Source organism: Equus przewalskii, chromosome 7 (assembly GCF_037783145.1).
Source record: "Equus przewalskii isolate Varuska chromosome 7, EquPr2, whole genome shotgun sequence".
Classification (NCBI taxonomy): domain Eukaryota; kingdom Metazoa; phylum Chordata; class Mammalia; order Perissodactyla; family Equidae; genus Equus; species Equus przewalskii.
The window spans coordinates 84,709,150-84,853,328 of NC_091837.1; the positions used below are offsets into that span (position 1 = coordinate 84,709,150).

At 36.0% G+C, this 144,179-nt stretch overlaps 1 long non-coding RNA gene across 1 annotated transcript; it reads left to right on the plus strand.

Annotated features, from left to right (window-relative positions):
- Positions 1 to 25,265: 25,265 nt before the first annotated feature.
- Positions 25,266 to 93,635, plus strand: LOC139084942 (uncharacterized). Its single transcript, XR_011542880.1, has 5 exons — positions 25,266 to 25,483; positions 35,976 to 36,132; positions 39,572 to 39,704; positions 44,734 to 44,818; positions 93,225 to 93,635. It is a non-coding gene; the product is annotated as an uncharacterized lncRNA (long non-coding RNA).
- The last annotated feature ends 50,544 nt before the right edge of the window (positions 93,636 to 144,179 follow it).

Below are 144,179 nucleotides of genomic sequence, written 5' to 3' on the forward strand. Positions count from 1 at the left end.
AAATGTTAAAAAATGAGAACTGTTTCAATGTGGGTTTGAGAATCATTTCATATGTTTGTGAAGATTTCTTGAGAGAGGGTTACTGTAGGGAGGATGAAGAGATTGTTTAGGCTGGGGGAGAGTGGACCCCTTCCATTCTGCCTGGAGGATCGGGCAAGTCAGGAAGGGAGCCTTTCTCTTCCTTCCTTGATATGTCTCACCAAACGTTTTTCAATTGATCAGTCTTCTTAAGAATGCACTTTTTTTTTGAGGAAGATTAGCCCTGAGTTAACTAATGCTAATCCTCCTCTCTTTGCTGAGGAAGACTGGCCCTATGGAGCTAGCATCCATGCCCCATCTTCCTCTACTTTATATGTGGGATGCCTACCACAGCATGGCATGCCAAGCGGTGCTGTGTCCGCATCTTGGCTCCGAACCAGCAAACCCCGGCCACCAAAGCGGAACATGTGAACCCAACCTCTGCGTCACCGGGCCGGCCCCAAGAATGCACTTTTGATTCCCATATCTTGTTCGTGGACTTGTTTGTGATTTCATTGGTTTCTACGTTTCTCTTAGATGCTTCCTACCTAGTAATATTTTGGGGTCATTCTTGTCTTCTTCCTAGGTTCTTAAATCAAACACTTACCTTCTTTAATTTTGCTGTTGTTTTTGCTTTATAATAAATTAATACAAAGTTGTATATTCAGACTAAAAGACAATTTAGTTTCTTCCCACAAGTTTAATTGCCTAATGTTTTCAATACCATTCTGTTAAAAAAACGTTTTTTTGATCTACATTCTATTTGATTCTTAAACCTATTTTATACTTAGAGGTACAATTTTTAATATTCACAGATATGTTGCTGTATTAAGAATTTTTAATTGTTAATTTCTAATGTGATTGATTATGTTTGTATATTGTGTTATATTTCTTATAAATTTTTTAAAAATTTTGCGGATTCTGTGACATGAAAGCAGACATAATTTGTAAATTTTCTTTACATTCTAAAATGATATTTTGGGTTTGGGGTTCTATATGTTATGTATTGTAGTGTGTATGTACATATGTACATGCATGTATATTTTACATACTTATTAGATCAAGTTATTAATTATTTTCCAACATTCTATTTCTTAAAATATTTTTGTGTGCTTCAGGTCATTGTTTCTGACATTCGTGTGTTAAAATCTTCACTAAAATTGGGGGATATGATAATCTCCTTTACAAATTCTTCAGTTTTTGTTAACCATACATTTTGAATCAATGTGGAAAACAAAATTGGTTTTGCACAGTCACTGTGTGTATGGATATGCACAGTGACTTTCAGGCTCATAAAATTGGGTTCTTTTTAATATGTGTATAATATATAAATATGTTAGGAATGCTATTGCATCTATGCCCCAGTATACTAGAATATTCATAGCAGTATTATTCACAAGAGTAGGAAAAAAATGGGTAACTATCCAAATGTTCATCAATAAAATAAAATATTAACACATTGTGAAATATCACAAAATAGGATGTTACTAGCATTAACAATAAAGTATACTATATACTACATTACAGTTGGATTTCAGAAAAATAAAAACTGAGTGAAAAAATTTTCTCAACATGACATATGTATGATGAATAAGGCTTTAAAACAAGAAATCAACACCGTATATAACTTATGGATACATACATTTTCAAAAACTTTATACAGGGAGGGTATGATAAAAATAAAGTCAAGCCAGAGTTTACCAATATTTGGGAGGCAGGAGTTGGAAGTGGAAAGGAAAGAACAGATTCAAGAATTGTAGAAATGCTACCCATGTGCCAACTTTGACTTCTGGTTTATATGTGTGCACTTTATTGTTTTTATGTTTAAACTTACCAAGATGTTATAATTATTCTTTAGTTTTCATAAATCTTACATAATTAAAGTTTTGGAAATGTTAATCATAATAATCCTTAATAATTTAAACTGATCTCTTACAATAGCTATCTAATTAGATTTTTAAGTGCAGCACAAATTTAACTAATGACTTTGAAAAAGGTAGACACTAGGCATGATGATTTCATATTATTTAAAATGAAGCAATTTTTAAAAACTAATCAGGCAAATCTTAACAAAAAAAACAAAATGGATTTTTATGCATAGATATATGCACATTTCTACCTGTATATGTGCGTGTATTTAAAGAGAAACACTACTGCTTTGTAATCAAAGAATAATCCACCAAAACCCTTAACACTTGTGAAATTATGGTAAAATGACGTCTTAATTCAAAGCAGATTTGAGAATCATTTTTATATTTTTGTGAGCAGTTCAAGTTTCTTCTTTTATGAATCACCTCTTCATATATGAAAATCCGCTGTTCCCTACTTGGTCAACTTGTGTACCAAAACCACATTATAGATGTATCATAAGCCTTGATATATATTGGGAAATATCCTGTAGTTTGTTTATATTCTTGAGAAATATTTTGGCTATTCTCAGCTATTTACATAATTTTAAAATATGTTTGTTGATAAATCCATAATCATTTTTATTCAAATTCCATTACATATACAGATACAACTGGAAAAGTTTATGATATTTGTGATACAATATTTCTACTTCTGTTTGCATATGCTTTCTCAAATATGTAGACCTTATTTATGTATTATAACTTTCATATTATTTCCATAAAGTTCTGACAAATCTATCACTGCAATATTATCAGATATGTTGTATTTGTATTATCACTTTTTTCCTTGCTGTTACTGTTATATATTCTATCTTTAAATTGTCTTTTCTAAAAGTTGTTTGTAGACGTGTAGAAAGGTATATTGAACTTATATCCAGCAATTTTGTTAAACTACCTTTAAGTTTTCAAAAAATTTCTATATTTTTGTGACTATACGCAGTTTGGTTTTATTGTTCTAACAGATAAATTTCTTAAGTCATTTTCTTTTATTATTGCACTGACTAGAAACTTCAGTAAAGAATGGAATAGAATTAATGGTAGTAAACATCTCTGCTTGTTTCTGTTTTTAAGATAATTGCTTCCAGCATTTCTCTATGAAGAATGAAAATTGCTGTAAAGCTTTGGTAAATCCACTCCATTTTTATTTTACTAAGAGTTTTGACAAGAATCAGAGCTTTACTGGAGCTATTGAGTTGTTTATATACTTCGGTTAACTTAATACATCAATGTGGTGAATGATACTTACAGTTCTTCAAATGTGAAACTACTTTTGCATTCTCAAGGTAAACGCAGCTTAGTTATAATATACTTTCATATTTATACAGTGACAAACAATTTGCTAATATTATACTTAGAGTTTTTACACTTTTGTTTGTAGATAAGCATGCCTGTCATTTAAAAATATTTTTCAAATTTTTGTGTCAAGGGATCAATTGCCTAATACAACGGATTGGGAAATGTTTCCTCATTCTCCGTTACCAGAAAAATTATGGTCGTATTCACTTGTATAAACATCTGGGCCCATGGTTTCCATGATGAATTATACCAAACATTCAAAGATTTAATATCTGTCTTCCTCAAACTATTCCAAAAATTTGAAGAAAACAGAACCCTTTGTCACTTATCCTATTAGGCTGACATTACCCTGATACCAAAACCAGAAAGTACAACACAAAAAAAGAAAATTACAGGACAATATCACTGATGACCATAGAGGCAAAAACCTTCAACAAAATATTAGCAAGTCGAATACAACAATACATCAAAAGGAGCATACACCATGATCAAGTGGGATTTATTCCAGGGATGCAAGGATGGTTGAACATCCTCACATCCATCAACATGATACACCACATTAACAAAATGAAGAACAAAAATCAAATGATCCTCTCAATAAATGCAGAGAAAGCATTCAACAAGATACAGCATCCACTATGATAAAAACTCTGAATAAAATGGGTATAAAAGGAAAGTACCTCAACATAACTAAGACCATGTATAACAAACAACTGAATTCATACTCCACGGTGAAAAATTGAAAGCTACTGATCTAATAACAGGAACAAGGATAGGATGCTCACTTTCACCATTCTTATTTAACACAGTATTGGAAATCCTAGCCAGAGCAATCAAGCAAAAAAATGAAATAAAATGGATCCAAATGGAAAGGAAGAACTAAAGCTGTCATTATTTGCAGGTGACATAATTTTATGTATAGAAAACCCTGAAGAATCCACCAAAAAACTAATAGAAATAATAAATGAATATAGTAAAGTTGCAGGGTTCAAAATCAGCATACAAAAGTCATTTGCATTTGGATACACTAACAATGAACTAGCAGAAAGAGAAATCAAGAATACAATTCCATTTACAATGGCTGCAAAAAGATTAAATACTTAGGAATAAATTTAACCACAGAGGTGAAAGATTGTACGCTGAAAACCGTAAAGTATTGTTGAAAGGATCAAAGAAGACACAAACAAGTGAAAAGATATTCTGTATTTATGGATTAGAAGAATTAATATAGTTAAAATGTCCCAACTTCCTAAAGCAATCTACAGATTCAACGCAATCCCTATTAAAGTCCCAATCACATTTTTCATGCTCTGAACAAAGAATCCTAAAATTTATATGGATCAATGAAAGATCTCAAATAGCCAAAGAAATCCTGAGGAAAAAGAACAAAGCTGGAAGTAACGCATTCTTTGATTTCAAAGCATTCTAAAAAGCTATGGTAAGCAAAACAGCATGTTACTGGCACAAAAACAGACACATAGATCAGTAGAACAGAATCGAGAGCTCAGAAATAAATCCATGTATCTATGGAAAGCTAATTTCTGACAAAGGAACCAGGAACATACAACGGAGAATGGAAAATCTCTTCAATAAATGGTGTTGGGAAAACTGGACAGCCACATGCAAAAGAATGAAAATAGACCAATATCTTTCACCATACAGAAAAATTAACTCAAAATGGATTAAAGACTTGAATGTAAGACCTCAAACCATAAAACTCCTAGAAGAAAGCATATGCAGTATGCTCTTTGACATAGGTCTTAGCAGTATTTTTTGAATATCATGTCTCCTCAGGCAAACAAAACAAAAGAAAAAATTAAAAAATGGGACTACATCAGCCTAAAACGTTTCTGCACAGAAAAGGAAAGCATCAACAAAATGAAAACACAACATAACAACTGGGAGAAGATATTTGCAAATCATATATTATAAGGGTTTATATCCAAAATATATAAAGAACTCATACAGCTCAACAACAAAAACAAACAACCCAATTAAAAACTGGGCAGAGGATTTCAACAGACATTTTTCCAAAGGTGATATACAGATGGCGAACAGGCACATGAAAAGACATTCATCACCAATTATTAGAGAAATGAAAATCAAAACTGCAATGAGATATTACCTCACATGTCAGAATGGCTATTATTAGAAAGACAAGAAACAAGAAGTGTTGGAGAGGATGTGGAGAAAAGGGAACCCTCATACACTGCTAGTGGGAATGGAAACTAGAGCAGCCGCTATGGAAAACAGTATGGAGATTCCTCAAAAACTTAATAGAACTACCATATGGTCCAGCTATTCCACTGCTGGGTATTTATGTAAAGAACATGAAAACACTAATTTTAAAAGATATACATGCTCTTTGTGTTCATTGCAGCATTATTCACAGTAGCCAAGACTTGGAAACAACCTAAGTGCCCATCAACAAATGAATAGATAAAGAAGATGTGGTATACACACACACACACACACACACACACAAATGGAACACTACTTAGCCATAAAAAAGATGAAATCTCGCCAATTGGATGACCTTGAGGGCATCATGCTAAGCAAAATAAGTCATACAGAGAAAGTCAAATACAATATAATTTCACTCATATGTAGAAGACAAAAACAACAACAACAAATAATCACATAGACACAGAAAATAGATTGGTGGTTACCAGAGAGGAAAGGAAGGAGGGGAGAGGGTGAAAGGGGTGATAGGGCACTTGTGTACAGTGGCAAATGGCAACTAAACTTTCAGCAGTACACACGATGTAGTCTTCACAGAAATCAAAAGATAATGATGTACACTTGAAATTTATATAATGTTACAAATTTATAAGTAAAAAGAAGCTGGAGAAAAGATTGATGATGGTAAGCAGAAACTTTTAAAGGAGAAACTACAATATCTGAGATGAGAAAAAATATTGTTTGAGTGTTAAACATTATGGATATTTAATAGTTATCTCAAAATAAATGTGACTCAGAAAACAAACAAGCGAAAAAACATCTGGCCCTGTGTTTTGTAGGAAGATTTTTTAAATCTAATGATTCACATTTAATTAACTTGTGCTAGACTTATTCAAGCTCGTCTCTCCTTTGATCAGTTGTTATGAGTTAATTTTTTTTTAGAAAGTTATGTGTTTGGCACAACTTCCTAATGTTTTGATATGTAGTTATTCACAATATTTATTTGATCATTTTAAAAGCTGATTTATGTGGTGATACTCCTTCATCATTTTTAATATCTTAGTTTAAAACATCTTTTAACGACTGTTACAGAATACCATGTTTCAGCACTGTTACTCCTCTTTATTGTATTTTTGTTTGTTCTTGTATTAAAATTACTTAAGGTGCCCATTTTTTCCTGTACAAATTTGTAATCAATATAACATATTTCTGACCCATTGTTGGTTACTCTTAATTTTCTACATGCATAGTTATCTTACCAATTTGTAAAAATCATACCCACTTTTGGCTCTCCCCAGAACAAGATAAGGACTTAAGAAGCTTAGTTCACGGTACTCCTTTCTGATGTACCCAGTGTTCTCGTCTTCATTCGGTCATACTTTTTTTTGAGAAAGATTAGCCCTGAGCTAACATCGGCCCCCAATCGTCCTCTTTTTGCTGAGGAAGAGTGACCCTGAGCTAACATCCATGCCCATCTTCCTCTACTTTATATGTGGGACGCCCACCACAGCAGGGCTTGACAAGCAGTGCCATGTCCACACCTGGATCCGAACCATTGAACCCTGGGCCACCAAAGCGGGATGTGTGAACTTAATCACTTCGCCACCGGGCCAGCCCCCTGGGTCATACTTTTTTTATTTTCTCGAAATCAGACACTCTTGGTGGTATTGTGGTTATAAGTGCTTTTTCTAAAGGTTTATCTGCTTGAGTACTGGTGTTTTTGTTTATGTTCCTTCTGTCAGTTCAGATGTTCCTTCTAAGATTACTGTCCTTCTTTCTTAGAGCTTCTGAGATGCTTAGTGTGGAGCAAGTCTTCCATTTTCAGCTCAATGTTCTGTCTTCTGGTGAAATTAGAGATACCCCAGATAGTCCCAGAGCCAGTTCATGGACGGGTGAGTTCAGGCCCATCTTACAGGCTGTGTGTCTGTCTTCCATCCAGCACCAGGAGGCTAGAGGCAGAGAGTGAGCAGCAGCTTTCTATATTTCTATGAGCAAAAGACCTTCATTACTTCTTTCACATTTTGAGGATATTCATGTTTTTTAATCTTTTCTTTTTATATTTCCTTTTTTACGTGTTTGGACTGATGCATATAGAATGTCTCCTCAAACAGAAAACCACCTCACCTTTATTGATACTCCAGTACAACCTCATTAGTGAACTTTGAGCATTTTCAGATATTATAATCAATCAGTGCTTATTATTTTTAAACACGGAAGCAGTAATGTCTTGGTAAGCAGCCAAGTGAGGAGCACATAAGAGAACTACAGATCCAGAACAATCCACAAAGAAGTGTAGTCTAGAGGAGTATTTTCACCTCATTCACATAAGAAACGATTATCTCCATAGATGGCATCTTAATACCTACATTCTGTTGCCCAAGCCAGTTTCACATGGTGTGAGGAAAATTGAGAAGTTGGCATACCCTACAGAATCATATTATAATGAGGCTTACTCATGTTTAGTGGTTACTTTAGCAAAATAATTCTTTCCTGGCTGTTGAAAGTTTTGGCTATTGGAGAATTCTTCTGGCTATTGGTGAAATTTGAAAATGTGAAGGATGTTGAAAGAAAAATAAAATTAGGCTTCTTAAATCAATTTTAAAATTCATTTTTACAGAGACAGTGGAGAATTAGGCCTTCAGATTTTGAATACCATATTGGACAGATTTTTCTCTTTCAGGCCTGGTCACTCTTTAGTACAAGAAATATTTTCAGTTCAAAACATAAGTGACTACACCCCTTTTATAAGTTTAGGGAAACATGGGGTTCATCTTGTGTAGTAGAACAAAGACCATAAAATAAAATAAATAAAATGATAACTAACCTTCTGGGCAATCACATGGCCATAAAATAATACACATTACATAAGAGATTTAAATTATGGTAATATCCCCAAACAAAAGTCTGTTACTCTTCCCAGTAGACATTTGTTCTTTAAAATGAGACAGTCAGCCACTGCTTACAGTTATAGAGCCATTCCATGTTTTTTCTTATTTTTACAACGAGCAAGCAGCCACCAGCTGCCAGCTCTGACTCCTGGCAGATTTAGAAAAATCCAATAGGGTTGATTATCCATATATCTTAACTCTACTCCCAGTCCATTTGGAGTGGCGTGAGGGAGACTCCCAGTGCTCCGCACTCTAAGAAATATCCTATAAATGCGATCCCGTGTTTTAAATAATACGAACACTTCTAACACCAAGTCCTCTTGTCTGCTACTGGAGCTATTTTACGGCAGAAGTTGGGTTATTTCCAAGTAGAGGACTGTCCTAATTGAGTCTATCCTTTTGCTGGTCTAGACAGAACTCGCAGTTTATCAGAGTCCCTGTCACCTGAGAGGAGCTGTGAACGTGAAGGTGGTTGCAGAGATTTCTCCTGTGCCAGGCTGTCAGCCATGTCTGATTTTCCTGACTAATTCTTTCTAGATCTGTTCCACATAATTGGGCCTGTTTCTTCTCTCCCATGCCTTGTCTCCTGCCAGAGTGTGTGAAAGTGTGTGGCCCTGTGCGTGTGTTCTCCTATTAACCCGTAAATTGACACCACCTTCATTGTTCCAGGTAGACCCTGTTTGATGTTCTACCAAAGCCCTTGAATAGCCGTACCTGCCTGAAATCAGGCTGCTCTCTTCTATATCTGGGCTTTAGTTGTACCTCCGCGGTCACATATGGCATCCTTGATTGCAACGGCATGCAGCCACACTCCCATGGACTCCTTCCTCTGGAGCGCTTAACCTTCCATCATTGCTCTCGAAGACCAATATTCATGGTGACAGAGACCTTAGACATTTCCTCTCATAGGCATATTTGTTTGGAGAAAATAAAATCCACATGAATGCATTCCTATTATCAAATTTTTTAATTTCTTTCTTAAAAAAAATTTAATTTTGTTTGTATTTGCTTTTGTGCACTGTCCATATTATTCTCCATTTATTCATCCAACAGGAATGCTGAGATTCTTTCTAAAAAGTGTAGTGTGGAGACATCTAGTGGTCTCTCTGAAAGATTCAATTTCACCATGTAAATTGTTCATATTGGTTTATCAGATTCATAAATGCTATACTATTGTATATCGATATTAAGATAGGAAAAACAAGTCTGTAATCAGTTGCTAGTTCATGTTTCAAGAAATGCATCAACAATGGGAGTCATTACTGCTCATATTGTGGTTTGCTGACCAGTATTGCTCTGCCGATTACTGTTACAGGCCTGCAGTGGACTAAGTACCAAAATGGTGAGTAGGCTTGTATCTGTCAAATGTAATAATATCAAAACTAGGCTTGCATTTACAGCATTTTTTTACTTCACTTTTCTAGCGACTTATTTTCATTTTCTAGATTTTAATTTCACAAATTTCTAGTAATTTCTTTTCTTTTTAATTAACTTTTATTTTCAAATATTGATCTTCAACAGATTGTAAATTTAAAAAACAAACCAACCAACACACTGAAAACATAACCTGATTCTATACCACAGATAGTTCGAGAGTCTCTTCTCTATAAGGTTTTCTCCTTGCAGGTCCCTGCCCATTCATCCTTCAGGCTCATGAGCATTAAGCACTTAGTGTATTATCATATAACAGGGAACTGAAAACTTTGCCTAAATGGAAATAAGACAATATTTCCATCTTGCCAAATTAGCTCAGCATTTAAATAAATTTTATATAAGCCAATTCATTTTATTTTTAGGTACATGTAAGAGTTCCTAAAATAAGAATTTTAATTTCTCCAACCATTTAGAAAAGGAGGAGAATTTATTTTTATGGTGTATAATAGATCATTATCATAAATAACAAATTGTGTCATATATAAATGATAAGAATGAGCAAGCTGGATAATGATTTCATTAACTCACTTTAATTATGACTTGGAGAGATGAACATGCAGACAACTTGATGTATGTGTTGAAACATGTTGTGTTAAAATATAATGGGTTGTGAATTATATTTCTGAGAATTACTTTTGGATTCCTTTGAGATGGTGAACTGCTTTCTTATACCAGAAAAGTATGACACCAGACCAATGCAGTTAATCTGCAGACCAGTAAATGATTAGGCTCAGAGTGCAGCAATTTAAAGTAGTTTATATAGAGTTACCATAAATATGAATGCTTTGGTAAGATGAAACATTACGTCTTCATAAGTTTGGGTTATATTTAAGTGATAATCATTTGAACAATCCATTAGAAGTTTTCTGAGATTTCATTTGCTATATTCAGCTGTAACACTAACTTTATTTAAAAAGGGAAGGCTGTAGATTGTCATTAAAATAAATATTCTTTCCGTAGGCTTATCATTTGTTTGTAAACTTATGTTGTGAGTATACAACATGTGAGAAGTAGATGAGGACTATAAACTTGGATGAATTTGGTAATTGCCTCTCATCAACTATGTGAATTTCCATTTTCTAAGTTAATTTTAAGGACTATTAGTCTTTAACTCTAGAATCAGGTGTTAGTCTTATATAGTTGGGTGTGAAATATTCCATTAACAAATAGCAAATAAAAAATAAATCACGTTGTTTGGAGATGAGATTTTGGTAGGACTAGGAGAGATATTCTGAATACTAGACCATATGTTTGATAAGCATATCATCCAAGTGAGAAAAAGGCTGGAAATCAGAGGCTTGGCCTTGGAAAACAGCACTTTATAATTTTTTATGGCCCAGGCTCTAGAGTCAGAATATTAGGGCTCAAATTCTAAATCAAACGTCTAGTGGCTCTTTTACCTTGAGCAGGTTATTTCACCTCTCTATGCTCTGTTCCCTTATCTGTAACATAGCACTACTGTCAGTGCCTACCTCTTAGTTCTGTTGCAAGAATTAACTGAGGACTTGGCAAGGGCCCGTGTATAGTAAACGCTCAGTAAATTTAACTACTATTATCATCAACATTATTATGAAAACTATACTATATGCAAGATCCATTTCTAAATGCTTGATGAAAGAGAGAGATGAATTTCATGATCCCTGGCCAAAAGAACAACCTCATGATTAAAATTATAATAATATGATCAGATCTGTATCAGCATCAGCATTTGTCTCTTCTTCAGATAAAAATGTCATGAAATAATGGAAATGGAATTTGAAACCAATCAATCAATAAGAATGCAGTGAAACTAGGACAGATTCTAAGAGTATATTTCACAATTTTAAGAATTGCTGAAATAGATTAAATGCCAACTGTAGGGCCTGGGCCTTGCTTGCTCAGCAAGAGTCCCCAAGCTCATGGCAACCATTTTTCCTTCTGGTTCCCTTCTGGCCAGGATGCCCGCTGCTGGGATGTGAAACAATCCAGGGCCTCGTCAGCCCAGATTCTACCTTTTCTCACTTAAAGAACATTGCATCTTAAAGGGACACAGAGCCCCTCCATGTGAGCCACCATGCCTGGGAATGCTGCTTGTAACAAGGACAGTCTCTTGGCAAGCAAATAGCCTTTGTGTCTCTTGCCTATATAAGAAACTCCCTCCCGCACGGGGTTGTGGGTGTCCAGCTGGCTGCCACTGGACCTCCCTGTAAGTAATTCCCAACAAACCTATATGTCTTGTTTGTCATCTCTGTTCTCTTCTGTGGTCTCTCCACAACCTATCCCGCACTACTCACCCAGGTGAGCATGTAGCTGAACACGTGGTAAGTTAGCCAGGAGGCAAACAAAACCACAGGAGCCCTGAGACTATGAGAGATGGGAGAGGGAAATCTGCAGGGGAACTCCTGGGTTGGCTGATGCCCTCCTTGTGGGGGCCAGTTGCCATCATCCTTGATGGATGGGGCCTACTGCGTGAATATGGGATGCCCCCAAAATGCCAGAGTGCCTAGGGGAAGTCCATAGGGCTTGAAAAATGTAGAAAAGAAAAACTTGGAGGCCCAGGCTGTTGCTACAGCTGTGGGGTGGCCCCTCCTCACTGCAGGACGGCTTGCAATGAAGGCAGGGGAAGTCCTGGGCAAGACAGATGTAGGGAAGAAGAAGTCAGAAGACCAGGTGGTAGCTGTGGTGGAGGGTTGGCTTCTCCTCATTGTAATATGGCTCACTACAGAGGCTAAGATGGAAGCAAGAGCCGAGGTGAGTCAGTAATAAAAGGAATTGAAGTTAGAAAGAGAGGCTCGACTGGCTCAAGCTGAGACAACGGAAGCACTGTCAACATGCCTAATCCTAGCCTACCATTTTGCTAAGATCAACGGACGACTGATGGAACTGGGAAACAAATTCAGGCAAAAGGGTAGGGAAAGCATCCTGGGGCGGCTTTTGTGTCTCTGGGATACCAGAGCAGAAGACATTTTGTTGTCGGGGATAGAAATGAGCAAAATGGCTTCCATCACTGTCATCCCACCCTGTGGCAAGGCCTCTATAGCACTGTCTGGTGGACAAAACCCCCTGGTGTTGTCTTGTTCTGTCATATCGATGATGTCATCTTATCCTCTGAGTCTTTTTCAGACCTCCAGGAAACCTCTCACTGTGTGTTTCCTCATTCAAAAGTGTTATTGCGTGTTTTATGTTATCAGAGCTGTTGCCACATGCTGGGCTAGGGCCGACACTTGCCATTCTACATCAACAGCTGCAGCTGGTGGGGAAAAGGCAGCAAGGGGGTAAAACCACCCTGCAGTGCGTCACGCACAGTGGCATGCACAGACTGCCTCCCAGTTAGAAGGAAGCTGTTGAAGGGAGGACAGGATGTGTGCAGGAATGTATGGGCACCCCCACATGCATCTGCCAGTCAAATTATAAGGCAGATAGGGCCAGCTGTGAGCTCCACAAGCCCACCCCCGAGGAGAGGCTTGGGCTTCTCTGATGGTTGTGTCTTCCCAGCCACATATCAGCAGTAATGATAACTGTTTGGTTACACATTGCTTTAGGTGTCCACATTTTTTGAAATACTTTCATTTGGTGGTGTAGAGTTATTGTGACATTCAAGGCACCAGGGAAGGGAAACTCTTAAGTGAATTTGTACAGCAGTTAACCATCTTACGCCATCAAACAGAGTACCCCGCCTTTGGGGTTGTGTTAACCTGCTCACATACAAGCTGCAAGATATACTTTCAAGAGGCAGCATAAGAGGGCAAGGACGGGTTACTTAGGAGGAGGGGAGTAGAAGTGGGAAAGTGGGTGGTGTTCCTCCACTCTCGCAGGGCTTTCCAGTCAGAGATGTAGCAGTCTGGAGACGCCATAGTAATCCGTGGTAGAGGAGAGACGCAGCTCACTGCATACCCAGCAGTTGGACAGGGGAAACCACTCCTAGAAATTATTTGTTCCTTGTTTTTAATATGGTCATGCACAGCATAATGACGTTTTGGTCAAAGACGGACTGCATATGCTAGAGTGGTCCCATAAGATTAGTATCATATAGCCTAGGTGTGTAGTAGGTTATACCATCTGGGATTGTGTAAATATACTCTATGATGTTCACACAACAGTGAAATAGCCTAAGAACACATGTCTTAGGACATATCCGCATTGTTAAACAAAGTGTGACTGTAGTTTTCCATGCCATGTGTCTTTGAAGTGGGTTTGGCCAAGGGCTACCCCAGAAAGACCAGTAGGGAAAAAGGAAAGTGTGGTCAGTATATTTATTCCTTTGTCCCTCTCACTAGCCTGATGCTGTGGTGTTCATTGTGAAGGCTACTACTCCTCCCAGGAGGCACACTCAACAGCATTACTGCTCAAATTGTGGTTTGCTGACCAGTATTGCTTTGCCAATTATTGTTACAGGCCTGCAATGGACTAAGTACAAAAATGGTGAGTAGGCTTTAGAAAATGTTATAGCAATTTCACAGGGTAAATTTGTATCTGTCAAATTAATAATACCCAAACTAGACTTGCATTTACAGCATCTTTTTTACTTCACTTTTCTAGTGATTTATTTGCATTTTCTAAATTTCAATTTCACAAATTTCTAGTAATTTATTTTCTTTTTAGTTAGCTTTTATTTTCAAATATTGATCTTCAACAGATTGGAAATTTAAAAACAAAAAACAACAAACTTAAAACTAAAGCTTATTCTATACCACAGATAGTTTGAGAAGCTCTTCTCTAGAAGATTTTCTCCTTGCAGGTCCCTACCCATTTATCCTTCAGGATCATGAGCATCAACAGCTAGCTGCTTCTAATCCCGAGTTAGGCACTGTCCTTCCCTCATCTTTATAAATAACGCCTTTCAAAAGGAGAATCAAATGGGCCATCAAGTTTTTGCTGGGACCTAAACTAGTAATGATGTTTTCATTTGAATATGAAATTTGTTCATGCTTTTAGTTGAACGAACACCCAGTTCTTGGTAGAAATGGAGATAAACTCACATAGACTTCCCTTTCAAGTGAAACAAGTCAATATCTATCCTGGCTCTCAGTGCTTGTTAGACAAGAAGAAGCCAGCTCACGTGTAAGAAGTTGAACACTGCAGCAAAATGTTCATTGTTTTTGCTGAAATCCAAAACTCGTCTGGGTGCAGATCAGTATTTCTCATCTGGAGTCCATAACCAGACTTTGCCTCACAAAGTTCTTCCTCTTCTCACAAAATCAGTTTCTGAGTTTGAGCGAAAGTTTCCTTGAGCAGGTCTGTCATCTGGTCCCACACTTGTGTTGAAAGGGAGGAAACCTGTTTTCCAGTTTTGGTTGTGTGCTTCATCCAGGTGGTTTTCCATAAGACTTGAGACTTGCTGATAGCTTCCTCACTCCAAATCCCACGTGAGAATGGAAATATTTCAGAATTTTCTTTTGCAACATCTTCTTTCCAAAGATTGGGTTTTCTTTTAAATCTGCTTGAAGACAAAACATTTTCTCTTGGGCCATAAAGAGACTTGTCCAACTGGTTCATACGATGAAGTTTTCCTTCTAAGTAGCTTCATTCATCAGCTGTTCTTCTTCAAAGCAGACAGAATATATTGCCTACTATTTTCTTAGAAGTGTTCCTACCATTCACCTTTCACTTCAAATATCCTGGTGAGAAATCTTCCTCTACTAAGCCAGTAGATTACTCAATGTTGCGGGAGAATTATGTATTTTGTTATTCTTGTTTCCACATATTTTAAAAAATATTCACTTGAATTGGATTTATAGCATTAACTGTTGTAATGTCTCCCAGAACTATTTTTCATTTCATATCTGAGAGTTTTTAACAATAACTTCCCTCTGTGAAGAAGGCAGTGTGTTACAAAATATCAGAATGTTAGTTTGACTTTTGCAACCAGAGAGGTGAAACACCACCAAACCAAACATTGATAGGCACCATCACTACAGACACCAACCAAGTTCCTCCAAGATACACTTTTTGTTTCCAGATGAAAATAACACATGAAATACATTTATGCCTCTGTTTATTTGGGGCAGCTCATTACAAGAGAAAAGATGTTGAATTTCATCATTATTTGCAAATCTTATGAATGTGACATGTGACATTTAGTGATACAATCACTCTGGATACAGAAATTGTTTTTCAATTTATTACACTAAACCTCCTCATCATCACGTTGTGTCTTCAATATTCACACTGGTGGACTGTTGGAGAATGGGATCTTTCCAAGTTCTCACGCTGCATTTCGTCCTAGTGTTTTACTCACTCTAACTTAAATGTGAATGTTATTTGATCCTGGCCAACTGTGGGATTTCCTATGCATTTTCATGGAATATGACGTTTTTGTTTAACAAAATCCATACTCTGAGGTCCTGATAGCCAAGGAAAATAATCAGAACCTTTAGTTGTTCAATAGCTCTGATTTGTAGTTAAGGTTTTGCAGAAGGCATTGTTGTCTTTATATACTTTTTTAAGATGATTCACAATGGAAAAGGACATTATGTGCCACTAACTCACGTAAATCCCATTGGTAAGTCTCCAGCTGTGCATTTGGCCTTCTCTTGTGCCCCTGTCATACTCAGGAAATGAAATGTCTCAGGTGATCATAACTCTGCATCAATATAACCTCACTGGAATTGTCTATTGGCCCAGGACTATAATCATCCTCTTGCATGTCACATCATGTCTCAAAAAGCATTACACTGGGAAGCCACACTTTTGAAAAACACAACTCCTAAGAAAACAGAAACAGAAGGAGATAATAAATAACTAAATGAGAAAACCAACCCCTCAAAATGTTAAACATTTACAATACAATTTGACCCGTACAATCCACATTTGCAAGTCATCCAATAGCAACAAAATGACAAAGAGGCAGCAGCTGAATGGCAACATATAAAAATGCCTTTTTTAGGTTGTAAGTTCCCCTTCTATTTTATTTCACACTTGAAGACCTTTTGTGTCTTGGAAAAAATTAGCCAAAGGTGTGTAAGGAGAGTTTTGGAGACTTAATGCAGGAAGAGACCAACATTGCCAGCCCACTAATCTCTCCTCTGTACAGTGCAGCACTCACCGTCTGTCAACGGGTGTCTCTGTCTCTGAAGTCTGAAATTGGACTTCAGCAAGCAAACGCGGTTCTCAGGTGCACTGCTATGCGGTGCTGAAAGACCTCTAACAAAATGGCTAACACTCTATCACCGCGTGGGCACTAGGTATGCAAAATAAAAAAGAAAAAACTGTTATTTTTTTAATCATAATTTCTTGCACAATCCCTTAAAAAAAGTTTGTAGAATCCTAAGGGTCCTACAGAGCCCCCACTGAAACAATCTAATCTACAGGACAAAATAGAACTCACCCTATTTATTTACTTTTATGGTTATGTGTATATGAGAGACTGGTAGGGGTGGGGATTGGAGTTGTGAATATGACCTTTAGATGAATTATTCAGTAGTTAAAAAGGGAGGGCGCAGCCAAAGAAATACAAGATATGCATGACACGTTTATTTGCAAATAAATTAAAGTTCTTTGAATTATTTCAAAAATAGTGTCTAAATAGATTTGATGAGATAATAGACCTCAAGGAAAATCACATCTTGAGCAAAAATTAATCTAAATCATCCTTACTATAGCACTTCATATTATTCATTATCTGAAAACAAATTAAAATCCATGAAGACTGCAGGGTGTATGTGTGTGTAAGTGTATATGGGTGTGTGTATGTGTGTAGACGGTAATTTGGGCTAGTCAGTCATGAGGTACAAATATATACGTAGAAAGCAAATGCTTAACCCCAAAAGGCATTGATGTACTGGTTTGCTAGTCAGAGAATGTGCCACAGTCCTCAGTTTGTCCACCAGATGGCAAGCTTTCACTATTAATCAGTCAACTATGGTGCAGCATCTACATCTATGCCCAGTTAAAATTGTCCCATCAACACAGTCTTCCTTGGAAAAGCACAGTATAGCATTAATCATATACTGAAACAAGTAAAATTATGCCCAAATATCATTGATATCCTAAATATCTTTGGTGATTTACAAAACTAACTTTATTTTTGTCTAATTTGTATTCAGTTTCTCTTGACTTTAGCCAATAATCAATTAATCAACAATAATTAAAAAGTAAATGACTCCAAAATATTACCTTAATTATAACACAATTCTCAATACTTCAGACCACCAATAGACATCACTGGATTTTACACAAACCTGGCCAAATTGTTTCTTTGCTTCCAAGAATACTTTAGTTTTAAATAGGGCTTTCAAAATTTCAAAACACTTCCCACCATATCTTTCCCTTATGATGCTCCTTAGAAGCAAAGATGGTTGTTTTAATAAGAAAAAGGAACCACAAGGAGGTTGCATGTCTTGCTTGTAGTAATATATTTACTCTCAGAATTAGAATCTGTAGAATTCAATCTTACAAGAAATTTTCTTTTTTAGTTATTTTAGATTAAAAAATAAAATATTTAAAAGTACAGAAAGTAAAATGTAGAGGATAAAGCAATAATTGCCAATACCCAGCTTTATAAAATCTTAACAGTTGCCATATTTGCTTCAGTTTTTTTTAAGTGAATATTATACAAACAACTGAAGCCCAATTATCCCTTCTCAAACCGGCTCCCTTTCCTCCCATTCCAGAGCTAATTAATATCCCGAAAGCAATCACCATCCTGCATTGAGTCTTCATTTCTCTTGTGCGAGTTTTATAATTTCATGCTTGTATTACTAAATTGTATGGATTTTGTTATAATATCGTGTTATTTGTATGGTTCTGCAATTTTCATCTACATAACATAGTCTGTGAATTTTATTCAAGTTCATACATATACCTCTGTTTTCTCGTTTTAGGTAATCATAAAATTTCCTTTTACACTTATACCATTATTATCTACATTATTGTAGATGTTCTTGTTAATGGTTACTTGGCATGATTTCTGTTTTATAGAAATACTGCAACTCATATTGCTGTGAATATTTACTTGCAAACACATGTAAGAGTTTGTTCCTGCGGTTGCTTTGAGTAAATATTTAGAATTGGTATTTCTGGTTCAAAGGGTAAGTGGATTTTCTCTTTAATATATATTCCAAAATTTTTCTAAAACACATGCACTTGTATTAAACTTGCTATCATTTGATATTAGGAAGCTTAAAATCTTGTCAATGAGGTTGTTTTGTTTTAGTCATGGATTTCTTTCTTTAACTAAATACAGTTGGAAATCCAACATAAAAACTAGATGTTTTGGGGTGAGTTGTGTCCCCCCCAAAAAGATATGTTGAAGTTTTAACCCCTAGTAACTCATAATGTGGCCTTATTTGGAAATAGGGTCGTTATAGAGGTAATTACATTAAAATGAGGTCATTGGGGTGGGATCTAATATGACTGGTGTCCTTATACAAAGCAGAAATTTCGACTTGGAGACAGACGTGCCCAGAAGGAAGAAGAGAAGATGTAAAGAGACACAGAGATAATGGTATGTGGAGACGGACAATTGAAGAGATACATCTACAAGTCAATGAATGCCAATGATTGACAGCAAACTGTCAAAAAGGAGGAGGCAAGAAAAGATTCCCCTAGAGGTTGCAGAGGGATAATGGCCCTACCAAAACCTTGATTTTGGACTTCTGGCCTCCAGAACTGCAAGACAATAAACTTCTGTTGTTCAAAACCGATAGGTTTATGGTATTTTGTTGCTACAGCCCTAGGAAACTAATAGAGTACCTGAAGTTTCCAGCTCCTTGTATACACACAGCTCCCAATTAGGCTATGGAACACTAATCCAGGGACTGCTGTAAAGGGACTTGGCAGATGTAGTTAATGCCCCAAATCAATTGACCTTAAAACAGGGAGATTATCTGGACCTAATTTATCACATGAACCCACTGTGTGAATGCACAGGATTGGAGGGGTGTGTCTACAATCCGTGGAATGCCAGAGATAGCAGACAAATCATCGGAAACTTGGAGAGAGAGGGAACGGATTCTCTCCCGCAGCCCGCCTAAGGAATCCTCTCTGCCAACATCTTCATTTCAGACTTCTAGCCTCCAGAATGGTGACCGAATAAATTTATTCATTGAAGTAATAAGTTAATAAATAAATAAAATAAATTTATTCAAAACAGTTTGTGCTACTTTGTCATAGCAGCCCTAGGAAATTAATACACTACATAGATGTGGATCTGTTTTTGCAAAAGTTTGTTCTGGGCTCAGCAGCCTAAGCACTCCTGTTCCTTCCTGTCCTCACTTCCAACCTCTGTGCTCTCAGTTTCTCAGAACTTGCATTTGAGAAACACTGTACTAAACCATGTATCTTGACAGACTTGAAATTTGGGGGGGACAAAAAGTGTTATCTTAGATGAAATATCTTTAATGAGATCCTTCATTTGTAAAGTTTCTGCTCTGGCGCAGAGCTTTCTATAATCTATCGTACAGCTTTACAGTGTTATCCAAACTAGATGAGCCAAAATGCTATGCAAAAAATTGTGTGTACATTAACAGAAAATATGTGTACACTTGCAAATGGTACTATGAGCCATGGTGCTGGGAAAGGGGAAAAATCAGATTATTATTTCTCAGTCTTTTTAAACATTATCTATCACTGGCAAATTACTCTCTTAGAATCATTAGTCACAGCTTCCTACACTTCCTTGCCCCAAAATTGATCAGTTGTTTGATCCAGAATGTCTTCTGTCCTGTTTGCCATTGAATTCAACATTAAAACTGGTAAAAAGGCAATATGTTTCAGTATGAAGAGCTTGGACTCAAAAATCGTACTCTGTGCAATCTTGGACAAATTACCTTAAAGTCATAAATTCCTTATTTGAAAAACGAAGGTAATATGTCTACCTCTTGGACTAAATGGCTTCACATATGTCTATACCCTAAGAAAAATCTGCAACACGTTGTTTGGTGAATATTGGTTATTTTTATTTGTGCCATGTAAACATAAAATTTATATGTTTAGTACTTTTAAACTTATATGTGGGGTCATACTACATATATATTTAACAATATATATTATTCTACAAATTTATTTCAAGTATCACTATTAGAAACTAAAATACAGCATGGTTCCCTATTTCCACAAAATTCATTTAATAATTAAAATCCTGTAAAATTTTTTCTTACTGTAAGTTTGTTACTGAAATGAAAATTGGATGAAATATATCATTAGGTATTAAAGATTATATTATAATCCTTTAAAACATGCACACACACTGGCAAATCTGTAAGAAGCTTACAGAGATAAGACATAAACTGCAACAAATATATATTTCCAAATGGCAGAAACAGTTCTTAAAAAGGAAAGTAAAACTGAGATGAGAAATCATCTAAAAACTTGTTGTTTGAATTTTCTTATCCATAAAAAAAAAAGTAGAACCAGAGATTTTTATGCTCCTTTCCAGTTCTGAAACTCTATTTCTTTATTTCAGTGCCTAACTGAAGTTCAAAATAATTATATTCCCAACATTTATAAGTCTTTCTCTTAGTAAAGGCATATTTTATATATAATGTGTACTCTCTAATATTTGTCTTGGCTTACTAGACAAAAATATAGAAATATTTGAGTCAATATTTGTGCTAGGTTGCTCTATGATAAACACGAATAAAGCTTTATATAAAAGTTGTTGTTCTATTTCAGCCCTGAATTTAAATTTTGATATTTTTGCTATGTTTAGGGACAATAGTTTATTAACCAAACTTCTTATAGAAAGACGAAGTTTGCTCAGTTCCTCATATCTTTATCTGTCAAGAACTAGATAAGTCTCTTAAATCAGAAAGTTTATGGTCTACATCACAACACAGCTTTGGGAAATATCCAATGACAGCAAGAGGAAAGGGCCTTTTCGGGCAGAAAGGGAGATTTTCAGAGGACAAATGAGTTGAAATCCTTCTGAGAGAACCCATTGCCAAGCTCACCCGGCCCACAGTCTCGGGGGGGAGAAAAGGAGCAGTGTAGCTGGATAGGCGGAAGGTCTGTGGAAACTAGCAAAGCTTGAGAAATAGGCAGAGAACACGCTCAGAACATCTGTCTACGTTCTGTCTCTCAGCTACATACAATTCCACACAAGCACAGACGAGGCGGGGGAGGGTTTCTAGGTGGATGATCGACCACGGAATAGTGGAATAGAAAAAGAGAAGGAAAGTTCCCCATGCCTAGAAGGAGGGGGTAGGGAAGATTTGAACTTGTTGAAAGGACTTGTAGGTTAGGAGAGGCCAGTGTTTGAAGGAAGCATCAGAGTGTAGAAAACGAGAGATTTGAGTGGACTAAGAAGTCTCTCTTTTTTTTTTTTAGGAAGATTAGCCCTGAGTTAACTGCTGCCAATCCTCCTCTTTTTGCTGAGGAAGCCTGGCCCTGAGCTAACATCAGTGCCCATCTTCCTCTACTTTATATGTGGGATGCCTACCACAGCATGGCGTGCCAAGCGGTGCCATGTCTGCACCCGGGATCTGAACCGGCGAACCCCAGGCTGCCAAAGCGGAACGTGTGTGCTTAACCTCTGAGCCACCGGGCTGGCCCATGAGTGGACTAAAAAGTTTCAAGTCTCCACAGGAAAGTAAGATAGCAACTCCCCCTCCTCAAGCAAACAGACATTGAGGAACCAGATCACTTCAGCCTCACTTCCTCGGCATTCACAGAGGACCAAAGGATTTGTTATGTATTTGGTCTTAACACATTCATGGACATACTGCAGCTAATATCATAATATAAGTGGGGAAAATAAAATTATGCAAACCTAAGATTTGGCTGAATCAGTGTACAGTTGTTAGAACAGAATTAACTTTTGCTTCTGGATAGGAGGGCGTAGTTTCTTCAGGCCGTTGGTCCCAGAGAGAAGAAATAGAATAGGTAAATAAAATGCAAACATCATATTTTCCAATATATCATATTGCTCAGGAAGTAACAAGGGCTGAAGCGGCTAGGATTTTCAATAGACAGGACTTTTTTATGTTTGAGCTAGGAAAGCTCACCTCTTTTTTCCCCTGTGAGCAGTTTATTGATTCTTGGCGTGGCCCGAAGGCTGCAAATGGAGGCTTGAATGAGAAAAGGGCCACTGCTGGAGGGTAAAGTACCCAGAAAGCCTTCAGCCAGTTTCATGGCGCTTCGGTGACATTTTGGAAACTTCAGATGCCACAAACACATGGTCAGTTTCCACCCAAATCCTTTGCTGAAATCTGCATTTGTAGGAGGTCAGACACTAAAGAGTCAGGCTGAAAACCTCTGAAAAGTGTAGTTGATTTTCCTTCATTCCCAGTTACTGCTGTGGAAACAAGTATCTGCTGGAGAGAGGGGCCCCAGAGAGACACCACATGAGAGTTGAAAATCCTGGTAGAAAAGGTGACCCAGCTAGGAGCCTCCATAGCCATCATTCCCTGGACATGTACTGAGAGCAGAGTCCAGGGCTTGTCCCCAGGGGGTCTGAAAGCAGCAGGGCTTCTGCTTGTGGCAGACCACGAGGGCCTGCAAAAATGACCAGTTTTCCCCTCCAGATGTTTGATGAGTTCAGAAACTACACAGAAAAGCATGAGAATTTAAAGAATAAACCTCTGAAAATCAGAGTGAAATTTCCTCCAACCTATCAATACGGAGATCTAAATAATTTGCCAGGTCCTGAACTGAAAGCCATGGAGAGTCCTACCTCAGGAACAGGGACAAACCAGAAGTGCGCTAGGGAACCAGCACGGACCCAGCTCTCACTCCTGCCTGCTGTGGTGGAAGATGCCGTTGTTCTGGGGCACTCCCTGCAGTGTAATCGCAGACCATGCAAATGTACTATGAATGCTGAAAGATAGCCTCTTACAGACAAAAACCAAGACAAAACCTTAGGATAGAAGCAAGACAAGAGGTGATATACATAGTGATGTTAGTAGACAAGGGTGTTAATTAGTTAACTTAAATGTGATTAACATATTAAAAAGTATAGAGAAAGATAAAGAATATAGAGAAAAATGCAAACTACATGAAAGAATGGGGAAATTTAGCTAGATAATTGAAATTCTTAGAAATATAATGACTATTAAAAATCTGGAAGTTGCAAAATACAATATCTAAAATTGAGAAATCAGTGGATGGGCCTAACTACTGATAGTGTACTATAGAATTCAAGATCAATAAAATGGAAAGGTTATCCAGAGAAAATATCCAAACTAAGTATTGATGGAAAATATACATATATTAAATACAGATAGAAATACAGATAGAGAAAAGTACATAAAATAGACAAAAATCGTAACAGTCATGTGAGTTCCTCTGAAAAGTAATAATATAAATAAAATTGAAACCCCAGAAGAAGAAAGAATAGACCAGAAAAATAGTTGAAAAATGAATTGGTAAGAATTATCCACAACAAATGAATGACATCAACTCACCAAGTCAAAGCAAACAAACGAAAAATGTCTGAGAATTCCAGGGAGAAATATTCAAATGGTATTTCTAAAAACATAGAAAGGAAAGCAGAAAGGGAGGAAGGAGGAAGGAAGAAAGGGAAAAAGATAAAATTCTAAAAAGTAAGTAGATATTTTAAAAAAAAATAGAACTACCATATGATCCAGAAATTCTGCTTCTGGGTACAAATCCAAAGGAATTGAAATCAATCTGGAAGAGACAGCTGCATTTGCATGTTTATAGCAGCTTTATTCACAATAGCCAAGATATGGAAACAGTCTAAACATCCACTGATAAATGAATGGGTAAAGAAAATGTTATATATACATAGAGTGGAATATTTTTCAGTCTTAAAAATGATAGAGGCTGGACCAGTGGCGCAGCGGTTAATTGTGTACGTTCCGCTTTGGTGTCTTGGGTTCACCAGTTCAGACGTGGCACTGATTGGCAAGTCATGCTGTGGTAGGCATCCCACATATAGGGTGGAGGAAGATGGGCACCGATGTTAGCTCAGGGCCAGTCTTCCTCAGCAAAAGGGAGGAGGATTGGCAGTAGATATTGGCTCAGGGCTAATCTTCCTCAAAAAAAAAAAAAAAGAATCCAGCCATTTGGAGAAACATGGATGGATCTGGAGGACGTTATACTAAGTGAAGTAAGCCAGACAGAGAAAGACAACTACTGTGTGATCTCACCCACATATAGAATCTAAAATAGTCAAGTTCACAGAAGCAGAGAGTAGAATGATGGTTGCCAGGGGCTGGGGGAGGGGGAAATGGGGGCGTCATGGTCCAAGGGTAGAAAGTTTCGGATATACAAGATAAACTCTGAAGGCCTGCTATACAGCATAGTGCCTCTAGCTAACAATACTTTATTATATACTTCAAATTTGCTAAGATGGTAGACCTTATTTAAGCGTTCTCACCACTAACACTAATAATAATAATTAAAGGGGCAGAAGAAAACTTTGAGAAGTGATGGATATGTTTATGGCTTTGATGGTGGTTTTGGTGTCACAAGTGTGTGATTACCCCAAAATCATCAAATCATCAAGAATATACAACTTCTTATATGACAATCATACCTCAATAAAGTGGTTTAAAAAATAATCAATACCTGTGAATTTTATGATTCAACAATGTCAGACTGCTTACATCACAAAAGAAATGATAGAAGACAGAACACAGAAATATGGTAACTTTACAGTGCTGAAAGAAAACAGCTGCCAACCTAGAATTCTATGTATAACGGCTTCTTTAAAAATTAAGAGAAATATGGATATACTCTAACAAACAAAACGGAGACTATTCGTTATGAGCAGTATAGATGAAGAAATGTACAAAAGGGAATCCTGGAGGCAAAAGAAAAATGAATCCTGATGGGAGCATAAAAATTCAGGGAGGAGTAAATAGGACTAAACAGGTAACAATGTGGCAAAATATACATATATATATGAGTTATTAATTGTGAAGTTTAAAATATGTTATTCACAAAAATTATATGTAAAATTAAATGCATGACAAAATAAATAGGAATAAGGTAAAACAAGTTAAAATGCCCAGGGTATCTATCATTATCAGGGGAAAGGTAAGATAGTAAGTCAAGGATGAATATTATAATTTATAGAGTGATCGCAAAATAATAGTGAAGGTATGTACACATAACAAGAAAGTAGAGGGAAATAGAGTAACTTTTAAAAGATTTGGTTAATCAAAAATTAAGCAAGAAAGAAGTAACAAAGCAATATAAAAGAATCCTAGAATCAAAGATAAACAGTAAAATAGTTAATAAAAATTCAAATAAATCAGTGATTGCATTACAGTTAAATGGGCTAAATTAGAGGAACAGATTTTGAGATTATATAAAAATATACTGTATGCTACTGAAAAGAGACACTTCTTTAATACAAATGCAGAAAGGGGTTGAAAGTAACAAGATGAAATAACAGATATGCAACATTAACCCAAAACAAGCTGATGTAGTTTATTAATAGCATAAAATGAAGACTTTAAGGAAGAAATTGTTATTTGAGGTAAAAATGAGTATGTCGGTGATAAAGGGATAATTAACTAGGAAATTTTCACAAGACTAAAATTACACCTTCAAAATATATAAGCAAAATATAAAGAAGACAATTAAAAGGAGAAAAATGAGATCTTCATATCTGTTAGGAAAACAAAGCAGATAGCAAATCATTGATCTAAAAACACATTTCAAAAATTTGACCTAACTACCAATAATTTCACAGTATACAATCTTTAAAATGCACGTGGACTATCTAGCTTTATCTGACATTTGTTGGTGCATAGTACAAGTATCAGTATATTTGAAAAGGCTGGAATTATTCAAAATATATTATGCTACCACTGAGTAATTAAGCTTGATAGCATAATAAAAATATCAATAGAAAATACCTGACTGTCCAGACATTAAGTAATATAGTTGTAAATAATCCTTTAATCAAAGAAAAAATGAGAAAGGAATTATAAAGTATTTTCAACTGATTGGAAATGATGATACAATTGATTAAAACTTCTGAAAAATGCAGACCAAACAGCGTTTAAAGGTTATTCGACAGCGTCATTTGCACGTGTGAAAAGAGTTCTCAATTGCCATAAAGAAGAATAGACTCTAATCTGTGTTTTTAATTAGAGATGCTCTACTTGGTTAGTAAACACAATGTTTTTACATAGAAACAAGCACTGATCCAAATTCTTCACCACTCTGCAACCACATCCTTTGCCCTGTAACGTTGACGTTCCTCCCATTAGAGGCAGAGAATTCCTGCCCCTTGACTATAAGCTTGCTCACATGACTTGCTTTAAATAATGGAATTTTAACAGTTGTGACAGGAGCAGAAGCACCAAGTGTGCTTATATGATTGAGATTGCTGTCTTGAGCGTTAGCCACTGTCAGTAGAAGGGCTTTCCTCTGACAATCACTGCTCCTTCACTCTGAGGTCCGAGTAAACACACACGAGCAGACCTGAACCCAAACCACAGCAAGAAACCAAGCTCTGGACCAGCAGCTTGAAGCATGAAGCTGCTCTGAGCCCCAGCTGACCTACAGACACATGACGAGACTAAATGAGTGTTTCTCTTCCTTACAGCCACTGAGTTTTGGGATAATTTGTTATAAGGCAAATTTGACTGATACACTCTGTAAAAAATATCTTGTAACAATAAACATATGTGAATAATATTAGTTGATTACAAATATGTGGAAGGAGCACCAGGCAATGACCTATCTACTTTTTTGGTTCATCAATATAGTTACCAATGTATAATTTCCTTCAGTTCTAGAGCAAGTGTGAATATTTAGATTGAGGTTACATGAATAATTTATGTGTATACATTTATTGCAATCTTATTTTAAAATATTAAATAACATCTAAATTTATCTTTTTCCTTTTAGAACTAAGGGGTTTTTTTAGTGAGATATTAATAAAACATTGCACTTCCATACTTAAAATAGTCTTGAAAAATAAGGTTTGGGGCCAGCCTGGTGGTGTAGTGATTAAGTTCACACACTCTGTTTCAGTGGCCCAGTTTTTGCAGGTTCAGACCCTGGGCACAGACCTAGCACCACTCGTCAAGCAATGCTGTGGCAGCATCCCGCATAAAATAGAGGAAGCCTACTATAGATGTTAGCTCAGGGACAATATTCCTCACAAAAAAAAAAAAGATTCATGTGCTAACATTTTCTATGGCAAAGAATTTACACTTAAGTGAAATAATAGCTTGAATGTTTACTAAGTCCAGTAATTCATTTTAGATGCAATGGTAGCAATCTTATCATGCTGACACGAGGTCACCATTTTCTGTTATGGTCTTCAACTGAAAAGTAATTTATTTGTTTATATTTCTGGTAGTAAGTTCTGTCATTTGTCCTGCAGCACAACCTACGCCAGACAGGTTTTCAGTTTGTTTTACTAATAAGACACATTGCTGGCACGTTCTCAGATTTTGTCTGACAAATGAGCTTCGTGAGAACAGGAGCAGAACGCAGAGCCAATACTATTTTTCTTTCTTATTAGCTTCCAAACATCTCAGGATACAAACTCGAAGTCAACTGCAAACTGTTGGACATACCCCTAATTGCTTTTGTGATGCTAGTCAAGTAACGCCAGTAGGAGCCACAGCACCTGGCTTTCTTTGGCCCCTGACTGCAATTGTGTAAGGCTGGAAACCACAGAATCAATAACTGCTAGACTTGTTTTTCTTTTAAATGAAGCACAAGAGGGAGATAGAGTGCCTCTCTTCAAAAAGTGCCTTTTTTTTTTCTTTTTGCTATTGTTACAATTTTTCGTTGGAAATCAACCTCTTGGACCAGCATAAGTTCAAGACGTGACCATGATCAAAATTAAGAACTTTTCATTCAGCCTTCTAAAATAAAAATAAAAGGGACACTTCATTTCTATTTAAGGCTTAAATATGAAAATTCATAAGGGTGTACGTAGTCTATGTAATCATGTCCTCCACAGAGAACAGGTTGGAAACAGATGGTCTGAATAATATTTGAGTTTTATTCTTTTGAATTATCTGAAATAGCAATTGAGTGCAAGTATTCAAAGTGAGTTTATAAAAATTGAAAAAAAAACCAGATTTAACAATAAAACAATCTAAATTTGGTCTAACTTACCATTTTGCAAAAGGAGTCTTTTAATTTCAGTGAAAAGTAGATATTACTATTCAGGGCTTTTTAAAAAAATATTTCCATTAAGCTGTTAGTTGTGTTGCGTGGAACACAATGCTTGAATTTGTTTCATATTTGAAGAACATTTTTTTTTTTTTAAGATTTTATTTTTTCCTTTTTCTCCTCAAAGCCCCCTGGTACATAGTTGTATATTCTTCATTGTGGGTCCTTCTAGTTGTGGCATGTGGGACGCTGCCTCAGCATGGTTTGATGAGCAGTGCCATGTCTGTGCCCAGGATTCCAACCCACGAAACACTAGGCCGCCTGCAGCAGAACGCGTGAACTTAACCACTCAGCCACAGGGCCAGCCCCATATTTGAAGAACATTTAACCTTTAAATTATTTGTCTTTTTACTTGAAAGAAAATCATAAGACCTAAAATTACTTTTATAGACGCAAATGCCACCTTAAAACTAAAAAAGTTTGGCACTCCTAAGAAAACAAAATTGTGATATATTAGTCTTATTATGGCTTTCCATCAAAATATCTGCATTATTTAAAAAATTTACTTAATACTCAAATTCTTTACAAATCTGTCACGTGTATTTTATTAAACTTTGACAATACTATGTTGTGCATTTAAAATCATTTAAGTAAGGAATTATTTTATCGTTTTATAATGTTTCAGATTTAGTATGTCTTTATGTTTTTTACATTAAATGAACCTACATTTTAAGGTATTGTATCATCATATTACATGTTCTATACTTACAGATTTCTTTTATTTTTTAACTCTTGACCATATTAGCACCACAGCCAATTGCCTGAATACAGTCCAGAGACGGTTGGGGGACGTTAGTTAACTCTATGTGCCCACATATTTAGAGAGCATAGATAACAAGTGCTTCTGCTGACTCACAACTCTTTCCTTTCCGAAACAACACTGGACAGCCTGGATCATTTTGACTTTTTAAAAGCACTGTGTAAGTGATTGCTTTAGGAGTTTTGTTGTTCTTACCACTGATTATAAATCTTCAAAGCATAGCTTCAGCCAATTTGTTTAATCTTGGAAAGAATAGATAAAAAACAAATCATTAGGTTGTCTAACAGTTAAACAATTTGCCATTCAAAAAGCCTTTTTTTAATTCTTAACAAATTCAGGATTTACTTTATCAAAATACTTAGTTTGACTCCCCTTGCTCAATTGAGAGGCCTAGTTTTCCAATATTACTCCTTCTACACGATAAGGAAGTAAGATTCCTACTTAAATGGAATTATGTGTTTCAAAGTCCAAGTAACCAATATAAATGATAAAAAATAGTCATTTCGAAGTATTATGAATCAGCTCTAGTCAAGTATTCCCCATTTAACACCCTCATCACCTGCTTTAAGGGCAGCATAGGAGTTTAAATCCCTTTTATTTGTTTAGGATCTGGAAAACTTTCTTTACTTAATGGTTATCATATTTTGGGGGTATGACCTTATGGGGGATCAGACTTTGCCACCCCAAAATGTGTCTCTTTGTCTTGATTATTTTTAAGAACAAAAGACTCTGAAATAAACTTTGACCTTCCACCTAACTGCCTAAAAGAATTTCAGATAGAAGGCTGATTCCAGAAAGAAGCTAATACCAGAAGGTAACTATAATGGAACATAAACTAGGTGTGATAGACAGGGAGGAACCTATCAAGGGCCTTTTAATCAAAGTCCTCTTCCTCTCCCATTGTCTTTACAAGACGTCGGTCAACATTTGTTTATCAAACATTTGCTTTTCCATTTCCATGTAATTTGCCTTCCTCCCCTTTGAAGTTTCAAACCAGTACCCCCAACATCCTCCTTTGTCTTTAGCTGAAGATGATATTTGAGGTTGTGGCTTCCACCATTTTGGGGAGTTACTCAGAGCTCCTGGGTTTCTCCATGTATAAATGTTATTAAACTGTGTTTGATTTCCTACTGTTATTCTGTGTCATGTCAATTTAATTCTTAGATCAGCCAGAAGGACCGAGAGGGTAGAGGAATAGTTCTTCCTTCTCTACAACGTTTTGCAAGTTCTTGGTAGATTACGGGGAGAAACACTTTTCCCTTTGCTTTCCTTCTTCTTGTCACTGCTAGCCAAGGAGATGTGTGCATGCACACAGGAAATCTTCCTTTTCCAAGGAGAATTAAGTAGGACTGGAAGTGCCCCTAACAAGAGAGTTTCTCCAGGTATTTTTCTACTCTTTTCCCTTTTTTTGTCTTCTTTCCCTTTTTCTGAGCTTCTCTTTTCTATTGTAAATGAAGATTGAGTTGGAAACTTTGATGCCGCCTCTTCTTGAGCAAACATCTGACTTTGTGACCTGGGATGATGGCTCCACTCTATGCAGTTGGGCAAATCTCTCTTCTTTCTGTCTTGTTTCTGTCTCTTGACATTGGTGTGTGTGACTATTGTCCTTTCCTGCAAAAAGATTCAACACTTTTTTTTATATTACATTGAACATAAAAATTATAGACCTTTAGCTTGTCTTAATTTAATGTTACTTGAATGTATGTGACAGACAGTACAAAGAGCCCACTATTTGATGTGGTCCAGGCTGTTTCATTGTAGTTCTGCGCATAGAGTAGAAAGCCACTTACAGCTTTCCCTTTGAGCTCTAAACCAATTGAGAAAAAAATGAGAGTCATACAGAGTTTAAAATACCATCTTGGTTGCTGTAAAAAATGGATCAGATAACTCTACTTGTACCCAGGGTCAAAATAGACTTTTCACTCTTTGCCATCTCAATTGATCTTATTCAATGAAAGATCCAGCTAGAAGCAAAATGTTTCTCAGCTTTTTCTCTTGTGTTTAAATTTTCCCCAGGGAGTTGATTGAGAAGAGCATTTTGTCAAGGGAGTTTTGATCCATTAAAAGGACCATTATCTAAATATCATCTTCTATTACTATTATCTCATTATTAACACAAATCATTAATAACCATTTTCTTTCCTTCTAGACAACATTAGCATATTTGTCATACTATATACACAGTATATACAGAAAAGTATATACAGTATATAAGTAATTGATTTCGTGGAAATTTCTAGGTGAGCATATCTGTCCCTCTATGCCCTTTGACCCTTGGAAATGTCCTAAATAATAAAGAAGCATACTTACTAAAGATAGAGATTTAGATACTGTATTAACAAAGCATATAGTACATCACATATATCCAAAACTATGTGAGAGATTGTACACAGGCACTAAAATTTCCCAGATATTCTCAGTCTTTAAGAAACTTTCATTTTGCTATTTCATTTTACTGATATTTTTGGGTCTTAATTCAGAGTGGGTGGTGACAGCAGTATTTTTTAAAGTCAATATATAAAGCAAAAATCCCTTCTAGACAAAATTACGTTTGAAAACCTATTAAATCACCCAGAATTCATATCACAAAATCCATCAGCTAGCAATAATTCCAAGTACTGTACAGTCAAATTTGTCTCCAGAACAGGTCATTATTTCTTTAATTAGGCCTGAATGATACACTTTACTGGGGTTTAAAGGACATATTGTACACATGGAGTTGTATTTTGTGCAATATTTTTAGACAGAGAGCAACCTTCACATTATAGGAGACAGAAAAGAAATTAAGTCCTCAGAGGTATAGTGTATTAAATTATCCATTTCTCTCTCACTTTGGGTCACGACGAACTTGAATAACCCAAAGTAATGGATTAGTCTCTCTCTCACACATGCATACACACACATACAGTGTTTTACTGGTATGTAGAGTGTGTGTGTGTATATGTGTGTGTGTAATGTGCCTGCACTGTCGGTCCTCTCCAGATTTCTGCTTTTGCTTATGTTTCAAGTACACATCCTCTTAGCTTTCCCGGAACTCAATCACATGTATTTTTCTTCATCAAGTCTATGTTGGATGTATTTTTATTGAACTATGTGCATTACTCCATTGCTACTGCTAATTAAAGGTGGAGTCTACAGAGAAACTTATAAATGTGTATGAAATTTGTTTCAGGTATATTCCAACTCAACTGCTAATTTCCCCTTACCTTTTCTGAGGACTACAGATAGAATTCATTCATGACAAATGTTCTGGGGAATCCACAGATTACAGGAATCTTGCTATACATATGTCCAGTTTTCCTTTGACTTGACATTCTCTTGTTACTGGAAGTTTTGATTAATTTCCCATGGAGAAGATAATTTGATTTCTGATGACAACCATCCCTTTTCTCTGTTCAAAAGTCATCGCTGTGACATCTATGATTTTCTTCCCATCTTTTCACATCATTCATCCAAGAAACTCTCTTAAATAAATTCTTCTCTGATATTGCCTTTCTATATGGTACATTACTAAAGTACATTCTTGAGAACAGACATGTTTTATGAGATGGTGTTCATGAAAACTTCTCATGGTGCATGAAAGCATGTGTGCATGTCTCTGTGTTGAAGAGAAGTCTAGTTTTTGACAAGCAGAACTAAATGTCAGAATAAATATCTCTTTTGAAACTGATGTGGCATAAATGATTGACATTTTGTTCTTAGAAAAGAAGAAGACTCTATCTTTTGTCACAGAATAGAAGGTTTCTCATAAATTATCATTTTTGATATGTTTGCATAGGACTTATGTATGAGAAGCTTACTGCAAATACTTGCTTTTTACCATTAATATAAGTATTAATAGAATTCTAAATCATTCCATTGATCTTTTTTCTTCTTAATTCAAATGAATTAATTCCTGAAATGCTGATCTATCTCAAACTTCCTCATCCTCCTGGGTCTCTGCAACTATATTCACTTCTATCATCAAGCAATTTAAATGACTATTAAAGAGAAAAATAACTTGGGCTTCCCATATACCAAATAATTCATAGCACAACTTGCTGTCATTTCTGTTTTATGAATTTATCTTTCAAGTTTCATAGTACATTTTAGGTGCAGACTTAATGTGGAAATACTGTAAGCTCAGCCCAGTGCATTTATTAAAATTAAATTATTATTAGAAAAGCAGTGTATAATAGAATGATTATTATTAATAAAGTAAATTAAATTCTCCAATATTATGATTAACTTTAGAATGTCTACTATCTATTAAAACCTTTGTGCCAAAAGCTGTACAAATTATCTTAATTTTCTAAATTAGCCTCTTAGGAATCCTTCAAAAATGCATTATTTACTGTGTCTTAAAGATTAGAAAACTAAGGTTCAGAGGTCACACTACTAGTAACACTTGTTAAGTGATTTAATGATGCAACATCTGCATATGTATTATTTCAATATATGACATAAGTATATATAAGTGACCTGGAGATTCTACAGATTAAACATCATTTAAAAGGATCACATTCATGTAACAATAACGACTACTGTTATTACTAACTTATAAATTTGTTGACAACAGTGAGTCTGAATCCATACTACATTCCCCAAAATAGGTATTGCATAAAGGTGTTTGGTATTTAACAATAATGGTCATTGAATAATTTGTGGGGTGGCTGGCCTGAAGATTGCAAGTCCTACACGTTACTAGCCTGGAGTGTTTCAAGAAGTAGTCACTCAACAACTTTTCTGAATTCTATTCAAAAATAAATTCTATTTATCTTTATTGTTGACAATTGTTCTATATTAAAGAAAGGGAAATCATAAACCCTACCAATGCTATAAGGCTCAATTTTCTTTCTAGAAAAATGCAAGGAAAAAATATTTACATATTATCTTCCTTCTAAAAGAAAATTAACCCTCTAAAGGCTCTTTAATGATGACCAAAAAAACTAGGAAAGCCAAGAACTCCTTTACCAGATTATGCATCACAAATGGTAAGAGCTTTACTTGAAATTATAAGCTGAGTCTCAAAAGGTGAGAAGGATTTGGCATTTGGAACTGGACCCACCAACATCTATATCTTGTCTTCTATCAACCACCTACTAATCCACAGGAATCTCAAGTAGGGTATCCATATTCAGGACGTAGTTAGGCAAAGTTGCTGGTTGTCTCTTTGGCCCTAAATTCTCATAAAACTTTATTTCTGGTAAGCAGAGCTAGATTACCTGGAGAGAGGAGAACCTCTTTGGTCTTCATTAGATTAGTTGGCTAAACCTTTATCCCAACCTTAATTCATGGACTTATAATAAATTGGAGATGTGCACCACTTAACAACCAAGCAAATCTCCCAAACAGCATCTTCGATTTTCATGGAGGCAGGGTCAGACGATGGACGATGGCTTTCTAAATGAAAGTCACAGGTAGAAACTGTGTGAAGATTCCATTCCCAACACAAGTGACCTTATTACTGTCTTGCTATAATCAAGCTGAACCAAAATTCCTCCTACGTGAGAGTGAGCATGGGAAGCATTGGAGGAGGGTAATTTAATCTTATCATTGATGACAGTTCACCACTTTTCTTTTCTTTTAATTCAGTGAGTTTAATAGCCAAACATTAAGAGAGCAGAGACATTGATGTCTCTGAGGAGAAATGTAAGAGATGCTTTGTTACCTTTATAGAATCAATTACATAATTATCTTTACTACTCTCATGTAATTTTTCTGAGAAGAGTAAAATGGGAAGTCCTGCACCTTATTATCTTTATAAATGTCATACCGATGCTGGCCAAAGAAAGTCTGATTTCCACCTGGATGATCCTTAAATTTCTTTAAAATTATCTTGCATATAATACACCAGAAGAATAACAAATCCCATTATTTTTGTTCTTTAATCAAATTGACCTTAATTATTTTAACAGTTTTATTGGATATTTCAATGTGTAACTCATGATAGCATAGCTTACATTATTTGGTCCCTGTTAAATGTCCATATTCTGCTACTGCACTGTAACCCTTAGTAAATAAACATCCATGCATCTTTAACTAGACCCGAACTATAGAGAAATTAAAGTTCTCCATGTTATTTCCCCCCCTTCCCCTTTCATACAGGGAAATTAAAGTCCCAGTAAATATTCTTCTCTAAAGATTATATAAATGTCAGGTGAAGATTTGCTCTCAAGCTCCAAATCAGTACACATAAAAGGCCAGTAAAACCACATAGGGATGGTTAAGCTTAAGCTGTAGTGACCTGGGACTTAGACACAAAACAGTGAATTAACTCCCTTAATTCTTTCTCTAGAAGCTCACTACTGAATTCTAGATGTAACCACTTACAGGGAACATGATAGATTAAAGGTAGAAGCTAGTGATAAGAACAGAGAATAATCTCCACTACACGTTGACTTGATAGCTCTCATTATGTCTATACTACTAGAAAATTATGCTTACTATCTTAGCAATCTATTTTCCTTTTTGAAGGTTGATAAACTGAAAAGGAACTGTGACCTGTTCTATAGAATTCTCATGTACAAAAATAAATCTAGCATTGGAGTCTATCTTTGTATATACACCTAAGTATATCTACATCACAGGATGAGAGGATAAAGGACAGGACAATGATGGAAAGCAGGCTGCGGTGAGTCAACCATCAAATGTCTTGGAACGCAAGTGCAGTTGTTTGGTTATTTGAAGTCAACATTTCTTAATTGTTTAAGCATTTGTAACAAAGAGATTGATTGGCTGGACTTGATAGTTTTGTGAATTATCCTTGCAGGTTTAACATGCAATAAACATACTTTTCAGTTACAAATAATGTCTCCAAGATATCAAAACTAAAATTAGATTCAAACAAGACATCGTGCTACATCTATAAGCTAAAGTAAGTCATTTACAATAAAGGACACTTGCTTCTTCTAAAGAAAAAAATCTTGAAAATTGTCCCTGAGAGTAAAATTCTTGAAGAAGTTTCCAGAATAGATTTGAGATTAAAACTCACAAATTTCTTGTGCAATCTAAACGTAACTAAGCACTATGATTCACCCAAGCAGTGAGGCATATTACCTTTGAACGTCATACATTGCTTTGTGTTTCACATTGTATTTAACCAAATTATAGTGACAGAAATTGGCATAAAAATAACTTAAATGACGTCAACCATTGGCAAAAATTACATAAGGAAATTATTAGAAGAAAGCATATCATATTTTCTAATATTCCAAGCATGGATTCATACGATTAGGCAATGTTAGTTTCCAAAACAAGTTGATTTTTAAGACCCTTGTGAAACTCAACAGGACTGATGATAGCTGCTTTTGACCTAAAGAGCTTCTTCTAATGAGACCCCTTCTCTCTCTCCTTGTCTCTTTTCTTTCTCTCTCTCTCTGTCTCTCTCTCCTACTCTATGCACAGTGTACGAGGGGGAATATTTCTCTACCTTCCCATAAGGTTTGCTCCCAGAGGAAGACCCAGTCCTGCAAGGTGATGCCTGCAGTTCTGCAGGTAGTTTCAACTTGGCAGCAGTATATAGTGAAGCCCAAAATGACTGTACATCTAATCATATCCTGCAATCCATATTTTTATATTAATAAATTAAAAACTAATACCCATAAGCTGATTGCCTTATCTGTTTCTCATGCAATTCTGAACTCAGAGGAAGGGATGGAAGATGCTACTAAACCCTAAAAACTCCAACACTTTCCTAAATTGTAATTTGAACCAGACTCCATTCTTGTTAAATGTTTTACATGATCTCTTGTAGCCCAAGAAAGCATAAATTGTTACTATAGGCTAAACACAGTTCAAATTATTTGACTGGATTAGTTATTATTGCAAATAAGTAAGGTAGACATAATTTTTCCAGTTTTATATATGAGGTCACTGAAGGTCATAGAAAAGGACTAAGATGTTGAGAAGCTCCAAGCCCTGCAAAGATTTGTGTATCCTTCCACATACGATTAATTGTCCCTTTGCTTGAAGCTCATTACGTGTGATCAGACCCTCAATTAGGCTGCAGCACAGGGAGGTCAGAAAGGTTAGCTAACTGGTCAGTGGCTGAGCCAAGAGTCTGAAGCCAGAGCTCAGTCTTCTGCACTCTGACATTATCGTGCTCGTTTAGCCTGAAAATTCAGTCCTGCTGTCTTCCTTGTCTCATAATTTCCTATAATGCAGGAGTTGAATTCCTTTCAAATCTCTAGACTGCACTGTTTGTTTTCATTACGTCTTATCAAAGTTTTACTATAAATATACTCAGTTAAATCACTCTTTCTTGTAACATTAAAATATTCTAATAAATGATCTATATTTTCATCCCTTGGCAACCTAAAGGATTTCCCAAATGTTTGCCATCTGATTCCCATCTAAAGAAGGGAATACAATCATAGTCGTCCTACCCAGTTTGAATCCTTTCCAAAATATGTTCTCTTTTCTTAATGGTTGTCATCATTACTTCCATGTTCTTCCTAAACTTTTATTCTGTATTTTTCAGGTTTCTTCCAAGTCACTTTGGCCACTGGATGAGATGGGAATAGCATATAAAACATGGTCCCAAATATTGGAGATGAGAGACAGGCATATGATGGCAGAGTGTAGAAATGAATCTTTATTGTAATTTACCTATTTAGTTCTTCATGAGCTTTATTTTATAAAATGAGGAAAGACAAAAGTGGAAAAATTATGAGGAAAGACTTACTGCGGCAGATTTCAGTGAAGGCTGTGGTTGAATAGAGGCAAGGCTTAAATGCAGTTAACAGCATTTTTCCTTAACCTTGTCCATGACATTGAGAACAACCTAGGATATGGCTGTCAGTGCACAGTATAACACAGTATAACCCATACGTAAGTTTCCCTTGTTAAATTCTTTAATATATATGTTTTTCGTGCTTGTAACACCTTTATAGCATATATTTATGGACACCCTTATAGGCATCTTTTTCTAACAGCAAGTTGGAAGGTGCTACATAGTACTCAAACTCTCCAAGGGCCTTTGAATACCCATGAGAACAATGAGATATGTGAATGAATGGGATCTAGAACAGAGGCAGAATTACTGTTTGTTTTCGCAGTCGAGTGTCTTGTTACCGTAAGCGCTATGTCTAAATGCTACATATTAGCTGTATCAGTAGTTGCCCAATACACAATGAAAGAGAAAATTTACACCAAATCATTTTGAAAGTGCCATATGTATCATTATGCTTCTGATTTTAGAAAAGCGGTAAATTAAAGGTTCATATGGAAACATCAGTTAATTAGGTAGGTAAATATCTCTTATAAAATAGCCTAGTTATAAAATAAATAGTCAATATTTTGAGTATATTTCCAAGAAGTTAAAATGCCTGAAACACTAGCTAGGATAAGAAGTAGTTGGACTAATTTTTATGCCTTTTAATTTTTAAATACAGAGCCAATAAAACATATTTTCATATCTAAAAATATTCATGTAAAAGTAATGAAAGCTATAGCTTCCATTATGAGTGGTGGTGTTTTTTTTCTAAGTGTTATTGTTTTTACTACGCTTATAGAAAATTGTGAACTGTTACCTATATTTTGTATTGCTTGCTTTCTTAAAAAATTGATTTGTATTCCAGAAATATCATACCAAATATATTTTATCAGTTTTCTCATTTTCATAAAGAGGTTTGCTATTGTTGACAGATGATAAAATATGAATATTTAAAAATTATGTAGTTTAATGGTTGAGCAAGTACTTATATGAATATAAAAATAGTAAACAAAATTAGCAAAGTATTAACAATTGTAGAATCTAGGTGGTGAGTAAACAGATATCGTTCTACCATTCTTTCAGCTTTTCTCTATGCTTAATAATATATAGTTATAAAATTATTTCATTTAATGGTTTATTGCTTAACTCTGAGTGCTTGAAAGGTAACGACTGAGTTTTTACTTCACGTTTTATCACCCAAATTCAGTAGAATGCCTAACACATGTACAGCATTCGATGGATGGATATGAAGAAAGTGAACACAAATAAAAATAAAGTTGAATAAATGAATCAATAAAGATTCTAGGGGTAGGAATTGTGAATGATTCACTATATTGTGTTTTATTTCATATTAAAGAGAATAAATGAAAGAACCCAAGGTGGACAGAAACTGATAATGAGACTGATGAAATGATAGCAGCTGGAACAGAGGGCAAGAGAAAATTAAATCAATTCACTCCACCTAATCCACCGTTGCTTACCGTTCCACAGTAAGTGCAAGTGTAAGATCTTGGCATCCTAGTGCTTTGAGCCACGTTTTGCCAATGAGGGAGCTGCAGCAGAAGGAAAGTTGAAATTACTGATCCCAGTGGAGTCTGAGTGTCTCCTTAAGTGAGAATGCTTTCAAGTTCCCGACACCGATTCTATCTCTGTCAGCACTTTCATCCTGCTTGACATGGTTACCTCTCAAAATATTTTTTTTTCTTTTGATTTGTTTATAGGTACTAAATTCTACCATGGTCCATTAACAGACTTTTTAATATGCAGATGAATAAGCACTACTACTTAGTGCTAATTGGTTAATCAATCAAAGAATTTTTTACTTATTTCCCATAGTCTCAAGATAATGAAGGTCATTTTTGTGTTTGAAAAATGCCTTTCAGTAAAGCCTGGAGCCAAGTAAAAACAGAGGAGATGAATAGCAATAATGATCTTTGTAGTATTATATAGCTCGTTTATTTTCCCATTAACAGAGCTTATTTTTGTGGGCTTATTATAAGGCAGTGAAGAAACACTACACAGACTGACATGTCATTACCACACATGAGCGTATAAAAATTAGTGTTTGAAAGTACAATTAGAGTTGCAGTTGCATTATCACTATATCCCTTGTGAATTAACTTGGTGCTAAACTACTGATACATAAATAACTGTCACTGTCCTTAATCGTATGTGTTAAAGTTTTGACTTTTATATTCAAATCATCGTTTATAAAAATAGTCTGCCAATTGAGGAACATATTCAAAATCCTGTCTATATTATGTTGCTGATTTGGTAAACTTTGTGATTTGTCCTTTACTTGGCACTTATTAAGTTCTCACTGGGCGAAGGTGCTGCATTGTGAACTGACAGGAAGACGAGAATTCAGTGTAAGATGCTGCTGAACACAGTGCATGTAGCTATAATTTGTTTGAAAGGCAGCTGTCATCCACCAATGCCATAAATGACAAAAAGGGCCCAAGACTCGTGGTAGACGTCATGCTTCACTAGCTAGGCTACACACAGTGCCTAAGCATCTGTCTAGCACCAAACCTCCCAGAGCTTTTAGGCTAGCCTACATTCCCTGTACTTGTGACACTACAGTCAAAACACAGTCCACGTCATCTCCTCCCTGAATCTTAATATAAAATGGTCAGACGCTTAAGAGAAAACCAGCTCCCCCAGGGCCCAGTTACTTCCTTTTTAAAATGAGGGGGCTGACTTAGGTGATCTTCCCTATTCATTTTAGTGCTAATAGTATACAGACAGGTATTTTCAGAAGCATTTCATCTCTGGCTTCCCTGCTCTGATGGCTGTTACCCATAATCAAGCAGTTATTCAATAGTAAGGGGGTCAGCGTGATGGAACATCTTGTTGAGGATCTATCAGTGAGTGGACGTGAGGACAGACAAATCTGGGTGATGCTTTAATCATTTCTCCCGTTAGAAAAGACAAGGAAGGGAACGGCACTTCACTTTATCTTTCCAGTGATGTATCTTACATGGGAGTAAATGAGTGGACAAACTTTAAATATTTCATAAATATGTTTATCCTTATATACATGGAAGTGAAAAATGAACAATTTGAGTTTCTTGTGGTGCCAGGAACTGAGAATCAGAGAAAGGGAGCAAGAGTAGGAGTATATATTTAGGGCCTTTCAACAGGTTTACTTACTGACTTAGAAGGTTGTGCTATGGGTCTGGCTGCCTCTGTAAAGTTGGCAGGTACAGATTTGAAAAGATGCAACAGCTTCATCCCAGCTCACTCAGCTCAGCACTGAGGGTTCCAAGTCACAAAGCAGCCCACCATAGAGCTGAACGAAACGGTGAAAAGGCAGGTGAACGTCATCCTATATAGTGTTCTGTTTGGGATATTGTAGCTCAGCATTTAGTGTCATGTTAGAAGGCCTAGGGTGAAGAGTGAGTTGATCCTACAAAGGATGTCAGGGGCCAAACCCACTTGCCAGCCCTGGACCTACTACATCAGGATCAGATGACTCAGGGTAGGGATGCTAGGTGCCAGAAGTCACCAGTAAGTCATGGATCCTCTTCATTTCATACACAGGGAGTACTTATTAATCCAATAAAAATTAATTGTTCTTTTTAAATGCCTAATCTGACTGGTAGCAAAGGAGGCTATGATAAACAATTATAGCCTCTAGGGGAGCCTCTATTTCAACTAAGGAAGTGTGAGATAGTTGTAGGAGAGATAACTTATTAAAATGACACTATTTCTGAGTGCTGTTCGATAACAGGAACCATTTTCACAAGTCCCGAGAGCCAATTTGTTTGATGTCTTAATGGTCAATGATAAATCCAGCATTCAATTATCAGACTTCATTTCAGCTGGCGTATGAGCAGCATTTGACATTATTGACATCTCCCTCCTGGCAGACACACTGTCTTTTCTTGGTATCCAGGATACCAAACTTTCTCTGTTTCCCTCCTCACTCATGAGTAGCCCCGTTTTTCAGTCTTGTGTGCTGATTTAACCCTTTCCATATGACCACTTAATGTTGTCCCTGCGCCAGAACTCAGTCCTTCATCTTTTTCTCATTGGTGTCTGCACTTGTATTTTTAGTGTTCTCACACAGTCTCAAGGCTTCTCACCTGTTTGTACACTATTCCTAAACATAAATCTCTGACTCCCCCTATTTTAAACTCCAGACTTGTATACCCAACTGCACACTTAACTTCTCTACTTGTAAAGGTAAAGGACGTTCAAAATTCACATGTTCAAAACTCAGCTGAACCTTCCCCAGCTCATTTGAAATTAAATTCTTATTTCCATTTGCTCAGACTAACATCCTTAGAGTTATTATTGATTCACATTTGTTTTTTATCTCCCGACCTACATATGCTTTTCCAACATGAAATCCTGCTGGCTATAGCTGTGTGTAGAATCTGATCTCTTCTTTCCGCATTAACTGCTGTAACATTGTCCCAGAGTAATATCAGCTTTTGCCATCCAAAATGTTTATAATATCAGAATATTATGAACAATTTATGAATACTATAATTATTTTTCCATGTGTGTAGTGACAATATCTGGGGTTTTTTTCCGGGACACAGCCCTTGGCACTTCTAGGAGCTCACTGATTAGATAGATAGATAGATAGATGAAATAATAAATAGAAATAATTAGTTGCTTCATATTAAGTTACAAAACTTAGATTTTAAAAAATTTAATTTGTAAAGTTGGAGAGAGAAGACAGAGTTTCTTCCGCAAAATGTAACCATAAAATTTGAGATTGATCAAGTATGGGAAGCAAATTTTAATTTTCAATCTCAGACCCATTGTATGAGGAGAAATAATGGCCCTGCAAAGATGTGCATGTCCTAATCCTCAGGACCTGTTACATGGCAAGGGGGAACTATGGCTGCGCATGGAATTAGTTGCTAATCAGCTGACCTTAACATAAAGAAATTATCCTAGACTATCTGTGTGGGCCCAATGTCATTGCAAAGGTCCTGGAAAGTGGACTAGGGAGGCAGGGAAGGAGATCACTGACAGAGATTTGAAGATGCTAAACCCCTGACTTTGAAGGTGGAATCAGGGGCATGAGCTAAGGAATGCAGGGAGTGCCTAAAAGCTGGAAAAGAAAGAAAACAAATTTTCCCCTAGAGCCTGAAAAAAGAGACACAGCTCGGTTATTCCCTTGGTTTTAACCAAGGGAGACCCATTGCAGCCTTGCGACTTCCAGAATCGTAAGATAGTAAATTTGCGTTCTTTGAAGCCACTAAATTTGTCATCATTTATTGCAGCACTATCAGGAAATGACCTTATCCACTCAAATCCTAAAATCATACTTTTTTCTTTTTAACAATTCATCTTTTTTTTACCTGCATAAAATACGTGGATAAACTTTAAATGTTTATCTTTACGGAGCCTCACAATGTTATCTTTCACATTATTTTGATGATTTATCTTGCTTTGTAACTATTTCCTGACACTTAGTCATTTATTCTTATTACTCTGCAGTTTTGTGCACTTTATTGTCCAACATGCTGCTTCCTGCCCACTGTTTCTCCAGGGTTTTGGCTTCGTATCTCTTTTATTCCACAGCTCCTGCATTAATCTTTTGCTGACCCTGCTGGTACTGTGTCACAGATATCTTCCACTTAATGTACCTCCCACTGGCACGGTTCTCAAACAACATTTATCAGTGTTGCCTGATAGGAAGTGAAAATCAGTTTCCAGAGTCATGTGTAAATTTGACAACTATTTTACAAAGGAAAATTATCTTAGTACACTTAAGAAATATAGCCATGTATGATTACCCTTTGTATTAGAATATATTTTGAAATATGTAAGCATAAATGAGTAAATGAAAGAGAAATGTGTGCGTGTTCTGGTTTAATATAAGGAAGCTTTTAGACATCATTTTTTGATGTATCACTTCATTCACTTTGTCATGTACCTCAAGTTTTTCAGCTGTGCAACTTCTAAAACTTATTTCCCTCTTCTTAAACCCCAATTCTTGCTTTCTGGTATTACTGTAAAGCCATGTCAGTAAATATTCCTAAGTAAATAACAGTAAATTATACAAAATAATCCAAAAGCCAGATTTAGATATAGATGTATAGATATAGATATGGCTTCACTATTTTAGAAAAAATGAGTTTATTATTTTTAGAGAAATAATTCATAATGTAAAATTCCAGTAAGAAAGAACAAAAGGCTGAAAGTAAATAAATCAAAATTTATCAAAACCAATGTTAAATAATCATAAATATTAAGTGACTATAATTTAAAATCTGTCAGTCCTATATAATAGAAAAATTAAATTGATTAAATTATGGTATCAAAAAATCTTATATATATATATATATAACTAGAGTTGGTAGCATGATATTTATATTTTCCCTTAGAGAAAAATAAAACATGAAAATATTCTTTTAGAGCTGAAAGCTTTGCTAAACTTCCAGACAAATGTTTTACTGATACAAGAAATTTGTTTCTAAAGTTCTCCTCTGAATAAAGAGTACGCAAAAGTATTAGGAGGCTGAAATAACATGGATTTGTAAATGTATGCTTCAGTTGTAGGAGTCCTACAAATAGATCTTTGTCAGGCATGATGAAGTCTGCACTCCCAGGCAACATTCCACATCCATTCACTGACTAGGTGAGCGTATCATTATTTGTATTCTGTCAAGCTTTAGAATATTTATAATGTGTCACAGTAATCCCCTTAGTTTATTCTTATTTCTCTAATTGATTGAATGCTCATTATATTCTATACGTATCTTCTCTATTAACAAATAATTTATTTTTATTTCTTGATGAACTGAATTTATTGCCAATAATTTATTTTTAAAAGAAGAGATTACAGGGGCTGGCCCCGTGGTGCAGTGGTTAAGTGCACGCATTCCACTTTGGTGGCCCGGGGTTCACCGATTCGGATCCTGGATGAGGACATGGCACCGCTCGGCAAACCATGCTGTGGTAGGCGTCCCACATATAAAGTAGAGGAAGATGGGCACGGATGTTAGCTCAGGGCCAGTCTTCCTCAGCAAAAAAGAGGAGGATTGGCAGCAGATATTAGCTCAGGGCTAAACTTATCCCCCCCAAAAAAAACAAAAAACAAAAAAAAAAGAGAAGAGATCATAATTGTAATATTTCTAAGAGTTCAGGCAATTGACAATAACAGCTGATTGCTTTTACATTCGAGGGTGAAACTGGCTGGCTGTAACATTACTGTATCCCACATTCCTTCCTTTAGGACTTTGATAATTGCTCTGCCCTCTTTTTGCACTGAGATTCCTGTAGTTAATTACAGCAATTAATTTGAGCCTAGCTCAACTTCTTCCTCTTATGGATGACTCACTTTTGCTATTTGAATCCCTAAGGATTTGATTCTTTTTCCTAGAGGGTAAATAACTGTAAATTATAGTTGACATAATTGTTCTATATCAAATTTTCCTAGAATATGAAATGCACGTTTTCTTAAAATTCAATTATTCCTCCACTCCAGGGAATTTTTCATGAATTATATCTTTGAATATCTTTTCTCTTCCATTTGTTCAATTCTGCAAGTAGAAGCCATAAAATATCTATATGTTCAATTTTTTAAAAGTTTGTTATGTATCTCGTCATTAACAGCTATAAAATTTGTCATTTTCTTCTGTATTCAATTATTGCTAGATATTCAATTTTCATTCATGCTTATTTATTCTCTTGCTGATTCTACTAAATTTATTAAGTCTGCAAAGATGTATTTTTAATTCTCAAATTTTGTCCTCAACTCTCAAAGTCCCTTTTTTATTATTTGTAAGAAATCATTTGAAGTATAACATAAAAGATGAAAGTTTTATCTTTACCTCCATAATTTTATATTTATATTTAAAATTTAAAAACTCCTACAAATTAGTAATAAAATAGACAGAAAAATGGCTAATGTCTTGAACAGCCACTTAAAAAGGAATTCCAAATGCCCAATAAACATATGAAAAGACATTCGATTTTATTCGGCCTCAGCATTACAACCGACCGCATTTGGATTTCAGTATACTCCTATCAGGAGGGCCAAATTACGGATGGAAAAGGCCAGGTGTTGTCAAGTCTGTGGACTAACTGGAACCTAATACAGAGTTTGTGCAACTGTAAATTAATATAACCATTTGGAAAATTGTAGCAGTGTCTTTAAACATGAACATTAGCCTACGCTATGACTCAGCAACTCCACTTCACAGTAGTGTATGCATATGATTACCATGAAGCAATTTTTTACCCTCTTACTGTTCTTTTTTTTTTGAGGAAGATTAGCCCTGAGCTAACACCTGTCACCAATTCTCTTCTTTTTTTCTGAGGAAGACTGGCCCTGAGCTTACATTCTTGCCACCTTCCCCTACTTTATACATGGGACGCTTGCCATAGCATGGCTTGACAAGTAGTACATAGGTCCGCACCCGGGATCCGAACCAGCGAACCTGGGGCTGCTGAAATGGAATGTGCAAACTTAACTGGTATGCCACTGGGCCAGCCCCTGACTGTTCTTTTTAATGCTTCCTTAGCTATTCGTGGTCTACTTGTTGTCAAATATTGCTGTTTACTGGAAAGTAGAATGAAAAGGGAAAAGAAAAAATAAAGGTCATGCTTCTTATCGCTGTTGCTTTTTTTTTTTTATTAATGTTATGATGGATTACAACCTTGTGAGATTTCAGTTGTACATTTTTGTTAGTCATGTTGTGGGTACACCACTTCCCCCTCTGTGCCCTCCCCCCACTCCCCCTTTTCCCTGGTAACCACCGATCAGATCTCCATATCAATATACTAAATTCCACCTATGAGTGGAGTCATATAGAGTTCGTCTTTGTCTGACTGGCTTATTTCGCTTAGCATAATACCCTCGAGGTCCATCCACGTTGTTGTGAATGGGCCAATTTCGTCTTTTTTTATGGCTGAGTAGTATTCCATTGTGTATATATACCACATCTTCTTTATCGAATCATCAGTTTCTGGGCATGTAGGCTGGTTCCACGTCTTGGCTATTGTAAATAATGCTGCGATGAACATAGGGGTGCAACGGACTCTTGAGATTTCTGATATCAGGTTCTTAGGATAGATACCCAGTAATGGGATGGCTGGGTCATAGGGTATTTCTATTTTTAACTTTTTGAGAAATCTCCATACTGTTTTCCATAGTGGTTGTACCAGTTTGCATTCCCACCAACAGTGTATGAGGGTTCCTTTTTCTCCACAACCTCTCCAACATTTGTCACTCTTGGTTTTGGATGTTTTTGCCAATCTAACGGGGTTAAGGTGATATCTTAGTGTAGTTTTGATTTGCATTTCCCTGATGATTAGCAATGATGAACATCTTTTCATGTGTCTATTGGCCATATTCATATCTTCTTTTGAGAAATGTCTGTTCATGTCCTCTGCCCATTTTTTGATCGGGTTGTTTGTTTTTTGGCTGTTAAGCCGTGTGAGTTCTTTGTATATTATGGAGATTAACCCTTTGTCGGATAAGTGGCTTGTGAATATTTTTTCCCAATTAGTGAGCTGTTGTTTTGTTTCAATCCTGTTTTCCCTTGCCTTGAAGAAGCTCTTTAGTCTGATGAAGTCCCATTTGTTTATTCTTTCTATTGTTTCCCTCAACTGAGGAGTTACAGTGTCCGAAAAGATTCTTTTGAAACTGATGTCAAAGAGTGTACTGCCTATATTCTCTTCCAAAAGACTTATTGTCTCAGGTCTAATCTTTAGGTCTTTGATCCATTTTGAGTTTATTTAGGTGTGTGGTGAAAAAGACTGGTCAATTTTCAATCTTTTGCATGTGGCTGTCCAGTTTTCCCAGCACCATTTGTTGAAGAGACTTTCTTTTCTCCATTGTAGGCCCTCTGCTCCTTTGTCGAAGATTAGCTGTCCATAGATGTGTGGTTTTATCTCTGGGCTTTCAATTCTGTTCCATTGATCTGTGGACCTGTTTTTGTACCAGCACCATGCTGTTTTGATCACTGTAGCTTTGTAGTATGTTTCGAAATCTGGGATTGTGATTCCGCCGGCTTTGTTTTTCTTGCTCAGGATTGCTTTAGCAATTCGCGGTCTTTGGTTGCCCCATATGAATTTTAGGATTGTTTGTTCAATATCTGTGAAGAATGTTCTTGGGATTCTGATTGGGATAGCATTGAATCTGTATATTGCTTTAGGTAGTATGGACATTTTAACTATGTTTATTCTTCCAATCCATGTGCAAGGAATGTCTTTCCATCTCTTTATGTCATCGTCAATTTCTTTCAAGAAAGTCTTGTAGTTTTCATTGTATAGATCCTTCACTTCCTTGGTTAAGTTTATCCCAAGGTATTTTATTCTTTTCGTTGTGATTGTGAATGGGATTGAGTTCTTGAGTTCTTTTTCTGTTAGTTCATTGTTAGTGTATAGAAATGCTACTGATTTATGCACGTTAATTTTATACCCTGCTACTTTGCTGTAGTTGTTGATTATTTCTAATAGTTTTTCTGTGGATTCTTTGGGGTTTTCTATATATAAGATCATGTCGTCTGCAAACAACGAGAGTTTTACTTCTTCGTTACCTATTTGGATTCCTTTTATTTCTTTTTCCTGCCGAATTGCTCTGGCCAGCACCTCCAGTACTATGTTGAATAGGAGTGGTGAAAGTGGGCACCCTTGTCTTGTTCCTGTCCTCAGAGGGATGGCTTTCAGTTTTTGTCCATTGAGTGTGATGTTGGCTGTGGGTCTATCATATATGGCCTTTATTATGTTGAGGTACTTTCCTTCTATACCCATTTTACTGAGGGTTTTTATCATAAATGGGTGTTGGATCTTGTCGAATGCTTTCTCTGCATCTATTGAAATGATCATGTGGTTTTTGTTTTTCATTTTGTTGATGTAGTGTATCACGTTGATTGACTTGCGGATGTTGAACCATCCCTGTGTCCCTGGTATAAATCCCACTTGATCATGGTGTATAATCTTTTTGATGTATTGCTGTAATCGGTTTGCCAAAATTTTGTTGAGGATTTTTGCATCTATGTTCATCAGTGATATCGGCCTGTAGTTCTCCTTCTTTGTGTTGTCCTTGTCAGGTTTGGGGATCAGGGTGATGTTGGCTTCATAGAATGTGTTAGGGAGTTCTCCATCTTTCTCAATTTTCTGGAACAGTTTGAGGAGAATAGGTATTAAGTCTTCTTTGAATGTTTGGTAGAATTCTCCAGAGAAGCCGTCTGGTCCTGGACTCTTATTTTTGGGGAGATTTTTGATTACTGTTTCTATTTCCTTACTTGTGATTGGCCTATTCAGATTCTCCGTTTCTTCCTGATTCAGTCTGGGGAGATTGTAGGAGTCTAGGAATTTGTCCATTTCTTCCAGGTTGTTCAATTTGTTGGCATATAGTTTTTCATAGTATTCTCTTATGATCTCTTGTATTTCATTGGTATCTGTTGTGATTTCTCCTCTGTCATTCCTAATTTTATTAATTTGCGATTTCTCTCTTCTTTTCTTGGTGAGTCTGGCTAGGGGTTTGTCAATTTTGTTAATTCTTTCAAAGAACCAACTCTTTGTTTCATTGATCCTTTCTATTGTCTTTTTTGTTTCAATATCGTTTATTTCTGCTCTTATTTTTATTATTTCCCTCCTTCTACTGACTCTGGGCTTTGTTTGTTCTTCTTTTTCTAGTTCTGTTAGGTGTGGTTTGAGGTTGCTTATGTGAGCTTTTTCTTGTTTAGTGAGGTGGGCCTGTATTGCGATGAATTTCCCTCTTAGGACTGCTTTTGCTGCATCCCAAATGTTTTGGTATGTCGTGTTCTCATTTTCATTAGTCTCCAGATAAAATTTGATTTCTTCTTTAATTTCTTCAATGATCCATTGTTTGTTGAGAAGCGTGTTGTTTAGTCTCCACATTTTTGCACCTTTCTCTGCTTTTTGCTTGTAGTTGATTTCTAGTTTAATAGCATTATGATCAGAAAAGATGCTTGATATTATTTCAACTCTCTTGCATTTATTGATGTTTGCTTTGGTTCCCAAAATACGGTCAATCCTTGAGAATATTCCATGTGCACTTGAGAAGAATGTGTAACCTGCTGTTTTTGGATGAAGTGTTCTATATATATCTATTAAGTCCATCTGGTCTAATTTTTCATTTAATTCTATTATTTCCTTGTTGATTTTCTGTCTGGATGTTCTGTCCATTGGTGTTAATGGTGTGTTGAGGTCCCCTACTATTATTGTATTGTTGTTGATGTCTTCTTTTAGTTCTATTAAGAGTTGCTTTACAAATTTTGGTGCTCCTGTGTTGGGTGCGTATATATTTATAAGTGTTATGTCTTCTTGGTGGAGAGTCCCTTTTATCATTATATACTGTCCCTCTTTATCTTTCTTTATCTGTTTTGCTTTGAAATCTACCTTGTCTGATATTAGTATAGCGACACCTGCTTTCTTTTGTTCATTATTAGCTTGGAGTATTGTTCTCCATCCCTTCACTCTGAGTCTGTGTTTGTCTTTGGGGCTGAGGTGTGTTTCCTGGAGGCAGCATATTGTTGGATCTTGTTCTTTGATCCATCCTGCCACTCTGTGTCTTTTGATTGGGGAGTTCAATCCATTTACATTTAGAGTGATTATTGAGACGTGGGGGCCTACCACTACCATTTTGTGTCTTGTTTTCCGCTTTTCTTCAGTTTCTTTTGTTTCTCGTCCCATGGTTTAATCTGTTCTGATGTAGAGCTGCTACTCTCTGTTGTTGTCCTTCTACTTATCTCCTCTGCTCTTGGTTTTGTAGCCCCTTTCCTTTTTTGGATTTTTCAGGAATGAGGGTTTTCCTGAGGATTTCCTGAAGAGGAGGTTTTGTGGCAATGAACTCCCTTAATTTTTGTCTATCTGCGAAAGTTTTTATTTCTCCATCGTATTTGAAGGATATTTTCGCTGGGTAGAGAATTCTCGGCTGTAGATTTTTGTCCTTCAGATTTTTGAATATATCATTCCACTCTCTTCTAGCCTGTAAAGTTTCTGCTGAGAAATCTGCTGATAGCCTGATGGGGGTTCCTTTGTAGGTTAGTTTCTTTTGCCTGGCTGTCCTTAGTATTTTCTCCTTGTCGTTGACTTTTGCTAGCTTCACTACTATATGGCGTGGAGTTGGTCTTCTTGCATTGATAAAGTTTGGAGATCTATTGGCTTCTGTCACCTGAAGATCCATCTCCCTCACCAGATTTGGGAAGTTCTCAGCCATTATTTCTTTGAATAGGTTTTCTACCCCTTTCTCCTTCTCTTCTCCCTCTGGTATACCTATAATCCTTACGTTGCATCTCCTAATTGTGTCTGATAATTCTCGGAGAGTTTCTTCATTTCCTTTTAGTCTTGCTTCTCTCTCCTCCTCTGCCTGCAGCAATTCTATATTGCCATCTTCCAAATTGCTAATTCTTTCCTCCATATTATCGGCCCTACTGTTCAGAGCATCTAGATTTTTCTTAATCTCCTCTATTGTGTTCTTCATTTCCAATATTTCTGTTTGGTTCTTCTTTATCGTATCAAACTCTTTTGTGACATAGCTCCTGAACTCGTTGAGTTGACGGTCAGAACTCTCTCTTAACTCATTGAGAATTTTAATGATGGCTGTTTTGAAGTCATCATCATTTAGGTTATATATCTCATTTTCTTTGGGATTGTTTTCTGTGTATTTGTTACTTTCTTTCTGTTCTGGAGACTTAATGTATTTTTTCATATTGCTTGATGTTGTTGATTTGTGCCTCCGCATGGAGATAGAGTTTAGTTGCTCCTTTCACTTGTTTCAGCTGCTGCGGTGGGGGAGCAGCTGTTTATACTGCACCAACCAGGAACCCTGTCTGCAGTTGCTAACTGGGCCTGGGCCCCTCCTCGTAGCCACAGTGGTCCTTTGGATTCCCTCCTCTGCTGTGGGGGCCGTCACAGGGGGGCTTCAGGCTGCTGGTGCCTACTGTTGCAGCCCACCTAGATGTGCTCTCTCCTTGGGGTCTGCAACGGTGTTATGGGCTTTTCCAGCGGCCAGGGGTGGGATCACTTATATTTGTCGCTCCATTGCTGTCGGCACCCACAAAATCTCACTTGTCCTCTATGGGTCGTAGGAGAGCTATTGGCATCTTCTACAGTCTGTGGTTAGTTCACCTAGCTATGCTGCTTTTGCCCTGGGGTCTTCCAGCCTTGTGGCTGGTGGCTGGGTGCCTTCTACTGGTGCTGTGCAGAGGCTTTCCCTAAGGCTGCTGTGAGCCTGTAGGGTTTCCCCCTAGGCTACGAAGCTGGGTCTCTGGAACTCCCCCCAGCCCCAGTCCTCTCCGAGATCTCCGGCTATCCCTAGACCCACAGGGCGGGCAACGGCAGCTGGGGGTCGCCCCGCCCTCTGGGATTCTCTCCGGGCCTCTCCCGGAGCCGTGAATGCTCGGCGTGGCCCCTCTGCTAATGGCAGACAGAGAGTTTTGTCTGCTGCCCAGGCGGAACTTTGGCACTTCCCGTCCGGGTCGCAGAGCCGGCCTTTGAAACTTCCCCCAGCCCCAGTCCTCTCCGAGATCTCTGGCAATCCCTAGTCCCACGGGGCCGGCAACGGCAGCTGGGAGACCTCCGTACCCTCAGCGACTCTCTCTGGGATCCTCCGGGCGCCGCGAACCCCCAGCGGGGACTCCCCGCCAATGGCGGGGAGAGACTCTCCCCGCTGGCTCAGGTGTGCAACTCCAAAGTTTCCCTCTGCGTTTAGGAGTAATTGCGGGGGGTTTAGGTAGGGTTCTGGTCACCTGTTTCCACCGTCGCTCCTCTGTTGTGTGCTCGCTCCTGCCCTAGATGTGTGTAGATCCTCTGGGAGCGTCCGTTGGAAGAAAGCCGCTTGTGGGTACTAGGCTGCTCGTCGGGGTCGGAGAGTTTTCACCTATTTCCACATCCTCCCGGAGGAAAGTCCATCCGCCTTCCGATGTATAGTCGCGTGGGTCTCTCAGACGTCCTGAGATGCTGTCTGGATATCCTTTGTCAAGTGATAAGTGTCCAAATAATTGTAGACTCGAAGGGGGAGAGACAAAGAGGACTATTCACGGCGCCATCTTGGATCTCCCTCAAGTACACGTCTTATCGCTGTTGCTTTTTGAGGTAAGCACATTTCTTGTGCAGTCAAAGCCTGAGGTTGTCTGTCTTTGCCGCTGCCTCCTTTTGATGCTCTTCTTCCATTCTCTCACTCATCCTCTTGCCAAAATCAAAAAGTACCCTTCAGTACTCATGCCAAGATTGTCCATAAGAAACTTACTTTCCTGAGGCCATATTCTTGAACTTTCACTTTTCTTTCAAAAATTGTATGATGATGTAATAAATCTCATTAATAAAAAAGACTTCCCTGGGGGCCAGCCTCATGGCATAATAGGTAAGTTCACTTGCTCCATTTTGGAGGCTGGGGCTTTGCTGGTTGGGATCCCGGGTGCAGACCTATGCACCACTTATCAAGCCATGCTATGTCAGGCATCTCACATATAAAGGAAGATGGACAAAGATGTAAACTCAGGGCCAATCTTCCTCAGCAAAAAGAAGAGGATTGACGGTGCCTGTTAGCTCAGGGCTAACCTTCCTGAAAAAAAACTTCCCTGATATGAAGCTTCCCGTTTTGCGTTATATTGTACCATTATCTGCTCTTGTCATTAGTGTGCCCTCGACTTCCTCTGGTTGATCATTAATGAAGATGTTTAATATGGCCAGTGTTTGCACCAAATCCTCTTGCTCTGGTACTGCCATTTATGATAATTTATTTCATTCATTGAATGGCTGTAGTTTAGTACCCCTGGGCTTATTTTTGGGCAACAAGAAGAGACTGTTACTGGATACATAGTAAAATAACAGAAAACATATTATAAGATGGCTTATTCTTTCATACGAGTTAAAATCCTTTAGCCAGTCCTCCTTTGAAATATCTGTACTATTTTCTAAGTAAATTTATCCACATTTTTCAAGTAAAAGCTTCACATTAAATCCTGTTTCCACTGTGAATTTTTGCTAAGTTTCCTGCCGCACCTTGTTAAGTCTGTTGTTCTGTCTGTGCATTGTTGTCTAGAATGTAACGTGTGATCAGCCAAGCGACTTCAATTTAGATGTTTTCTATGTACTATTTATGGAATAATAATGATCAGCATTATGTTTTAAAATATTTGCATTTGAAATATTCAATAAATCCTGAAGTATTTACTTCATCCTCTGCATATCCCATTGTTATTCTATAGAAGAAGCAAGGCATACTGATTGGGACAATGGACTGTGGTGTCTTACTGCCAGGCCTTGATTCAAGCTCTTACTGTCTGGTGGCCACAGGCAAATTAACTACCCTCCATATCTCCGCCTCTTCATGGGGAAAGGGGGGAATAATAATAGATTCCAATTTATAAGAAATGAGAAAAAATATAAAAACTTAGAAAACACACTGGTACACAGTAAGTGTTTAAATGAATAAAACTGTGTTGAATAATTTGAAGACCATACAAAATTATTGCAAGAGTCTTTTAATGTTGCTGTAATCCGGAAAACTTATCCAATAGTTCCTTATGTGAAATTTCAGGCCAATAATTTCTTATCTGATTAATTATAGGGATCCAAAAAACAATGCAATTATTTTGAACAAATAATGACGTAACTGTATGTTTCAATAACAAGTTTGCAATGGCTTCCTGAAAATCAACCTCTATTTAGCATCGTTGAGATTGTGGTAACTAGTGATGGTGGATTTGTTTTTGAAGCTGAGCCAAAGTCAGATTGTAATAGGATAGATAGAGGTGGAGTGTGAGTGGATGATGAGGAGATGAACAAACCTTTAAAGAATTTGTATATAAAGAGGATGCAAAAGAACAGTATTTACAGAAGGAATCAGTTAAGTAGTAGATTCTTAAAAAAGAAAAACATGAGAAATATGGCCATATTTAACTCTAGATGGTTAAGAAAGAATAGAAAGTGAGGAAATTCATAGAGGAGAGAAGAGAGTGTTGATGGCTGGAGAGTGAAGAGGAGGTAAGGAGAAATGGTACACAGCACAAAGGGGGAACTTTGGTGATTCAAGGAAAGCAAAATTAGTGTGGATATTTTGGGTATGTTTTTGAGAGGCCAAAAGACTTATTACCTAATTAATTGTCTTTTCTTTATGAAGCAGAAGGTAAAATCATCAATTCTCACTCAACTAGGTCTCATTGTAATAGTTGATGCCAGCATCAATTTCTTCTTTATTTACCTATGTTGTTTCTCATTATCAAATGGGGTATATGCTTATTATAAATATAAAAGAACAATAAAGAAACATGTAGGAGCACACCATGATGAATTAGTTTCTATTAAATGTTGCTTAAGAACATAATGTTAACACTTGTTATAAAACTAAAAATATATGTTATTAAATGTTCTTAAGAATATGACTTTTAAATTACATTGGCTTACTTTGGCCCTCTGTTCACTCTGGCTATCAGACATCCATACGTGTTGGCTCTCAGATAGGATACATGTATATGTTATGAAGGAACCTTATAGGTCTTTCAAGCGGCAAAGTTATCTAATTTGGGGCATTTGTCACCACATAAACCTTTTCCTCTACCTCAGATTCTGTCACCAGAAGTTTTCCCTAGAGTCTCTTGCTGGTAGCATCCCCTCTCCCAGGGTGACTTACTCTTGAATTACCAGCAGGGCTGGAGACCAGGCACTTTGCGATGGGGAAGACTTACCCTTGGCGTGCCACTTGGTAAGACTGCAGGGCACTTTACTGTCAGGGAGAACCTCCACCACCACCCGCCACCGCCACAATAACTCTCCAATTTTCTTCCCCTTTATTCTTGTAGAACCGAGCCACACCATACAGCTCATTAAGTCCACTGCTTAATCAAAATTTGGTAGGCGAAAAAGTTATCAGTCTTCTTTTTTCATATATTGCAAGTGATTATCTTGAAGGCTCTTCTGTCAGCGATCATTGCTGGGGTGTGGGAGAATTCTTCACCAGAAACATTACCTTCTGCTTTATAAAGAAAAGAGAATTAATTAGGTAATAAGTATTTTGGCCTCTTGGAAACATACCCAAAATATCCACACTAATTTTGCTTTCCTTGAATCACCAAAGTTCCCCCTTTGTGCTGTGTACCGTTTCTCCTTACCTCCTCTTCACTCTCCAGCCATCAACACTCTCTTCTCTCCTCTATGAATTTCCTCACTTTCTTAACCATCTAGAGTTAAATATGGCCATATTTCTCATCATCGGGATGACTCTCTTCTTTCCTTTTACCCACGCTTTTGTGTAGCAAATCAATTTCAATAATTCTCCATGAATTAATACGTATACATTATATAGTCATACTTTCTTCCCATTTAAGTTGCTAGCATATTATTTACTTTTTATTTTATGATATTATGTACCAAATAGAAATATTAAATGTATATCATTAAAATTATTAATGCTTTCAATATAGGATTCGGAGTAATATATTCCCTCTCAATTTCAGACTAATAAACATTTAATTATGTTTTCTTTTATCAGTTTAGTAGAAATTAATGTATTTATTGGTTCATATATTTTGAAGCATTGATATCAATAACTAATTTATATTCTTTATCATACTTTTTAACAGTGGAAATTATGATTCTACATTTTTAGCTCTTGTTGCATCATTTGACCCAATTGTAATTATCATCACAACATTTTTATTTAAACCATCATTTTCACTACATGAAATTTTAATAACTAAGATTGCTTTTGCTACTCTCAACCCAAACACAGGGGCAATGTTTCTGAATCATTTGTAATATCACTTTTGTGGTATTACTAAGTTTTTCTTTATGATTTTTTTCAAGCATGTGTTCTTAACAGATTTCAGAGTGCAATGATTACCATCAGCCGTTCTAATTAACACATGCATTTTCTTGGTTCAGTTTATTGTGTGTGTGTGTTTTTTTTAACACTACTTATGTTCTCTTTTCTGGGATCCTGTTGTCTGTTTAAATCTCTTTTATACAGAATATTTCCTTGTAAACCTTCCAAAGACACGGTAAATAGATAATGCAGTTGAAGAATCTTGGTGTGCCCAACAATGCTTTTTTTCAAACTACTACATAAAATATATATTTTCTGGATATACGAGTTTTGGTTTATAGACCTTTTTTGTACACATTTTATAGAGTGATTTCTGGTATCAAATAAATTCCCCGGTTGCAGTTGAAAATTATATTGTCTGCTTTTCTTTATTTTGTAAACTGTTCCCTTGATGTAAATGTGGTAAAAAAGAAGTCCTCCTTTTGAGTTCAAGTGTGTATATTCGTTTCAATTTTCTCTCATTAATTAGTCTGACTTGACACTCATTATGCTATTTCGATTGGTAGCTCCAAGTGATTATTCAGCCAAGGGATGTTTATATCTAATTTTTATTTGTTAATTGCATCTCTGCCATCTGTCTCTGTCTGTCATTCAGGTACTCATGTTTCTCACACATTAGAAATCCAGACTATGTCACCGTTACACTCACGTTTTTCATTTATTTGTTGTCTTCTTTTGTATTGAAAGATATTGCTCTCATTTGAAGTACATTCTAGAAGATACAGTTTTCAGCCCTGTATATTCCATTTGTCATCTTATCTGTTGATTTTTAAAAAATGCTTTACTTATTTAGACTTCAAATGCCTTAGAATAACAATTATTTTCCTGACTATATATTTATTATGCTCAGAAATTAAAATTATATAAAAAGATGTGCCATCCAATTATCTGCATCCAAAGCATCCACACATCTGGTATCACATTTATTGTTTTTTGTTTATTTCCTTATAGTAATACATATAAATATATCTTATCATTTCATAATCTTTCTGATTTAGTTTCCGCATCTTAAACTTTTCACTTAACATCATAATATGGAAATCATTCCATTCTGATATAAAGACTGTTACCTGGAAATTTATCAATATTTTCTACAGCTGCATATACATTTAAATATATATAAATATTTAATGAGCCACTCATAGGTGAACTTTATATTGTTTCCAACATTCTCCTGTCATAAACCATACTCCAAATTACAAACGTTTTATATGCTTTAGTTTAAAAGTGTACTGTCATTGAGTTGTGTGAGTTCTTTATATATTATGGATTTTAAGCATTTATCGGATAACTCACACAACTCAACAACAAAAGATCAAACAACCCAGTCAAAAAATGGGCAGGAGACATGAATAGACATTTCTCCAAAGAAGATATAGGGATGGCCAATAGGCACAAGAAAAGATGTTCATCATCGCTGATCATCAGGGAAATGCAAATCAAAACTACACTAAGATACCACCTTACACCCATTATAATGACAAAAATCACTAAAACAAATAGTTACAAATGTTGGAGAGGTTGTGGAGAAAAAGGAACCCTCATAGACTGCTGGTGGGAATGCAAACTGCTGCAGCCACTATGGAAAACAGAATGGAAATTCCTCCAAAAATTAAAAATAGAACTACCATACGATCCAGCTATCCCACTACTGGGTATCTATCCAAAGAGCTTGAAGTCAGCAATTCCAAAAGTCCCATGCACCCCAATGTTCACTGCAGCATTATTTACAATAGCCAAGACGTGGAACCAACCTAAGTGCCAATCAACAGATGATTGGATAAAGAAGATGTGGTATATATATACAATGGAATACTACTCGGCCATGAAAAAGAAAAAAATCATCCCATTTGCAGCAACATGAATGGACCTTGAGGGAATTATGTTAAGTGAAATAATCCAGATAGAGAAGGACAATCTCTGTATGACTCCACTCATATAAGGAATTTAAAAATGTAGACAAAGAGAACAGATTAGTGGCTACCAGGGGAAAGGTGTGGTGGAGGGTGGGCACAAAGGGTGAAGGGGTGCACCTACAACACGACTGACAGACAATGATGTACAACTGAAATTTCACAAGATTTTAACCTATCATTAACTCAGTGAAAAAAGAAAAAGTGTACTGTCCAGTTATACAGAATTTAATGCCAGTAGTTGGATTGCTGGGTCAAAGTACAAAACTTCCAAATGATCCCTAAAAGATTTTTTTCATTTTGCAATTCCAGCACCAACATATCCTAGCACCTGTTTCACTACAGAGTGTTGTCAACATTGAAAAGTTAGAGATGATGGCAGTATGCTTCTAATCAGCACTTATCTTATCCTCACTGGGATTGAAGATATTTTCATGTATTTAAGGCCATTTGTTTTGTTTTTCTGTGAACTCTCAGTTCATTTTTTTGCAATTACTTTTCTTTGGTGTTACCACATTTCAACCCATTCTCCAAGCTCTGTATCTTCAAACGTTTTTCTTGTCTTTCAAGAGTCATTTTTAGAAAATACTCAAGTTTTTGTCTACATTTCTTTTTAGGTTATTCCAAGACAATATATAAGTTTTGATGCTATTTAAAATGAAATCTCTTATATTAAATGTTAACTGTTTTGTTGTTGTTTAAATATATCCTGTTGATGTATGTATTACTTTTATTTCTTACTATTGTTTTCAATTGTCTCATTGATTTCAATAATTTCGATTTGATTATTCTTATTTCCTAAGCATACAATTACATTATCTGCTATCTGCAACTAGTGATATTAATTCCAAATTATTTTAGCTATAATTCCCTCCAGTAGAATATTAATTTTAACCTTTTTTCTGACTATAGTGGGACTTCTTCCATTATGTTCCATTTAAGTTAGATGATGATATGGGATCAATATAGATTTATATACATTATTCTGTTAAGAAGTAACCATTAATTGTTATTGTATTGTGTTTTTACCAAAATTGTCTGCTAAATTTTTGAAATTCTTTTTAACATTAAGCAATTGGCTCAGATAGTTATATCCCTTAAATTTATGAGGCTGTTCATTTAAATTAATAGATTTCAGAATTACATTCTTAGGGGTCTAGGATTGAGTAAGTCTCCCTATCACATACTGTTAATGTAATACTGGATGGTGATTTTTTTAATGATTTTCACATCAATATTGATAGAGATTATTCTTTTCTCTTTTTACTCTACATATCTCTGGAGTGGGTATTAATATAGCTTTACTTCATGAACGAATTTGGAAATTTTTCTTCTGGTTTAAATAGAACATTTTAATATTCGAAGTTGTCTGCCCTTTAAAAAACAGCAGATTCCATCCTTCATTGATTCCTGACTTTGGAGAAGAATAATTATTTTACATCTCTTCATTTTTTTTTCTTCTATATAGGTCAGTCTGTCTGGATTATCTATATCTGGGTTGGTTTTGAAAATTAAATATTTCTACTAAATTTTTATTTTATGTGTATTTTATTTGCATAAATAGAGTTGATAAAAGTAGTGCAAAAAGGTACAAAATTGTTCAGAGTTCTTTTGAAAACTAGATATATTAGTTATTTCTTTGTGGTTAGTCATCATAACAATTCGTACTTTATATAATTGTGATTTCTCCTTTTTTCTTTATTTAGTTAGATAAAACTTCATAAACTTTATCAAACATTACAAAGAACTATCTTATATATTGACTTATTTGGGTGGGTTACATGGATTTTTTAAATTACATTAACGTCTTATCAGTTTTGTTTTTATTAATTTCTCTTATCCATTGCTTTTGTTGCATTGATCTCTATTATTCCCATGTGCTTAATACTTTCTTTTTTTTAATAATTTTTTTATTAAGATTATGATAGATTACAACCTTGTGAGATTTCAGTTGTACATTAATGTTAGTCATGTTGTGGGTGCACCACTTCACCCTTTGTGCCCTCCCCCCACCCCCCCTTTTCCCTGGTAACCACCGATCAGTTCTCCTTGTCTATAAGTTAACTTCCACCTATGAGTGGAGTCATGTAGAGTTCGTCTTTCTCTGTCTGGCTTATTTCGCTTAACATAATACCCTCAAGGTCCATCCATGTTGATGCTAATGGAACAATTTTGTCCTTTTTTTTTGGCTGAGTAGTATTCCATTGTGTATATATACCATGTCTTCTTTATCCAATCATCAGTTTCTGGGCATTTAGGTTGGTTCCACATCTTGGCTATTGTAAATAATGCTGCGATGAACATAGGGGTGCATTGGACTGTTGGGATTGTTGATTTCAGGTTCTTAGGAATTACTTTCATTTTTAATAATATTGAAAATTCATATTATGATTTATTTTTACTTTGTGTTCCACTTTAGCTCCATTGCATTGGTATTTTCATTAATATTGTTTAAATATTTTCTTCTTTTGTGGGAGGAATACACTTTTAAAATTTTGATATCAATTTTTTGGATTATTTATTCATTCAAATATTCAAGGAGATCCTGTTGGCTTCTAATTTTTGACAATTATGAATAAAACTGATATTAAAAAACAAACAAAAAATTGCATTATATTTCAACATGTCCTGTAATTTTTAGTCATTAATTTATTGTTGGCAATTTAAATTTTCTAATTTCTCCCTGTTTTACTTATTAATTTGATATTTATGTTCCTAAATGTTTGTATGCTTCCCTCTATTTCCTTATAATAGACATTTGAGAGTGAACTAAAACATAAACTTATGAAATTTCTTAAACTGTATTTTCAACTTGCCTTCTAAGGAAGTCAAATGCAATTTACAAGTAATACACAAGACAACCCATTTCTATAAATCCTCAGCACAATCTGATATAATCTTATAAACAGTGAGTTTATTTTTTAATTTACTGTATCTGTCTTACTTTTCTATTTTAGTGCTATTGATTTAAGAACCATTTAGATAGAAAAATTTTATCCTTTGCCTATTAATCATTCTTTTATGAGTTTCTTAATTCGTTTCATGCTTAAAATTCCATACTCCATACAATGATCTTTTGAATGTAAATTTGCATTTATCCAGCTAATTTAACTTTTCATAGAGGTCTTCATGCCTCTGGAATAAATTTTAAGTTGTAAATTAGCAAAGTCTACTGACTATAAATATATTTTTCCAAACAGTGAACTTTTCTTTAAATATTTACATCAAATGTTTAAAATTTTATTTTTTAGTTACATATACTGTAATCTATTCACTTTTCTTTTTTTAACAATTTTGGGGAAAATTTTATTTCTTTTTGTTAGACTGTTCAAAAATGTCCCCATTTTAAAAGGTATAAATTCTAAACTCCAGGAAGATATCTTATGTTTGTCATAATCTGACCTCTCATATATTTGAGTCCAAGATTTCAGCTTCATCTCCTGCTATTCACACCACTTGCATAATATAGTCATTGGACAGACTACTCATCTTTCCTATACAACTTACATATATTATATAGAGAGACACCTTTTCTTAACTTATTAGCGTTCTCATAGACTGCCTGTTTCCAAAAACTATGTGGAAAATCTGATCCTTCAATGCACAATTCAAGTGTCATTTCTGCACAGATATTTCAATCACCAGACATTCTGGTCACACAGACTCTTTGTCAGCCCTTCAAGTTCCAGAAGAAAGGTTTATTACTCTTGTGATCCTAAAGAATTTTCTTTATATCACTAACCTGCTACTTTTCCCATTATATTATTGCTAATTCTTTGGAGAGTTTATTAATCTACTGTATTTGAGAACCTTATGACAATTCACCTTTGTATACATTTACATATAGTATTAGCATTATATCTAGTACATAAATGCATAATCAAACAATATGTGTTTAATTGAATTGAATAACATATGAACTACCTCCATTGGAAATAGATTCAAGGAAACAATTTAGAATAAAATTTAAATACTGAGCAGTAGAATGTAGCGTAGAAAGTGTGAACTCTCTCTGAGGAATTAACAACAACAAAAAAATATATTATATCCTTCACTGAAAACCTTCACTATGAAAATACCTCATATTTAATCATTAGAGGGTTTAACTTGATAAATATACTATCATAATAAGAATCAGGGGAACTGTCATGCTCAATATACAAGGAAGTCTTTGATATCCACTTAGTGGGTAAGCAGTATCTTTGTAAATATTAGGAAGATATTGCCTTTGGGCATGTTTTTCAAATGTAATGACTGAATGTGACCTCCATTTATTAAACTTAAATACTAAGTGATAGAAAAGTAGAAAAGAGTGACTTCACAAATATAAAGCTGAGATTCAGTTAGATGCCATTTACTTCTGTTGGTACTATGGGTAAGTAGACAGATAGAACACGTAAAGATGAATTGTCCCATCTTAATATTTGCCAAATTCGTGAGATGAAAGAAAAATGGGGTATAAAATTGACAATTCTGGCAATAAAGTGATTGAAATAATTGACTCTATAATTCAAGGCTCAGATAATTGAAAGGACTCAAAGATTCCCCTGTCAGGTAAGGCTTTAGTAAAGGTACGTGGTCAGTTGAGCAGAAGAAATAAAGCACAGGCAATCATTGAGAAACCCAAGACTTCTAAGGGCAGCCTTCCATCCTTTCTCGAACATACGGGACTCAATGTATCATCAGATTATGAACTATCAAGAAATATGTAGGTACCTTGGTTTCAAGGAAGCTAAAGCACAGTTTACTGGGGATTCTTTATTCCTCACTAATTGCAAAGCTAAAATCAGACAGTCTAACAAGTTAAGGAGGTTCAAACCATCAGTCCATACATTTTCTCTACATAATGTAGACAAACTAGCACAAAGGGCCTGTAGAGTAGTCTGAACATTAAATAGCACATTATGAATCACTAGACAGCACATTTCATCCTTACCTTAGCCAAATGTCAAGACCATACTTTCAGAAGTCCCTGGAGATAAGCATACTGCTCCCCCACGTCAGCTGCAAGTTAACCTTATCCTTACACACCTGGATTGGGAAATAATTAGAAATCTGAGGAGGTTATTAGAGAGGGAGAAAGTTTAAGTATTTGAAGATTGTAAGAGAGCAAGGAAGTGTCAACAACTGTAAATGTCTGAGATTTTGTTCTACTTACAAGCTAGCAAGTTAGCCTGTCCTGTCTGATGGATGCTAGCAGAGGACACAAGAGGCCTGACTCAGAGACAAAGACAAAAGACAAAAGATTTATTTCTCTTTATTTATTAGTTATTGCACAGCAGATAGCATGAACTTCAAGTTTGAGTTACTTCCCCTTGTCCCCAAGTCTCTTGGGTCAATGTGGAGCATTCCAGGTGAATGCTGCATCCACCGTGGATCTGAATTATAGCTAAGAACTCCAAGTTTAGGAAGCTTTCAAGTGTAAAAGGGAGCTAGGAAGAAATGTGGAGAAAATATTATTTTTATTATACTGACATGCAAAAAATCAGCCTTCTGCCCCAAGGGAGACATAATGTCTATCCCCAATCCTGTTATACAAACATTCCTAAAGAGATAATCTGGAATAAAAATTGTCAAACACGTGCAGAAACATGAGAGACCCACAAAGAATTTTTTCCCAAGAGAAAGATGTGAAAATATGACTAGAGAGGAGACTTTTCTATTGAAGTATTTTCCAGGTGAAGCAGTTCTCTGTAATGCTGACTTCTAGGGTGTGGCAATGGAACGAGAGGCTGAAGTGGAGTCCAGTGACAGTAGCTGGATATAAGGAGATAAAAAAATTGAGAGTCCAAGATATTAGATATGTCATGCATGTGGCCTTTGAGAGCTTTTGTATTATTGGCAGGGTGATAGTATAGACTAGAATTTAGTGCCTAAGTCTGCAATTAATAAAGGAGAGTTATAAGGAAGTGAAAAAAATGACAGTAACAAGAATAGGTAAGCTTGGCATTCCTGGATGTTCCTGTAAGGATCTTGAAGAAACAGTGTAGTATGAAGATATCCACTTCAATTCTAAATCTGTGGCTGAACAGAGTCTATTAGCTGCTGCCATAACAAATTACCACCACCACCACCCATTTATCATCTCACTGTTCTGTAAATCAAAAGTCTGGGTACAGCATGACTCAACTGAGTCCTCTGTAGTGGTTCCCACAAGGCTGAAATCAAGGTATCAATTGGCATGGCTTTCCTTCCTTCTGGAAGCTCTGAGTTTGAATCTGCCCCTAAGCTTATTCAGGGTGTTGGCCAAATGCATTTCCTTGAATTGTAGAACTGAGGTCCTCCTAGGACTGAGATCCCTATTCCTTTGCTGGTTGTTGGCAGAGGGCTAGCTTTTGCTCCTACAAGCTGCCTACATTCCTTTCCACGCTCTCCGTGTGGCTGTGGCCCCTCTAGAAGTAGTGGGTGGACTAAATGTGTGCATCAAGTCTCCCCTTTCTGCTGCATCTCTTTGATTCCACTGGAGAAAGTTCTGCCTTTAAGAGGTCATGTGATTAGACTGGGTCCACCCAGATAATCTAGGACAATCCATTTCAAGGCCCCTAATATTAACTATATCTGCAAAGTCCCTCTTTTTGTCATGTAACACAATGTATTCATGGGTTCTGGTGATTAAGATGTGACGAGCAGGAAGGGATAATGAGCAACTTTTGCTTGAGATGACTACAGGGAAAGTATTACTTTAAGAGGATGAGGGTGTATGGATAGATTTTGATCCACCACTGGGGTTTTTCGTAATGTGCAGAGCAAGGATGTGAATGGGAGGAGGGAGAAAGAATTCTGGTGTTGGAGAATGGAAACTCAGAATCATAGGGGTATATAAAACCAGGTTAGGACATAAGGGTTATCTAACTTTCTGCACTCCATTAAAATTAATATTTCACAATATTTTTTAAATTTGAAAAACATACCAATATTACAAAGTACTTAATAAATTTTGAGGTCTTGGAAAGGAAATAAAGGGAACATAATAATAAACTGAAGACTGAGTAAAGCTAATGTTAAGACAAAGAGAAGAGTTATCTTGCAGCTCTGGTGTTATATTATTCAAACTGGTGTTCCAGCATAGCAGAGCATTTCTTTTCAGCAGGTTAAATAGTTAAGAGAAATGTTCTTGGAACTGCTAATCTGATTTGCTCATGTGGTTTGTCTTTTCCAAGTTGGGGTATGTTCCACTTTCATAAGATGATTGCTCTGTAACTTTCATTCTCTTTGCCTCCATTATTTGGCATCTTGCTTGAATGGGAACAATTTGCCCTTGTATGTAGGTGTATACTGTTGAATTATTTGAGTCATATTGGAGTGCTATTCTTATTTATGATATGTCCCTCAACATAATGCCCTATCTAGAAGCTGTGAACATGTCACCTACGGGTGACGGAGAGCTCCAAATAGTCACTTTCTGAAGTTGTAACTGGCACTCGCTTTCAATTGGTGTGATTATGTCTCAGCCATGCGGTTTGAAAGGATGATGCTGACATGCACAGACCCTTTCTATTGCTTTAATGTCTTTCTTCCTATCACAGATCCAAACAACATTTTTATCTCTTGACTGAATATGACAGCTGTGTGATTCCTTTTTCTCCGTGAAACCAATTAATCTGTCTATGCTTCTGGTCCTTTTAATTTTTTTGGCATGTCTTTTCTATCTTTCTTTTTTTTCTAAACAAGTTGTTTACATTCTCAGCATGTTTATCTTTAGATCATCATGGTTGTCTGCTTTTCAAATTACCTACCCATTTATCTCAGCTTCCGGTTATGGGTTTACTTATCATCACCCTCGTCTCTCTATACTCAGCTTTGATTAGGTTCTTCTCTTCCCTCATGCACTGAAATTCTTTGAGGTGCATTCAATAGCTCCCTTAAAAGAAGCAGACAAAATAATCCTGACGAAGTCTCAACATTGATTTTGTACTCTGCAAAGGTTTACAAGAGCTTAATGTGAATGTTTTGAAAACCAAGGACTTCAGATGACTAATTGTTTCAACCAATACTTTTTAAGGAAGACAGAAAAACAGATACAAAGAAGACAATCAAAAGTCATTTGTAAGCATATAAGAAACCTACTGAGGTAGCAGTTGAAGAAAATAACTTGGTGAAACACAGAACGCTTCATCCCCATGATGAAACCCATTTACAAAAACCAAGTGAAATAATTTAGATAAGCTGACATGCAGGCAACCCCTAATAAAAGTAAATTGCACACTTACCTTTGCTTTACAAATTGAGAAATCAACCAAGTGTAACAACTATTCGTTTAGTAAAACTTTTTTGAATATTTTCTCCTTACCACAAGATACATTTAAGTCAATTCTCCAAGTTGCATGTAATCTGATAGTTTAACCACAGTGACAATACCCTTACTTCCAATGCAGTGACATCCTTACTTCCAATGTACTCTTTACAAGAAATTTAGACATTGAACCACGTCTAGTCTGAAACGTCTCACAGGTTATGCTGAAATATCTCTTAGGGAACCATAACTCTCATTATTTCATATTAAAAATAATTAAACTAAGAACAACTACATTTTGTTGGTTAAGAATTTAATGGCATATTGTTTAGAGGTATTTCTCCCCTCCATAGTTCTGGAAATTAGTTGAGAAATAAAACATCAATAATATAATTGTATTATTGATTTCCAAGACTTTGGTATCTCATCCGAACATTCATTTACTAAAAATATGCCCTACATGTGAGAAATAGTTTATTCACTTTTCTTTTGACAATTCAAAATTAGAAAAGCATGTTTTTAAGCATTAGAAGAGTTAAAGAATGATAAATGGAGTTCCTTTATCAAAGTGTTAAGGGACTTCATCTTGCAGGAAGATGGAATACGTGCACTTTTCCCTATTCTTCCCATTAAGTATAACTAAAACTCCTGGGCATTGTATCTAAAACAAATGTAAGAAGACTCTGAAAGTTGGAGAGAAGAAGGCAGACCAGCTATGGCCTTGGAACCTGAGGAATGACACAGTGGTAAGCATTCTACCTCATATATTCCAAACCTTGAGTTGGAGAAGCCAGCAACCCAGAAATGTCAATGAGCAGAACAAAAGAATGCTTCAACAAAAGTCTACTTGTTCCAGTCAAACGACTAAGAAAGGGAAAACCTTTCAAGACAGAAACTGTAGGCAATAATTGCTCTACTCCAGTCAAATTCTATAGAAAAATTGTGACCACATCCCCCAAATTTCCTCCTATTGTGGAAATAATCAATGAAGTTTAAAATAGAACAACAAAAATACTCATCTGAACACGATACAGAAAATAGAATGGGAAAAACAAACAAACAAACATAACCTAAGGGACTGGGGAGACTTTAAGAAAAGATCTAAATTCTGCTTATCAGAGTCTCAGAATAAGAGGAGAAAGAGGGAAAAATTGAAAAAGTACTTGAAGAAATAATAGCTGAAAAATTCCCTTATGTTTAAACAGATACAAACTATAGACTCAAGAAGTTAAGTAATCTTCAAACTGAATAAAACCAAGGAACGATACAGCAACTTTTAAGAGAAAGTGAGAAGGAAAAACATCTTGAAAGCAGCCAAGCAAAAATTGTATCTATAAAAGAAATACAAGTTGAATGACAGTGAACATCTCATCAGAAACCATGGAGACCAGAAGGAGTGGCACAGTACTTTTCAGGTGCTAAAAGAAAGAGTCCTGGAGATTGCCAGGAAGATGGCCACGTAGGAGGACTCTGAACTCACCTCTTCCCATGGACACAAAAAATTTACTACTGTCCTCGGAACAATTACCCTGAGAGAGAACTGAACACTGGAGAAAAAGAACCCCCACAACAAGGGACGGTGCTGATTGAGGTAGAAGAGGCAGAAATTCCTTTCTAGAGAGGAAAAAGTCACCTTCTAACCATGTCACTTCAGGGATAGGAACAATCTTAAGGTCTGAAACTTTTCCTGGAGGAGTGGGGGATGTGAGCAGGAGAACTTTACCACAATAAGCAGCTTTTGGACTCAGCACAACTAAGATGAATGTCATAATATCTGACTTTGCTGGCTATTAACAGCAGTGGGGAATACCCCCAGAAAAGACATTGGATCTAAAAGAAGGAAAATCCTGCTATTAAATGGCCCACACACAAACTCACCCATTTCGGAAAGCAACTTAAAATCACCAGAAAGTTTTGTACAGTCCTTTGGTGAAGAGAGACTCATTGATAAGCTCTGGGTGCATCTTGGCAAGAGATGAGACCTCCCCAGGCTGGGACCACCTCCCCAGGAACTGAGACATTGATGGCAGTCATTATTGTGATCTAGTACAGGGGTGCTGACACAGACACTGGCAGATGCCATTGGAGTTCTTCCCCTGGCCTGTTAGCTCAGGGGTCTGCCCCACACACTAGAACACCAATTTAATCCAGCTCAGCCAGGGCAGGCAGGCTGCCCTAGGGACTGGCCCCACCCAACAGCAAGCACTAGGGAAACTTGTAGGCCTGCATAGGTAGGGTGTGTGGGACCTGTGCAGCAGAGTGAGTAGGCCTGCCTCTGAGGGGCAGGGCGTGTGCAAGGGGCAGGGTGTGAGTGAGGGGTAAGCTTGCATTGGCAGAGTGTATGGGGCCTCTGCAGTAGGGTGAACGAGTCTGCTTCAGTGGGTCTGGGCATACACATAGGGCAGGACTGTGTTGACAGTGTATGTGGGCCTGCGGGTGGTAAGGCTTGTCAGCTACAGTAGCCTTGGGCTTCTCAAACAGCTATGCAGGGGATGGGCTACACCTTCCAATGCCTGAAACAATTGCATGCTGCCACACCTGGGGTCATCCCACCCAGCTGCACATCTGAGAGAGTTGACAACAGCCTCTCAAGCCAGAGGCCTACAGCAATTGTAAGCCCCTGAGCCTAGCAACCAACCTACTCACTTAACAGAAAAACTGGAAGAAGAATGTGCTTTTAGACCTTGCAGCCAATTGTGCTGGTGCTCCCCATGCCTGATAAAGTGACTGTAGGGACCATAGCAGCCACATACAACTGAGTATTACAACTAGGTGGCCAGGGGAACAGCTTAGCTTCACCAGCCACCTGCAACATGAGTAACCCTGCCACAACAAAAGGACACATGTAGCCCACACAGGGGACACTCTTGGAACATTCGGAACTGGTGACAAGATGGAAGCATACTGCTGGGCCTCATAAGACATCTCTTACATACGGCCACTTCACCAAGATTGGGAGATGCAGTTGATCTACCTAGTACATAGATATAAGCACAGAGAAAGAGGTAAAATGAGGAGACAAAGGAATATGTTCCAAATACGGGAACAGGAAAAATCCACAGAAAAAGAACTAAACAAAACAGACAAAAACAATCCACCTGATAAAGAGTACAAACTAATAGTTGTAAGGATGCTCACTGATCTTGCGAGAAGACTGGATGAATTCAGTGAGAACTTCAACAAAGAATTAAGAAAATATAAAAGAGAATTGATCAGAAATAAAAAATACAGTAAGGGAAGTGAAAAATTCATTCAATAGCAGACTAGATGATGCAGAAGAATGGATCAGTGAACTGGACGGAAGACTAGAGGAAAAACTGAAGCTGAACGGATAAAAGAAAAAAGAATTTAAAAGAATGAGGACAGTCTAAGGGATCTCAGGACAACATCAAGTACAAAAATGTCTGTATTATATGTGTCCCAGAAGGAGAAGAGAGAGAAAAAGGGGCAGAGAATCTATTTGAAGAAATAATAGCTTAAAACGTTCTTAACCTAAGGAAAAAAACAGACACCCAGGTACAGGAAGCACATAGAATACCAAACAAGATAAACCCAAAGAGGCCAACCCCAAGACACATTATAATAAAATGTCAAGAATTAAAGATAAAGACAGCATCCTAAAAGCTGAAAGAGCAAGGCAACAAGTGATATACAAAGGAAACCCCATAAGACTATCAGCTGACTTTTCAGCAGAAACCTTATAGGCCAGAAGGGAGTGGCATGACATATGTAAAGTGCTGAAAGGAAAAACCCTACAGCCAAGAATACTCTACTTGGCAAGGTTAACATTCAGAATGGAAGGAGAGAGAAAGAGCTTTCCAGACAAAACTAAAGTAGTTTATCACCAAGAAACCAGACTTACAAGAAATATTACAGGAACTTATTTAAGTGGAAAAGAAAAGACCACAAATAGGAATAAGAGAATTATCAAAAAAAGAACCCCAATAAACTCACTGGTACAGTCAAATATACAGTAAAGGTAGTAAGTCAACCACCTATGAAGCTAATATGAAGATAAAAAAAACAAAAGTACTAAAGTTATCCATTTCCATGATAAAAGGGTAATGGATACACACACACAAAAAAAGGAATTTAAACACGACATCAAGAACATAAAATGTGGAAAGAGGAGAGTAAAAGAGTAGAGCTTTTAGCCAATGGTCAAACTTAAGAGACCATCAACTTAATATAGTTTGCTATATATGTAGGGTATTATACATGAACCTCAAGGTAATCACAAAACAAAACCTATAATAAATACACAAAAAATTAAGACAACGGAACCCAAACATAATACTAAAGAAAGTCATCAAACCACGAGGGAAAAGAGCAAAAGAAGAAGAAAGGAACAGAGAAGAACTACTAAAACACTCAGAAAGAAAGTAACAAAATGGCAACAAGTACATACTTATCAATAGCTACTTTCAACATCAGGGGACTAAATGCTTGATGCAAAAGGTTTAGGGTGGCTGATTGGATAGAAAACAAGACCCATATCTTGCTGCATACAAGAGACACACTTCAGACCTAAAGACACTCACGAACTGAAAGTGAAGAGATAGAAAAAGATACTCCATGCAAATGGCAATGAAATGAAAGCTGGGGTAACAATACTTAGACAAAATAGATTTAAAACAATAACTAATAAGAGACAAAGAAAGGCACTAAGTAATGATAAAGGGAACAATCCAACAAAAGGATATAATACTTGTAAATATATGTGCAACCAACATAAGAGTGCCTAAATATATAAAGCAATTAATAACAGACATAAAAGGAGAAATAGACAGTAATACAATAATAGTAAGGGACTTTAACACTCTATTTACTCCAATGGATAGATCATCCAAACAGAAGATGAATAAGGAAACACTGGACATAAATGACACATTAGACCAGATGGACGTAGTAGATATATATAGAACATTCCATTCAAAAACCACAGAATACATATGCTTTTCAAATTCACATGGAACATTCTCCCAGGATAGATCACATATTAGGCCACAAAACAAGTCTCAATAAATTTAAAAAGATTGAAATAATACCAAGCATATTTTCTGACTAGAAATGATATGATACTAGAAATCAACTACAGGAAAAAGTCAGAAAAGTTACAAATATGTGGAAATTAAACAAAAGACTACAGAACAGTGGTTGGGTCAATGAAGAAATCAAAACAGAAATAAAAAAAATACCTGGAGACGTGGACAAGCCCAGTGACATAGGGGTTAAGTTCATGCCCTCCACTTTGGTGGCCTGGGGTTTGCAGGTTCAGATCTCAGGTGCAGACCTCTGCACCACTTATCAAGTCATGCTGTGGCAGGTGTCTGACATATAAAGTAGAGGAAGATAGGCAACAATGTTAGCTCAGGGACAATCTTCCTCAGCAAAAAAGAGGAGGATTGGTGGCAGATGTTAGCTCAGGGCTAATCTTCCACAAAATAAAAAATATACCTAGAGACAAATGAAAATACAACATGGCAAAATTTATTGGATACAGCAAAAGCAGTTCTAAGAGGGAAGTTTATAGCAATACAGGCCTACCTCAACAAACAACAAAAGTCTCAAATAAACAATATAACAATGCACCTAAAGGAACTGGAAAAAGAAAAACAAACAAAGCCCAAAATCAGTAGAAGGGAGGAAATAATAAAAATCAGAGCAGAAATAAATGAAATAGAGACAAAAAAAAAAAAAAAAAAAACCAGAAAAAATCAAGGAAATGAAGAGCTGGTTCTTTGAAAAGATAAACAAAATTGACAAACCCTTAGCTAGACTCACCATGAAAAGAAGAGAGAAGGCTGAAATAAATAAAGTCAAAAATGTCAAAATGAAAGACAAGTTACAATGGACACCTCAGTAAAACAAAAGATCATAAGAGAATACTATGAAAAACTATGTGCCAACAAACTAGATAATCCAGAAGAAATGGATAAATGCTTAGAACAATACCATCTTCCAAAACTGAATCAATAAAAAAATAGAGAATTTGAATAGACCAATCAGCAGTAAGGAGATCAAAACAGTAATCAAAAACCTCCCCCAAAATAAAAGTCCAGGACCAGGCAGCTTCCCTGGTAAATTCTACCAAACATTCAAAGAAGACTTAATATCTATCTTTCTTAAACTCTTCCAAAAAATTAAAGAGGGGAAGCTCCCTAACTAATTGTACAAGGCCAACATTACCCTGATACCAAAACCAGATAAGGACAGCACAAAAAAAGAAAATTTCAGGCCAATATCACTGATGAACATCAATGCAAAAATCCTCAACAAAATACCAGCAAACCAAATACAACAATACATTAAAAAGATCATACATCACGATCAAGTGGGATTTATTCAGGGATGCAACGATGGTTCAACATCTGCAAATCAATCAACATGATACACCACATTAACAAAATGAAGAATAAAATTCACATGATTATCTCAATAGATGCAGAGAAAGCAATTGACAAGATACAGCAGCCATTTATGATAAAAACTCTGAATAAATGGGTATAGAAGGAAAATACCTCAACATAATAAAGACCATATATGACAAACCCACAGCTAATATCATTGTCAATGGAGAAAAAACTGAAAGCTATCCCTCTAAGAACAAGAACCAAACAAGGATGCCCACTTTCACCACTCTTATTTAACGTAGTATCAGAAGTCCTAGCCAGGGCAATCAGGCAAGAAAAAGAAATAAAAGGGATCCAAATTGGAAAAGAAGAATTGAAACTGTCACTATTTGCAAATGACATAATTTTATATAGAGAAAACCCTAAAGAATTCACCAGAAAACATTTAGAAATAATAAATGAATACAGTAAAGTTGCAGGATACAAAATCAACATACAAAAATCACTTACATTTCTATACACTAACAATAAGGTAGTAGAAAGAGAAATTCAGAATACAACTCCATTTACAATTGCAACAAAAAGAATAAAATACCTAGGAATAAACTTAACCAAAGAGGTGAAAGATCTGTACACTGAAAACTATAAAACATTATTGAAAGAAATTGAAGAAGACACAAAGAAATGGAAAGATATTCCATGCTCTTAGATTGGAAAAATTAACATAGTTGAAATGTCCATACTTTCTAAAACAATCTACAGATTCAATGCACTCCCTATGAAAGTCCAAATGACATTTTTCATGGAAATAGAACAAATAATCCTAAAATTTGTATGGAACAACAAAAGACCACAAACAGCAAAGTAATCCTGAGAGAAAAGAACAAATCTGGGGGTATCACATTGCCTGATTTCAAAATACACTACAAAGCTATAGTAATCAAAACAGCACAGTACTGGCAGAAATACAGACACCCATATCGGTGGAACAGAATCAAGAAGCCAGAAATAAACCCATACTTCTATTGACAGCTAATTTTTGACAAGGGAGCCAAGAACATACAATGGAGAAAGAAAAATCCTCTTAATAAACGGTGTTGGGAAAACTGGATAGCCATAGGCAAAAGAATTAAAATAGACCATTATCTTACAACATGCACAAAAATTAACTCAAAGTGTATTAAAGACTTGAATGGAAGACCTGAAATCATACAACCTCTAGAAGAACACTCTTCCATAGTGGGCTTAATGGCATATTTTCAAGTACCATGTCTGACTAGGCAAGGGAAACAATAGAAAAAAATTAACAAATGAGACTACATCAAACTAAAAGTTTCTGCACAGCAAAGAAAACCATCAACAAAGTGAAAAGACAATTGGGAGAAGATATTTGCAAACCATATATCTGATAAGGGATTAATACCTAAAATATATAAAGAACTCATATGTCTCAACAATGAAAAATTAACAACCCAATTAAAAAATGGGCAAAAGATCTGAACAGGTATTTTTCCAAAGAAGATATACAGATGTACAACAGGCACATGAAAAGATGTTCAACATCAATAATTATTAGGGAAATGCAAATCAAAACTACCATGAGGTGTCACCTCATGCCTGTCAGAATAACTATAATTAACAAGACAAGAAATAAGTGTTGGAGAGGATGTGGAGAAAAGGGAACTCTCATACACTGCTGGTGGGAATGTAAACTTACAAAGCCACTGTTGAAACAGTATGGAGATTCCTCAAAAAAATAAGAATAAAACTACTATATGATCTGGCTATTCCACTGCTGTGTATTTATCCAAACAACAGGAAAATATGAATGCACAAAGATACATGCATCTCTATGTTCACTGCAGCAGTATTCACAATAGCCAAGACTTGGAAGCATGCTAGGTGCCCATTAAGGAACGAATGGATAAGGGAGATGTGGTACATACGCAATGGAATACTACTCAGCCATATAACAAGATGAAATCTTGCCATTTGTGACAACATGGCTGGACCTTGAGCGTATAATGCTAAGTGAAATAAGTCAGAGGGAGAAAGTCAAATACTTTATGATCTCACATAAATAGAAGACAAAAACAACAACAAACTAACAACATATAGAGACAGAGATTGGATTGGTGGTTACCAGAGGGAAAAGGAGGAGGGAAGAGGGCAAAAGGGGTGATTAGGCACATATGTATGGAGCTGGCTGGTAATTAGTCTTCGGGTGGTGAACATGATGTAATCTACACAGAAATTGAAATTGATGTACACCTGAAATTTATATAATGTTATAAACCGACATTACCTCAACTAAGAAACAAAACAGCCCCCTACACAGCTAATATATCCTTCAGAAAGAACAGGGAAATCAAGATGTTCTCTGATGAAGGAAAACTAAGATAATGTGTCACCCACAGACCCACTTTAAAACATGGCTAAATGAAATTCTCTAAACTGGAAAGAAAGGATAACAAAAGGAATCTTGGAATGCTAGGAAGGACGAAAGAACAGAGTAATAAAAATGTGAATAAATTCAATAGGCTTTCCTTCTCCTCTTGAGTTTTCTAACTTATGTTTGATGATTGAAGCAAAATCATAACACTGTCTGACATGGTTAGAAATGTATGGAGATGAAATATTTAAGAAAATTATAAGCTGGGGAGAGTAGAGAGACAAAAGGGAGATAAGATTTCTCTACTTTACTCAAACTGGTAAAAATATGAGTCTAACAGACTGTGATTGTGCAAAAGCATGACCCATAAATGGAGACATTGGAAAAATTGAATTTCATCAAAACTGAAAATGTTTGCTAGGCAAAAGTCTGTGTTAAGTGAATGAAAAGATAAGCTCCATAGCGGGTAAATATTTGCAGAGCATATACTTAACCAAGGACTAGTATATAGAGTATATGAATAACTTTCAAAACTCAACAGTAAAAATAAAAAATCCAATTAAAAAATGGGAAAAAGATATGAGAAGATATTTCACCAATATGTACAGATGGCAAATAAACACATGAAACAATGTTTAACATCATTAGCTGTTAGGAGAATGCAAGTTTTAAAACTACATTTAGATAACCCTACACACTTAGCAGAACAGCTAAAATAAAAAATGATGACAATATCATGCTGGTGAGAATACAGAGAAACTAGATCACTCACATATTATTGGCGGGAATATTAAATTATATAGCCAGTCTGGAAAACAGTTTGGCAGTTTCTTAAATAACTAAACATGCAACTATCACACAACCCATTAATTGCACCTCTGGCCATTTAATCCAGAGAAATAAAGACTTATGTTCTCACAAAAACATGTGTATGAATGTTTATAGCAGCTTGATTAATAATAACCCAAAACGTGATACAGCCCAGATGTCCTCCACTGGGTGAATGGTTAAACAAAATGGTATATTCATCATGGAACACTCCAGAGCAAGAAAAATAAACGGACTATTATTACACCCAACAACTTGGAGGAATCTCTAGAGAATTGTGTCAAGTTAACAAGTCAGTCCAAAATGTTACATACGCTATGATGCCATTTATGTAACATGTGCGATATAACTAAATTATAGAAGTGTAGAGGACATTATTGTTACAAGTAATTAATGATAGTGTGTAGTGGAAGGGAAGTAGACGTGGCTATAAAAGGGCAACATGAGGGATTCTTGAGGGGGTAGAAACGTCCTCTATCTTGACTCTATTGATGTCAGCATACTAGTTGTGATATTTACTCTAGTTAGGCAAGACTTTACCATTAAGGAGTATCGGGTAAAGGGTATAAGGTATCTCTGAGTATTAATTATTACAGCTGCCTGATAATCTACAAATATCTTCAAATAAAATTTCTAATAAAATTTATAACTCAAATAAAGAACTCATATTTCTTTATCTCAATTTTAATGTATGGAGCGACATTTCTATTCATCATATTCACATATCCTAGATTCAGAAAATATTTAAAAATTGAAGGATAGAACATGTAGAAGAAAAAGTAAAATAAATCAATTTTGGAGCTATTTGATAAAATGAGGGGTGTGTGTGTGATAACAACAATAATAGCAATAAATAAAACTTATTGAGAACTGTTCCAAACACTTCCCACGTTATCTGAGTCCATCCTCATTGTAACCCCACAAGAACTAAAGCATAGAGTAGCCAAAGCCACCCAGTGCTGCAAATGTAGCACAAAGTAGAGGTAAGATTTATGTCTAGGCTAAATAATTGCAAATAGCAGTAATTTTAAAGTGAATCATTAGCAATTTAATTAATTTATTGTTACCTAAATTTCACAAACTTTGTTGTTTAGTTGCAAATATTCTAATTCCTCGGAAGAGATGGCTCCTGTTGAGAAAATTTCCCTTACAGTACACAATTTTAAACGAGGTAATTTAATTTCAAATGGATTTCCTCTTATACTCTAGAACAGCATTACCCTTAGAACCTTTTATGGTGAACAAAATGTTTTATAAATCTTCAGTCTCCAATATGATAGCCACTTGCTACGTGTGGCTATTGAGCACTTGAAATGTGGTATGACTGAGGAATTAAGTTTTTAACTTTACTTAGTTCAAATTAATTTAAATGTAAATAGCCACACGTGGCTGGTGGCTACCATGCTTTACGGGGTGGCTCCTTCACGTACAATCCATGAGGTCACAGCTGTTTCTATCCTATTACAGCTGGGACTCCCCCGTGCAGAATAGTGCCTGGCAGTTCACAGGATCTCAATTAATTCTTATACGCATCAAGAAAATTAGGCATTATGTGCCAAATCTGAAAACATGGAAAAATTGATCTAACTCATCAGATTTGGAAATTAAAAGCAACGGCTCTCAAAAATGTATAATAAACACATTTAAAGGGTTTCATATTTAAAGCGTGATTAGTTATTATATAGAGCTGTTCTAGAATCTTAATATTAAGCATAATCAATGACTCCCACATCCATGGACATGCTAAAACGTCAAAATACAAACATCCCCAAAGAGTAATAATTTCTTTTTTTAATTCATTCAGTTTTAAAAAACCTTAAAGATAGACACAAGTTTTAATAAATTTCTAGGCTTTATGTTTATATATGTGAGGTTAATAACGAGAGTATTTGTGGAATAAATTAAAATGTTGAATGATCTCTGATCAGGAAACTCAGGTGCATTCAGGTCTCTTCCCACCTGTCTGTCAACCTGCAATGAGGGCTGCGATAGCTGCTTCGTGCGGTCCTACCAAATTACTGACTTCTTTCCGTGACTCTCTCAGGCAGCTGTCCCTTATGCTATTTAATCATCTTTTAAACCGATGTTAAGTGTGGATCAGAAAAGGCTGACATAATAGTACTTTATCTAAGTACTTCTCCAATTTAAAATTCTCATTTTCATCTAAACTTAAGTGCATTTTTCTTTTTTATATCTAAGCTCTTTTTTGACTACAGACCCAGAGCATGGGTTCAATAAGAGACATTTATATAATAACCACATATTTTGCAGTTTTCTTTTTTGGTAGCGTTTCTTTTCCTGAATAACTATTTATTTTTTCCCGCTTAGAGGAGAAAGCATTCATTCACTCTCCCATTCATTCATTCACGTATTATTCGCAAGACTTTAGTAAATGCAAACTATCCTTTAGGATCTATGCTAAATCTTAGGGGTTAAGAAAATTGAGTGAGCCCAATTCTTTTCAGTAGAAGAGTTTATAAACTTGCAAGGATGAAGACAAGAATTAGACTATCTGGAGGAATACTGTCTGATCTCTTCACTCTCACCTGTGTGACCAGCCCAGAACTTTGTGACTTGTACAATTTTTCTCCTAGTCATTCACATCCTGCAAACAATGAACTATTATACACTCTTGATTCTTCTTTCTCTCCAATGTCACTAATTCTGTCCTCACAGTGTCTGACCAGGACAGTTTGTGTAGCCTGTTTATTATCTATTTTGTATCAGATTTGTCCTACTCACAGTATAGTCTTCCACATTCCAGCCCTGATTGTACATTTAGCAAATAATCCATATCTTCTCTTTCCTCACCTCAAAATTCCCTCAGGCTACCCTTGGAAAACTCTAAAGCCCCCAGGCCAAAGGTAGCCCCTAGCTTATTGCAGATCCTAGGACTTAAGGATGTTTTTTACAGTCTTAAAGGGAAGAAGAAGAAAGATGAGGAGGAAGAGGGGGAGGAGGAGGAAGAGGAGATTCTACAACTTGAATTTACAAATGGAGGACCCATATGCAACTGACAAAACCTAAATTACTTACTATATGGCCTACATTTGCCTACTTAATTGTCATACAAGAACTTTTATGATTCAAGTTAGTGTATAAAGACTCTGACATCTGGCAATTTGAATTCAAACAGCGATTCTACTATTAGGGGAGACATGAAACATTTCAGCCTTTTTCCCCTACTGCAAAATGGAGTGAAGATAGGGCCTATTTCATATAGTTGTTGTTAGAATTAAAGGGGATAATGCGTGCAAACTGGGTAGCAAGGTACCTATATAAATAGGACTCGGTTGCTGTCTCCTCCTCTACCACTCACCCATCTCACCACACTCTCTTAAGCAGTGCCTGCCATCTCCCATCTCTGTGCATTTGCACACATGGCTCCTGCTGTACAGAAAACATTCCTATAATGCATGCTGCTGGAAATGCCCACACAGCTCAGATACCATTTCCTATCCATAGCCTCAATACTTTCCTTCCTTTAACCCAACATAGTGATCCTTTTCTCGTGGTCATACCAGTTTGCCCGTTCCACGTAGAAATGATCCTATTTCAGTGTGGTTGCGTTAGCAAGACTAACCACTTGACTCAAATTCTTTTGGTTAGGAATTAACTCCTTTTATATTGTGTCCTGAGTGCCAATCTGACCCACTATAAACCTAGTTAGCCCCCAAGAAGCATTTATTTATTTAATGCATTGACAGGAGGCAATACTCAATTTTAAATCTCTCTTTCTGAGAATTATCTTTCTTCTTATCAATTGTTGCATTCATTCCATCTCCAACGCCAACTAAATGTCACAGATTTAGGACATGATACGGAGCCTAGTAATTAATTTATTTTATACTTGCTTCCCAAATGTTTCCTCTTCATTTAATCACTAAATTGGTATTTGTCCCCTTGTGAACATTTTTCTGAAAATAGAGTAAGAATTTCCTGGCTTAGTAATGTTCATCTTCAGAACAATTTACTACATAAAACCAATGAAGCCATCCGATTGTGTTATGCACTAATTTTTTACTTCTCCATTTAGGTAATAAAACACAACAGCATGAGCATTAGAATCTAATAAAGACACACCTTGGTGGTTGTTAGAAAGATAAGGAAGTGTTAGTGGCCCTTAACAGCTCTGATTTGTCATTATCAGACCATAAAAAATTCCCAGGGTGAATTATTATGGGTATGAAAAATAAATATAAATGACAAAGAACATAAAAGTAATATATTTAAATGAGAATATTTATAAATGAGGGATATTATCATGAGCGGGTAATAGTTTAAAGGCCCTTAAAGGTTTTAAAAAGAATTTTTTATTTAGAAAGTTGAAAACTTTCAAGAACAACAATAAAAGATACACAGCGGCCAGAATCCTGTACTGTATCCTGGGGATTTTTTTAGATTTACAGAAAATCAACATTTTACTATCTGTTAGTGTCCCCAAAACCTTGAAGTAGTATGTCTCTGGCCCTTTGGGGAAAATCCTAGAGGGTTATTGCTTAGCATTCTTTCCCTACTCAGCCTCTTTTGCCCCTCACCAGCTATCCAGAACTTTCTGGCAAGGTCACACTCCAAGATTCTCAAGTACGGATCCTCCCAAGACTGATATGAAATCTGTAGACTATGTTGAAAAAAAAGCAAGAAAGCCACAGATAAAAGACACAGGCATGCTTGTTTATTGACAGTTGATATGTAAAGTATTTTGTTAACATTTTTATTTGATGTAGAGTAAACAAGGTCATTTTCCCCTATTGTCCCACAGAGGAAAACATAACAATTGAATTTAATTAAGGTCTTTTTCAGATGCAATTTGCATAACAAGCATCAGCATATATTTTAAAGTAAAATAGATTATAAAGTGACAATTTCATTTACTAACCAAATAGCTGATCTGTGTTTTCCTGAAGTCTTCCTTTGGAATTAGTAGTTAAAAGTTATTAACATATTCAACTACTTTGGTTCACAAAAATGACAATTTGATATGGTTTGACCTATATTGTTATTGTAGGTATTAATAGGTATTATGATAAAATCAAATTACTAAATTATAGGTTTAACATTGTGCAAGTATAAAATTCTTTCTCTTTGGTCCCAGTTAAAAACCTATTGACCTTAATGTAGGAGCTAATGTTTGCATTATAAACAGTGAAGAGGAGTAAAAAAGAGAAAAGGTCATGTAACTAAAGACACAAAACGTGGAAGAGCTGCTCGAAAAGCCCTGACTCGAAGGAATGTAGTTATCACCAGTTAACATGCACTGCACCAATCTTTGCATACTATTTATGATCTTGTTCTTATTAGCTACTTATTTTATGAATGAAATCGCAGTTTTCTACCCAGAGAAAGGCAACAGATCAAGTCTTCTTTTGGATTCTCAATACTGATAAAAGTAATAGTAATGTTACCAAGTTCTATGTGACTGGTGACTCCTAAGTCGGTCCTTTTCCCAGGAGTCACTCACACCAATAGACCAAGAATGGGTTCGGAGCAGCAGAGCAGAAACTTTATTCATTGATCAGTAACTGGAAGAGGCAGAGTTGGTGCTCTAAAATACCCTGTCCCAGGAGGTAGGGAAGGTCAGCAGGGGTCTTAAGGGATGTGAAGGGGGAGGGGTCTCTGATTCATTGTTCAGGGTGGGGCATTTGGGGCATGCGAAGTTTTTCCTTTCTTACACATGGCACCTTTTGCACATGTTTTCTTCTGTACATGGCACCCCATCACCATCTTGGAGCTTTTTTTTTTGAGGAAGATTAGCCCTGAGCTAACAGCTGCCAATCCTCCTCTTTTTGCTGAGGAAGAATGGCCCTGAGCTAACATCCGTGCCCATCTTCCTCTACTTTATATGTGGGACACCTACCACAGCATGGCTTGCCAAGCAGTGCCATGTCCGCACCTGGGATGGAACTGGTGAAACCCGGGCCGCCAAAGCAGAACGTGCACACTTAACTACTGTGCCACTGGGCAGGCCCCATCTTGGACCTTTTTGGTTTCAACTGGTTCTGTGGTTTGACTATCTAACAATGTTCTGCCTTGGTTCCTGTAAGCAAGCACAAGTTAAAAATAAAGCATTAGACATGCTAAATGTTTTAGGGACTTCCCTGGGCGACAGTACTATTATTGTAAAGTATTAGGAGGAAGATCAATGTCTTAAGTCTATTAGAGGAAACATAGTTTCAGTAAATATGTAAAGAGGATAATCTGCTCCCATGATTGCATTTCATTTCTGAACATACAATATATTTATGAAAATAAAAAAATATTGTAAAGAACATTCTCTTTACTTTCTTTTTTTTTAATTTTTATTTTTTTCGGATGTACATCATATTTCAAATTCTGGATACATTACATCACGTTCACCACCCGAACACTAATTATAGTGCATCCCCTCACATGTGACCCTAATCACCCCTTTTGCCCTCCCCCCTTCCCAAATGGTAACCACCAGTCCAATCTCCAATGCTATGCGTTTTCCTTTTTTTGTCGTTTTTATCTTCTACTTATGAATGACATCATATGGTATTTGACTTTCTCTCTTTGACTTATTTCACTCAGCATAATACCCTCAAGGCCCATCCATGTTGTCACAATGGCTGGATTTCGTCATTTCTTATGGCTGAGTAGTAGTCTATCGTGTATAAATACCACATCTTCTTTATCCATTCGTCCCTTGATGGGCACCTAGGTTGCTTCCAAGTCTTGGCTGTTGTGTATAATGCCGCAATGAACATAGGGGTGCAAGTATCCTTATGCTTTTGTGTTATCAAGTTCTTTGGATAAATACCCAGCAGTGGAATAGCTGGATCATATGGTAGATCTATCCTTAATTTTCTGAGGATACTCCAAACTGCTTTCCATAGTGGCTGCACCAGTTTGCGCTGCCACCTTCAGTGAACAAGTGTTCCCTTCTCTCCACACCCTCTCCAACATTTGTTGTTTCCTGTCTTGTTAATTATAGCCATTCTGACTGGAGTGAGGCGATACCTCAGCAGAAAGAGAAATTAAGAATACAATCCCATTTACAATTGCAACAAAAAGAATAAAATACCTAGGAATAAACTTAATGAAAGAGGTGAAAGATCTATACACTGAAAACTATAAAACATCGTTGAAAGAAATCGAAGAAGACACAAAGAAATGGAAAGATATTCCGTGCTCTTGGATTGGAAGAATTAACATTGTTAAAATGTCCATACTTCCTAAAGCAGTCTATAGATTCAACACAATCCCTATCGAAGTTCCAACAACATTTTTTACAGAAATAGAACAAAGAATCCTAAAATTTATATGGAACAACAAAAGACCCTGAATAGCTAAAGGATTCCTGAGAAAAAAGAACAAAGCTGGAGGTATCACACTCCCCGATTTCAAATTATATTACAAAGCCATACTAACCAAAACAGCATGGTACTGGCACAAAAACAGACACACAGATCAATGGAACAGAATTGAGAGCACAGAAGTAAACCCACACGTTTACGGACAGCTAATATTCGACAAGGGAGCCATGAGCATACGATGGAGAAAGGAGAGTCTCTTCAATAAATGGTGTTGGGAAAACTGGACAGCCACATGCAAAAGAATGAAAGTAGACCATTCCCTTACACCATGCACAAAAAATCAACTCAAAATGGATTAAAGACTTGAATGTAAGACCCGAAACCATGAGACTTCTAGAAGAAAACATAGGCAGTATGCTCTATGACATTGGTCCAAGCAGCATATTTTCAAGTCCCATGTCTGACCGGGCAAGGGAAACTAAAGAAAAAATGAACAAATGGGACTACATCAAACTAAAAAGTTTCTGCACAGCAAAGGAAGCCATCAACAAAACGAAAAGACAACCTAACAATTGGGAGAAGATATTTGCAAACCACATATCAGATAAGGGGTTAATATCCAAAATATACAAAGAACTCATACAGCTCAACAACAAAAAAACCAACAATCTAATTAGAAAATGGGCAAAAGATCTGAACAGAGATTTCTCCAAAGAAGAAATACAGATGGCCAACAGGCATATGAAGAGATGCTCAACATCATTAGCCATCAGGGAAATGCAGATCAAAAATCTCTTTACTTTCATATTTAACACATGGATTTCCAAGCTATTACCTGTTTTTATTCTTTTTATATAGCTAAAAATGTCTTGATAATATTTCAAAGAACTTCTGGGTTAGAAATTAGAAGGGTAAATAGAAGGGTTAAATTCTTTCTCCACGAGAGGATGACCTTGGGCTTCCTTTTCCTGGCACTGTTTCCTTGGCAAGACTGCCTTAAGGTGAAAGTGCAATGTTGAAGGCAACCCCTGGCGATATTGATTATTGTCCTGACTAGTGCACCAAAAGGATAAAGAATGAACATATGGACCCCAACAGCCATCCTAGACTGCGTAACTGACTGTCAACAACAAAGTATGTTCTTTTTGGGGGCCTGGAAGACTCCACGGCTTTCCTCACCCAAGTCCCAAATTAGGGAGCAGACCACTGGCTCCTGGGAGTGAGAGCTCCACGGTGTCCACCCACAGTTTCCCCTCATCGACCTCTCCTCTTCCTGAGGCCCACCTGGAGGCTGTCCCAAGAGGGACTTTCCCACTTTGCCCTCTGCTCTGTGCTGTCCCTTACCTCAGCCGGACCAGGAGAGAGGGACTGGTTCCCTGGAGCTGCCTCATCCAGAGCCCAGGAACGAGAGTGATATTAGCTTGAAGGCAGACACTGTGTCCTCTCTATTGAGCAAAGTAACCACAATTGATCCCATCAAGGCCCAAGTATCACCTGGATCTTGGCTCAGTTTTTGCTCATATGTTCCTTTCCTGATGCCTGCACTGAAAGTTTAGCGCCAGCCTCCTGGCCCAGACCCTGCCTCAGCTCAAGCCCCAACTCTTAAATTTACTACAGTAACCTCCAAATTTATTTTTTTGGCCCTCAAGTTTATCCTTGGAGACTCTGGCCACACTAGAGCCCAAAGCAATTCAAAGATGTGCCTGCCAGAAGCTTCCATTTCTACTGGCACATCTTTACCTTGTTACAATGCCCATTGTGTCTGAGTGTCTGCTCACAATGAGACTATGATACTGGAGATGCTGCTCAATTGTTACACATGAAAGTGTGAAAACTTTGGGGATGAAGACAAGAAATGCCCAAGGAGGTATGGATGCATACTCTGTTATAAGGACAACAGTGCTGGAGCATAGACCTGAATGTGGACTGCAATTTCATAACGTATTTTTGGACCACTTGCAAAAGAACCATTTTCTCTGCCAAAGTGTGATCCACAATCCAGTAGCATTGGCTTGCTTGGGATTTTGTTAGAAATAACAGAATCTCAGCCCCCATCCCATAACTACCGAGGCATCATTTGTGTTATAATAATCTGCCTGCGTGATAATGTTTGAGAAGACCTGCTCTATTCCAAACGTCAGCCTAACCTTCCAAAAACCATGAGCCACAGCCCACCATGTCATAAGAACTCAGAGTTGGAACCTTTTTTGAATGCACAGAAAAATACAACAATCATCCAAGATCCCTATGTGTGAGTTTCAGAGGCTGGGTAGTCAGCAGATTTAGTGCTATTGAACAGCAACAAAGACTATGTAGGTCCTGAGCATTGTGGGGACTGGAATGGCCACCCCAAGATATGTCTCTTTGGCTTGAGGACTATTTGAGGCTGGTTTTTTTGCAGACAGGAAAGCAACTAAAAAGTAGAACTAAATCTCTATCTGTAAAGGTGCCTCCCTCTCTGTACCAGGAAGAAGAAAGGAGATGACCTTTCTCTAGAAACTCTTAATCAATGCCAAAGGCAAGGACTTAAATCTGCATTTTATTGAGCTTGTCTGCTAACCTCCTGTAACTGACTTCCCTCCCCCTCCCAACGTTGGCATTTCTTTAAGGATTAAGCATCTTTCCTTAGGCTAGAAACTGATTGCTGGGCTCACCTGTGACCACCCAGCTCAAGACAATAGACCTGCCTCCTGCTACGCCCATCGAGATAGCAGAACCACTACCTGCTGTGTCCATCAAGCGCTGTGCCGACAGGGCAATCTTGTGACTATTGTGGGAGGGACATTTCAATCATATGTGAAATATCCTGTTTGGGGGTATATAACCACTCTGTGCACCCACTTCTTCGGTGCCCTTTCTTCCTTCGGGAAGAAAGGCCGTGGGCCATGGTTCCTCATAGAGCTTTGTTTAATTTTCTCTTGCTATTCTGTCTCATGTGAATTTAATTTGTTCTCCGGCCAGACAAACCCACATTAGGTAGAGGAAAAGTCTTCCTCCCCTACAGCATCTACCTTCCTCCGCTTGTGAAGGAGGACACATCTTTATCCAATCCGGGAGAATAGGCTGGCCTCTTTGCTCTAACAGGCCCCAGCTGTCCTGAAATTAGAACTAGAGTTGAAATCATTATAAAAAATTTCCAGCAGCCCTGTGTCCCAGGAGCACAGATAGAGAAAACACAAGGAAATGGTACAACAAATCTAATGTAAAGGAGACTGCCATAAATTACAACTTGTGAAATTACCCCATGTGGCTATTAGTAGGTATAGTTTTTTCTGCCTTCTGTCAAATTTATTACTGGCTGAGTCCTTTACATTATCTGATTCCATTTACCTACTTGTAAAATGTCACATTTGAATTAGTTTTTTCAATTTTCTCAGCTCATTTTATTTCAATTTGTGTGTGTGTGAATCCAGATTGTGTTGTGTGAATTATGTAGGTGACATTTTTATTATCTCCTGAGATCTCCCTGGTTCTACTTGAAAAACAAAGAAGTTCGGTTGAGATCAGTTCTTAATTCCAGCTGCATATTACAAACATCTTTTAATCTGAAAAATCACACGAATGCCTGGGCTACAACTGAGGCCAACCAAATATGAACCTCTGGGGATGGGGAGTCAGGCACGAGTACTTTAAAAAATTTCCCAGGTGACTCCATTGTGTAGCCAGATTGAGGACCACTGGACTAGGTCTATGCCAGGTTTTTAGGCTTTGTTTGTTTGTTTCATATTTGTTGTCGAAATGCCTGATGCAGAAAAAGCTACTCCGCTGATTAAAACCAGGCTGAAGTATTTGTCTTTTTGGCCATGCTCATACTGTCTATGCCCCAGGGACGCTTAGGTCTAATCCCCAGGGCTCCACAGAGGTTGTTCAGAAATCATGCCACATTACTATTGATATTTCCTAAGTTTTAAACTTTTATGATTTTAATATTCATTAAAAAATGGTTAGCGGACGCATGAAAGACAAATATAATATTCTAATCAATTTTAAAATGAACTGAGGTGAACTATATTTCTTATATTTATTTTATTTTATTTAGCTCAATGATTTATCTGAATGACTTAAACATCACAAGAAGCAGCTATCAGTTTTGTATGTGTGTATGTAAATCAGGTAGATTTCAATTATGGTTATTTAATAGTACCCTAAGAAATGGATGTTAATATTCTAATCATGACACACGTTTGGCAATGCCATCAATCTCCTGTTTTCAAGTTCTAGACATGACAACAGACATAAGGTACATCTTTGATGAAAGCAAGCTATTTATCACACACATTCCAAAGTACTAAGGCACGCGTTTTTCAGCAAGGCATATTTCCTGAAGGCAGCATTGCTAAATGACCATCTTTTCAACTTATCCTCCTTAAGGGAGAATCTTTTTAGAATCTTCAGAAGTAGGCCTGCCAATCTGATTCATTTTCAGAGTTTTCAAACTCAGAGTTGATGAAAGACATGAAAGGGCTCTCCAAGTAATAAGCTGTGTGATTTATGCACCTGAAAGACAAAAATAAAACCCAGTCCAACAGCAGTGTGATGACTAATTTGCCAGGAAATATTAAGCATGGTTAATCTTTCAAACATAAGGAGAAAAATTATTAAATCAAACTTTTGAGGATGATAGAGGAGCTAATTCAAATGTGACTTGAGACATACTTTTACCTAGTTAATTAATTCAGACCTCTATCTTCAAAGACATTTTAAGAGGAACACAAGTCAAAGTTTTATGATTGTTACATAAATTACAATCCTCAAAGTTTTCAAATGCTTGTTTCTAAAAGATGGTGTGTTGAGATGAAGTGAGTTTATCTCTAATTCAAATTTATTCCTTCTTAAGAAATTATGACCCCCTGCTTATTAAATCTCCTGAATTGAGTTAGTTTTAATCCTCTAAATTCTAATAAACAGAGATATCACATTTAAACCACTCATTCTTCAGATTAGTAAAAGACCATAAGGAGCAAACAGATTATGTGTTGCCAAAAATGTCATATTTTCTCAGAAAAAGAAATATGAGTAATGCACATGTGGTCTGATTATCTGATTTGATTGACTTCCCAGCTCTATGTCACCATCTAGCCATGCAGCCCTGTTTTATTTGTATTACAGATGTGCCTGTAGATTTTAACTTCCTAGGGAGTAAGACGATTTTAGGACTTATTATTTTGTGTGTGCTTATGTTTTAAACTAATTAAAGCTATAATTATTTTCTTCATCAGTAATAATTTATTTTATCGGAAATATGAATGTAAATATCTTTCTGAATTCACTTGCCTATTAAAACTTGGCGTCAGTAGTATATTAAATAATATCTCAGCCCAATATCAAATACTCAAGATGGATAATGGTCAGTTCTGCTCTCCACATAATTAACTGTTTTTGAAAGTTCTTTTATATAGATTCATTTGAATATATTCACAAGCTAAAGAGTGCATACACTCAGTTGATTACATGATATCATGAGTCCATCTCCTACTCTCCAGAATTTCTTCTATTTTTCTTTATTTTATAAGAATCCAATGCGTTAAGACACCTTATCAGTGATGATAATCAGGGGATGCACTTATAAGTGTAGATATTGACAAGAGTTTGATAAGATGCTGTGTGATGTTAAGATTTTAAATGAGAAAGTGTTTGTTCTAATAAAGGTCTTTGTTTTAACAATACCTTTTAAAGGTCTTTATATCACAAAATAACTATGAAATAGATCATTGAAGTTATTGAATATTACACATTTCCTTTTCACTTACTTGTATATGCTTTGAATTTCTTCTTCCAATTAGTCAAATACATACTTTAATTGCCCACTTAGAAAATTCCCAACTGTTAAAAAAAAGTGACTTTTTCATCAAAGTAATTTTTGCCTACTTTTTTGTTGCTTAAAAATATTCCAATTATAAAACTCATTTTTAATAATTTTGCTATAATTTGAATGTAACTTTATGTCAAGCAATTTCTTATTTTTCCAAAAATAATTGAGCATTCCAATAATAAAAATTATTTTACAGACAATTGCAAAAATCTAATATTTATTTATTACAGTAATTGCAAGGTGCCAAACTGTTTTCAGAATTGCTAAAATTTCATTGGACCACATTTAATGTTAATTGTATTTCTGCTGAAATATCCCCTTTAGACTGCCTTTCTGAATCTTTATACTTTCCCATCCTCCTCTCAGAGGCAAGTGCCCTCTCTACCTATTCTCACTGCAGACCATTAATCCTCTGCCTAATGTCTGTATGTTGTTGGTTTAATTCTCTGTTTTTCCCCATGAAACCAGGTTGCCTTGAAATTAAGGGTCTTGTTTTTTTCCTTCTTATTCACAGCCCATAGGGCTATGTGTGTTGCATAAAAATAATGGCAAATATTTGTCGTATGAATGAATTACTTGAAAATATATGCACAATGATAGTATCTGATCTTACGTCTAGCATATCATTATTAAACTGAAATATAAACCAGTGTATCTTTATATGGAAAACACTAGATAAAAGTTTATGTAACAAACCACAGACTCGGATAATGATTAATGTACATGATAGTATTAGTATGAAAAAGTAAAAATTCCACTACTAAATGGCAAATAAATAAGTAAGCAAGTCATAGAAAAAGAGAAGTCAATACAGAAATAAGATGCTCAAAGATCAATAATGATCATGAAACTAGAAATTGAAATAGAATTTAGAAATGATATTCTTCCTGTGAAATTAACAAAAATAACAATGTTGATAATCTTCAGTCAGTCTAGGGCGGGTAGAAGGTGAATGGAAAGTCTATTCTTACTCTTTTAGTGGCTAAGATTTAACATAATTATCGTAGGGGGCCATTTGTTGTTACTTATCAAATTTTAAAATACATATATGTTTTGATTACTAATTAGAATTCTGAGCATCTTCCTGCCCAAATGTAAGTATCTATAAACATAGGTCTTCGTCTAGGGATATACAGTAAATTAAATTAGCATGAACATCATGTCCATTTATAGAGAATAACTTACAGAAATCACAATATACTCATATATGTGGAAATCACATTTGTGTAAAGCATTGGTAATAAAATGGAAAGATCTCCATGATGCTTTTTTTTTTTTTTTAAGGATTGGCACCTGGGCTAGCAACTGATGCCAATCTTTTACTTTTTCTTTTTTCTGCTTTATCTCCCTAACCCCCCCCCCCCGCCCCCGTACACAGTTGTATATCTTAGTTGCAGGTCCTTCTAGTTGTAGGATGTGGGACGCCACCTCAACGTGGCCTGACAAGCAGTGCCATGTCCGCGCCCAGGATCTGAATCCTGGGCCGCCACAGCAGAGGGCGGGAACTAAACCACTCGGCCATGGAGCCGGCCACGCCATGATACATTTTTAATTAAAGATTTCAAATCATAGAAAGCTACATACGCTGTGACTCAATTTAGGTAAAAAAATCTACACTCTCAAAATACTTTTGTGTGTGTATATGTGCATTTGTCTGAGAAGATGTACAGAAAATGCTGGGAGAGTACATCATAAAATGTTAAGAGTATTTATTTCTACCAGTGAGATTGAATTGAGGGGGATATGAAATATCATTCTAATTGTTTTAAATGAGAGTACACTAAAATTAGAAAAGTAAATGAAAAGTAATAAAAATTTCCACATCACTACTGAGAAAGAAATCATGACTTTTAACCTCCAACAAAGAACATTAAAAATTTTGAACCTGTAAGTAGTCTGAATATTTCAGTATTTTAAAAAGCCGCTGTGGCTTCACAATTCCACACATGAGAGCACTGAAACGAGATAAGAAAGTACAAGCAAAGCAGCCATAAATATCTCTGCTGTATTTCAACCCTAGTACAGACTTTGCATCTTGACACATGGAGAGGCATGCATCAGTGGTCACGGTCATTTCTAAACAGAATGTTTATTGCTGACACACAGTTTGAATCAGTATGCCTTATACCCCCAAGACAATATGCTCTGGCATTATGAAGTCAAATGAATTTTATTACATTTTAACGTGAGAAGTATCTCATATAACTTTTACATGTGTAAATTTTATTTCGTATAATTTCCTCAGTGATATATTGTTTTCCTCTATTATGTAATTCAATGATACAACAGTTTGGCAGTTTCTTGCAAAACAAAATTAAACAAAACTCCTAGCTGTGATCCAGAAATTGTGCTCTTTGGTATTTAATCAAATGTTTAAAAACTTTTGTATATGAAAGCCTGTACATGGATGTGTATAGCAGCTTGATTCATAAGTGCTGAAACTGGGAAGAAATCAAGATGTGCTTCAATAGGTGAACCTATAAACTTGATCCATCCAGACAGTGGAATATTATTCAGTGTTGAAAACAAATAAGCTATCAAGTCATGAAAAGACATGGAGGAAACTTAGATGCATATCACTAAGTGAAAGAAGCCAACTGAAAAGGCTACTTACTGTATGAATCCAACCAAGTGACATTCTGGAAAAGGTAAAACTATGGAGACAGTAAAAAGATCAGGGATTTCCAGGGATTTGGTGGGAGAGAGGGATGAATAAGAGGAGTACAGGGGATTTTTAGGGCAGTGAAACTGCTCAGTATGATGTTCTGATGGTGGATACATGTCACTATTCATCTGTGAAAATTCTTAGATATGCAACACCAGGAGTGGACCCTGATGTAAATTATAGCCTTTGGTTAATAACAACGTGTCAATGTTGTTCTATCAGTTGTAAGAAATGTACCACTCTGTGCAGCATGTAGCGTGTGGTGGTGGGAGAGGGGCTGCATGTGAAGAGGAAGGGTGGAGGTATGGGAACTCTACTTTCTGCTCAATTTTGTTTTAAACCTAAAACTGTTCTAAAAAAACAAAGTCTATAAAAATATGACACACTTCTAAGTTGATGCTTTAGTTAATTCTAATGAGCTTTAGGATCCTCTGACTTTTGTATATTGGTGCTAATCCATTTGACTATAAATTTAATTTCAAAGGAAAAGGACAAAATTAAAGTTTGTGACCTATAGTAAAATATCCCTATACAAGATTTATTCACCTTTTCTTCCTTTACTAACAAAATTTTAATTTGTTCAGTGTAGCAATTTATCCATTGAAAAATGACATTCCTCAGTGTTCTTTGCAGTTTGAGGTGTTCATACTTGTAATTATAATCATGAGAAATAAGGAAGTTAGCTGTGAATTTCTGGAATTTCTTTTTTCTTTTGTGAGGTGTCATCTATTTTTCTGGTTTTTCTTCACTTTTCTTGCACTTTTCTTACAGACGTGGTGGCTGTAGCAGGCACATTGCAACCTTGAAGAAAAGGCCAGGAATGCCTCAGTGTCCTCAGCCTTGTCCACCTCCAGACTTCTGACTTCATGAAGGAAAACAAATAAACAAGGACTTCTAATCATTTGGTGGAATTGACAGGATTTCTGTTACCCACAGCCAAATGCAATCCTAACTATTCAGAGAACCAGTACAAAATCCTAATAATGATCAATAAGTGGTTCTAACTGATAAGAAATGCTTGGGAGGTTGAAATATGGTAAATTTTTAGCATTCTTGGGAATATCTTCTTTCTCTTTTAACATGGAATTCCATTGTTCAACTTCAGTGTTGAAGGAATAATACAAATAGTTAGTGGATGGCCTATAAAAATCTTTTGACCCCCATTAAAGTGGATAATGCTTTCTTCCTTTCTAGAGACTATTTTGTTTATACAAATGTCACAACCCCAAATCAATTGCCTAGAATGAGGGTGAAAAACCTCCTGGGAGATTAAAAAAAATGAAGAGGACCTGATATCTGCCCAAATGTCTGCAATCTAGATAGAAGGGGAAAACTTATACAAGAAAATAAATACAACGTAAATGTGGAGATGAAGCAAGAAGGTTGTTCAATTTAGAAAGAATAACAAAGCAACATTGCAGAACTGGGAAAGGTCAAGAAAACAGAATAGTACAGTCTGAACAAGAAATACCTTTAGACCAGAAATACAGGTTGATGCAAATTCAAAGAGATGTTTGAATACAGGCTCAAGGCATTTAGACTTTATGTGAAAGGCAATAAGATATTAGTGTGTTTGGATTAAGGAAATTTTATGTTAGAGCGCAGCAATGAAATGCAGAGAGACAAACAAAAGGTATGTTTTGGAACGAGAATTGGCAGGAATTGGGAACCATACTCACATTCACCGAATCATCTCAGTATAGTCTGTTTGCTCTTTATTGTGAGAAGTTCAACTCTGAGGAAAAATGGGGGGGAAATGAAGTGAGAAAACAGGAAACAATGTACGAGCAAAGTTAGTTTCTTGAGATTTATTTTTTGTAACAGTTTTTGGTTCTTTCCCAATTATGAGGTTCTCAAATAATCTATCAAAACAAAGATTTTCTTCTCTCACCATGCCATTCAGATAAAGAATTTTCACATAGAATGTGAAATAGAACACTTGGTTATTTTTACTTTGATTCAAGTTACAAAAGAACTGATAAATAAGTAGCAAAAATCTATGGAAATGAGAGGCAGATTTGTTTTGGAAGAAATAATAGAAAGGTTATTTCTAGCTGGTGCGGCAGCTGCTTGGTGTCATTTCTGAACAGATGAAGGGAATTTGTGAGAGAGATGCTATGGAAAGATTGTTTGATTGCTTTATTTAAAAATTTGCAAAGAATTATGGGTGTTTGTAAAAATGTTGTGAGGTACACCTGACAAATTTGAAATATTTTATTCTGATTGACAATGATTTACTGTGAACAGATCCAGTGTAGGGGAAAAAAAGATGGAAGAGTAAAACTGGTAGATTCATCTTCAAGAAGAATATAGTGGTTTAATATCTTCATCTTTTTATTATTTCCATTTTGATTAAATTGATGATAATACTTCTTATCCAACAGCACAGTGCAAATGAGCCTATATTTGTATGTATCTGGAGAGGAATATATATATATATACAGCCTTGTGTTGCTTAATGATGGGTTTATACTCTGAAGAAAGCATTGTTAGGCAATTTCATGGTTGTGCAAACATCACAGAGTGCACTTACACAAACCTAGATAATATAGCCTACCACACACCTAGGCTATATTGTGCTAATCTTATGGGACCACCGTCGTCATATATGCAGTCCGTCATTGACTGAAATGTCGTTATGCAGCATATGACTCTATATATTGAGAGAGAGAGGGAAAGAGAGAGATTCATTAAAAGAAGTTGGGTCACCTCATTATAAAGGCAGAGAAGTCCAAGATCTGCCAACTGCAAGCTGGAGAACCAGGAAAACCAGTGGTATAATTCAGTCTGAGTCCAGAGGCCTCAGAACCAGGGTGTAAGTCTCAGTCTGAGTCTGAAAGCCCAAGAACCAGGAGTGCCAATGCCTGAAGGCAGAAGATGGATGTCTCAGCTCAGCACAGAGCTCTTCTCCTGCCTTTGGATTCTATTCAAGCTCCCAAAGTATTGGATGATGCCCACCTATATTGGTAAGGGTGATCTTTACTCAGTATACCAATTCAAATGCTGATCTCTTCTGCAAATACCCTCACAGACACACTCAGAAATGTTTCCCCAGCTATCTGGGCATCCCTTACCCATTCAAGCTGACACATGAAACCAACCATCATGCTCATGTTGCCCAAGTCCTGGACACATATAAATGCTTTGGCTCTCTATCACTAGGGTCACATGTTTTATTTCTGCCTTTTTGGAATCAGAGCTTTATGAAGAGCAATATTCATATAGCCAACATGGTTTCTATCTTTATGTAATGGAAATGTGCTTTAGCAAAATATAGAAAACTGTCATCTACTGAACAGCTAGCTAAGTACTAAAAGAAAGTGGAGTAGAAAGATGTGTTAAAACAAAATGCGTAACCCGAGTCTTAAAACCACCCAATAAATATCACCTATGTTAGAAGGTTTGACATATTGTTGTTATTCTTATCATAAGTTTTGTTAAAATTAGTAAGCTACTTAAGATCTATGCAACCTCAAGTTTCTCATGAAGTAAATGAGAATTACAGTACCAACAGCACAGATTGAAGGAGGATAAAATAAGGCACTGAATGCATATGGCATATATTCATCCATTTCTTCTAGGTGAACTTACTATTGCTACTATTTTTTTAATTAATATAATATTTGGCCAACGTTTACTTTGCCCCTAATGAGTCTATTATAGAATCTATTGATGTGGATTTTTCTTTTAAATCCTTGCGTTCAGTCAAATGTTTGTATATTTTGTTTGCTGTTTGTGTATTTGTTTTCACTCATTTCTGTATCTCAAATATCTATTAGGGCAGGCATTCAGAACACAACTAAAGAAGAGAAGGAGATTTGGTGAAGAAGAAACCAACTCATACATATAAATTAGCACAACTATAAGGAAGTAAAAATGGTAAAAGACTAGAACAGCCTACAAGAAAAACAATCTTGAAAATGGAGTTGCACTGTGTAGTGAAACAAAACAAACAGAATCCCCACTAGTTAGAAGGCAAATCAGAGGACCTGGGTATTTTGCCAGTCAGTCTTACAAACTCTTTGAGACTCAGTTTCTTCATCTGTGAAATGTGGATAGTATCAGCTGCCTCAAAGAGCTGGTATTTGTTGATATAATGAAATGAACTGATCAACAGAGCCACAGAAATATGTGGGTTATCACTGCCCTGTACCCTCCACGACAGCAGAAGACACCATTCTCTTGTTAATAGGCTAGCTGTTTCCCAGATGTCTCACAAAACAGCTAGCCTATCATAGGAATTCCATAAGCATTTGTTACACTAATCAAGGAGTAAAGTAGGGTGATTGGCAATCCGTTCTCCCTAGGAAGACATAAAAATACCCAAGCAGAGTGGAGGAGATTTAAAGAAAAATAAAAATTACCATATATTTCAGTGGTTATCTCTTGAATCCACAATCTCAGGAGATAGACAAAGATGACCACCACTTTTGCCACTTATTGCCAGGTTTTCCAACTCAGTTATCATGGTGAGGAGAGAAGCAAAGACGCATTCTGGTTATTAATATAGACTGTACTTCTCCCAGTTGTAGACAAAGACATGACAGATGGGATGCACAGTGAGAACTTAAATATTTAGACTCTTGCTAGAAATTTAAATTAATCATTCATTCAAGAAACACTTAACACCAAATTTACATAGGCAATGTGCCAGCGTTTGGGATAAAGATAGAAAGAAAAAAAGAGAGAGAAAGAAAGAAATCAAGCCCACAGTCTCATGTCTTCAAGAAATTCATTGTCCATCAGGGAGAAAAAAAGCATAAATAGGCAAACAGAATCAAATACGATTAAGAGCAGAGTGTGCACAAGGCCCGAGGAAAGGGGAAATTAACACTGCCTTGGGCATTTCATTTATTAACCTACTTCTAAAGTTTATTTCCTGGTGAGTGATATTAAAAACAACATGCTTCCTGGGTACAATTAAATTCAATTTAAAATGTATTAAGTGACACTCTGTGAAAAGCACTTTACAAATAGCTCAGCTTTAGGGGACACATTGATCTTTAAGACATGGCTCTTACTCCAGAGGTCTTGGGATATCATTAGCACAGACATCCTACACACCTGTAAGTATATCACTAGGTATAAAATGAATGTCACCAGCCATAATCACTGCAGGAATTTAGAACAGAGAGAGTAATGTGATCTTGAGGAATTTCAAGGGTTTAGGGTTGATTTGGGATGTGAAATGTGGGACAAAGATAGTGCTTGTGTGACTAACATATTAATGAACCTGAAATGATTAAGCAGATAGTCTGACTCCCCTCACCAGGCACAGGGAGAAATCTAATACTGTTAAACAGAGGGTATCATTGAGACGTGGCTTCTGTGTAATGGTGAATGTTTTTCAAGCTACTCTCTAGCTGAAAACTGCTTCCTGGCCAAAAGGGAGAGTGGGATGTAATTACTTCCAACATCACTTAGCAGTGATCAGAGGGAAAGAACAATAGAGCAAAGAGCTGAGCACGGCACAAATAGAAACCAGCCTTTTGTTTTTCCTGAAAATTAAAAAGAAAAATGAGAAAGGGCATACTGAAGGGCTATAAAGTTAATTTACATTTGCACGGATCTGCATAGTAGCTGCTAGACACATGGGAAGCTAGTATTTTTTAATTACTTGGCATAAATATTTTGAACATTGAGAAAGAAGACAGAACAAGGAACTGAAAATTCTCTGAAATTAATCATCACAGCCCTGAACCACGGCCAGGATACTACGAGTAAAGCAATGCTAGCCTTGTGCTACAGAACTCCCTTTACTCTTTTCCAAAAGTCACGAAAACTAGACTTGGAATGGAGTTCAAAAGAGTGAAAAATTTGAGTATCACTGGGCTGAAATGAGATAGTAATTACACGATGTCATCACATTCAGTATTTCAAGAACACTTGAAATAAGCCCAGGAACCAGTCAGACATTCTATCTGAATAAGATGGACAGGGGTTGAAAACGACCTGGCAGAACACAGGTGCCATTTGCTGCCATGTTTTGTGGACACCACTGGTGGACTCCAAGATTATAAATCTGGAAGATGCCATTGTAAAACTCTCATCGCATCTTCTCTTAACGCATCAGCCTTTAGCAGCAGGGTTTTTTTTTCTTTTTCAGTCTTTAAGTTGAACTTCTGATCTACCCTAAAAATGCAATATTTTGGATTTTTAATTCAAGTTCATTTTACTTTTAAATCCTTTTAATGTAGAGATATGCTAATATCACTGAAAATAAAAGGGTAAGAGAATTATAAGTAAAATATGTCATTTGTTTTACTTCTTAATCATATAAATCCTGATTGTCATGTATCTCTATTAGGAGTACTTTATAAACATCTGCTGAAGGAATCTTCTCAGAAAAATCAGAAAGTCCTGTACCAAGAGAGCAAGCCTTGGTCTCTTCCTTTCAAATAGGGATCAAAGAAAATGTTTACTAACTGAAAATGAGACAATGATGGAATATACACTTTTTTTATTTTAAGACTTGTTAAAGTAATTAAACAAGGAGGCCTTTAGACTGAGGTGGGTCTGATGTCTTGGTAGCCTATGTAAGCAAACCAACCCCAGCTGGGGTCAATTCCTGTAAATATGCTCACAGCAGAGAAAAACAAAGTTGAGGATAACCAATCACAAACAGCCCACTAGACTTTCACAAATAAGGCAGCTACCTAAGCTGAAGCCAATCGAATCCTTCCTTGCTTTGCTTTCTCATATGCCCTGTAAGAGCCTTTCCCCTGGCTCCTGTCTAGGAGCACTCTTAACCATTGTCAGTTAAGCATAGCCCAGTTTGAATCAATATTTGCTCAAATAAACTCTTGAAAATTTTAATGTACTTCAGTTTATCTTTTAACAGATTATTGTGCTCTTCTTAATTATAATATAGAATATTATTCCATAAAAGATCTGATCATACCACACATTCAATTAAAATATAGCAATTATATAAAAATTTAGCGCATTTTAGTGACTATAATTCTCAACATGGGATCAAAGAACATAAGATCAAATGCTGGTTTGACCACAAGTGACCATTGCTGTAAAAACAATCATCTTCCCTAGATACGATGCAGTTACGTTTGTGTGTATGGCAATTAATGAGACATTATGTATGATGAGACAAATATAGCTTTGAAAACTGTTACATCAACTCAAACGTGAGTAGATGCTCCAGCCAAAAGAGATTCATGATCACCCTCCCAACTTCCTCTATTCCAACCCCTATAATAACCCAAACAGTTTGTGCAGTCACATGCTACATGTTTTGGTCAATGATGGACCATATATACAAGGATACTCTCATAAGATTATAATGGACCTGAAAGATTCCTATTGCCTAGTGACATTATAGCTATTGTAACATTGTAATGCAATGCCTTACTCATGTTTGTAGGGATGCTAGTGTAAACAAACCTATTGCACTGCCAGTTGTATAAAACTATAGCACATACTATTATATACAGTACATAATACTTGATAATGATGATAAATGACTATGTTACCGGTTTGTGTATTTACTATACTGTGCTTTTATCATTATTTTAGAGTGTACTCTTTCTACTTGTAAAAAAACTTTACTGTAAAACAATATGCTGTGTTATGCCAGCAACAGACTCATACCTCTCATATTTACCAGGTCCCTTGATTTCATCATTTTCTCTGGTCCTTGATTTAATCTTATATTGTTTTGTTCAGCATAGCCACTAAGCATAAAAACTCCATTGCTAATGTTGCCAATAAGAGGCCACATAGAGTATTGACCTGGAAACAAAGTTAAAATTGATTAAGGACTATGAAGGTGGAAAATCAGTGGTGGTTATTGCTTGCCAGTTGAGCATGTCCCATTTCACTTTAGGTACAATCTTGAAGAAAAAGGGCAAAGTGATGGAAGCTGTTAAAGGATCTGATTCATTGAAGGCAATGAGACTAACAAAAATTCGAGAAGGGCATGGAAAAACATGGAGGAACTTCTAATGAAATTTGTCCCATCCTCTTCAATATTTCAGAAATGTTTGAGAAGGATAGGTGTTAAATCTTCTTTGAGTGTCTGGTAGAATTCATCAGAGAAGCCATCTGGTCCTGGATTTTTGTTTTTTGGAGGTTTTTGATTACTGTTTCAATCTCTTTACTTGTGATTGGTCTATTCAGATTCTCTATTTCTCCTTGATTTAGTTTTCAGAGGTTGTCTGAGTCTAAGAATTTATCCATTTCTTCCAGATTATCCAATTTGGTGGGTATATAGCTTTTCATATCATTCTCTTATAATCCTTTGTATATCTGTATTTTCCTCTTTCATTTCTAATTTTAGTTATTTGAATCTTCTCTCTTTTTTTTCTTAGTGAGTCTGGATAAAGGTTTGTCAATTTTTTTTATCTTCTCAAAGAACCAGCTCTTAGTTTCATTGATCCTTTCTCATTTTTTTAGTCTCTATTTCACTTATCTCTGCTCTTATTTTTATTATTACCTCCTTCTACTGACCTAAAGAATCCACCAAAAAACTATTAGAAATAATCAACAAATACAGTAAAGTCGTAGGGTACAAAATCAACATACAAAGACCCATTGCATTCTATACACTAACAATGAACTAGAAGAAAGAGAAATTAAGAATACAATCCTATTTACTATTGCAACAAAAATAATAAAATACCTAGGAATAATTTTAATCAGGGAGGTGAAAGACCTATACACTGAAAACTATAAAACATTGTTGAAAGAAGTTGAAGAATACATAAACAAATGGAAAGATGTTCCATGCTGCTGGATTGGAAGAATAAACATAGTTTAAATATCCGTATTGCCTAAAGCAAGCTACAGATTCAATACAATCAGAATCACAATCCCAATGACATTCTAATGGAAATAGAACAAAGAATCCTAAAACTTATATAGAGCAGCAAAAGACCCTGAACAGCCAAAGAAATCCTGAAAAAAAAGAACAAAGCTGGAGGTGTCACGCTGCTTGACTTCAAAATATACTGCAAAGCTATAGTAATCAAAACATCATGGTATGGGCACAAAAACAAGCATACAGATCAATGGAACAGAATTGAAAGCCCAGAAATAAACCCTCACATCTATGGACAGCTAATTTTCAAGAAAAGAGGCAAGAACATATAATGGAGAAAGTCTCTTCAATAAATGGTGTTGGGAAAACTGGACAATCATATGCAAAAGAAAGAAAGTAGACCATTATCTTACACCATACAAAAAAATTAACTCAAAATGGATTAAAGACTTGAATGTAAGACCTGAAACCATGAAACTTGTAGAAGAAAATATAGGCAGTACTCTCTGTGACATTGGTCTTAGCAGTATCTTTTCAAATACCATGTCTACTCAAGCAAGGTAAACAAAAGAAAAAATAAACAAATGGGACTACTTGAGACCAAAGAGCTTCTGCAAGACAGAGGAAAACATGAACAAAACAAAAAGACAACCCACCAACTGGGAGAAAATATTTGCAAACCATATATCCAACAAGGGGTTAATTTCCAAAATTATAATGATCTCATACAACTCAACAATAAAAAAATGAACAACCTGATCAAAAAATGGGCAGAAGATATGAATCAACATTTTTCCAAAAAAGATATACAGATGGCCAATAGGGACATGAAAAGATGTTCAACATCACTAAGTAGCAGGGAAACGCAATTCAAAACTACCGTGAGATATCACCTGACACCTGTCAGAATGGCTATAATTAACAAGACAGCAAACAACAAGTATTGGAGAGGATGTGGAGAAAAGGGAACCCTCATCCACTGCTGGTGGGGATGGAAACTGGTGAAGGCACTATGGAAAACAGCGTGGGAGTTTCTCAAAAAATTAAAACTAGAAATACCACATGACCTAGCTATCCCACTAATGGGTATTTATCCAAAGAACACAAAATCAAAAATTCAAAAAGATATATGCACCCCTATGTTCATTGCAGCATTATTCACAATAGCCAAAAAGTGAAAGCAACACAAGTGCTCATCAATGGATGAATGGAATAAAGAAGATGTGGTATATATATACAATGGAATACTACTCAGTCAGAAAAAAGACAAAATTATGCCATTTGTAACAACATGGATGGGCCTTGAGTGTCTTATGCTGAGCAAAATAAGTCAGACAGAGAAAGACAAACACCATATGATTTCACTCACATGTGAAAGATAAAGAAATGCATAGATAAGGAGAATAGATTAGTGGTTATCAGAGGAGTAAGGGGTGAGGGGAGCATCAAAGGGATAAAGGAGCACAAGTGTGCTGACAGATGAAATTTGGACTGTTGGTAGTGAACACGATGCAGTCTATACAGAAACTGAAATATAGTGATGTTCACCTGAAATTTACACAGTAATATAAGCCAATATGACTACAATTTTTAAAAAAGCAAAAAAAAAAAAAAAGGAAAAGAACCCAATGCGGGGTGGGGGGAAGAACCTTGTTTAGGCTTAGGGCTGTGCCACCAAGGACTGTATGAAAGTCATTTGGAAAAAGACATTCCAGAGGTTCATCCATGATGTCAAAGAATTTGCTAAGATGAGGAAGTTGCAAAAATCAACAAGGCTGTGGCTGAAATGGCAAATAACTTGAACCTGGTCGTGGACGAGGACGATACTGAGGAGCTCCTAGAGGTGGTTCCTGAGGAATTGACTGACGAGGAGTTGTTGGAACCGGAACAGGATGCATAGCTGAAGAAGAGACAAATAAAAGGAAACTGCAGAAGAAGACAAAGAAGAACTGCCAAGAAAATTCACAGTGAAGAGTTTAGCAGAAGTTTTTGCAGACCTCAATAAGCTCCTTAAAAAGCTTGAAAACACGGACCCCAATACTGAAAGATTTTCATTAATAGAGAGGAATGTTGATAGTGCATTATCTGCAAATAATCTATGATGCAAAATCTATGATGACAAAAAGATAAAAACCAAGCAAACAACCATGGACGTATTTCTAAAAAGAGTGAAACCTCTTCAAGAAGAGCCTCAGGCAGGTCCTTCAGGAGGTGTTCCAGAAGAGGGCTTTGTTATCGTAGGAGACGCCAGCTCCATGCGTATTACTGCCCCTGAAGACCTTCCAGTGGGACAAGATGTAGAGGTGGAAGACAGTGATACTGATGATCCTGACTCTGTGTAGGCCTAGGCTAATGTCTGTGTTTGTGTCTTAGTTTTTAACAAAAAAAGCTTAAAAAGTAAAAAAAATTAAAAATTTTAAAAATAGAGAAAAGCATATAGAATAAGGATATAAAGAAAGAAAATATTTTTGCACAGCTGTACAATGTGTTTGTGTTTTAAGCTAAGAGTTATTACAAAAGAGTCAAAAAGTTTAAAAGAAATTGAAAAGTTTATAAAATAAAAGTTACAGTAAGCTAAATTTAATTTATTATTGAAAAAATTTATTTTTATAATTTAGTGTGACCTAAGTGTACAGCGTTTGTAAAGTCTACAGTATTGTACAGGACTGTCCCAGTTCTTCACATTCACAGTGATCACTCACTGACTCATGCAGAGAAACTTCCAGTGCTGCAAGCTCCATTCATAGTAAGTGCCCTATACGGGCATACCATTTTTTATCTTTTATACCATATTTTTACTGTACCTTTTCTACCTTTTGATATGTTTAGATACACAAATATTTACCACTGTGTTCCAATTGCCTCCTGTATTCAGTCCAGTCACATGCTGTACAGGCTTGTAGCCTAGGAACAACAGGCTAGACCATATAGCCTAGGTGTGCAGTAGGCTATACCATCTAGATTTGTGTAAGTACAATCTGTGATGTTTGCACAACAATGAAATTGCCTTATGACACATTTCTCAGAACATATCCTTATCATTAAGTGATGCATGTACTACAGATAACTTAGCAATGAGGTCAGATATAGATTTTTCTGCCTCTGCCTTTACTGTTTATATTATATGGCTTAATCATCTAGAAATGCATGATAACTGATTCATAACTTTCGATAAAAGGCAGAGATATGTTATGTTTCAACTTCATTCCACATTACTTCATCAAAATCAACTTTTTCTATTTTTCATTTTCAGGTTCTTCGTCCAATTTTCTAAAGTATTAAAAATTTATATGCAAACATCATTTAAAATCTATTCAAATAATAAGTTTTCATTGCTGTATTTCAAGTTCTTTTTTTGGAAGAGTAGCCCTGAGCTAACTGCTGCCAGTCCTCCTCTTTTTGCTGAGGAAGCCTGGCCCTGAGCTAACATCCGTGCCCATCTTCCTCTACTTTATGTGTGGGACGCCTATCACAGCATGGCGTGCCAAGCAGTGCTATCTCTGCACCCAGGATCCGACTCGGCGAATCCCGGGCCACGTAAGCGAAACGTGGGCACTTAAGCGCTGTGCCATGGGGCGGTTCCCCTGTTCAAAATTTTTAAAAAGCTTCATACTACTTTTGACAAAACATTGTCCAGATAATAAAAAAGTTTACAATCCTGTGCAAAGAAAAAAAGTAAACTAAAACAAATATTTTCAATGTATAATATAATTTTTTTATTATAATTAGTGATTATTATTATTGTTGGCCTTATAGTTAACTTATTTGTAATGTGATTTGAATTTGAATTCTAATGCCACATTGCTCAGACGTCAGTGAAATGCTGCACAAGAAAAATCTCTTTGGCTCTAGATTTAATTGGATCATACATTTAGCTTCTTTTCTTACACAAAAATGTGGTTATGATTATAAAATCTGCTAATCAAATCTTTGTGTATTAACTGGTGTCGTCAAAATAAATCTCTGTTAATGACTCATCGGTATGTTTCCTTTGAGTAAGAAAGGTTGATCTAGAAAAACACTCCCAAAATAGATTCTAAAGAAAATATTATTATAGTTACATAATCTATGACTAATATGTTTTTTAAAAATCTTGATCTTATTTCTATAGTATTAATGTTTTCTCTATGTCCTGAAATTTAAATCTTATTTCACAGATATTTTTTCAAATAAATTGTTCCTGGTACATTTTAGTTATTAAAAATATTTGGTATGATAACTTCCATTTGCTAAGGACCTGGTGTATGAAGTATGTGTATACACCACATACACACACACACACACACACACATATATATAATTGCCTCAGCAACTCAGCCAGATGGATATTACAGAGGAGAAACACGAGAGAGAGAGAGAGAAGGGGAGGGGACTGGAAAGAAGTGGAGGGAGCAGATAAGTAAATTAACCAACCCAAAGTTGAAGAGATAGTAAGTAATCAGGTGAAAGTTATGATCTGAATACAGGTTGAGCTAATTAAGAATTCCTGGCTTATTCACTACACTTGCCGTTTCGTTTGAGCGATATTCTTGATTGTCTGTCACATTCTTCACTGCATTCAGAAACCTAAGTTAAATCTCACTCTGCTCGCTGTGTTATTTGTTATGTTCCCCTTTAATCTACTCCACTTCTACATTAATCAAGGCCATTGCACAAGCACAAAGCAAAGCAAAGATAAAGTGATGGGAAAAGAAAAAGAGAAATAGAGATGGGTGGTGGAACAATCTATAGCAATAGATCTTTCTCTTTATGATTTCCAATAATTTTACAAATAATTAAATCATATAACTAACATATTTTAAATCTAATTCCCTTAGTTAAAATATTCACAGCCTATGTATGGACATATATATGATTCCTTTTTTAAAATGTTGTATGAAATCCATTTGTAACTTTGGCTTAATTTTTTTCTCTACTGTGATCCTACCCATAGTTATTTAATCTAATGTTTAAGATCCAATGACTTCAACGTTCTTCCCTATAAATCAAATTTAAGAGCTGCTTCTTTCCTTAATATCTAACATTGAATTAGTTTTACCAAATTTTAACAAACTTCTTAATAATATCCTTTGCATTAAAAAATAGGCTACCTTAACCTGTATATTTAATAATTACTCAACATTTTTAAAGTGCCAGGCAGATTCCTAAGCATTTTACATATATTTTATTCAATTTTCACCAACCAAGGAGAGAGATTATCTTACTTTCTTCATTTTGCAAATAAGGAAACTGAGACATAGCAATGTAAATAACATACTCGAAGTCACACAGAGGGAAAGATTTTGAGATTCCCTTGTTTATTAGTAATATTCTATAAATTTCTCTACTGTGAAATGAGATAAAGATTGTAAAGGATTGAGAAATTTGCTGTAAAAAAAGAGGCCAAAAAGCAACACCATCAAGAATTCAACATCAATAATCAATGGTATCTATAGATAGTGTCAAGGGGGAGGGAAATGATATATAAAATACAGACCATAGGAAATTTTTGTTGGCTTAGTAAGATAACTTTAAGCATAGAATTACAACTAAACAGCTCTAAAACAACTCCTGATACCCACTAAGTTTTCATCATGTTGTCCAGGTCATCATGTTGTCTTACCATAACTATCTCCTGGCTTCCTTAACGTTTTTCTCACTTCTAATCTTGTCCAAGTCTAGTCTTTATCTGAGCAAAGACTTAAGTAGTCTTTTAAAAGCACAACATTACTGGGTTATTCCCATGCTTCAAACCTTTCAGTGGTCTCCTCCAACTTTTACCTTCATCCCTTTCATTCCAGTCTCCATTGTTTCACTGAATTTTAGCCACAAAACTGGTTTCTTTCCACTGTTAGGCAGGCTCGTTTCATGCCTCAAACCATCAGGTCTGCAGTTTCGTCTATCTGGCCACCTCTTTCATCCACCTCCTCACTTGGCTGGATCCCCCTTATGTGTCTCACTTCAGCTTAAATGAGACCTCCCTGGAACCCAGGATTTGTGGAGATTCTGCCACTGTTACCTCCGTTGCTTCCTTATGAGAACTGCACCTGCAGAATTAAATAAGGTATTAGTTTTGGTTTTCTCTTTGCAGGTATAGAACAGTAAGAAAGAAAGGGGCTCACAGCAATGGAGGGAGAGTTTGCTATCTTGTTGGTGTTGACGTCTTAGTCTGCTCAGCCTGCCATAACAAAATTCCACAGACTGGGTGGCTTAAACAAACGAATTTATTTTCTCACAGTTCTGGAGAATGGAAGTTCAAGATTAAGGTCTTGGCAGGTTCTGTTTCTCGTGAGGCCCCTCTCCTTGGCGTTCAGGTGGCCGCCTTCTTGCTGTGTCCTCATATCGCCTTTCCTGGGTGTTTGTGCATCCCTAGTGTCTCTGTCTGTCTCAGAACTTATCAGAATTACGTTATTTATATTATTAAATTAAACTTTATCATCTCATTACAATCTTTTAAATTATCCTGTTAATTATTTTATGCTAGCTCGTATTAACACATTTAATCTTCATAATAGCACTTAGAGGTAGAAACTAATATGAACACCCACTTTACAGATGAGAAAATGGAGGCACAAGAGCCAGTAGATGAAGCAGCTGGGGTTTAATCACAGGGAGTCTGGCCCTGGAGCTCAGGTTCAGAATCACCACACTATGCAGCGTTTCTTCTTTAATTTCAATATGGTAAGAGTCATTAAGGCAGAGACCGTGTCTACAGCCTAGTCTTTGTACAGTAGTCCCATAAAGGGTTAAGACTACAATCTTTACATAACACAGTTGCAAATCTCTGACTTTACTCTCCTGTTTCCTTGATTAACCCTTAGAACACAGCTTTTCAAAAACTCACAGCTGTCAATTAATCTCTGACACCTCACCTCTTATTATTTCTTGGTTTCCTTTTTCTGATCAAATACCAAAGTGCCAGTAACATATACATTATCTGGCAACAGCCAGAAGATGGAGACAATGTCACTCTGAAGTAAAGATTTTTTGGGGCCGGCCTGGTGGTGCAGTGGTTAAGTTTGCACGTTCCGTTTCTCAGCGGCCTGGAGTTCTCTGGTTCAGATCCCGGGTGCAGACATGGCACTGCTTGGCAGGCCATGCTGCGGTAGGCATCTCACATACAAAGTAGAAGAAGATGGGCACAAATGTTAGCTCAGGGCCAGGCTTCCTCAGCAAAAAAGGAGGACTGGCAGTAGTTAGCTCAGGGCTAATCTTCCTCAAAAAAAAAAAAAGATTTTTCTTTCTTACCTGATTTTTTGTCATCTTACTCTAGGACCTTTGACGTTCAATAAGTAATTGTGGAATGAATAAAAGCATTTAAGTTCTTCCAGTCAATGTGCTCCTCATTGTGAATGAGTTCCTGAAGGCATGGACCAAAGTGTGTGTATTTTTTTTACCCATCTTGCCTATCACAGTACTGAGCACACTATAGGTACACAGTATATATTTATAAAATGAATACAAACTTATCAGATCAGTATGATCGAATATTTTATAATTTCATGCATGCCATAAAAAAGATATTGAAAAACCTCTCAGCAGAATGAAATATTTTTCACTGTGTTTAAAAAGAGAATGGCTTCTTTTATAATGATGTGTGTCTATTAAATATATGTAGCAGTTTTATTGAATAAACCACACTGTATAAATAGAAGTAGAAAATAACTACTATTTTCCAACACATTTTGTTAAAATCATTTTGTCAGGTTCTTCCTGTCCTTGAAAGAAATCACAGGATAAGTTCCATTGATTTCCCAGGTGTTTAAAGATGATAAAAGTCAGACTCTTGCAGTCATCATAACATTCTGATTTTTTAGCCTGACTTCACTTAGATTTCTTCTCCAATAGCAGCTGTCTTGATCAGAGAGGTATTTCCTGACCAGTCTGAGTAATAGCAAGCTTGTAGCCTCTTTATTCCCTTGGTCTGCTTTATATTTGTTCACAGTTTATTGTCTCTCTTATTTAGCTAGAATGCCAGCTCCAGAGAACAGGGATATTGGCTTTTTATTCACTTATATATCCCCAACACCCTACCAGAGAGCCTATGACATCATAGGCACTCCATAAATATCTGCCGAGTAAATGAAAATATTAATGAAGTTGGTAACATAAAAACCCCGTTCAGTAAAACTTCTCCCTCCTCCTACCCTCATCCCCATCCTCTCCAAGGGATCTTTCAGGCTTAGATACAGGCAGTGGAGACAGGATGGAACAAGGTTGATTTCTTCTTTCTTTTCTCTCTCTACTCCCTCACCTTCTTGCTATTTCAAGGCATCTCTTAGTGCTTCAGAATTAACAAGACTTCCCCACAGATTCAATTTCAGTCTGCAAGCGTAGGTGTTTGTAAAATTCTTCAGGACCTTGGCTGTAATGTGTACCCACGCTAATGGAGGTACCACCTCCATAACCAAGGTTCTGAGTTGGGCTTATGGGCGAGAGGACTAGGGGAAGTCAAACGCAGCTGTAACATAGAACTTACTCCTCAGGAGACTGTGGAGGCACAACTGCTCCATCTTTCTGCCCAGGGGCCCTTTCTGGGAGAGCTCTTCCCACTGCAGATTTCCGACGTCCATATTCTTTAGCTGCCTTTAGTGTCCTCTCTCAGCCTTGAGCATAGGCTGGCCTCCCCACGCAGACTGTCTCTGGGCCAGCACCAGCTCTTTAGGCTAGGGGTTCTCACACATTAACGAGAATCAGAATCTCCTGGAAAGTCTGTTAATCACAAGCTTCCGTTACAAAAAATCTGGGGTGGGGTCCCCAAATTCACACTTTTAGCAGGATCTCAGGCAATGCTGATGCTGCTGGTCGATGGACCACACCTAGAGAACCACTGCTTTAGGTAATTTTCTGATTAGGATTTAAGACTAACCCAATTCTACTTCCTCTCACAGGAATCTCACATATCTTGTACCAGAGCTGGTTCACAAATACAGTTTTTCTCTTCAGCAACTCAGGCCAAAATTCTAGGAAACATCTGTTAGACCCTCTAAGTATTTCTCCTGAAGATCCATCCACTTAGCCTAAAACAGAGGGAAAGTTGCCCTTTCCACCCCATGGCAGCAGGGCTTTGGGGACAGAGAACACACAGAAAACTTTTCCCAAAGAAATCCTCACCTCAATACATACTTATGTCACTAGGTGATCACTCAAGGAGTGAATCCAGATTTCCAACCTCTAGCTCCTCACCTGAGGATAAGCAGACATCAAACTGGGCGCAATGTTTTCAGTCTTTGGGACCCCACCCAAAACAGAAAGACAGCAACTCTACTAAGGTCCCTTTACATATGTATGAATAACGACTTTGAGAAAACACAAAATGAAAATAGCTTTGGGCTTTTTTAATGTCAGAATTGAATGTAGAATAGACCCTAGAAAAAGTTGTCCATATTTCCTATGAGGGGAGTGCAAGTTTTCCTTTCTGAGCTTTCATACTTCATCTCATTATAGCAGAGTAAGAACAAGGATATATCATATTTTGGTATCCAATAACATAGCATCATCTGTTTATATTCAACAGGTTAAAGAAAGTCTCAAGAATAAAGAAATTGTGTTTATTGTAGATATTCTCCAGTGTGTGGAAATTCCTCACCAAATTTCCAAGTGTTTGGTAGGCTCTGAGATGGATCTATCCCTTTGGGGACCCCAAATTTGAGAAACGGGCATCTGATGCCAAAATTTTATCTACACAATTATTCTGATACTATGTAAAAATCGTAGTCTCGGGACACATACACACAGTATACACTTATAGTCTCATAAGATCTAAAAGTTCTCTTTCATTCATAAATGGAAAATTAATATGGAATCTCTTCATGCTTTAGTTTTCATTTCCTGTATAATTTTTTACATTACTCAATGAGGTTGCTGTTGTCCCTTCCTAGCTCTTTTTCTTATAATCATATAAAATTTCAAAATTTCACATAGCATCAGATTCCAGGATTACCAACACTATTCCTCAGACATAAAGAATTAGAGTCTTTTGGGACTGGCCCCGTGGCCGAGTGGTTAAGTTCGCACGCTGGGCTGCAGGCGGCCCAGTGTTTTGTTGGTTGGAATCCTGGGTGTGGACATGGCAGTGCTCATCAAACACGGTGAGGCAGTGTCCCACATGCCACAACTAGAAGCACCCACGATGAAGAATATACAACTATGTACCGGGGGGCTTTGGGGAGAAAAAGGAAAAAAAATTTAAAAAATCTTAAAAAAAAAAAAAGAATTAGAGTCTTTCAGAAGAAGCAAGTTTGCATGTTTAAACTGAATGTTAGACTGTTATTAACATAAAACTGTCTGCAATAGTTTTTTCCACTTATCCTTAAATTCAGATGGTAAGACTATAAATTACAAATTTAAATTATATTTTTTCTATTCATTGCTTCTGCTATTTCCTAACTCACATCTACGAAGGAAAAACAACCATAAAACAGTCAGAACTAACCAAGGAGGAAAAAAGCTCATAAGATGTAATAGAGAAACTTCATTTTCCTAGTATTAAATGTAATACTAGTTACATTTCAAGATAAATTAACATCTGATAAAAGAAATCAACAAAATAATTGCCTCTGGGGCAGACAGGAGATTGACTGGAAAGGGGCTCGTGGTAAATTTCTGGGGGAATGAAAATGTTCTATATCTTCGTAGGGGTGTTGATTACATAGATACATATATTTGAAAAAACTCATTGAACTGTTTAACATCTGTGCATTTCACTGTATCTATTTATACCTCGATAAAAAAGAAATAATCAGTTCTAAAAAAAAGAAAACTGTTATCAACAGTCTGTGTTACTCAATATTTCTTTATATGGCAAAGTAAAATCATCTATTTTTCAACAGCATTTTATGAAAGAAACACTGATAATGATTGAAGAAATACCTATCTTAATAAAAGTTTAAATGTCTCACTCCCTAGTGGCATTATGATCTGAAGAATAACCCTAAATAATTTCTTCTTGGATGAATTATTGAATTTACTTGTCATTAAAACTCATATTCATGAGAGACCACTTGTTTCTTCTATAAGATATAAAGTAATGTTTTGATTTTCTTTCCCTGCTTCATTATGACAGTTTCTAGGGAAACCAAGACACCAACATAGTAAATGAGTCTAAAGAACATTTCCAAGAAGAAAAATGTTTTTATTTATCTGACCTCTTCGTTAGTAAAAATGAACCAAATATCTAAATGTATATTGTTCTAAGAAAAGAATATAAGAAACAGAATAGATATGAACCATTACTTCCTATGATTGTTTGATATTCAATCTAAGAACTTTGAATCAAATTCTATATACATATCCAAAGGGAATAATGTAGGTATGGATTTCAGAAGAGTAACATCTGCTAAATGTAACTGTAAACATATGACATTTGTAAAAAGTTTTATTAAGGTAATTGACATACAATAAACTGTACATATTTAAAATGTACTATATAAGAAGTTTTGACACTTATATATAACCTTGAAACAAGTCAAAATAGTGTTCAAGTCCATAACCCTCAGATTTTTCCTCAGGGCTCTTTTAATCTTTCCCTCTCCATCCTTCCCTCTTCATTCTTCCCGTCTTCATTATGGTACACGTACATGTGTATGTAATAGGATTGTTATTAAATATGGTTGTCAAATGGTATTCCCTTGTGTGTATATTCCACCATCATATTACTCACTCATCTATTCATGGACATTTGAGTTGTTTCTTCCAATTCGAGGCTGTTAAAAATAGAGCAACTTTGAATAGTCATGTACAAGTCTTCACATGAACAAATGCTTTACTTTACCTAAAAATACTTAGAAGTGGAATAGTTGATCATATGTCAGATGTGGATTTAACTTTTTAAGACATCACAAAACTGTTTTCCAAAGTTTTGTACCACTTTACATTCCTATCTTCAGTGTACGAGGCTTGGAGTTGTTCTAAATTATCAACAGCACTTGGTATGGTCAGTTGGTTTTTAATTTTAGCCATTTTAAAAGATGCGAAGTAGCTCATTATGATTTTAATTCTTAATTGAGCTGATGAACAATGACTAATAATTTTTTCATGTACTCATTTGTCATCCATTTATCTTCTTTGGTGAAGTGTTTGTTCAAATCTTTTGCTCATTTTGTGTTGGGCTGTTTCTTTATTATTGAGTATTTTCAAGTAAGCTTTTTATTTTAAAATTGTTTTAGAGTTGCAGAATAATTGTAATCGCATTCCAGAGAGTTCCATATACCCTACACCCAGTTTTCCCTATTGTTAGCATTACTATGGTATGTTTGTTACAATTAATGTATCAGTATTGCTACACAATTATTAACTAAAGTACATACTTATTCAGATTCCTTAGTTTTTATCTAATGCCCTTTTTCTGTTCCCAAATGCCATGCAAGGTACCACATTACATTTACTTGTCATGTCTCCGTAGGCTCCTCTTGGCTGGGACAATTTCTCTGACTTTATTTGCTTTTGATCATCTTGAAGGTTTTCAGGAATACTGGTCAAGAGTTTTGTCCCTCAGTTGAGGTTTTACTGATCTTTTTCTCATGATTAGACTGGAGTTGTGGGTTTTGGGAGGAAGACCACAGAGGTGAAGTGCCATTCTCATCACATCATGTCAAGGAGACATGCTATCGATATGACATCACTGATGGTAGTAACCTTGACTTAGCTGAGGTAGTGTTTGTGAGGTTTCCATATTCTAAAGTTATTCTTTTTCTCTTCATTTCCATACTGTTCTTTTAGAAGGCAGTCACAATGGGCATCCCACAGTTAAGGGATGGAGAATTAAGCTCTTCCTCCCTGAGGAGGAAACATCTATATAAATGACTTGGGATCCTCTACCAGAGTTCTGTCTATTCTACCCCAATCATTTATTTATAACAGCATGGATCCAATTTTATCTTCTACTTTGGGCTACTTTCCAACTCTACTTTTTAATTCTGTTTTTGTCTTGCTCCAGCTTTGGCCATGGAGACTCTTTTGCTGGCTCCTGTATCCCTTGGACACACCTGCATTTTTTTTAGAATCCCTTTACATTTTGCCACCTCAAGATGTGAGCTTCCAGAGTTTTGTCCTTATGCAACTTACGTTTTTACTCTCCATTTCCCTCTGAGCAATCCCATTCATCTCTTGTATTTTCTTTTTTACTAATATTTGCTTATAATTTCACTCTCAAATTTATAGCAATAGCTGCCCAAGAACTTCTAATTTTGATATTCAACCGAGAACATCTTCAACCAACTGGATTCTGTAAAATTACTCCAAATATATTGTATTCCACATTAAAGTCATCGTCACTACCACCTCAAAGTAATTCTTTCTCCAATATCCAGTTACTGACAAGGACGTCCACCCAATCATCAAAATTAGAGTTTTTATTGTAACAAATCATTTCATACAACTATAATGTATCTATCCAAGGACATTCTAAAAGAAAATAACTTAGAAATGTGGATAAAAATAAGTGATAGATACCGGAAGTAAGTGCAAACATGTGGCAGATAAGAAAAAGAACAATACTCTTAGACAAAGCAGAAATTCAAGACAGAATGGAATAAAAAAAGAGAAATGAGAATGATTTAATATAGAATAAAATGTATAATCCAAAATAAAAGTAGAGCATAATGAACTTACATGTAACAAAAACAAAATCTCCAAATATTAGCATCTTCCAAAGATGACATTTAGATTTTTCCTATGATTCGCCTAATATTATATTATTACAAATATCATTGATGGAAATGAAAATCATTATAATTCATCTTATTAATTACTTAGCCTGAACTGATATAAAGGATTTGAGATTCTCCTTTTGAGTTTATATCTTCTTACATATTGGTGGCCTGAAATAGGGCAGCTCTTAAGATAGAGTTACTATAATTAAAAATATACAAAATACCAACCAAATCTTTTTGTCTCAGTTATCACTCTCCTCATGAGTTTTATATTTTCAGTCATAAACTGAGGAAGCGGGTCTTTTACATTATCCAGTTACTGTCATGAAAAAACTGAAGATACCCTGGCTTTAAAAGAATCCTGTCAATTTCAGAATTCAGAGCCTATATTTAGGACAGCTAATGTCAAAAATATGTTTTCAAAGGAGGTTATTAAACAAATATGTGACTGTTAGTAATAGGTAACTATAGACAAAAAAAATTAAAGTTTTAGCTTTAATTAATCAGACGGACAATATTTAAAATAAGCATGAGCAAGTAACAATAATTATTGACTCAAATGTTTTTTCAGAAAAGATAAATTTTTAATATATTAATAGCATGCCAAAAATCTTTATGAAAGTTTAAAAGGTGAGATGAAGCAAGAGAAGCTTTTTGGAGACAGAAGAAATTTACTTCTTGTTTAAAGTACTTCCACCATCTCAGAGACAAGTTTTCTTTTGACTTTTGGTTTTCTTATTGCTGTAATTTTCAATTTTTCTTTTAAAATTTAAAAATACCTTTATGTACTTAAACATATACAATCACCTACGTGATGAAATGACACTATTATTCAAATTTTTCAATTTTAGTTTCCCATCTCATATATTAATTGTATCCCTTTGTTGTAAGACTAAGCATCTACTGCTTTAATTTACCATTTACTTGGAGATTTACAAAGAGAAAATAAATTGTCTATGGAAAAGATAGCAAGTTAATTAGTACTTTCAGACTTATGTTTGCCTTAACCTCTTCAGAAATTACCCAAGTAATCAAAATGACTTCATTAATTCACTTGCTCTTATTATAGTCCAAGGACTTACAGTCAATTAAGGATCTCGGAAACCAAATTTAGTATTAAATTACAGAGCAACATAATCACTACAGTCACAGAGATGATATTTAAAATTTACACCCATAAAACAGGTAGAGTCTTTAAGTCCAAATGATATGCAGTGAAGCATTGCCTGAGGTTTCCAAGAGCCAGTTCTTTTAAAAGACATCAGTTATTAAAATTCAATTTCCTGGAACATTTTCATGACATCAAATAACTCATGAAACCACTGACAATACATTTGACCCATTAAATTAATATAGAAAAAAATAGAAACTTCAAAATAATCATGTTTCATGAGAGATTTAAAAACAAAACTCAAGACCTTCAAAAATTAAATATTACATTCTTATATTGTTCTAAATTGGATGTGACCAGAGAGGAGACAATTAATACTTTCAAAATTCTAGACAATTATTCAACACATATAATTATTCCAAAGATTTGCCTTCACTAGTAATAGTCCACAGCTTACTTTTTATATAATTATTCTTAGTTTATTTACCAAGTAAGTAACAAAAAATGTTTGGAAGTTTTTATTAGTGTATCTTTATGCATATTCCCTGGAGCACAATTTGCTAATAAATATCAAAAGCCTTTTAAATTCATCTGCATTTTGTTTGACTCCATAATTAAACCTCTTGTAACAGATCCTCAGAAATTGTGGTTTATTATTTTTTAAAAATCCCAAATTATGCAACATTTAAAGTAAATGTTGAAATTTATTTCAACATTCATGTGAAAAATGAACAAAATGTATGTTCAAGAGCACATATTTTATTCCCTACAATTCAAATAAAAAAATTAATATGTTTAAAAAGGCATAAAGCCAAAAGAAAATACAGGAAGGAAGAGGAGACTGTTTAAAAGAAATCAGTAATTTAGAAGCTGAAAAGGAAATGGATGAGTTGTAACTAACTGTCTCAACAGGTCAGGGAAGACTGAAATTAAGTTTCTGGGAAAGTAAGTCAACAAGAAGCAGCCAGATTTCCTCTAGCGATGCCCCCCGCCTCGGGTACTGGGGATACCTGTGAAGGGAAGGATGCACCTAGGATGAAAATAGAAGCAATGGACACAATTATTTTAAAACAAAGCTAAATTTGCAGGTTTCTGTCTGTCTTTTATTTCCTCTTAGTGCCTAGGACAGCCTGTGATCTGGATGGTGTGGTTTGTGAAGATGCGTTCTGCCTGGGACTCCAGACGCCCTTGAACATGGGTGGGTGCTACAGGGAAAACACAAGGACTGGTGAAACTCATCCTACTGAATACTGATATTCTTCTCATTTCTCCCACTTGCATTTTAGAACACTGAGGGCTAAATTATATTTTTTCTCTCAGGAGATAGGAGAATTCTTGGGACTGGGAGAGGCAGGATAGCGGCATCCTGCATAAAAGAAAAGCCCACCGAAATCATGCTAGAGCGCTGCTGCAAGTGACCAGGCACCACGCATAATTTCCTATGAGCTTTGTAACGCCCGGCTCTTCAAATACGTATGATTAGCCAAGAATCAGCAGATGCTTGACAAAAGCAATCTTAGTGCATTGTGGCAGCTATCATAGAACTCCATAGACTGGGGGCTTCTAAACAGAATAAATTTATGTCTCACAGTCCTGGAGGCTGGAAAATCCAAGACGAAGGCATCAGCGATTCGTCGTCAGGTGAGGGCTTGGTTTGTAGACAGACATCTTCTCGCCTTGTCCTCACACGCCAGAAGGGGCAAGGAGCTCTCTGAAGTCTCTTTTATCAGGGCACTAATTCTGTTCATGAAGCTGCCACCTTCATGCCCTAATCACCTCCCACAGGCCTAGGCTCCAAATACCATTGCATTGGGGGGTTCAGTTTGTATGTATGTATTTTGGGGGAACACAAACATTCAGTCTACAGCAAGCACCTAATGTGAAAGACAACCAAAGTAAACAAAGGAAAAAGAACAGGCAAGAAATAGTGCGTGTGTGTGTGTGTGTGTGTGTGTGTGTGTGTGTGTGTTTGCGCATGCTCACTAACACAAAGATGGAATAATCAAATCAGACTCTAACGAAGAGAGCTTACCCGGTAACAAACTTTACTAATAGTATCAAAGAAACAAAGAATCAGGAGGTTCAAGCACCCAAAGGGGGCTAGGCATTGAGTGCCGCTCCTTTTTCTCACATCCAGGCTCTGCTGGGAAGTGAAGGGAATGGGGAGAAGGGAGAAACAAGCCATGTCTGAGCCTCAGGAGCTTCCCCCTCCCTCTGTTTGACCCCCTCCCCTGCTTGAGCCGTGAGCACAGATTGGGAGCTGAGAGGAGTTGCAGCCATCGGCATGAAACCTCCTTCGCCCTGAGCTGGGGAGGTGAGGACTAGCAGATAATCCCACTTTCCCTGAGTTGTAACTGTACCCGGACGCTGTCAGCCAGCTCAGACTTTATAAAAATGAATTTTAAAAAAACGGGACACGTGCCTTCTGTCCTGGGTCCAATGATGAGGTCCCTAATCATGGATACAGTCACCTCAGGTCAGAGGAAACATTGTAGTTAATGAAACATCTTCATTTCACATTCACATAGTCATATAGCTTACATGGCACTTTCCTTTAAGTCCATAGAATCTAGATTTGTTTACTGTAAGTGGTCTAATAAAGAAATCATCCACCTGTTAAATTAATTAAACAAGGAGGCCATTAGACTGAGGTGGCTTTAATGCCTTAGCATTAAGCAAGCAAATTAAGATATGAGCCTGTAATGCCTCCAAGTTAAGAAATAGAAACCTATGGGCAAACAAATCACAGCCAGCCAGACTTTTGCAAATAAGGCAACTGCTAAAACTACAGCCAGTCAAATAATCGTCTTGCTTTGCTTCCCCCTCTTCTCGGTAGAAGTCTGTTCCCAACTCTTGTCTGCAGAGGGCTCCTAACAACTTCTGGTTTGGTGCAGACTGATTAGAATCAATTTTTGTTTAAATAAACTCTTAAATTTAATATGCTTCAGCTTATCTTTTAACACAGCTAAAATAATTCCATAGATAAGAACTCTACCTCTGCTATTATCATTAGTTTGCTTGCTGAGAAGGTGTTTATTAGCAAGTTTGCAAGGAGACTGGACAGGTCTCCCCTGTTTCCATCATTGCTACTCACATCCTAAAGGGAGAGAGATGGATTGCAAGCCAATGATGGCAATGATAGAAGAGTGTATATACATAGATATGTATGTACACAGTTACGAACTTATGATTGTGTCATCATGGGACAAATAGATATTTTTAAGATTGAAAAAATTTAGTATTTTCTTGAAAAATAATTTATTAAGATAGATTAATATATTATATATAAAATGATAAATATGCACCATCACTGAATAGTAAAGATATATCATGTAACTCCTTAACGAAATTAATTTTCTTAACTTTAAATAGTTGAATATTATTTATCTCATCTATATGTCTTTCTTTGATATAGACTTCTCATAAATTTAATGTTTTATATTGTGTGTAAAGAAATAATTGATAGTAAAATTCATGATTCTCTTTATATTCTAAGAGCAAAGGCAGAACATTAATAAAGACGTTCCATGTTGTGCTTTCCTAAAATACTGATTACTGTCTGATTTCTTAAAGCATTTTCTAGTTTATAACTTCTTGAAAAGTAACCCATAAATGTGCTATTAAGATGCTAATGTGTCATGCCTAGCAATGAAATCAGCTTTTACTCCACATAGCACATACCAAGTGAAACCAATCTTATATTAACCAATTATTTCAATGTGTTATGCTTTAAACAATTTTTCATGGATTTTAAATAGGATTTAGAGACAGAATTATTTAAGCACAATTGTTCTGTTTTGCAAAAAGCCTGATTTCTACTCTGTTCTTTGATAACTTCTACTTGAAGAATAACTAAACTGGTGGTATTTGCTCTTTATTCAACGATAAATAGAGATAGTAGAGAGAATAGAAAGATAATGCTCTCTATTTTAACCTGGTTAACTTTATTAAGACCTAAAAAATCATGGCTACATCAAAGCCTCTCTTAAACAAATTACAAATGTTTTGACTGTTTACTTTTATTTAACCCAACCCAGAAATTTCCCTTAAGGTGTTAAGATATGGGCAACGGGAGAAAAATGCAATCAACTGAAATAGGACAATATGTTACTTTTCCTGTAGTTTTGTAAGCAGAGTAACCAAATGCCACCTTTCTTAAAGACAGGTTTAAGGGGAAAGAATGCTGAGCCACATGGTAGAAGACTCGACTTCCACTATTTCTCTGCAGGCCCTGCCCATTGTCCCAACCCTGTAAGAATGGTGCGAGCAAGTAGACTGGGCAATATCCGGTACAATTTGATAAAACTTAAAGAAAAAATGTCAAAAAACGTGTTGTATGCTTTCCTTAATATGTGCATCCAAACTATGAAAGGTAGTTAATCTTTTCTTGAAGAAAAATAAAAAGATAAGAAACTATATAAGTTCTAAATGTCCTCAATAGTTTTGAAACATTTTTTAAGAGATGGCTCAACATAACACAGTTAAAAGGACAATTATGCAACAGTGTAAACACAATGGTTATTTTGTTTACTCATTTCGGAACAAGAAATAAAATTTGCAGGACATTTTACAGTGTTGGGAGAGTAAAGCAACACTGATAACTGGTCAGGAAGAGAGATGATTCATTCCAGTCCAAGGGTTTTGAGTTTTGTGTTTATTATTATTTTTTTAAATGCTCATTAACAAAATTTAAGTTCCGTTGCTTATCAAATTCATAGACTTGAATTTCTTTGTGTGCCTGAAATATTATTTGTAACTTTTAAACAAATTTTTAATTTTATTTTCAAATAATTTTTAAATGTTTTTTCTTGGCTGATTTATTAAACAACAGGGTATCAACACTGTGAGATGGGGCTGTTGCATGAGAACAATGCAGACGTGTTTCTCAGCCTCATGGAGCTTTCACTCCGGGCTGGGACAGAGTAAAACAAAACACAGATATAAAGTTGAAAACTCTAGTCGTTTCTATGGAAGAAAATAGGAGTATTCTAAGAAAAGATATCAGGGAGATCCATTTACTTCGGAGAAGTTCAAGTAGTCTTTTCTGAGAAAGGGATATTTTAGTTGAAATTTGAAGAATCATTAAGACTTAAATAAACTAAAAGCCTGAAAGAGAGATGAGGAGCATTTCAGGAAATGGGAAAGGTTTATGTCCCTGATGCTGAAAACAGCGCTCTTCCACTAGAGAAGGGGAAGAAGGCCAGGGGGCTAGAATTTGAGTAAGATCAATAGACTAATCTGAAATGTTAGATGGGGCTACCATTATTCAGGGCTTGTATGTAAATCAAGGCTGCCTTATTTTATTCTTAGTGAAATTGGAAAACCTTTGTAATGTTTAAGAAAGGCAATGATGTGATCATTTTCAGTTCTGAAATGATTGGTTGAGTTACTGAATGGTAATTGGATTGTATGCAGGCAAAACAAGAATGAGGACTCTAGTTCAAATCCCATTATAAAAATTTAAGAAAGAGAAGCTGTCAACTCGGTCCAAAGGAGTGACAAGGGAAGGGTCAAGCAGGCTGATTTGAGATGTATGGCCCCCCTCCCATACTATCTTAAATTGTTACTAAATTTACACTTAATAAAATGCATACATTTAACATGTAAAGTTTGATGAGTTTTAGCAGTTATATAAAGTTCTGTAATCACAACACAAGATACACAATGCTTCAATCACCCTAAAATGTTCCCTTAAGGCTTTCCACAGCAGATCCCTGGTCCGCAGCTACCACTGAGCTTATCTGTCACTATGCTTTGCCTTTTCTAGCATTACACAAGAATGGAATAATATAGTCTGTGTTTGACTTCTTTCTTCTTAGCACCTTGTTTTTTCAGATTCACCCACGTTGTTAAGTGAATCAATATTTAATTCTCTATTATTGCTACGTAGTATGTAACATGAAAATAAAATAATCTGTTTACCAAATCACCTGATGATTGACATGTGGGTTTTTTCCATGTTTGAGTTATTATAAAGAATGGTACTCTGGATATGTATGTAAAAGCATTTTATGGATATATGTTTTCATTTGTCATGGGTAAATTCGAAATACTGACTCATTTTTAGATAAATGTTTTCTAAATATTTTTGTCTTAATCTGCAGCTTTTTATTTTCTCAGCTGAATTTTTGAAGAGCAAAATTATTTTCTGTTATAATTGGTGATTTTTATGTGTGTGTGATTTAAGAAATCATTGTCTAACCTAATTCACGAAGCACTTTTCCTATATTTTCCTCAAAAGGTTTTATAGTTTTAGCTCTTACTATTAGGTTTATGACCCATTTTGAGTAAATTTTTGTGAATGGTGAAAAGTAAGGGTGAAAGCTCATTTTCCCCCTTCTTCATGCAGATATCCATTTGTTCCAGCACAATTTGCTGAGAAGACTATCCTTCCTACACTGAATTACCTTGGCACCTTGGTAGAAAACCTTTTTTACCGTGAAAGTATGAGTCTATTTCTGAAATGTCTTTTCTGATTCATTGGCTTATAGTCCTACCTCTCATAAATAAACCACTGTTTCGATTACTGTAGCTCTATATTAAATCTTTAAGTAAGATCATAGTGATTTACATTCTCCAAATTTGTGTTTTTTTACAAAGATTTTTGGCTATTCAGGGCCTTTTGCTTTTCAATATAAATTTTATAATCAATTTATAAATTTATTAAACAACCTTGTTGGTGTTTTGATTGGGTTCACATCAAAGCCAATGATGAATTTGAAGAAAATTGCTATTTTAACAATATATTGAGGATTACAATTCAACAATACATGAAGATCTTCTTTAATTGTTTTTTGTCTGTTTTGAAATATTTTGAAGTTTGAAGTGTCAGTCTTATATATGATTCTCTAACTATATTTCTCTGTATTTTGTGTATTTGATGATATTGTAAATGGTAACTTTTTAAGTTTCGCTTATACCTTGTCCATTTCTAGTATATTTGTATCCTGTGACGTTGCTAAATTTACTTATTAATTCTACCAACTTTTTGCTGATTCATTAGGAATGTCTATGTGTACAACCATGTCACCTGAAGATAAAGAGTTTTACTTTTCCCTTTCAAACACGTATATCTTTTATTTCTTTCCGCTGCCTTGTCCTGGTGAGACCCTCTAGGACAGTGTGGCATAGAAGTACTGAGAGTGGCTATTCCTGTCATGTTCCTTATCTTAAACAGAAAGAATCGAATCTTCCACCACTTAGTGTAAAGCTAACTGTAGATTTTTCACAGATGTCTTTAATCAGAATGAGGAAGTTACTTCCTCCGCTTAGGTTTCATAAAAGATGAGAGTTTATTTTTTTCAAATGCCTTTTTTACATCGATTGAAATACTCATCTAGTTTTTCTCCTTCTTTCTATTTATTTGATGCTTTATATTGATTGATTTGCAAATGTTATGTTGACCTTGCATTCCTGGGTAAACGGCACTTGGTCACCATGTATAATCCCTTTTATATATTGCTAGATTTGGTTTGCTAAAACTTTGCTAAGGATTCTTGTTTGTATATTTATGAGGGATATTGATCTGTGGGCTTTTTCCCCCTTGTGATATATTTTTTCTAGTTTTATTATCAGGGCAATCCCAGCATTATGAGGTTTCTGGAAGTGTGCATTGTTATTTGTTTAATTATTTTTCAATCTGAAGTATTATTTATTATTTATTCTAGACGCTTATTACTTATTTATTAAGTATCTGATAGAATTTCCCACCGGAACCATATGAGTGTTGATGTTTTTTGAGGATATTTTAAGTTATGAACTACTTTTGTTTAATTGAGGGAGGGCTATTAAAACTTTCTATTTCTGGGGCCAGCCAGTAGGCATAATGGTTGGGTTTGCATGCTCCACTTTGGCAGCCTGGGCTTTGCAGACTTGGACCTCGGGCGCAGACCTACACACTGCCCACCAAGCCATCTGTGGCAGTGTCTCACATACAAAAATACAGAGGAATATTGGCACAGATGTTAGCTCAGGGACAGTCTTCTTCATAAAAAAAAAAGAAACCTTTCTATTTCTTCTTCAGTCAGCTTTGCTAGTTTGTGTTTTCCAAGGAATTTTGTTGGTTTCATATAATTTTTCAACTTTGATTAAGATGGAAAACTGAATGCTAAACATTTTTTTAAATTTTTGAATATTTATATTTTGCATAGTGCAAAATATTGCAATAGCAATACTCATTTCAAAGTAACAGCATAGAATCATATCATTTTTCTATTAGCTTTTTTATACAAGTAGTGTTTACTTTGAAAAAGATTATGCTGATCATCATTACATCCATAAATTCTAGATTAATATCTTTAGCGTTATTCTGTTTTTGTTTTTCACAAAAAGTCACTTTTTATTTCACTGAAATTGTCGGAATAAATTTATGTTTTGTCCAAAAGATAATTAGAATTAGGAGTAGTTCATGAGAATCAACGTAGCATATTTTGTTTCCATAAAGGTTGCTTTCCTCTCATCACCAAGACGTATTTTTTAACTCAGGAAGGGCAAAGAGGTAGCAATAGACTTCAGAAGGCTTCAATGGCTGTCTGAAAGTTACTGTCAGTCTCATGAGATTATTGTTGGTTTTATTTTGTTTTAATAATGACTGGATCATTGTAGATAAAAGAAATGTGAATAATATATACCTATGTGGATGATATCTGTAAAATTCTTTTGCTGACATTACTATGTTTGTGAAGAGAAAAGTAACAGGTTCTAATTTGCACTGTAACTTCATAATATGCCTCAATGATTTTATACATTTATTCTGAGAAATAGAAAAGCAGCCCCTGGCATCCAGGAGCTGTTCTGGCCCTCACTTCTAGATCTTGGTGTTTTCCTGTTGAAGATAACCAATCTTACAAGACCTGAACATCAGACGGCCTCCATCTGTGGCCTAAATGTCTCAAGACAAAGTAGTTTCACTCCATAATCATGTTTCAACAAAGACACAAATATGAATGTTATACAAACCATAAAATGATTAAGTGCCCCCTTATCCTGGCTAAAATGAGTGACTTCCATGTATTAATTAATTACAGCTTTAGCCTTTCTTAATTTCTCCCCTCTTACGGATAAGATTTATTAAGATTTGGAAACATAGAATTGACCCCATTTCCTGACAGCATCCAATATCATGTAAAGCTCTGGTTCCTTGAACTCTCCCCAAAATTACTTAGCATGAACACAAATCTTACAATTAGCACTTTCTAACATGCTCTTATGACGACGCCCACAGTTTCCCGTGCTATGATCTCCATTGCAATGAGTTATAAACCCAGCTTCTTCAACTATAGGTGTGTACCTCGTAGTCTTTGCGTGGAGAGCCTTGACAAATCCAATTAAACTTTAAACAGAAATGATATTTCTTTTAGCTATACATAGTATATTCTAAGGTGTTTTACTAATCCCTCTAGCCTCATCCTCAAATTCCGGTTGCTATGGTAGCAGTATATCATCTTTGACAATGAAAAGAAAACCAAGCTAATTATAGCTTTAAAGAGCTATTTGAACTCACACTGAGATAAGTCTACTTTTAACTTCTCCTTTAATGTATTTTAGTAAATTTAATTAGTGCTGTAGAACATATATAAATTCATATTTAACTGTGTTCACTTTATTTACTGCTAAAATATTAACAGTCACCACAAAATACATTAACATTGATTTCATAGTACCAGTTATAAATTAATATGAGTCCTTGGCATATAAATATGTCTACAGCCTATTAATAGCAAGATGGAATCTTTTAAATGGTTATTGCATTTACATTAAGTTAGAGTTTTTAAAAAAATCGTTTGACTAACTACAGAATAGGCCACACTAGAATCAGACTTAGAAAGTGATATCAAAATTGCAAATGCCTTTATATATACTCAAAACTCATATCATATGTTTGATAACCTAATAGGTAAGATTTATGAATATATTATATTCAAGAAATCATGAAATTTTGTTGTATTAATAAATGTTTATTCAAGTACACATTTGTATAATTTTGCATCATGATTAATTTGGATACATTGTCATTATAGTTATAATTTTCAGTAAATATTGAAAGATTTTTATCAATATTTGGCTTATAGTTCACTTCCATTCCATTAGGGATGGAACTTAACATTTTAATCAACTAATCACTGAATTTTTTTTTAAAAGATTGGCACCTAACATCTGTTGCCAATCTTCTTCCTTTTTTTCCCCAAAGGCCCCCAGTACATAGTTGTATATCTTAGTTGTGAGTCCTTCTAGTTGTGGCATGTGGGACTCCCCCTCAGCATGGCCTGATTAGCAGTGCCATGTCTGCACCCAGGATCTGAACTGGTGAAACCCTGGGCCACGGAAGCGGAACATGTGAACTTAACTACTTGGCCACAGGTCTAGCCCCTAATCACTGAATTTTTAAAGCGTTGCAAAATTTTGTTTGTATTGGACATAGTATCTATTTAGACTAGGTCTATTTTAGCCTCCACTTGTTAAAATGATACGAGTATTGTCTTCTCATATCTTAATTAGTTAGCTTAGGTCTACAAAAATGTAAATTAGTTGGTCTTTTTCTGTATTTGTCTTTCTGTAATCCTGTTTTTCTTTTCATATAATTATTGTAACAATAGCAATAATTAAGGCAATCATTAAGTCTCCAGCTACTTATAATACTAAAATGTATTATAAAATGTGTTATAAAATGTATTATAAAATGGGTATAATACTCAAAATGTAAAAATACATTATTTTCTCATCTTTCTCGAAAGATGAACCTTGTCATTTGCACATGCCTACTAACCAACATATTGTTCCTATTTTCTTAACTTTAAACGTAGCCCATATTTTTAAAATTAAATATATTAATCATCTCTTTTATCATTTAATTTTTTCTTTTATTCTATAGTTTTCAATACTTTAAATATGTTCAATTGTTTTATTAGTGACAATTGTCCTATTCTAAATACTTTGTCTCATGCTCTACCAACTGAGCTATCCAGCCACCGGTTATTCTAGATACTTTACATCCTCTAAGTTTGTTGAGTGAGAAATTTATTTTACCAGAATAAGAAAATAGATTTCAGATAAAATATATCATATGTTTTTACTGAAATAATTTTATCTTCTAGTAAGTGTTCTTACCACACATGCACACAAAAATATTAATAATACAAGGGGCAGGAGGAAACTTTGGGAGGTGATGGGTATGTCTATGGCCTGGACGGTGGTGATAAGTTCAAGGGTGTATACTTATCCCCAAACTCATCTAGTTGTACACATTAAATATGTATAGCTTTTTGCATGTCAATCAGACTTTATTAAAAAGAAATAAAGAGGTTTAAAAAAACACATAGCAATCTCCAAGGTGTATTGATTTTATATCCATTCCTGTTTGAGTAAGGGATGGTAGGTACACAATTAAAAGAAATTAAACAATAAATATTTAAAACCTAACAAATTTGTAGTTCATAAGAAAAAGGCTAGTACTATTTCCAAAAACAAAACAACATTTAAAAAGACACAATGATGTCATTAATGACTTTCTCTTATTCTTCCTTCACTCTTTTTTAACAATTAAAAAATTTTCTTTGATAAAGAACCTTAGCTTTTAAGAAGGCTGCCTTGCCAAGAAACATACTCTATTTTGTTGAATTATAGTGATAAAATATCTCTTTTTACTGTAGGAAAAAAGCTCTATTTACTTTTCAGAAAGGCTAAATATATATTCTCAAATGGGATATGCTGTAAATGACAATATGCTGTACTTTTCAGTAAGGAAATATGTGTGTGGTTGTTCAGGATTGAGTATGCTATGCTGCTCTAACAAAAAGATCGAGAAATGGAGATACACAATCAAAGTAGAAGGACATTCCCTCTCATATCACTGTACTAAAGTAGACTGATAGTCCAAAATAGACAGGCAGTTATGCTCCTTAGGGTCATCATGGGAGGCACTATAGGAGCTATTTGCTTTTCTTTAAATACATCTCCAAACCCTATGGTCTCTCATACATAATTCTTGGTAAAAGGAAATTCATATTAAACAACAATGCAAACTAATTAAAGCTGTGTGACTGAGATAGTCACTGTTTTTTTGTTCCTTCTCTGAATTTAATTCCAAACTGTATATTGTAGCAGATGGAATGCTCATCAGTATTTTTGAAATGTCCCTTCCATAAAAATGTCATACTTATTTTTATAGTCATAATTGAGTAAAAGTAAACAAATGTCTTTCTACTAAAATTCAGAAAGCCTAGCTAAATGGTCCTACCTGAAAACAGTTTACTCAAATTTCAGACACAGAGTTCAAATGGGAAAAATAACCATTTCTTAACTGAACGATGACAATATAAAGCTTAGGAGTTGGAAAGAAAAGACTTGGTAATATATATGCAGCACATTTGTTCTAATGACATTCTCAGAAATTGTTCATCTGATATTTTCTGATTTTCATTGGCACTTGTCAGGAAGGGGAAAATTTTCCCCTACCCTTCTAGGTTCTTTTGGTTGGTCTAATAATTAAACTGACAGAAGACAGATTAGCAGGAGGGAAAAAAACCAAATTTGATTTGTATGTACAGAGGTCTCATAGATATGGGACCTAAAGAAATGACCAAAGCAAGCAGCTTTAGCACTTTTTAGGCAAAGAAACAAGAAATTTGTGAGGAATTGACAAGACAAAGAAACTTAGATTGGGTCATAATTAGTGAAGAAACTAAGCAGAGTTTGTTTACATAGCCTTCTCAGCGCTGAATTCCCCATCTCTGGTGATAAGGACGTCTCTCTGCCTCCTGGTGCAAGGAGGGTAGCTTTCACGTGTGAGGTTTATTTTCCACTTTCAGAGGGACAAAAGAGGGTTAGAGTGTTCTCTTTGAATTGGTTATTTCTTAAGTAACTTTTGATTCAAAATAATATGCCAAAGTGACATATTTTGGGGTGGCAAATTTTGCTCCCCTACACACTCTAAAGGGAGAGATCATGCTGATTATAACTACATAAGCATCCGATTCAACTGAATATGATGTGTCATTATGACTTACTATTTGGTCATTGTACATTACATAGCACTATTTTATCAGATTGCATTCTTTGAGTTTATATCCAAGAATCTACTCTTAGTGTCCAGATAAATATATTTTTCAATACTGCACAACTCAGGAACAAATTCAGGATCATGATGAATTTCTCTTAGAAAAAATCAGCCAAAGAATATTTACTGAATGCCATCTATGTGCCAAATATTATACAAGGGACAAAGTGAGACAACATTGAAGAAAACATACAACAATTCCTGCCTTCAAGGACATTACATCTTTTAGGTGTGAAGATGCAAATTTCAGTAAATCTATATGGTAGTCTCATTTCTTTCTAAGTCCTACTTACAAGATGGCATGTGAGAAAACACTTTGAAGAGAGAAGGCACTGGGATATACTAATACCCTGGCAAAGAGCACTACGGAGAGAAAGTACAGCTTGTGCTAATGTGCTATGGTGGGAACAGGCTAAGTGTGTTCAAGGAACAGCAGAGAGACTGAGATGGCTCCAGACAGTGAATGAGGAAAGAAGAGGAGAGGAGGAAGTCAAAGAGATGAAGGAAGTAAGACAGATCATATGCCACTGTAAGGTCTTTGGTTTTTACTCTGAATGAAAAAGGATGCTGTTGGAGGGTGTTGAGAAGAAGAGTGATGTGCCTTACAAATGCTGTTCTACTGCTTTGTAGTGTATATTGTACCAGGACAAGTGGGCAAGCAGAGCAACCAGTTAGGAAGTATTATAATAATAAAGGGAAGAAATGACAACAGATGGATGATAGCTGATAGATAGATAGATGGATCCTGCTATCACTAGAGTGGCCTCTTGGAAACCTGAATAAGGGCAGCCAAAATGTACTTGAAATATGGTAAAATATTTTTTTTAATATATGCTATTCAAATCTCTCTTTTCTAATTTTTTAGTCATGTCTGGTCATCTTTTTTCTTTTGTTTCTTTCATGAGGTCTACATTAATAAAATTTTACCTTTTAGGTTTTCTATATTCTAGGAGTGTTTAGTTTCTAGAGAAGCACTGTATGATAGAACTTTCTCCAATGATGGAAATATTCTCTTTGCTGTTCAATATGGTAGCCACTAGGCACATAAGAGCCCTTAGAATGTGGCTTGTGTGATTGAAAAACTAATTTTTTTTTAAGAGAAAGATTCACCCTGAGCTAATATCTGTTGCCAACCTTCCTCTTTTTTGTTTCCTTCCCAAAGTCCCAGTGCATAGCTGTATATCCTAGTTGTAAGTTGTTCTGGCTCTATGTGAGCTGGCACCACAGTGTGGTAGCTGACAGACAGGTGGTGCGGTTCTGTGACTGGAAAGCGAACTTGAGTCACCAGAGTGGTGAGTGCTGAACTTTAACCACTAGGCCATCAGGGCTGGCTCAAAAAACTAACTTTTAAGCAATTTAATTTAATTTGTATTAAATTTAAATGCACATGCGGTTAGTGGAATCTATTAGACAGTGCAGTTCCAGAATATAATGGCTAGCTCCAATGTGGAGGGAGATTGTTATTGGAAGAGTTAGGTATTTGAAGATGAATTCTGTGCTATCAATTTTCTATTTTTAATCTGAGTAATGATTAGAAGAGTTTTCACATTATAATTATTGGGCAAATATGCCTTATGTTTCATGGATTTTTCCATGTTTTATTATTACATATAAACACAAACCAACCAAGTTGATGCAAAGAGTGAATGGATTAGAGCACATTAATTCTACAAATCCATTAACTAAAGGAAAACCAAAAGCTTTATATAATTGAATTTATTTGTATTTATTTATTATGCCCTGGGAAAGACATAACATGGTTTTTAGATCAATGTAAACTGAGTGGGCTCAGTAATGTGTGTGGTGAAAGAGATTTTGATTTTAGCTTTTTTTTGTCTTTATGTGGTAATCAGATTTGCCCACAGCTATCTCAATGATATCTAAATTACAAACTGTTATATTAGAGCACGAACTCAGAAAGCAGATAGTAGAAGAACGACAAGGAGTTAATGTTAACCACAAGTGGAAAAAAGTTGTTGTTTTGGTGAGAAGGCCATTAAATAATAGAAGAGCACAGTGACCTCTGTTATTGAAAGATTTTCTGCTTTTAATTTGAGAGGAAAATCTTTAGAAAATTATTTCACTTTTGCCCCTATTTTCTCCAAAGTTTTAATTTATTGCACCAGTATTCATCCCTTGGAGGGACGATTAAAGTGTCTCAGGTTTGGAGTTACCTGTGTAGACAGTAAGACTATAAACACATGTTGAGTCCACAGTCAGTTTTAGAATAGCATCAGCTCTCTTTCATCCCTGCACAGAAAGCGATAATTCTGAAGTCTTGGGATATGTAAAGAAGATGTTTTAGAGACTTCTGGAGATCATTTAATTCAATATGCAGACTACTGGTCAATGGAGCTTAAAGTGATTAATCAGACAACTTTATATTAAGAATTTTAAGTGGTCTAGAGAAACGTATTTTTTTCAAATTTGACAAATTAATAAAGTTAGATATCAGTTCACTCAGACATAAGTGACACTAAAGAAATGAAAAATAACAGCAACCACACAAAGCTGCTTTAGCCTGCTCATAGCACATTCTTGCCTTAGAGTTTCTTTCATTATTCATTTAATAAAATAGTTTTATTCAAATTATATTTTCTTTATATTTAAACTATGGAACTTATTAGCTACAGTAAGGGAGAAAGAACTATTCCTCTACCCTCCAGGTCCTTCTGGCTTGCCTGAGAATTAAATTGACATGAGACAGAATAACAGGACAAAATCAAACAAAGTTTAACAGCGTGTATACATGGGAGAAAACCAGGAAAACTAAGTAACTCACTTAAATGGAGGAAGCTGCTAACTTAAATACCATCTTCAGCTAAGGACAAAGGAGGCTGCTGAGGGTAGTGGTTTGAAACTTCAAAGGGTAGGAAGGCAATTTACATGGAGATGGAAAAGCAAATGTTTGATAAACAAATGTTGACCATGCCTTGTGAAGACAAAGATAGGTGGAGAGGATTTTGACTAAAAGGCCCTTGCTAGGTTCCTCCCTATCCATCACACCTAGTTCATATTATACTATGGGTATCTATGGTGTTAGCTCCTTCCTGGAACAGGCCTTATATCTTAAATTCCTTTAGGCAGTCAGGTGGAAGGTCAAACTTTGCTTCAGAGTCTTTTGTTCTTAAAAATAATCAACCCAAAGAGACACAGTTTGGAGTGGCAAATTCTGATCTCTTACACTACCCATAGTGTTTGGAAATTTTTCATTTTACAAGCTGAAATTCATATTCGTATACACTGAGGCCCAATTTGCTTTGCAATAATAACATGTGTTTTTGTGTTACACATAGTGGTGCTGCCAACACATTGTTTAATGGAATTAGCCACTGCTCTGAGAATCAGTAATGGGATAACACTCATGGCTTCTTGCATTCATATGCAGTATTACCTGAAGTAAAGCTATCAAGGTCCAGATTTGCTTTGGTTTTCTTTTTTTGTTACTCTTGTTTGTCTTTCCTTGGCAAATAAGAAATCATTTTAATTAAAGAAGCAATCACATTACTATGTGCAATGAGAATATTCTATTAAAAATTTCATTTAGTTTCAGAAGAGCTATTATGGTTTACACTGCAAGTCAGTGCTATGCAAGTAAATTACCTAAATAAAAACAGGGAAAATTCCTAGTTAACAGGCTTTATGAAAATGATTATATAGGTGTGTTTAATCTCTAGATCATATTAGGTATAATTTTCACTAGGGATGTAATAAGGTGAATAAAAAAGAAAGAAAGAATACCTCTCCACTGAAACAACTTACACACTCTGAGAATCTCTATGAATAATATCTTAATTACTGTTTATGATATGAGAACTCAATGATGTGTGAAGGCAGTGTTAACTTTAATCAATGAGATGCAAAAGTCAATTTAATTGTCACATGATACTTGCTATTACTAGCATATTGATGTGGCACATTTGCATAATGACTCTTTTAAGCAAAAACACCATTCTTTTTTAATTGAATGAAGTTGCTTCATTATTTTCTTAACCTCTATGGACTTTTAAAGGATGTACATCTAGTTTGCATGGGAACAAGTTGGAAAGATCATTGCTTATGCTTTAAGCAGTCCAGCAGAAGCCAAAATAGTTTAATATTTTTTCATTTGCTTAATCAATATTTATTTTATTTTTTCATTTATTTTATTCATTTACTCATTTATTTGACAACTATGTTGCATTGTGTCAAGTGCATTGTGGGGAAAGAGAAGTGAGCAAAACAATCTGGCTGTTAAGTATATAAAGGTCATAGTCTATTAGAGGAAAGAAGAATTTTAAAAGGCATTTTAAAAAACTATATAAGTTATCTAGTTAAAATTAGGTTAAGTTCTATGACAGAGAGCTACCATGTCAGTGAACCCACATAGCATGAAGACCTAAATTATTAAAAGGAGTTGGGGAGGTCTTTCTGAGAAAGTGATACTTAAAATGTGCCCTAAAAGATGAGAGAGAGAAAGATGAGATGGTATTTGGATTGTGCTGAAGAGAAATAAGGGGACACAAAGCATCCAAATTGACAAGGAATGTGGCATACGTTAAGGTGCAGTTGAAGACTAGAGATCAAAGGAAGAAGGCTGCATTGTTAGCACCTACAAACATAAGTCCCCTACTTGCCACACAAGGGGGGCCAAATGAAAACTGGACACCAGGCTTATGGCAAGGCAACTGCCTTTATTTCAGGTGATATCAGCCAGGAGATAAGAGTGAGCCCTCAAATTCATCTCATTTTGTCTTGTCTCCCAAAAAGATGGGAGGCAAGGGGTTTTTAAAGTTTGCAAAGAATGTTTCCACTTGTGATGGAAGCAAGGAGTCAATAGCCTTGCTGGTCAGAGCTTTCCCACAGCCTCTCCTTGGCCTTGGGACACTGCTTGCAGAGAGGAGAAGGAAATGGTAAGGAATCCAGGTGGCTGTCCTTGGCTGTCTCTCTCCATGGAGGATAGTGGATTCTGGAGCTAGGGATCCAGGGAGTAAGCAGGGAAAGAGTATTTTGGTTTTAACCCCATATATGCTGGGTTTAATGTAGGGGAACGGATATTAGGGCTGATATGAATTCCCCTCTATTTTATATCCGTTCCTCAATCTTGAGGGATTTGGGGCAAGGACACATCCAGCTACTTCCTGCTGAGTCAGGGCATAGGTCGTTCCATCACGTTGAACCAATCTTTTAATAAGGTGGTGATGCAGGTGGGCTCACAAAGTTAGGCCTGTCTCATTATAAGTAAGTAACCATGTATTTAATACAAAGTATTTCTAGAGCAACAAAAAAAAAAAAACAAGGTTAAGGTTTGCAGCAAACTATAAATCAGTTCCCGAGTCCAGGGGTAAGCCGATCAAGATTCTTAGAAGTCAGGATCAAAGCATATTTTGCAGTTTGAAATGTCTGTGATTGTGTCATTGGGCATTCAGGTATCTTTCTGAGTGGCTTACCTAGCAGCAGGCATGAATTTCTCTTAAGTTCATATCAATTTGTCCAGCTCCATTTTGCATGGTTTCAGGGAAAAGGGCAGGTTCAGTTCTCAGTGATTCCAAATGAAAATGATGGAAAAATCAGAAAACGTTAGTTTGGAGGTTTGTAGCCAGATATTTTAGGAGACTAGAGGAATTCAGGATCCAGTCCAGTTAACAGATATAAAACAAAAACCTCAAAGACAAGTAATGGAACCAGAATCTAATATCCATGGAAGTGGATTATAGTCTCTATTGAAACATAATTTTTCTCTCTAAAATCAGCCTCGATTTTACCAAACATAGGCAAATTAAGACTAACTGGTTTGTAAAATAAGTTTAGTTTTAATAAGCTTGGCCCAATTATTTATGTAAGTACAGCAAGAACAGCACTTGATCATATACACTCTTTTAAACCCAGTTTGCTGGAAATTTTTATAAGGAATGTCAGATTGAACCTTAAATGCCTCTCAAGGCCAGGAAAGCCACCAATAACTTATCAGATTTTGCCTGCAATAGATACAGATTTGGTGAATCCTCCCTTCTGAGTTCCCCCAAATATCCTGGGGTTCCTTGTACCTACCAGAGGGAATGACATTCTTTACTCAACCTTACCAGATTACTCGGAACCCAAAAGCAAGGTACCAAGCCAATACTTTCAAGTGGCTTTATTCCACAAAGTCAACCTTCATGCCACAAAAGCTGTCTAGTCACATCTAAGCCTGTATGTTTTTCTCAAACATGACATTCCAGTCAAAGCCTTGATAATATGACCAGTGTTTCCAATTGTATACTGTTATAAGAAGAACAGATTCTTATGGAACTTATGCAAATGACTCTATATCTATGAAAATAAGAATACTTACTTATCAGGAGTTTTCAAAATCTGGAGAGATCAGATAGGGAAAAAAAGGTAAATGTTTCAATTTTGTTTACAAATATATAATTTATCAAATTTCTGTGTTATAGTTAGCATAAAAGAGAAAAAGATTTTCTTAAATCTGAGAAAATAAAACATGGAACATTAAAAAATAAGCACTATTTTGAACAAGAAGTCATAAAAATTTAAGCAATCTTATCAGTTCATTTAGTTTTATGTAATCAACTCTTGATCTTCTGATGGCAGTTTCATGAGGCCGTTAGTTTTTGAGTTATAGGTCTGTAATTTCTTATCCAGCTCAGTTTTAGAATCTGAAAGCTTATCAGAAACCTGCATCCTAGAGTGTTAGAGTCTTTTCCATGAATTTTTCTGAAGATGAAACATATTTGCAAAAACATCAGAGTAAAACAACTGTCTGCAAATAATAAAACACTTAAAAATGGCAGTTAACAAAGAAAATTGGCTATTTCTGTGACATATAACACTCTGAAATAACCAGAATTCTGACTGATAACAAGGACAGATCACAATTTTTGTAATGTTATACAATTTTTAGAACATATCAATAATATTTACCCATATAATATCATAGGTCCCCATGAAGCAATGTTTATTTATCCCTTTAACCATGGTGACAGTTAAAGCATTTTTGGTGAGTGTAGAGAATTAAATAGCTGTAAGAAAAATCTTAGCATCTGTGATTAAGGACCTGACAAAAACAATATAGGAAATTTATTTTGCTAAAACATAAAATCCTTATCCTTCTGGTAGACTACTCAAAGAAAAAGACTTTCATAATTTGTTTTACCAAAAGCAGACTAAAAGTTCAGGAAAATTATCTTTTCAAGAAAGAGATGATCAAATTTTAATTTTGTAGCAGTTTACTTTTGACATTTAAATGTATTTACTTAATTAAATTTGTCTTAATTTTAACCAACTTGAGCATGTATAAAACTCCTCAGGATTTTACCTTTATAAACCTTCTATAATTATGTTTTTTCTTTGATTCCCTCCTAGCACTTTAGGACAAACATCTTTTTTCACCCAACAAACAAAAATATTTTCATTTTTTATACCTTTTTACTGAAAGCATACATTTTATTTTCCTTGGATACAAAGACTCTTTCCTTATTAAGTTTTAGTAGCTTTAATTACATATTTTAATTAGAATCTTTAACCCTTAGAAACCTTAATTTCTGAGTAAAAACTAAGTAAGCAATTATGAACTTTCCTTTACATTAGCATTCTGTGGCTTGACAAATTCATAAATACCTTTTATAATTGTTAGAAACATGTTACTTTATAGTAATAAAACACAAGGTAGGTTTATTGACAGATCCAAACACTTTTTAGTTTCTCTGTAATAAGAAGCTAAAAGTAGATAAACATAGACATGTTTATCAATAATGTTTTATAGTGTTCCATCTTATCCAAAAATGACCCTGATATTTAACAAGTCTTTTGCATTGGGAGCTGTTTTTTTTTAAGTGTATCTACCATAAAAAATAATTATTGCTTTCAAAAACTTTTACCCCTTTTTGTCTATTTAGATAATTTTTTCCCCACAGTTAGGTTTAGATTACTTAGAAAAACTTCATGTGACATTAAAGCAGTCAGCCATCATCTCAGTTGTTTTAAATGCATACATCATAGCACATATTTATCGTTAAAAAGTTTCTCCAAAAACTTTCATCTTTTTGCATTTATTTAGTTTATCAGTTCTGAACAGCTATATTTAGCTAGTCTATAAAGACCTCATGAGACATTAAACAAAATCAGCTATCATCCTAAGTTATTACTCTTGTTGAGAAATTTTGTAACAGAGATAAACACGAGCTCATTTGACCAGTAAACCCAGGCTGTATGTCTGCATTATATCCAATGCTGATAAGTCTGAGAACATGCCTATTTTAAATTAAACCAGCAAACTTAAACAGGCTTTTATTTACCAAGGATCATTTGATATCATGTTAAATAACTTTGTCTTTCAGAAGTTTTTGCATATTAATTAAAGACTGTATTCCATTATGAGAGGTTTTGAATCCTCTCTTTTAAGGGTGACCCCTAAGGTGGAGTCATCTGAAACAGAAGTTTCCCAGAATGGCCATTAAAATTCCAAATTATCTCAAAAGTTTACTTGTTTTTACTTGCTTATTTTAGATCAGGAATTTCAGGGGAGTTGAAGTGGCGAATCTCAGCAAGAGAAGAGAGAAAAGCAGCAGATTTTGCTTTGGCCACTGGCATGTTTAATTATTGAATTATTTTCTCTTAAAGAGGCAGTAAAGTATTTCTGATTTTATTTAGAAGCCTGAAAAGATTAAAACAGGCTTCCTGCTGTTGTAGGTGGCTTTTTCCAATAGCATACATCAGTTTGGGTAAACTGAAATTGCCCCATTTTGGCCATTTTAAAGTAAGATCTCCTTTAGCATGTTTAATTAACATAGCCTGAAGGGTAGATTTAAATGCTCCTACAATATCAGGGGCAGGGGAAACGTTCCCCAGTGAGACATAATGTTTATCCCCACTACAATACCATCAGGCAAAACAGATGTAATTATTTTACATAAAGCCCATTTAAATATATCAATTTTTACAAACCTTTATCTTAATTTTTTCAAATTTTATTCTTCTAATTATGACATATAATTTCATTAAGTTTTGGTTTACAATATTGTGTAGGAGAAGCATTCCCAGCTAGATATAACATTTATTCCCAAAGAAAACATTCAGGCAAAGTTGACATAACCTGTTCATATAACATTAGCTTAAATACTTTAATCTTCACAGTCTTACTAACCTGAGCAGCCTAACTGTTGTCCCAAACAATTGTTGGTCTGGTTTCTCACTGTGATTCCTGCCTCCTGACTTTTTAAACTTTTTCAAACTGGGGTGAATAGAACAAGCCTGTCTGATGTCCTTAAATGTTGGGGGCCAAAAGGGGGTCCCCTTTAGCCCATCCAACCTTAGGCAGTGTTTTATTAAAACTTTTATTTCCACTTTGTTTATGTCTGTTCTATTCATCCCACTTTCCTTCTTAATAACTAGTTAAAGATTTCCATCCTGTTGGGGTGAATCCTTTGACTCTTCCCTTTCTGATTTCACTTTGTTAACTTAATGTGTTCATTAGCATTTGTAAGACCATGAGAAGCTGAGACCCCAAGTTTGATTAAGTTTTTAAGACTAGTCAATGTATTTTCCTTTTAATTTGGTCTTTTCATAGGTACCAATAAAAGATCTGTTTATGAGAGCTCTCTAAAAATTTTCCAACTTAAGGATTCTTTGTCTGGCCATGTTCTCTCCAGAGTTTAAAGAATATTGTGACCATGTCATGTTACAAAAGAAAATCATCCCTTTTAGACATTGGCTTATGATTGTAATTAGACCATCTACTCAGAATCAGCCCCAATGGGCTCTTCTTTGGGACAGATAACATGTTTCCAATTCCAATATACAGAGAAGACAGACATACAGATCCAGATACAGAAAAGTCAGACACCAGTGAAGTGGTTCCCAGGTTGAGAGTAGAAAGTCTTACAACTGTTCCCACTCTGAATGCTTGCCCAGATGGCCCCTCTGTGAACAGAAAGGACCCCAGATGGCCCCTCTGTGAATGGAAAGGACCCCAATGGCTCCTCCATGAATGGAAGGGACCCCAGAGGAGAGTAAGGAAGTTCACGGGCATCCCTGAGGCAACTTATCCTATTTCAGACAGAGTCTATCAGCTCACCAGAAGGAAAAACAAACAAACAAACAGAAATCTAGAACTTGTTTCCTTGCCATAAGAAAATGTGCCTAGGGTCATCAGTGCCAGGTCATATGGAAAGTACTGGGCACAGCTACTAGGGCAAAGCACCTAGCCAGCTGCTGGACTACCTCCCAGGAAATACCAGTCAGCCCAGGTCACAAAGCCACAGGCAAGAGCCTCCTGGCTGGCTTGCCAAATTCTTAGTGCCTACAAACATAGGTTCCTTACCACTCACACAAGAGGGACCAAATAAAAACTGGAACACCAGGCTTATGGCAAGGAAAGGGATTTTGTTTCAGGTGATATCAGCTGGAAGACAAGAGTGAGCCCTCAAATTCATCTTGTTTTTTCTTGTCTCCCCAAAAGATGGGAAGCCAGGGATTTGAAAGCTTTGTAAGGAATGTTGCTAATTGTAGACAGGGTGGAGTTGGTGGCTTTTCTGGTCAAAGTTTTCCCACTAGCCTGCATTCAGCCTTGGGACACTGCTTGTGGGCAAGAGGAGGAGATGGTAAGGAATCCAGGAGGCTGCCCTTGGCTGTCTGTCTCCATGGTGGATGGTGGATTCTGGAGCCAGGGAGCCAGGGAGTAAGCAGGGAAAGAGTGCTTTGGTTAACCCCATATATGCTGGGTTTAATGTAGAGGAATTGATACCAGGGCTGGTATCAGTATGATGAGGATAGGATGGAAGGCAGGGAAGGGTTTTCTACTCTATCAGTAACTTTCTTCCTGAACTTCTTTCTTTGCTTGGCTCCAAAGACTCCACATTTTTCTTGTTTTGCTGCTAATATCCCTCTTCTCATTCTCTATGCTTAACCTTCTAAATATTTAAGTTCCATGGGGCCTCATCCTCCAACAGATCCCTTCTATAAATACTTATACTCTCTAGATGATCTTCAGTGTCCTAACTTTAAATATCATCTACATTACAATTACTCTAAAAGGTATGCCTGTATCCATGACCTCTGCCCTGAATCCCAGACTACCCAGAAGTCACCTGCATTTCAACACCTAACGGGTAATTCAGATATAACAGATCCAAATGAGTAATCCAGGTTCCCCCTTCCCCTGCATTCATATTTTAGTAAATAGTGCTAAAGTTCACCAATTGCTCAGACCAATTATCTTTCATTATTCCTTAACTGTCAGGTCAACATCAAAATCCATCAGCAGATTCAGCCATTTTGACTTCTAAAATATATCTCAAATCCAATAACTGATCACCTTCTACACTACCAACACCTATGAGGACAAATAAAAATTAAAAATAAAAGGATTAATTTTCCCTGTTAAAAATAATCTGTCACTCCTTCTCTTCTTTCTTAGAGCCTTTCTTTTGCAAATTTGTAACAGTAAATTCTTTCTCTACTCCTTTGAAATTATGTAAATCTTTTTTTTAATAGCTTCTTGTCAGGTTTACAACTTAAGACTATCTTTTTCAAGAGACTGGGTTGAAATGTAAGCATCAAGAGAGATACCATCCATATCTACAGTTTCTGTGGGATAGCAGAAGCCTATTCCAGGTGTTCAAGGCAGGTTCAATCAACATAATCCAACACATCAACAAACTAAAATAAAAGTCATTGATACAGAAAAATCACTTGACAAAATCCAACATCTGCTCATGATTAGAAAAAAAACCCTCTCAACATACAGGAATTGAGGAGGATTTCCTCAACTTGACAAAGAATATCTACAAAACACCTATACCGACCATGATACTTAATGGTCAGAAACTGTATGTAAACTCCTTAAGATCAGTTATATGGCAAGAATCTCTTCTCTCCCCTCTCCTATCCAAAATTGTGCTGGAGTACCTAGTTAATGCATTAGTATAAAAAGTGAAATAAAAATCACTTTACCTCCATGGTCTTTCTCCTAAAAGCACATAAACCCATCCAATGATGAGGAAAGTACCAGAAAAATCCTAATTGAGGCACATTCTGAAACATATCCTACCAGTACTCAAAACTATCAAGGTCAGCAAAAACAAGGAATGTGAATGACGCTGTTAGAGCTAAGAGGAGCCCAAGGAGACAGGACTACTAAATGTCGTGTTGTATCCCAGATGGGCTCCTGGACCAGGAAAAGGGCCTTAAGTAAAAACTAAGCTAATCTGAATGAAATATGGACTTCACTTAATAATAATGTATTTAGGTTGGTTTACTAACTGTAGCAAATGTTCCATATTAATAGAAGATGTTAATAATAGGGGATGGTGTGGGGGGGTATATAGGAACTCTCTGTACTATCTTCACAATTTTTCTATTATTCTATATTGTTCTAAAATATTAAAAATATTTTTAAAAGGAAACAAGAATAATTATCTAAAAATGTCAATCATATATGATTCTCTCACAGTAGAAACTTTCCAATGTGAAGTATCTTCTATATATTCCCCATTCTCCTCCTACTATTTTTTCCTCCCTCATTCTGTTCCAATCTTTTGGTCTCCGTCCACTGTGTCTCAAATTCAAAACTACATCTATTCTCTCTTCCTGAAAAGAAAAACACTTTCTATATCTAATTTCATGACTTTCTCTCTCTCTTTAATCAGAACACTTCTTAGGTGCCACTTTCTCTTAGAGCTTTTCTCTGAAATAAATTAAATTTCATCTAGCCCTTTACTTCCCTCTGTTCTTGAACAAATTGAACAAGGAATTAGAAGTTCAGCAAAATATATCTATTTTTAGTTATTTCCAGGAAAATATTATGACTCATCAGCTATGGGAGTTGGAAATAATGAGATGTTAATTCCTACCCCAGGTTATTGGCACAAGTAACCAAGTGAATTAGTAAGTCATGAAATATTGAGATAGGAAGACTGGAAATAGTTTAGACTATGGAGAAATCATGAGTATAGTTTTAATGTATTCACTCAGATGTTGAAAGTGGAAATATGAATAAATATTTCAGTATGTGGATATAGAGGTAAAAATGTGATATTTGAAGCCATAGTGATAGAGTGAAATGATCTGTGGTTGGAATGCAGTTTAAGATTGAAAAAATGAAACACCTAGGATCAACCTTGAGTAACACAAATGATTAAAGGCCTTATAGATGAGGAGACACCAAAAGTAATTGCGATACAGAAGTTGAAAAGTCAGAGGGGAAAAGAAAAGGATGCAATGTCTCGTAAAAGAAATTTTTCCAAAAGAGAGTGGTCGGTTCTGTTGATACACTGGAGAGGTGAAATTAAAAAGATAAGAGATCTGAAAAGTGTCCTTAGGAACTTTCATGTGATCTTAGCAAGAGTAGGTTAATGCATGGAATAGTGAAGGCTAAACTCCTACAGACTGAGAAGCACATTTACAGATGGTCGGAAAATGGAGCCAGAATGTAGTGAAAATTGCTTCGTAAAATTTGGCCATTAAAAGCATTAGTTGACAAGAATGAAATCCGGAGAGAATATATTTATTCTTGGAATAGAAGAGATAAGAGTATGTTCTCCATGCTGATTGGAGAGATTTAATAAAGAGGACGAGATCTGGAGACAGAAAAGGAGGACTTTTTGGAGAAAGTCCCGAGCCTGAGCTTGAGTGGCTTGAAGCTTTCTTCTTCACATTGTCAAATCTGCATGCCTGAGAGGAGTGTGTTTTCTCCACTTCTTCTTTTTCAGTGCTCAGATTCAGTCCTTCCTTCTTGAGAAAGTTTGAGATACTCTTTTCCCCTATCCACACTTTTGAGTCTCAGGATGTTTAAGGGAGTGGTTCTGGGTATATAGCCCATTTTTTCAGATCCAATCTCTCCCTGGGTCAGGTTTTCATACACGCTAATTCTAGAAGAGGAAATATGAAAGCAAATTGGGGCCACTTCTAATTTGTGTTTATCAACGTAGTTTTATCAGCAATAGAAGCTACTTTGTATTCTATGATTTAAATTCCTGCAGCCTGCATCTCAATTGTTTTAGTACTTGAACTACACTTCAAGGCAGGCATGATTAATCAACTTAAAACCCCACATCTTGTTGTCCCTTCCCTATGTATATACTTATCCTGCACCAGATGTAAGAGTACTAGTCTGGAAAATTGTAACCACAGGACCAGTAACAGAATTTGTCACCCCAAAATATGCCTCTTAGGCATAGGAATTATTTTAGGCTGATTATCTTTAAGAAACAGCAGACGTAGGGAAAAATTCTGAAAACCTAGTAGAAGTTACCCATTTGTAAGGGAAATTTGCAATTATAAGAGAAATCTCCACTTGTAAGGGTTCCTTCCTGCCTGTTCCAGGAAGGAGAGAATGACTAAATCTCTAGAAACTCTTATCAATAGAGAAGGAAATGATTGAAATCTACACAACTTTACCCTTGTTTGCTCTGCTGACCTCATCTTAAGAACAGAATGTTAAAGCTACTTTTCAGGGGTGGTGAGCCAGTAGGAGCATGAGCAAAAGAAAAAATTCTGATCTGTCAATTGTAACTCATCCTGCTGGCGCTTCCACGTACCAGCCCTTACCCGTACCCTGGATTTCGAAGATAGATTTGCGAGCCTGTCCTCCTGTCTCCTTGCCAATTGATTGCACAATAAATTTTCTTCCCTCAAAGACTAGTTTACATTGTATCAGCTTCTGGGTTCATGGGTAGAGACAGCCTTTGCTCAGTAATAAAATGATGAGTAAGATGATTCTGTAATACTTATAGCTATAATATTACTTGATCATTAATTTTATCCACACAATGTCTATGAATTTCATCTCTATTCAAGGTATAAAAATACCTTGGTGTAGTCATATCTATAAATAACACTAATGATTAAAGTGGAGTGTTTTATGTTCAGATTAAGCCCTAATGAGCTATCAATGACTCTTTTTTTCTGATGTAGTGACCACGAATGTAAGCAAAACCATTTATTAGTGACAGATGGCTAGATAACCTGTGTGCCCCTCTGTCTTCATTCTCCAACCTTGTGTACTGTGATATTTGTCCGGGAGCCAAATGGATGTGGAACTCCATCAATGGGCTCCTTGGCCTCTATTGTCTCCTTGGGTCCAGCCTGTAGGGAAGGAAGACAATTCTTTTATCCTCTAGGTCCTTCTGGCTGGTCTAAGAATTAAATTGATGTGACAAAGAATAACAGGAGAAAATAA